General features: G+C 40.9%; 3 protein-coding genes and 1 non-coding gene across 4 annotated transcripts in view; all 4 read left to right on the top strand.

The window, feature by feature from the left end:
* Positions 1-10,850, top strand: part of LOC132885042 (uncharacterized) — a 56,872-nt gene extending 46,022 nt beyond the window's left edge. The window contains exons 11-17 of the mRNA XM_060919291.1: positions 2,355-2,392; positions 2,517-2,649; positions 5,860-5,990; positions 6,472-6,619; positions 6,841-6,940; positions 7,555-7,642; positions 7,731-10,850. Coding sequence (XP_060775274.1) covers positions 2,355-2,392; positions 2,517-2,649; positions 5,860-5,990; positions 6,472-6,619; positions 6,841-6,940; positions 7,555-7,642; positions 7,731-7,841 — 749 coding nt within the window. The 3' untranslated portion in view covers positions 7,842-10,850. The remainder of the gene's footprint in view (positions 1-2,354; positions 2,393-2,516; positions 2,650-5,859; positions 5,991-6,471; positions 6,620-6,840; positions 6,941-7,554; positions 7,643-7,730) is intronic.
* A 15,817-nt stretch (positions 10,851-26,667) lies between these two features.
* LOC132894431 (uncharacterized) lies at positions 26,668-41,179 on the top strand. Its single transcript, XM_060934248.1, has 7 exons — positions 26,668-27,082; positions 35,624-35,751; positions 36,692-36,851; positions 37,538-37,637; positions 37,834-37,918; positions 38,153-38,246; positions 39,303-41,179. Exons 1-6 carry the CDS (start codon positions 26,974-26,976, stop codon positions 38,231-38,233), a joined length of 663 nt encoding a protein of 220 aa, XP_060790231.1. The 5' UTR covers positions 26,668-26,973; the 3' UTR covers positions 38,234-38,246; positions 39,303-41,179.
* Positions 41,180-45,205: 4,026 nt separating this feature from the next.
* Positions 45,206-45,279, top strand: trnar-ucu (transfer RNA arginine (anticodon UCU)). Its single transcript has one exon. It is a non-coding gene; the product is annotated as a tRNA-Arg (tRNA).
* A 4,420-nt stretch (positions 45,280-49,699) lies between these two features.
* Positions 49,700-116,272, top strand: kirrel1a (kirre like nephrin family adhesion molecule 1a). The gene is made up of 15 exons (XM_060934236.1): positions 49,700-49,996; positions 72,082-72,231; positions 73,127-73,276; positions 82,620-82,777; positions 82,957-83,107; positions 83,397-83,502; positions 84,780-84,928; positions 85,672-85,799; positions 92,175-92,301; positions 92,659-92,759; positions 100,151-100,367; positions 104,537-104,644; positions 104,840-104,967; positions 107,475-107,552; positions 109,476-116,272. Exons 1-15 carry the CDS (start codon positions 49,945-49,947, stop codon positions 110,079-110,081), a joined length of 2,409 nt encoding a protein of 802 aa, XP_060790219.1. The 5' UTR covers positions 49,700-49,944; the 3' UTR covers positions 110,082-116,272.
* The last annotated feature ends 1,351 nt before the right edge of the window (positions 116,273-117,623 follow it).

Here is a 117,623-nt window from a genome sequence, read left to right as displayed (position 1 = left end):
CCCCCCCCCCACACACACACACACATCTGGGAGGGCGGTGCCTGAGCACCCCCTATGGGCCAGCCGCCACTGAGGCCATCCCATGTTAACCTAACCTGCATGTCTTTGGACTGTGGGGGAAAGCGGAGCACCCAGAGGAAACCCACACAGACATGGGGAGAACATGCAAACTCTGCACAGAAAGGCCTCCGTCAGCCACTGGGCTCAAACCCAGAACCTTCTTGCTGAGGTGACAGTGCTAACCACTACACCACCATGCTGCCCTACACCACCACCGTGCCATCTAAACAAATATTAAGAACAACTAAGGGTTCAATTGCAGGTTTGACTGCTTATGTACTCCCATTAGACTGTACATTGTGAATAATAATTGCACAACAGTTGCATTTTTATGAATCATAATTCATTAATAACAATAATTTTAAAAAAGAACAGGGTAAGATTGTATTTAGAAACTAAATCAACTTAATGAAAACTGTCATAGACCCAGTGTTTAACAGTATTCATTTACAGTGATAGTCCCAAAAACACTTATTTTCATCTGAGAAGCAGAGACAGACATTGCACTTGGTGCATAGCATGTTGGTGTATCCTTTATCACAGTGTCTACAGAGTGCTCTTTTTCTCTTCATGGGGAAACGTGCAATCATGTCCTTGAGCACATCCGGTGGGGGATGCACAGATAACCTCTTGGCTGAGATCCCATTTGGTGGATTCCCATCACCCAAAGATGGTCCCTTCTGAGCATTCAAAGGGCTCCTTGATATCAAAGGTCTCTTTGATGCCTGTGTTACTGGGCTCCTATAGCCGGAAGCTGGTCCCCCTCTCTTTGGTTTGTTGATAGTTGCATTCACCAATATGAAAGAGGATGCTAGTTGAGCTTGAAACTATCTCCTGTTCAGTATCTCTTTCTTAGGAATACTAAGAGCTTTGCAGTCCCACTTGCAGAGGAGCCAAGTGTTGATCACGGCAAGGATAATGGTATGCCAGAAGATGTAGATGTACCAGCAACATGATTTCATGGGGAACTTGTATTTGGCTGTAAATAAGTCCAGCAAATCCACACCTCGTATATATTTGTTGTAGATACCCACAATTTAAGACCTCTCAACTTCAATGTAGGTTTTGGTGAGTTTGTCCCACCATTGAATCTTCTGTTTCCAAACAAAGAAAGTCCAGAAAAAAAAAATCACAGATAAGGGGCGGTATTTTTTGAATAAGATACAAATAGAGTTTTAAATACTACTACAGAAAAAGCTTCAAATACTGCAACCAAAAATCATTTATTCCTTTATTTAATTCTGGTCAAAACTCCAAATTGTAACAAAGAAAATATATTTAGAACTTTTGAATCACCATAGATATTACATTTCTATTATTCGAAAGGTAATGTTGTAACGGGGTGGCATGGTGGTGTAGTGGTTAGCACTGTTACCTCACAGCACGAAGGTTCTGGGTTCGAGCCCAGTGGCCGACAGGGGCCTTTCTGTGTGGAGTTTGTATGGGTATGTCTGTGTGGGTTTCCTCCGGGTGCTCAATTCCCTCACAGTCCAAAGACATATGGTTAGGTTAACTGGCTACTCTAAATTGTCCATAGGTGTGTGTGTGTGTGTGTGTGTGAACGATTGAGAGGAGAAAACCTCTATAATAATCCAGTAGAAGGCACTACTGTAATTCTTCCCTAGAGACTTTAATGGCTGAAGCTATCAATGCAGTGATATGCCAGATAGAGAGAGAATGTTGTAATGTTATAAAAGTGGGCCTTAAGGGGTTTTAGTGGTTCTTTCCCGAACTGTTTCCCCAATGCTGGAAGCACACAGGTTGTTTGTATGCTGTAGAATTATGGAACTAACAGGCAAACCTTTTCCAGCATGACCTTGCCCTTGTGCACAAATTGAGGTCCATGAAACATGATTTGCCAAGGTTGGAGTGGAAGAACTTGACTGTCCTGAACAGAGCCCTGCTCTCAACCCCACTGAACACCTTTAAAACAGGAATACCGACTGCACCCCGCCTCCTCGCCTGACATAAGTGCCCGACCTCATTAACACTCTTGTGGCTAAATGAGCACAAGTCCCCACAGCCGTACTCCAAAATCTAGTGGAAGGCCTCCCCTGAAGAGTGGAGGTTATTATAACAGCAAAGGGAGACTAAATCTTGAAAAGAATGTTCAACAAACACACGAGTGTTACAGTGGTATGCTACTTTTGACTTATAGCCTAGTGTACTTGACACCCTGTCTAAACTAGAAAGACTTGCTTAAAAAAAACCACCCCAGACTTCCTCCTTATAAAACTATACAACCAATCTGTAATGTCATTCCAGTGAACTAAGCTCCTTCCCTCCTCCCACAGGGAAGATGAACATTCAGCTCTATGCTTTCACTCTGAGCGTGTCCTGGAAATGCATCAGTCTCTTTTTTTTTTTTTTCCACTGTGGACATGTCTGACTGTGCTTATGCTAGACAAGGATCATTCATAAAAATAGCCTTGGGAAAGTTGTGAAATTTTAACAAGAATTACACTCATTTTCCAGTACAATTATGGCAAAGTAGAAATGCAACTATGGTTTACGGATACCGGATCGTCAACTTAACATGTTGCTTCATGTGTTTCTCCGTCATGTTGGCAGGAGTTACCACAGAACCAGGTACAGTTCATTCATTGTTTCATTTACAGTGTTAAAACAGTATGTCAAATACAGTACTATTTAGATATAATATTTAGTACAGTAGTGAGCGTAATATAGACTTGGATGTAGCCTGTTGTGTTCTTTAACGTGTGTGACGAATTGCCTTTGAGTCATTTTTTAGGAACTGCCAATGCATATGACACATTTCTAAACACTGTACTGAGAATAGTAAAGGATTTATAATAATGGTAGGGTCGACAGGGTGGATTACATATATTTAGAATGAATATGTGTATAAGATGTACTACTATAACAATGTAAGCATAAATATAGGCTATTTATGATTTCTCTAGCCATGTAGAAGTAGCTATAGAGTAGAGTAAAATAGCATTCTCCACGAGCTTGGTGAAAAGTTACAGGAAGTGACAACAATGAAAGGCCACCATGCAGTAACAAATTAGAAGTACAAAAACAATAAATACTGTAGATAGCAAGAATCTGTAGGCTAGAATGAGAACAATGCAATAAATACAACACCAGATAGCTATTGAATGTAAAACAACATATTGTAACAGTGTTAACATACAGTAAATACAGTGGCAGAGTTAGACCACAACAACCCACAGCATAGAAGTCCCTAAGCGTGAGGAATAAAGTGACCATTCTGCTGTACTTGTATGACGGTAAATACCGGTGAAGGTAGACATTCTTATTTATGTCTATGAATGTGTCATAGTAATAAAAAAGAACAAGATATGGAGACAGGGTGCCTAGTGATTAAAGTGGTTAGTGTGTGATGATTGAGGGTTTGTGGCCATTAATTCAGGTGGAGGTGGTAAGGAGGCACTTTGAAATTAAGGGTCATGACAGCGTGGGAAATCTGGTCGACTTGGCCTGGATACTTCTGTATCTTCTGCCAAATGGGGTCACCACTATATTGAAGAAGAAGCCTTTATTTGTCACATGTACACTCAAGCACAGACAATAAGCACACAGTGAAATTCCTCCTCTGCATTTAACCCATGTACAGTGGTGCTTGAAAGTTTGTGAACCCTTTAGAATTTTCTATATTTCTGCATAAATATGACCTAAAACATCATCAAATTTTCACACAAGTCCTAAAAGTAGATAAAGAGAACCCAGTTAAACAAATGAGACAAAAATATTATACTTGGTCATTTATTCACTGAGGAAAATGATCCAATATTACATATCTGTGAGTGGCAAAAGTATATGAACCTTTGCTTTCAGTATGTGGTGTGACCCCCTTGTGCAGCAATAACTGCAACTAAACGTTTCCGGTAACTGTTGATCAGTCCTGCACACCAGCTTGGAAGAATTTTAGCCCATTCCTCCGTACAGAACAGCTTCAGCTCTGGGATGTTGGTGGGTTTCCTCACATGAACTGCTCGCTTCAGGTCCTTCCACAATATTTCGATTGGATTAAGGTCAGGACTTTGACTTGGTCATTCCAAAAGATTAACTTTATTCTTCTTTAACCATTCTTTGGTAGAACGACTTGTGTGCTTAGGGTCATTGTCTTGCTGCATGACCCACCTTCTCTTGAGATTCAGTTCATGGACAGATGTCCTGACATTTTCCTTTAGAATTCGCTGGTATAATTCAGAATTCATTGTTCCATCAATGATGGCAAGCCGTCCTGGCCCAGATGCAGCAAAACAGGCCCAAACCATGATACTACCACCACCATGTTTCACAGAGGGGATAAGGTTCTTATGCTGGAATGCAGTGTTTTCCTTTCTCCAAACATAACGCTTCTCATTTAAACCAAAAATTTCTATTTTGGTCTCATCTGTCCACAAAACATTTTTCCAATAGCCTTCTGGCTTGTGCACGTGATCTTCAGCAAACTGCAGATGAGCAGCAATGTTCTTTTTGGAGAGCAGTGGCTTTCTCCTTGCAACCCTGCCATGCACACCATTGTTGTTCAGTGTTCTCCTGATGGTGGACTTGTGAACATTAACATTAGCCAATGTGAGAGAGGCCTTCAGTTGCTTAGAAGTTACCCTGGGGTACTTTGTGACCTCATTGACTATTACACGCTTTGCTCTTGGAGTGATCTTTGTTGGTCGACCACTCCTGGGGAGGGTAACAATGGTCTTGAATTTCCTCCATTTGTACACAATCTGTCTGACTGTGGAGTGGTGGAGTCCAAACTCTTTTGAGATGGTTTTGTAACCTTTTCCAGCCTGATGAGCATCAACAACGCTTTTTCTGTGGTCCTCAGAAATCTCCTTTGTTCGTGCAATGATACACTTCCACAAACATGTGTTGTGAAGATCAGACTTTGATAGATCCCTGTTCTTTAAATAAAACAGGGTGCGCACTCACACCTGATTGTCATCCCATTGATTGAAAACACCTGACTCTAATTTCACCTTCAAATTAACTGCTAATCCTAAAGGTTCACGTACTTTTGCCACTCACAGATATGTAATATTGGATCATTTTCCTCAATAAATAAATGACCAAGTATAATATTTTTGTCTCATTTGTTTAACTGGGTTCTCTTTATCTACTTTTAGGACTTGTGCAAAAATCTGATGATGTTTTACGTCATATTTATGCAGAAATATAGAAAATTCTAAAGGGTTCACAAACTTTCAAGCACTACTGTACAGTCAATTTAGAGCCACCAATTAGCTTAACCTGCATGTCTTTGGACTGTAGGGCGAACCAGAGCAAACTCATGTAGACACGGAGAATATGCAAACTCCACACAGAAAGGCCCTTGCCAGCTGCTGGGCTCGAACCTAGGCCCTTCTTGCTGTGAGGCAACAGTGTTAACCACTACACTGCCCGGCAACTCTTGTTATTATATGTTATTTATTAGGATCTATTTTATAATATTATAATAATACAATAAAAATCTATTTTATGATTATGCATAAGACCACGGTTAGACTTCATCTAAAAGTCACCATTACTAAAGCCTAGAATGCTAAATGTTTCATTGTTTAATTATTACAAAGTAATTCATTGTAAAATTACAAAGTAATTAAAAGTTTTTTAATTATTACAAATGTTTAATTATTCAATTCATTCTAAATTTCAGCAACATTATTAACATTACTGAGGCTTCGCAAATCATTTTTAGTAACACAATTTTCATTTCTTGTGGGCAAAAACACTATCGACTGCCATTTTGTATTGCAACCTTAGTGAAAAGCTGTATTTTCCAATGGCTATTCCCTCTCTTTTATTTAGATTTGAAACCACCTAAGGTCTACATAACACAGAAAGGCCAACGACTCTGTTTTCAAGCAAGCACTCCAAACTCTCAAGCAGCACCACAATGTTGGAAATACAAATTCATATACAGCAAATGCAATGGAAAGGTAAGACATGGGCGCTGGTTTGCTGGCACTGTTAACTATTTTTGTTCCCGCTGAAAGAATGTTATCTATCGTAGCTTTGCTGCTTATTAATGTGAAATATATTTAGCCATACAAAAAAAAAAAAAAAACAACTTGTGTCATAGTAACTACTACCTATGTAAAATACACTGGCTCCTTGGACCCACAGTTAAAATCCTGTATTTTGGTGGCCTTCCTCCGTTCTTCATTAAAATTGTCCTACAGACAAATATGAATATAAAAGTTTGTGAAAATTTAATTTAACATTGTGCAACAGATACCCTTTAAAAAGTCTTAGAAACGCACATCTTTCCAGATTGTTCTACTGTTAAATTTGTAGTAGTTACTGAATATGATGCTTTAAGATGAATAGCAAAAATTTAAGACATTTAAAATAAAATCAGTTCAGCAAATTAAACCTTGTCAGCTATTTTCATGACCGTGTTTGTGTATTGGTGTGTAGGATGAAGTGATTGAAATGAGAAATAACTCAACGTATGTGGACTACGACGCAGCCTGCAAGTACACTGTTCGAGGGAAGGTCATTTACTCTCAGTACTGTGGGGGGCACCAGGATGTTGAGAGTGACGTGAGCGAACCTGAGTATTATGGTATTGTATCTCCTTTCTAGACTTTTACATTTCTCAAAACTTTGGAATATAGTTAACCTTTTAGTTGAGACTCTGCTTCTACAATGATCTGTTCATCAAAGCTAATTTGACTACATGTCTATTTTTACATGTAGTCATTTGACTACATGTCTATGGTTTTATATAATAGATCCTGACTACTTTGATAAAGTAAATGAAAAGCAAATCCCTTTTTTCTGCAGGTGAGGATGGTGACCCAAATTTGGCATTTAAAGTTGCTATGATAGTCATCCCTTTAATAGTGTGCTGCTGTCTCAATGCAGCTATTGTGCTGTTTAGGAGGTAATTATCATTATTTATTCTGTATTTGTTTACTTTATGCATTAAGTCAGCATTCTAATAGTTTAGTTAAAATGAGTGGTACAGTACTTCACTGGCCTTCATGTCCTTTGAAAATATTATTTAGATATTATTTTCTTTACTTCTAAGTGCCGTGAAAAAGTGGCAATATCTCTGTTTTTCGAGAACTCTCACTTTTTCTAGACAAGACGGCTATAATGGTTCTTATTGTTTAATGTGGGCAGCACGGTGGCGTAGTGGTTAGCACTGTCACCTCACAGCAAGAAGGTCCTGGGTTCAAGCCCAGTGGCCGGTGAGGGCCTTTCTGTGTGGAGTTTGCATGCTCTCCCCGTGTCTGTGTGGGTTTCCTCTGGGTGTTCTGGTTTCCCCCAAGGACATGGCTCTAAATTGACCATAGGTGTGAGTGTGAATGGCTGCTTGTCTCTGTGTCAGCCCTGTGATAACCTGGTGACTTGTCCAGGGTGTATCTTGCCCATAGTCAGCTGGGATAGGCTCCAGCTTGTCTAAGACTTTGTAGAACAGGATAAACGGCTACAGATAATGGATGGATGAGTTGTTTAATGCAAATATTTATTATTGTATCAATGTTTCCACAGAAACAAGGATATCATTCTCCCAAAGATTCCTGAACCGTCCCTGTTTTTCAAGGATATGCTTAACAGTACTACTGATGGACTTTCAAAGGTAAGCACCTCAAAGTAACAGACAGATAAACAAGAAAAACGTAACCTTTCTGTTGAACCACTTGTATCCTTTCTGTGTTGCACCACAGAACCTGGGTGGAGGAAAACTCTATGTGCCTGTTAAAGAAGTTGTGGCAAGTGGAGTGAGCCTGGAACCAAAATCTATCCTTTTACACCCAAACCATGATACCTGCATCTAATGCTGTGCTCTGAAAATGGCCAGTAGTGGACTGACAATGTGACAAAGTCTGGCTCTGATTTCTAGCAGCTTAGTCGTAAATCTATACGCAACACTTGCCTTTTAAGAGCTACTTAGCTTTGTGCACGCCTTCATTCTTCATACTAGCTAAAGGACTGTCTTGCATTCACAACTGTATTGGGTAGATTTGTGATTGACTAAGTAGCTCTCTGAGCTCATGTATGAATGAGGAAGTTACGGTGACATTTCTTAACAAGCTCAGGAAAGCCAGACATCAGGCACTGGAGGCTGCTAATTGCAGAAAATATTCAATAAAGAAAGAGACATATGATGTGCCTGCATACAGCATTCCTCAGAAGTATCAAAAGTCCTTCCCATGCCATGTGGCGGCACCGAGCTCCGTTTCCCTCGGCCATTACATACAGTAGCTAGGGTTACAGTGGGGGGCTGGTCCTCTGGTAACCGCGAGAGTTTGACTCCTCACTCGCATCTGTATTGCAGCGTGCCTTGCCAGAAGGCACCATTTTCATGATGGTCTTTGGTATGACCTGACCGTGAGTAGAACTCGTGATCTCCCAATTGAGAGGCAGACACGCTAACCACTAGGCCACTCACAGGTTACCTCAGAAGTATAGGTACAGTATAATTCCCCACTTGGGTAACAATGGAAATAAAAATACATAACTTTGTAAATAAAATGCAGAGGCGCTGTATAAGGGGAGGGAAAATTAGGACAATTCTATGGTCCTGTTACTGACAGGAGCCCTAAAATTTATTAGAGCACTAGTTCATGTGTTGTAAAAATTAACTTGATATTTTTATTCCACAGTGAAATAGGTTACTTTTGCTTTCCTGAGTGTTTTAAATTTCTCTTGTCTTTTATCTGACTTTTAATCAATGCAGGCAAACTTTTAGCAAGCTATTCATAATAAATCAGTTGTCCCTGTCCTTGCCTGGTGCTAAGTCCAACAGATGCAACTTCAAGCTCAATTACATTTAAACTGTAAAAGATGGCCTTTTGCACATTTCTTTACACTGTATCAGTCTTACACCAAATAGTGATTTCTGCTGTGTGCAGAATATTGCATGCATGTCTCCACAGGGTCCAACGTGATATCTTTTCATGGCATGCAAAATCCCTGGCGGTGCCCCTGATAAAAGGACACTGAACATCAAGCCATCTTTCATCATCTGTCCTGCTTCTGTACATCCTGAAATTCAATCGAATATATGTTATTTACCAGCTGGGAGGTCCGTATCGTGAAATACCGTGACCAAGGTCTTGAAAGTACTCAAGGCCTTGAAAGTATTCAAGGCCGAGGTCACAGTATTTCACCACACGGACCGACCTTAAGCTGGCAAATAATATATAAATTTTTTTCTTTACCAAATTCTAACAGAAAATGAGAGCGCCTGAAAGGGAAAACCGAGCCGAGGCGAGCCGTCATTTTGAATCCTCATTCACGGCTGTAATGCAAATGGCTTCCTCCTCAGTATACACGTGCACTTCCATGGCAGGAAAAAAAAACTACACTTTGCTGCCTATGTAGTCCCCTATTTATACAAATAGGAGTCATTCAGGATTCAGCCATGTTTTTGCTCGGCGTTAGCAAGTTACAGGTTTTTAGCTTTCTCTTGAAATGTCCTCTTTAATTTTGTCTTCCTCAGGGTAGTAAAACTCGCTTTTGCTGTGAACACTGTCGTTATCGCTATCCATGCTGTAGAATTAATGCTATTTTGAATCCTTATTCACGGCTGTAATGCAAATGGCTTCCTCCTCTGTATACAAGTGCACTTCCATGGCAGGGAAAAAAATACATTTTGCCACCTATGTAGTCCCCTATTTATACAAATAGGAGTCATTCAGGATTCAGCCATGTTTTTGCTCGGTGTTAGCAAGTTACAGGTTTTTAGCTTTCTCCTGAAATGTTTTCTTTAATTTTGTCTTCCTCAGGGTAGTAAAACTCGCTTTCGCTGTGAACACTGTCATTATCGCTATCCATGTTGTAAAATTAATGCTATTCTCCTGAGAAATGCTGGCAAAAATTTATAAGATTTTTGATAATCTTATAAATAAATCTTGTAAAAAAAAAGATAAATGTTGACAAAAAATGCGACTATGTTTGTCGTTGTTGTGAACGAGCGAGTCGCCAGAGGTCCGTAACCGGGGTCCGAAACGTAGGATACGGACCCGCTCGCCAGCCAATCAGAGCACAGGATTTGGACCGTGAAAAAAATAATTAACAGTTATTCCATGAAATCAAGTCATACATGAGCTGATAGCCGATGAGGCATGTAGCGCTGAGTTGGCTATAATCCATGTATGATGAGATTGAGTGGAATAACTTTTATTCTATCCACATTCACTGGATTTTGAGAAACAGAGCATTTTTATTTTTTGCAAATTTGATAAATAAAAACTTTATACAAACCGTCCAACAAAATCATTTCCACTTAGAATTCAAACTGGTGAAATAACAGTAGCAATTTGTGAAAAAATGCAATAATAATTCTTGAAAAATAAAAAAGATATGTTCTTACCATCAAATACTTTTATTCCATATTTTGTTGTTTTTTTTTTTTTGGGGGGGGGGTTCTGCTTCTTCTTCTTTAGGTTTTTTTTTTGGCAGTTGGCAAACCAACTTAAAGGTGCATTACTGCCACCAACTGGGCTGGAGTGTGGAACAGGAGATATGGGGGGGGGAACCTAGCTATATTAGCTATTTCTGTTTCTTTTAAATACTTGATAACAATTTTTGGGGCTTTGTTTTAGAGTAGACTTTTTATTTCGTCCTTGGTTGGTTCAGCAACACGCTCTGCCATTTTGTTTTTCTCTATTCACAGTGTATGAACTAATAGCCGAGTAGTAGTGTCGCCAATCAGAGTGCGCGATTGCTCATATCCAGTGAATGTGGATAGAATAATATATGGATGTATAGTATTCATCAGAATATCTGTAAGGTTTTCTGCATATTTTGCTCTGTAAATTAAACTGAATATGGTTAACTATGATGGAGTTTGTGATATTTTTTTATCCGTTATTGTTTTTGACAAGCACAATCTGGTTAAACCCACAAATTCCTGGCTATTATTCAGTTTGAAGATTGCGTGAAATGGTCATTGTGGGCCCACCCATAACAGCTAACCTATATGGCCTGTGTATTTGAATACTAAAATATGGTCTTGCATAATGGTGAAAAGGATTATCTCAGTGTCAGCTGTGATAAGCCTGAAAGCTAAACCTAATTCTTCATCCAATAGGAATTCCCATATTTGCACTTAATCTTTCAACTGGGGGTGGCATGGTGGTGTAGTGGTTAGTGCTGTCGCCTCACAGCAAGAAGGTCCAGGTTCGAGCCCCGTGGCCGGCGAGGGCCTTTCTGTGTGCAGTTTGCATGTTGTCCGCGTGGGTTTCCTCCGGGTGCTCCGGTTTCCCCCGCAGTCCAAAGACATGCAGGTTAGGTTAACTGGTGACTCTAAATTGACCGTAGGTGTGAATGGTTGTCTGTGTCTATGTGTCAGCCCTGTGATGACCTGGCGACTTGTCCAGGGTGTACCCCGCCTTTCGCCCGTAGTCAGCTGGGATAGGCTCCAGCTTGCCTGCGACCCTGTAGAACAGGATAAAGCGGCTAGAGATAATGAGATGAGATGAGATCTTTCAACTGTTTCATTTAGCCTACTCTGCCCTGGAACATATCTTCAAGCTTATAAAGAGCTGATAATGTGAGGCTTATACAGTCCACAGTATGGGTCCATTCTGTGGTTCAAGAAATGGATGTTTTCCATTTTGAATGAAGCTATTATGGTGATAATTGTGTAATCCATCTCCAAAGTGGCCATTTCCTTTGCTGTCCTTCTTATATTCTCATGATTTACTAAACTCTCTCTCTTGATATGAGTTTTCATTTTTCTCAGTCTAGGTTAGTTTGTAGATGCCAAAAATCTGAACCAGTTATGTGTGTGTTGCTGTGTGCTCATTTATATGTCTTCTGTAGTTATCAATAGGAATGGTATGATTAGTAGTGAGGATGGAGGGACAAAAGTGAACCATCTCGGGAGATAAACAAGAAGAGACAACTTTGTTTCCCTCAACATGTCCAGTGGGAGGCAAAGTGGCATAGCGAGTAGTGTTACCTTACAGCAAAAGTATCACCAGTTTATCCTGATCATTGATTAACAGCTGTATGGAGTTTCACATGTTCATCCCATATTTCTGTGGCTCTCTTCTGGGTTCTCTGACTTCCTCCCACTTCCCAATAGGTAGCACTGGCAATGTTAAATTGTTTGTGTGTATGAATGAGTGTGAATGTGTACATGCATGGTGCAAAGTGTATTATCATCCTACACTCCGGAGTCACCACAGGATCAAGCAGTTAATGAAGATGAATGTTGAATGATAAATATCTCATCTCATCTCATTATCTCTAGCCGCTTTATCCTTCTACAGGGTCGCAGGCAAGCTGGAGCCTATCCCAGCTGACTACGGGCGAAAGGCGGGGTACACCCTGGACAAGTCGCCAGGTCAATGGGGGTTGACACATAGACACAAACAACCATTCACACTCACATTCACACCTACGGTCAATTTAGAGTCACCAGTTAACCTAACCTGCATGTCTTTGGACTGTGGGGGAAACCGGAGCACCCGGAGGAAACCCACGCGGACACGGGGAGAACATGCAAACTCCACACAGAAAGGCCCTCGCCGGCCACGGGGCTCGAACCCAGGACCTTCTTGCTGTGAGGCAACAGCGCTAACCACTTGCCGCCATGATAAATATTATGCAGTTAATCATGTACTGTAGCAGCAGATTCACGTCAAGAGTTTCAGGTAATGTTCAAATCAAACATCAGAATGAAGGAAAAGAGTGATCTCTGTGACTTTGACCATAGCATGGACATTGGTACCAGAAGGGATGCTTTGAGTATTTTAGAAATTGTTGACCTCCTGGAATTTTCACACACACAACAGTCTCTAGCGTTTACAATGAATGGTACAAAAGATAGTGAGTGAGCGACAGTTCTGTGGGTAGAAATGCCTTATTGATAAGAGTGCTTATTTGAGTTTTGTATACACTTCCTGTCAGCTCAAACCAGTCTGTCTATTATTCTGTAATCTCTCTCACCATCTTTCAGCTCCATTCTCGAACATCTCTCATTGTGTGTGAAATTCCCAGGAGGTCAGCAGTTTCTGAAATACTCAAACCAGCCCATCTGGCACCAAAATCTATGCCATGGTTAAAGTCGCAGAGATCACATTTTGTGTTTGATGTGAACATCAACTGAAGCTCTTGACCTGTATCTGTATGATTTTATGCATTGTGCTGATGCCACATGATCAGCTGATTAGATAACTGCATTAATGTACAGGTGTTCCTGTTAAAGTGACTGATGCACATATATATATATATATATATATATATATATATATATATATATATATACACAGCGCCCTCCACAATTATTGGCACCCCTGGTTAAGATGTGTTAAAAGCCTTAAAATAAATTACATTTTTATTGCAGAAGCATAATCTCACACTGAAAATTGTAGAAAAATGTAACCCTTAACTCAAGTGAATTTAAAAAAAATAGAAATAATTATTTTTCATAAAATCACCTGTTCCACAATTATTGGCACCCATAACAATTCCTAGAAAATAAATGCAATTGAAGCATTTCTGTCATTTCTGCTGTAGTTTATAAAGTTGATCAGAGTATCTAGGAACCTTTAATTAGTAATTCATCACATCCTGTTTCCCTGGGGTATAAATATGATGTGACACAGAAGCCTATTTCTCTTATCCACTCTTCAACATGGGAAAGACAAGAGAACACACCGTTCAAGTAAGGCAGATGTGTGTCGACCTTCATAAGTCAGGCAATGGCTACAAGAAAATAGTCGCTCGCCTACACCGGCCCATATATACAGTCAGAGGACTCATCAAGAAGTTTAAAACAACTGGAACAGTGGCAAACAAGCCTGGATGAGGATGCAAGTTTATCTTGCCACCACGCACAGTGAGGAGGATGGTAAGAGAAGTAATATGTTCTCCAAAACTCACTGTTAGAGAATTGCATCAAAGAGTAACATCTTGGGGTCACAAAGTCTCCATAACAACCATCAGGTGCTATCTACATGCCAACAAGCTGTTTGGGAGGCATGCATGGAAAAAGCCTCACTTACAAGCATAAACGTAAACGTCTGGAGTTCGCTAAGCGGTACTGGGACTTCAACTGGGACCGTGTGCTTTGGTCAGATGAGACCAAGATAGAACTTTTTGGCAACAAACTGTTAAGAGATATTCTTTTATTTAGTGTACTCAGTTGTTACAGTGGGGCGGCATGGTGGTGTAGTGGTTAGCGCTGTCGCCTCACAGCAAGAAGGTCCTGGGTTCGAGCCCCGGGGCCGGCGAGGGCCTTTCTGTGTGGAGTTTGCATGTTGTCCGCGTGGGTTTCCTCCGGGTGCTCCGGTTTCCCACACAGTCCAAAGACATGCAGGTTAGGTTAACTGGTGACTCTAAATTGACCGTAGGTGTGAATGTGAATGGTTGTCTGTGTCTATGTGCCAGCCCTGTGATGACCTGGCGACTTGTCCAGGGTGTACCCCGCCTTTCGCCCGTAGTCAACTGGGATAGGCTCCAGCTTGCCTGCAACCCTGTAGAAGGATAAAGCGGCTAGAGATAATGAGATGAGATGAGTTGTTACAGTATGCGATATGTGATTGTAATGCAATTTAATGAGGTGTAGTGTTTTGTTTTCACCACAGTGGGTCACAAGCTTTAAACTCATGTTGCGACACCACATTTTGTTTAGGCCACGCCTAGGCTTATGTCTGTAAAAAAAAAAGTTCAGAGTTCTCACCGCCGCGACTAGAGAAAGTGTAAGATTGTGATGAGTGTTAATAAAGATGCCATAAGGGCTAAAGAGTATCATTGCCTCCGTGAGATTATTCCCCGGGTTCAGCACTGATGAAGCTGCGAAGCTCAACAGGTTATGGGCCCAGAAGCAACTCGGGGAAGGTTTTTTTTTATGTTTTATCGCCGGTAGAAAGTCGCGACGGACAGCGTGCTAACGGCTAATAGATAGCATCATGGATCCACGAGGAGCAAGCAGGCCGCCTCGACTCATGTTTGACGGAGATGAAACGAAGTACGAATGGTGGGAGACTAAAGTGCTGGGACATTTGCATTTATTAGGATTAATGAATACGGTTCTGAGAGAACCCAACAGTCAAGATAAGGTAGTGGCAGACGGTAAGAAGAACGCAGATGCGTACAGCGAGTTGATTCAACTTTTGGATGATAAAAGCCTCTCATTGATTGAGAGATGCACCTGACAATGCAAGAAATGCATTAAAGATATTGAGGGAGTACTATGCCGGGAAGGGGAAGCCCAGCATTATCAACCTATACACCCTGCTGACATTGCTTCAGAAGACGAGCAGCGAGACCGTTACAGACTACATCGTCAGGGCGGAGACCGCCATTATGGCGCTGCGGAACTCAGGTGAAATATTAGGAGATGGCTTGCTGATTGCTCTGGTTTTAAAAGGGCTGCCTGAAAGTTTTAAGCCATTTGCAATACATGTAGCACACAATGAGGACAAGATAACATTTGCAGAATTCAAAACAAAGCTGCATAGTTTTGAAGCCACAGAGAAGCTAACCGCAACAGAGTCCAGCGATAATGTGATGAAGACTGTGGCGAGAGCCGGGCGGGGGCCCGCCAAGTCAAGAGCATGGTACAGGAGCAATGAGGATGCTGACATTGTATGTTTCAAGTGTGGCATGAAGGGTCACCGAGCGAAAGCATGTCGGTGAAAGACATGGTGCAGTTATTGTAAAAGTGACACCCACAATGATGCCACTTGTAGACATAAAGATAAACAAGATGGGGCGAGGAAAGTCGCAGATGAGAGCGGCAACGGATCTGGAGCAGCAGCAGCAGATTATGCCTTCAGGATCAAGGATGCAGACATCGGGGTTCAGGAGCAGCCAGCATGCAGCACCAAGGAGAAGGGCTTGATGGTTGACATTGGAGCTACTTCCCACATCGTCACCGACATAGCCAAGTTTAAAAGCTTTGATGACACGTTGAAGCTGGAGACGCACTATGTGGAGTTGGCAGACGGCACTCTGTGCAGAGGCGTCGCACAACGTAAGGGAAATGCAGAGGTGTTTCTGATTGACAGTACGGGACAATGACGCAGGGCCATGCTGAGAAATGTGTTGTTTATACCATCTTAACCCCAGGACAGTTTCTTGGTGAAGTCAGCCACCGCATGTGGAGCAACAGTCACATTTAAACAAAGACAGGACATGTTGACACATAATGATCTCATCTCATCTCATTATCTCTAGCCGCTTTATCCTTCTACAGGGTCGCAGGCAAGCTGGAGCCTATCCCAGCTGACTACGGGCAAAAGGCGGGGTACACCCTGGACAAGTCGCCAGGTCATCACAGGGCTGACACATAGACACAGACAACCATTCACACTCACATTCACACCTACGGTCAATTTAGAGTCACCAGTTAACCTAACCTGCATGTCTTTGGACTGTGGGGGAAACCGGAGCACCCGGAGGAAACCCACGCGGACACGGGGAGAACATGCAAACTCCACACAGAAAGGCCCTCGCCGGCCCCGGGGCTCGAACCCAGGACCTTCTTGCTGTGAGGCGACAGCGCTAACCACTACACCACCGTGCCGCCCCACACATAATGATGTGTACAACAAATTGTATTATTTGCACACTGAGATTGAGGATAGTGATAAGTGTAATACTTGTCACAAGATGCAGGCATGGCATAAAATATTAGGCCACTGCAACTATGAGGATGTGCTAAGATTACAAAATGTGGTTAATGGTATGCATATTAAGGGCAAGGCTATTAAGCCTGATCAAGAGTGTGAGGTATGTATTCAGGGAAAGTTTGTACAAACCCGAAGTAGAGACCCTGATACAAGAGCAGAGGCACCCTTACAAATGGTGCACACAGACCTAGCAGGTCCAGTAACTAATGAGTCTATTGATGGGTACAAATATGTACAGTCATTCATTGATGATTATTCAAATGCAGTGTTTGTATATTTTCTTAAGACAAAAAGTGATACGGTGCAGGCAACTGAAAAGTTCCTAGCAGATACAGCCCCTTATAGAAAAGTAAAGTGTATCAGATCTGATAACAGCATAGAGTTTATGTGCAGGGATTTCCAGACCGGGCGGCACGGTGGTGTAGTGGTTAGCACTGTCGCCTCACAGCAAGAAGGTCCTGGGTTCGAGCCCCGGGGCCGGCGAGGGCCTTTCTGTGTGGAGTTTGCATGTTCTCCCCGTGTCCGCGTGGGTTTCCTCCGGGTGCTCCGGTTTCCCCCACAGTCCAAAGACATGCAGGTTAGGTTAACTGGTGACTCTAAATTGACCGTAGGTGTGAATGTGAGTGTGAATGGTTGTCTGTGTCTATGTGTCAGCCCTGTGATGACCTGGCGACTTGTCCAGGGTGTACCCCGCCTTTCGCCCGTCGTCAGCTGGGATAGGCTCCAGCTTGCCTGCGACCCTGTAGAAGGATAAAGCGGCTAGAGATAATGAGATGAGATGAGATTTCCAGACCCTGTTAAGGAAGTATAGAATTAAGCACGAGACATCAGCCCCGTATTCACCTCACCAAAACGGTACCGCTGAGAGGGGCTGGTGTACTCTTTTTGAAATGGGCAGATGTATGCTAATTGAAAGTCAGCTACCTAAATGTCTCTGGAACTATGCTGTCCAAACGGCGGCCATAGTACGGAACAGATGCTTTAATAAGCGAACAGGGAAGACCCCTTACCAGATGCTGACAGGTAAAAAGCCAAATTTGTCCAAAATGCAGAAGTTTGGATCTGTATGTTACACATATAAACAGAACAAGGGAAAGATTGATTCCAGATGTTCCCGGGGACTTTTTGTCGGTTATGACAAGAACAGTCCTACTTATTTGATTTATCATCCTGACACTGAGAAGATTCAAAAACATAGACTTGTTAAGTTTGTGAACAAGGTAAATGTGGAAAAGCAAACACAGATAGTTGCGACAGAACCAAACTATGATGATGATAGAGTGAGACAGCCAAGAGCAGACAGAGTCGCACAGGAGGTTTATGAGAGCACTGAAAAGTCTCAGGAGCCAAAGGTGAGAAACAAAAATCCACAAGGTGGTACATCTGATGAGTGTGACCAAGAAGAGTCAGGTGAGACAAGTAGTGAATCTGCCGGTAGGAGGTATCCTATAAGAGAGAGGAGAAAAACGAGTCATTTAAAGGATTTTGTAACCAACAACGATGATAGTGATGGGATTCATATCACCACTGATTACTGTTACAGAGCAATGTGTGGTGTCCCACATACATTTAAGGAAGCTACGGAGTCAACTAACTCAAAACAGTGGGTTAAAGCTATGGATGAAGAAATTCAGTCATTAAAAGAAAACAACACATTTACTCTGACTACTCTGCCAAAGGGTAAGAAAACAGTGGGAGGTGAATGGGTTTATTCTGTTAAGAGTGACATAGAGGGTAAAGACAAGTACAAAGCAAGGTTTGTAGCAAAGGGTTACAATCAGGAGATGGGAATTGATTATGGTGAAACTTTCTCCCCAACAGCCAGTTTGACAAGTGTAAGAGTATTGCTACAAAAAGCTGCACAGGAGAACCTGTTACTCCATCAAATGGATGTAAAAACAGCGTATTTACACGCTCCCATTGATTATGAGATCTACACAGGTCAACCAGAAGGTTATGAAGAAGGGGAAGGTCTGGTGTGTAAGCTGGAGGAATCTTTGTATGGTCTAAAGCAATCTGGCCGAAACTGGAACAGGATTTTACATCACTGTCTAACTGAAAATGATTTCACACAAAACCCAGCAGATCACTGTGTCTATGCCAAGGAGACAAAACATGGAAAGGTGATGATGATAATCTGGGTGGATGATTTGATAATTGCAGCCGGAAATGAAAATGTAATGAAGGATGTAAAAGAGATGCTTTCAGAAAAATTTAAGATGAAAGATCTGGGTAGACTGAAGCATTTTCTTGATATTGATTTCACTCAGTCTGATGGATGTGTAAAGATGTCACAGGAAGCATATGTCCATATATTGGAGAGGTTTAATATGCAAAACTGTGAACCCAGGGAAACTCCCTGTGATCAAAAGCTGCACGACAGAAGATACTGTTAAGATGTGTGATGTTAAGATGTATAGAGAAGCTGTCGGCAGCCTAATATATTTAACAACATGTACACGTCCAGATTTAAGTTTTGTGGTAAGCAAGCTATCACAATATTTTTCTGAACCAACAGAGGAACAGTGGGTAGCTGTGAAGCATGTACTAAGGTACCTCGGAGGCACTACAAACAAGGAGTTGTGTTTCAGGAGAAACGACAGAAAGGAGTTAGGCCTACTGGCCTATAGTGATGCTGACTGGGCAGCTGATACCACTGACAGACGTAGCACCACAGGTTACTGTGTAAGCCTAAGTGAGAACAGTTCTTTAGTTTCATGGAAAACTAAGAAACAGCCTACAGCAGCGCGATCAACCTGTGAGGCAGAATATATGGCTCTGGCCTCTACTATGCAGGAGTGTATATACTTAGAGCAGCTATTGGAAAGCATTGATGATTACAAATACGCACATAACAGTAGTGTATGAGGACAACCAGGGAACAATCGCCTTAGCGAAAAACCCTGTAAGCAGGCAAAGGTGCAAACACGTGGACATTAAATATCACTTTATAAGGTCTGTTGTAAACAAGGGGAAAATTACCCTGGTATATTGTACTACGGGCGGCACGGTGGTGTAGTGGTTAGCGCTGTCGCCTCACAGGGTTCGAGGGTCCTGGGTTCGAGCCCCGGGGCCGGCGAGGGCCTTTCTGTGTGGAGTTTGCATGTTCTCCCCGTGTCCGCGTGGGTTTCCTCCGGGTGCTCCGGTTTCCCCCACAGTCCAAAGACATGCAGGTGACTGGTGACTCTAAATTGACCGTAGGTGTGAGTGTGAATGGTTGTCTGTGTCTATGTGTCAGCCCTGTGATGACCTGGCGACTTGTCCAGGGTGTACCCCGCCTTTCGCCCGTAGCCAGCTGGGATAGGCTCCAGCTTGCCTGCGACCCTGTAGAAGGATAAAGTGGCTAGAGATAATGAGATGAGATATTGTACTACTGAGGAGATGGTTGCAGACGTTATGACCAAACCTGCCACAAAATTAAAACTGAAAAAGTTTGCAGGTATTATGTTTGGTGTCTAAAAGAGTGGAAGAGGTTCACATCTGTATTGTATTTTACAGTGTGTACATTCTTTTGTTTGTTTGGATTTCCGCAACCTGAGTACAAGTGGGGGTGTTAAGAGATTAGTGTACTCAGTTGTTACAATATGTGATATGTGATTGTAATGCAGTTTAACGAGGTGTAGTGTTTTGTTTTCACCACAGTGAGTCACAAGTCACAAGCCTGAAATTCATGTTGTGACACCACATTTTGTTTAGGCCACGCCCAGGCTTGTTATGTCTGTAAAAAAAAAAAAAGTTCAGAGTTCTCCCCGCCGCGACTAGAGAAAGTGTAAGATCGTGATGAGTGTTAATAAAGATGCCATAAGGGCTAAAGAGTATCATTGCCTCCGTGAGATTATTCCCTGGGTTCAGCGCTGATGAAGCTGCGAAGCTCAACACAAACACTCTAATACATCACAAAAGATGCGTATGCGGAAAAGCACCTCATGCCCACTGTGAAGTATGGGGGAGGATCGGTGATGCTGTGGGCCTGTTTCTCTTCCAAAGGCCCCGGGAACCTTGTTAGGGTGCATGGCATCATGAATTCCTTGAAATACCAGGAGATTTTAAATCAAAATCTGGTGGCCTCTGCCTGAAAGCTGAAGATGAGTTGTCACTGGGTCTTTCAGCAAGATAATGACCCTAAACATGTGGCCAAATCTACACAAAAATGGTTCATAAGACACAAAATCAAGCTCCTCCCATGGCCATCTCAGTCCCCAGACCTCAACCCAATTGAAAACCTGTGGGGTGAGCTGAAGAGGAGAGTGCATAGGAGAGGACCCAGGACTCTGGATGATTTATATATTAAGTGCTGCCTTGTTGGCAAAAGGGAGTTGTGCAAAGTATTAACATCAGGGGTGCCAATAATTGTGGCACACATGATTTAATGTAAAAGAATTATTTCTTAATGTGGGATTTTTTTTGTCCACTGAATAAATACACTTGAATTAAAGGTTGGATTTTTCTCTTTTTTTTTTTTTGCATTGTTGTCTTATATTATTTTTAAAAAAATGAATTTATTAGAAGTCTAAGAACATATCTTAACGAGGGGTGCCAATAATTGTGGAGGGTGCTCTGTGTGTGTGAGTGAGTGAGGAACGTAGTTTTTAAACTTTGTTCTTCAATAATTTTCTCACATTTGTTGACAAACTGGAGAGCCTCGGCCCATCTTTTCTGCTCAAAGACTAGGCCTTTCCTGGATACCGATTTTGTACAAATCATGATTATAATCACCTGTTGACATCACCTGTTTCAAATCACATCATTATTTAATTGTGTTATCTCATTAGTAGCCCTAAATTACCTCATTACTCAATCTAAATTACCCCCATCAACACGATTTGCCATTTTTTTTGGAATGTGTTGCAGGTCTGAAACACAAGAATGGATGTGTATTAACAAATGAAATAAAGTTGACCAGACAAAACATGAAATATTTTGGGTTCATACTGTCTGCAATGAAATACAAGTGAAAGTAAATTTAGAAATCACTGCTTTTTATTTTTGCTTTTATTTATTTATTTATTTATTTATTTATTTGCATTTTGCTTCCCTTCCCAACTCTTTCTGATTTGGGGTTGTAGTTGGTATATGTCGATTAAATACACTTCAGAAAACAAGAACCACATTTTGCAGAAACTTATGTAAACACTTAATATAGAATAGTGCCTGCCTGCTACATTACAAATAAAGTACTGCACAATGACATTCTACAATAAAGCTGAATATACTTATTTTCAGAGATTATTGGTGAATAGCAGCTTGCTTAAAAATGCTCCTCTTTTAAAAGCTGTTCACATATTCAAATTAAATACTTCTAAGAATTAAGTTTCAGTGTACTGATCAAGTGGCAGCTTCTCTCAGACAATTTAGTTTAGTTTCTTTGTCAGGATTTAATATTTAATATGAAATGACCCCTAATAAGCTGGGATTGGCTCCAGTTCCCCCCGCTACCCTAATGGATAAGCGGTATAATGGCTGGCTGGCTGGATGGATGGATGAATGGATGGACGACCCCTAATATTGATCTTGAATTCTCTATATTGGCTTGAGTAAATTTTTTACCAATACTTTACATTACAAAATATTTAAAAACCAACCTATGTACCCTATATGACCAAAGGTTTGTGCACACTTGACCATCATATGTGGTTCTTCCCCAAACTGTTGCTACAAAGTCGGAAGCACACATTTGTACAGGATGCCTCTGTATGCTTTAGCATTAAAATTTACTTTCACTGGAACTCAGCAGCCCAAACCTGTTCCAGCATGACAACGCCCCGTGATTAAAATGAGGCCCATGAAGACATGATTTGCCAAAATTAGTGTGGAAATACTTGAGTGTCCTGCACAGAGCTCTGACCTCAACCCCACCAAACACCTTTGGGATCAGCTGGCACACCAACAATGTGCCAGGCTTCCTCACCTGACATCATTACCTGACCTTACTAATGTTCTTGTGGCTGACTGAGTAAATCCTCACAGCCACACTCCAAAATCTAGTGGACAGCTTTCAAAGAAAAGTGACTAGAACAGCAGAGGGAGACTATATCTGGAATGGACTGTTCAAAAAGAACATATATGTACAATAGTGCTTGAAAGTTTGTGAACCCTTAGAATTTTCTATATTTCTGCATAAATATGACCGAAAACATCATCAGATTTTCACCCAAGTCCTAAAAGTAGATAAAGAGAACCCAGTTAAACAAATGAGACAAAAATATTATACTTTGTCATCTATTTATTGAGGAAAATGATCCAATATTATATATCTGTGAGTGGCAAAAGTATGTGAACCTCGAGGATTAACAGTTAATTTGAAGGTGAAATTAGAGTCAAGTGTTTTCAATCAATGGGATGACAATCAGGTGTGAGTGGGCACCCTGTTTTATTTAAAGAACAGGGATCTATCAAAGTCTGAGCTTCACAACACGTTTGTGGAAGTGTATCATGGCATGAACAAAGGAGATTTCTGAGGACCTCAGAAAAAGCATTGTTGATGCTCATCAGGCTGGAAAAGGTTAAAAAACCATCTCGAAAGAGTTTGGACTCCACCAATCCACAGTCAGACAGATTGTGTACAAATGGAGGAAATTCAAGACCATTGTTACCCTCCCCAGGAGTGGTCAACCAACAAAGATCTCTCCAATAGCAAGGCGTGTAATAGTCAGCGAGGTCACAAAGGACCCCAGGGTAACTTCTAAACAACTCTCACATTGGCTAATGTCAATGTTCATGAGTCAGGGTTGTGCATGTCAGGGCCGCTGCTCGTCTGTAGTTTGCTAAAGATCAGAAGGCTATTGGAAAAATGTACAAGGCAGAGGTTTCTCAAGGATTCACATCCAGTCTACATGTTTGGTGGTGTAGTGGTTAGCACTGTCGCCTCACAGCAAGAAGGTCCTCGGTTTGAGCCCAGCAGCCGGTGAGGGCCTTTCTGTGTGGAGTTTGCATGTTCTTCTCATGTCTGCGTGGGTTTCCTCTGGGTGCTCCGGTTTCCCCCACAGTCCAAAGACATGCAGGTTAGGCTAATTGGTGTGAATTGTTGTTTGTCTCTGCGATAACCTGGCGACTTGTCCAGGGTGTACCCCGCCTCTCGCCCAGCTTGCCTTCTGGATAATCAGACATGCAGCTTGTGAACAGGCAAGGCCCCCTGGCCCAGGGGCCCCCCGAGAGTCAGGGCTTATTTATTTTGTTTTTTACTGTTCTTTACCATTGTATTTTCACATTTTGGAATTAAAAAAACTTTGGTTTCATACATTTTTCGTTGGTGTCAGATGAACACTGGTCAGAAGGGCCCCCTGGAAATTTTTGCTTGGGGCCACAACAGACTCTAGAATCGCCTCTGTGGACAATGGATGGATGGATGGATGGATGGATCACCAAATACATAGAAATCATACACGACCGTTCAAAAGTTTGGGGTCACCCAGACAATTTTGTGTTTTCCATGAAAAGTCACACTTTTATTTACCACCATAAGTTGTAAAATGAATAGAAAATATAGTCAAGACATTTTTCTGGCCATTTTGAGCATTTAATCGACCCCACAAACGTGATGCTCCAGAAACTCAATCTGCTCAAAGGAAGGTCAGTTTTATAGCTTCTCTAAAGAGCTCAACTGTTTTCAGCTGTGCTAACATGATTGTACAAGGGTTTTCTAATCATCCATTAGCCTTCTGAGGCAATGAGCAAACACATTGTACCATTAGAACACTGGAGTGAGAGTTGCTGGAAATGGGCCTCTATACACCTATGGAGATATTGCACCAAAAACCACACATTTGCAGCTAGAATAGTCATTTACCACATTAGCAATGTATAGAGTGCATTTCTGATTAGTTTAAAGTGATCTTCATTGAAAAGAACAGTGCTTTTCTTTCAAAAATAAGGACATTTCAAAGTGACCCCAAACTTTTGAACAGTAGCGTACATCATCTGGAGTAGACCTGGGCATTCTACAGCGCGCGGGCCACATCCGGCCCGTTGTGTGTCCCTGTCCGGCCCGCGAGGCCAATTATAAATTACAAAATAAATGGGGAAACCCCCATATTCCGAGTGCAATATAATGGTGCGACTTTTATTTTGAAAGCGCTACGTTCATGTTTACGTTCGAACGTGTGAGCTGTGCGTGAACGTCAACTGCAACAAGTGAGGATAGCCAGCACGTCGTCAGTCAGGCATGTCAGCTAAATTGTATATATAATAAATAAATGTAAATAATAAATTGCACTGATTCAATGACTGGTTTTGTTTTCTTCTTTATATGTAGCCTACACCACAATTCCACATAGCCTATGAATAAATATAATATTAATATTAATTATGTATTGACATGAATATATATTAAGTAGGGTGGATTCAGGTAAATTGGGCCATCAGGTAAACTGGGCCACTTACGCACTGAGCTTTTCATCTCTTCCAATTTTACTGACCAATCACCACAAATGTATTTAAATTGTTGCAATTACTACTTTATTTGCTTTAAGTCATTTGGATGCCATAATATTTCTGTGATGAATGAATGAATGAATCTTTATTGTCCACAAGTGTGGAAACTTGTTTTCAGTTTCACCACATAAAAAACACATATGACTCCATTTCATGTAAAAATAATAAGGAATACTACTCTAATAAATAGATGATTAAATTAAGTGTAAAAATTTTAAAATGCAAAAATAGTAAGGAATACTACTCCAATAAATAGATGATTAAATAAATAAAACAAGACTCATCTTGGTTTGCAAAAGTCGCCTGTGTGTTGGATACAATTCCCACTTTGTTTATCATATTAACTGCATTGGGAACAAACGATTTCTTGTATAGGTTTTTAATGGCATTTGGTACTCTAAAACGCCTCCCTGAGGGTAAGGGGATGGGCTGGTGTACCCCTAAAAGGCAGGGGGGGTCTTTCCAAGTTTGCAAAAAAAAGTGGCCCAATTTACCTGAATTCACCCTATATTAAAAAGGTGCGCCTTACATCTGGTCAATAAAATTACAACCTAAATTTATCGTGGCCCTCTGACATAATTTTGGTTTCTCATGTGGCCCCTTGTGAAAAATAATTGCCCACCCCTGGTCTGGAGTTAGGGTGACCACCTGTCCCGCATAGCGCGTGCGCGTACAGCATTTGAAGCCGAATTTATGCGTCCCGCAAATTCAGAATGTGTCCCGCATAATCGATGCTTGCTGAGGGGGCTGTCGCTCCCCGGGCCACCCAGGCAGCCAAACGAATATTACGAGTACTTGACATTTCAGCACACCACCGTCGCCACTATAGACTGTAGAACAAAACCACACACCCCTCACAACTGACTGGTTGCTTTCCTCCGACCCAAAAACGACTCTCTAGCTGACAAAGTGACTGCAGCAGAGGTGACGAGTGTGTATCACACTGTCCAACACGCAATATCATATCAGGCAGGAGATTGTGGCACAAAGCTGTGGTTGTGAGTTAAGAGACTTTTTTTCTACTGTTTCTGTGGTGCTGAGCCACTACAATTCCTGTTAATCCACTGAAAACTAAATGGAGACTTGTCACTATTCCTGCTGTACTGATGCACTGCAAAGCCTCACACTCAATATTATATTATGATTGATATAAAGTGAATAAATTGTAATGGAAAATAAATAAAATTGAGTAGCTTCAGTAAATCATAAGTGGAAGTGTGTCTGTCAAGTCATTGAATGGTCAAAATATTATGAATGTTTATTTAAAAAAACAACACATTTGGTGGCCTGTTCATGACCATACATCACCAATAACAGCAGAATAGGGTATTATTGATATACCATGTAAGGTAGTATGTGCTAGAAATGGGTAAACCACTATCTGTGAGTCTTCCAGCGGCTGGCGCGGTGCAGTGGGGGCGGCGTCCCACATTGTCCCTCAAAAACATACCCCTTGTCCCCCCTTGGGCTTATGAGCAGGTGGTCACCCTAGCTGGAGTCTACAGTAGCCTGAGAAAACTGGACACGCCCACACCTACGCATGAGTGAGAACACTGGACACGCCCACACCCACGTACGCACACACACCCTTTGAGGCTATAATTAAATAACGGAATAATTAGTAGATTAAATGCACTTTAGATACAGCACATGCTATACTGTATAGGCTAAACACTTCCTCCGTCTGAGACTAAACACGTGTGGTGTAATTCCAGTGACTCGGCTCGTTCTCTCCTCCCAGACAGATGATCTTGAAAGTTAAGCTGTGTACTTTCACTTTGCGTGTGTTCTGGAAACGTGTTACATTCTGTTTCTTCCTTCAAGGAGCGTTCATAACAGTAGACTACCTTTGGTTAAAAAGTGTCGGGGTTTTAACAGGAATTACGACATGCTGAAAACAGTGAGAGTGTTTTGCGGAAACCGAATCGTCGACTTATTAATAATAAGTCTCCTCATGTGTTTCTTCGCCCTCTTGTCTGAAGTTACTACAGAACCAGGTACAGTTTATTCACCATTCTCTTGTCCCTGGACTCGACTCGGTGTTTTAGCTGACATGTCTTGACGGTATCTTTCCTCGGAAGTGTTTAAGAGAAGGAGGAAACCCAAAACGCACAGAAAATAGTCCAGAAAAAGTGCTTTGAATTAGGAAAATGTCTAAGCTGTATGTCAGGATAATATCTAGTCCAGTACTGAGGCAGAATACACAGTATAGACAAGAAATGTTCTTGTTCATCTTTGTTTATACAGTCAGCATGTCCTGTAGTTTTCACGGAACCGGATGACGTAAATTATTTGCGATTGTTCTTTCTTAGGAAGCGTTCACTCGTAACACTCATCGCCTACACAGTGCGTCTGACAGCTGAGCATAATGGAGCTTTCATAACCTAGACAACAGTGGCGGTTCTAGACCAAAATTACTAGGGGGGCCGAGGTGGGGCCAGTGTTTTTTCAGGGGGGCACATATGGACAAAACATGGCAATATTTAAGCGTTCAAAATGTTTAGTTTAGTTTATTTAAAACCAAAACAAAACACATTGAGCATAAATACAATGAGATAAACATTGTCTCAATAGCCTAAACATAAAATAAATTGTGCTCAATAAATCTTAAAACCATGTTTCTCTTTTTTGTAAAATAAGATTTCTATTTTTGCACACAATGAACCTTTTCTTCAGATGTGGCTGCACTGGAGTGTCGTCCAAGCACTTGCTGATATCTGGAGAAAGATGAATACAGTAAATATGAGAGTGCTACTGAGAACAACATTTATTTATCATTATTCATTTATTAATTTATTATTTATATTTTATATTTATTACTTATTATTCAGACTTCACACTTTCAGGGTAGGCTATATGAATTGTAGGCCAACACTGCTCACACACATGCATTTGTTCAACATCACAAACCTGATGGTGCTGTACTTGATATGCATGGTTGTCCCAATGACTCGTTGGGTTGTCCCTCAATCTGATCCTGAATGTCTTCATCCTCACTCTCAGATTGCCTTTCAGATGCCTCACTTTCCACCTCTCCAACCACCACCTCTGGCTCTCTCCTCTTTCATAATCTTCATCTTCCTTACTCTCTCTATGTTGCTTTTTGCCAACAGGGGCAAAAAAGGACATAATGTCCTTCTTGCTCCTTTTCATGATGATAGCCTACAGTAGGCCTATACCAGGGGTGCCCACAATATTTTGATTCGCGAGCTACTTTTAAAATGACCATGTTAATATGATCTACTCGGACTAGGTTGTTACCACTACTAGGCCTACTATGACTACTAGTACTGCTACTACTACTACTAGGCCTACTACTACTACTACTACTAATAATAATAATAATAATAATAATAATAATAATAATGACACTTGTTTTGATTTATAACCATTCATATGCAGTTTGTTTAATAATATGCAAACATGCATACAAAAAGGTGACTGAAATTTACATTCAAATTATGTTAAATGCATAAGCTTTGTACTCCTAAACGTATTTTTGTTCAAATCACTGTTAACTTTTATAAACCGCAAACTACTAATATGTAAACATGAAACAAGCCCACTGTTTGTAAAAAAAAAAAAAAGGGTTATGTTTAGAAAAAAAAGTTAAATGCATCCAGACAGGCGTTGTAAACCCTAAAACATTTTTGTTCACATCAATTGACTTTTGTATAGCCTGCTAGACAGAGATTTGACATTTACAACAATTTTATATAAAAACATTTTTCCTTCTTTTATATTTTTTTCCTTCTTTCTTTTCTTTTTTTTTTTTACCGTGGAACTTAGCAACAGCACAACATTAATACATAGCATACTGATTGATGTAGGCCCTAAATCAGATCTTAATCCGATGATGATCGGCACTGGAGGGAGTCAGAGAGGGCTGCATAGTCCGGACAGTAGCTGCTGGTAGCGAGCCTCAAGCAGGCCTCGAGATGATCGTCGGACGTACTGGAGCGGTATTTAGACTTAATGATCTTCATATGCGAAAAGGCCGACTCGCACAAATAAGTGGAGCCGAACAATGCGGTTAAGGAGGTGGCACATTGTCGCATGTTCGGGTACTTCGCCTCCGTGAGTAAATTCCAAAACGGCCCATGCGCCCTGGACTTCAACTCGATGTCAGACTGCAGCATCTCGTCTTGCACAGACGTGTTCAGCTGAAACAGTGCCGCAAATTTTGAGGCGAGGGAATCCACCTCAGTATCTTCCCCGAATGGGTGGCACATGAATGTAGCTAGTGGCTCGAGCAAAGCAAAGTCTTGAAATCGCTTCTCAAACTCCGACTGGAGAATTTCAATCTGCTCAGTGTAGCGCGCACTGTTAAGTTGCGCAAACGCCCTCCCTTGCATCTCCAGCTCCGAGGCGAGGTTTCGGAAGTTTCCTAAATCACGGCGCTGCATCTTTGAAACCAGCAGTTTCATTTTGCTGGTTGTCATGGTAACCCAATGTAACAATTTTTTTGACGCAGTGCTTGGCTGACATTTCGCTTCAGGGAAAAAGCGAATTTGTTTACATGTAAAAATGACCACGACGTTTTTTTTTCATAACAAATATATTAATATTTACATATCAATCATGAGATCTACCATCCCTGCCTTCGAGATCGACCGGTCGATCGCGATCGACGTAGTGGGCACCCAGGGTAAAGTAAACGGAGAGGAATGTAGCCTCTACATATCACAAGGCCATTCGAGTTTTACAAGAAGGTTAAACACCGTCGGTTATTTTACCCATTTCCCAAAAATATTTAAAAAAAAAAAAGTTAGGCTACTTATTGCTGTGCAACGCACTTTTAAGAAAGCGCAATAAAACGTATTTATTATTGTAGTGAACAACAACAGTAAAACACGGATATGTGCAAACACTGATGTTACAAAATTGAATAATTTTCCTTACCTTCGCCCCTTTGCAGTAGCCTAGTTCTTGCAGGGCTGCAGCTGTTATCTCTCACGTCCGAAGTTTACAATTCGCGCTGCTGCTGATCTTTCTGCTGCAGGTAACAGTGTGCGTGTAGCGCTTTAAGGAGTCCGTGTAGAACACTCCGTCATGTCAGTTCCGATCTTCGAGCCAGCGCACGTCGAAATTAATAAAGCTTATTATCTGTTCAGCACAGGGGCCATAACAGGGGCCAGGAGCAATTTTACAGGGGCACTGCCCCCGTTTAAAACCGCCTATGCTAGACAATAAACACATCCAGGTACATCGAGACATCTTGTAAACTGGGTGTAGAAGTCAGAGTAGGTGGGTGGAGCACAGAAGTACGGCAGGCCAGAACTGAGTTCCAAAAACTGTTTTATTTTGCACTTTTCAGTAGCAATGTATACTCTCCCAGCCACACACACACAAGTCATCTGGTGCGGGAGAGAGCTCACTTCCTCTGCTCTCTCTCTCTCCTTATATAGGGCGTGGTTGCTGGGAAGACACACAAACACAGGTTAATTGCTCTCAGGTGAAGAGATTCTGCCACTTACCTTCCCTGACTCCGCCCTCCTGTCACAGACCGGCGCTTGACCACGCCCCCGCTGCCACACTGGGATAGTTGAACTAAACAGCATTTCTTTTCTGGTCTGATGAGTAAAACTGGCAGCATTATGTTACTGTATGGAACTGCTAGAAATAAAACTCAACTCTTGTGGTATCAGTGTTCTCAGTTGGGACAAAGTACAAATTGTAAATAAAAATGGAATGCAAACAATGTGGAAGTTTCAAAATTCCATATTTTATTCAGAATAGAACCTAGATGGCATATCAAATGTTTAAACTGAGAAAATGTATCATTTAAAGAGAAAAATTAGGTGATTTTAAATTTCATGACAACAACACATCTCAAAAAAGTTGGGACAAGGCCATGTTTACCACTGTGAGACATCCCCTTTTCTCTTTACAACAGTCTGTAAACGTCTGGGGACTGAGGAGACAAGTTGCTCAAGTTTAGGGATAGGAATGTTAACCCATTCTTGTCTAATGTAGGATTCTAGTTGCTCAACTGTCTTAGGTCTTTTTTGTCGTATCTTCCGTTTTATGATGCACCAAATGTTTTCTATGGGTGAAAGATCTGGACTGCAGGCTGGCCAGTTCAGTACCCGGACCCTTCTTCTACGCAGCCATGATGCTGTAATTGATGCAGTATGTGGTTTGGCATTGTCATGTTGGAAAATGCAAGGTCTTCCCTGAAAGAGACGTCGTCTGGATGGGAGCATATGTTGCTCTAGAACCTGGATATACCTTACAGCATTGATGGCGTCTTTCCAGATGTGTAAGCTGCCCATGCCACACGCACTAATGCAACCCCATACCATCAGAGATGCAGGCTTCTGAACTGAGCGCTGATAACTTGGGTCGTCCTTCTTCTCTTTAGTCCGAATTACACGGCGTCCCTGATTTCCATAAAGAACTTCAAATTTTGATTCGTCTGACAACAGAACAGTTTTCCACTTTGCCACAGTCCATTTTAAATGAGCCTTGGCCCAGAGAAGACGTCTGCGCTTCTGGATCATGTTTAGATACGGCTTCTTCTTTGAACTATAGAGTTTTAGCTGGCAACGGCGGATGGCACGGTGAATTGTGTTCACAGATAATGTTCTCTGGAAATATTCCTGAGCCCATTTTGTGATTTCCAATACAGAAGCATGCCTGTATGTGATGCAGTGCCGTCTAAGGGCCCGAAGATCACGGGCACCCAGTATGGTTTTCCGGCCTTGACCCTTACGCACAGAGATTCTTTCTGATTCTCTGAATCTTTTGATGATATTATGCACTGTCGATGATGATATGTTCAAACTCTTTGCAATTTTACACTGTCGAACTCCTTTCTGATATTGCTCCACTATTTGTCGGCGCAGAATTAGGGGGATTGGTGATCCTCTTCCCATCTTTACTTCTGAGAGCCGCTGCCACTCCGAGATGCTCTTTTTATACCCAGTCATGTTAATGACCTATTGCCAATTGACCTAATGAGTTGCAATTTGGTCCTCCAGCTGTTCCTTTTTTGTACCTTTAACTTTTCCAGCCTCTTATTGCCCCATCCCAACTTTTTTGAGATGTGTTGCTGTCATGAAATTTCAAATGAGCCAATATTTGGCATGAAATTTCAAAATGTCTCACTTTCGACATTTGATATGTTGTCTATGTTCTATTGTGAATACAATATCAGTTTTTGAGATTTGTAAATTATTGCATTCCGTTTTTATTTACAATTTGTACTTTGTCCCAACTTTTTTGGAATCGGGGTTGTATATTACAACATATGTAGGGCGGCATGGTGGTGTAGTGGTTAGCACTGCTGACTCAAAGCAAGAAGGTTCTGGGTTCAAGCCCAGCGGCTGACAAGGGCCTTTTTGTGTGGAGTTTGCATGTTGTCCACGTGGGTTTCCTCTGGGTGCTCCGGTTTCCTCCACAGTCCAAAGGCATGCAGGCTCTGAATTGACCGTGAGTGTGAATGGTTGTCTGTGTCTATGTGTCAGCCCTGCGATGAACTGCCGACTTGTCCAGGGTGTACCCCGCCTCTCAGCCATAGTCAGCTGGGATAGGCTGCAGCCCTGTAGACCAGGATAAGTGGCTACTGATAATGGATGAATAAATATGTTACTGTAACAAAAATAAGCATAAAGTTAGTTCAAATCATGTACATGTGTTTATCATTAAATCGTTTTCGACATGTCCTTGTCTTCAACTTGTTCAGTATCATGCTAGCTGAATGGAATATATCTGATATACCACTCAATGCCAGCCAATATTATTTAAATGTCACTCAGATCCGTGATGTATTTCATATGAAAAATACGAGTTTTTCAACGCGAGAAGATAAACGTCATATATTCAAGCCAATGTGTGATTTTCTTTTTATTATATAGACACATTCACAAACAAAAAGTACCTAAATGTATCATAACAATTCACCGATTTCCTCACATCACAAGCAAAAAACATGTCACGGTTGTAGTTCTCAATGTCTCAGATGTAGCTCATATGAAAAATACGAGTGGCGTATTTCCCAGGAACACACTCATGTCTGTGTGTGTGTGTGTGTGTGTGTGTGTATATATATATATATATATATATATATATATATATATATATATATATATATATACTGTATGTATACTGTGTATATATAATATATACTGTATGTGTGTATATATATATATATATATATATATATATATATATATATATATATACACTGTATATATATATACACAGCAAAAAAGGTTTTATTAAAATGTTTTTATAAAATATAAATGTACATTTATAATAGTCACCCTGGGGCAATGATATGCAGTTATGGTTTATTACCTAACCATTCACAGATAGACACAAGTTCTTTTTATTTAAAAGGAAAGTCTAGGGCTGTTAGGGAAATCCTGAGAGAGAGAGAGAGAGAGAGAGAGAGAGAGAGAGAATACTGAACTTGAGGGAAATAATGCAGAGGAAATGTGGAAACCTGATGGAGGTTTGACTCATAGTCAGTTGTTTGGTTAAATAGCCCTTTTATAATTGGAGCCATGTTAGTTGACAGATTTCACTACATACAGGCTATATAATGCCCTTGTATAGTATGGTATAACAGTCAGTTATTCTACTGTGTTACAGTGTCTTGCAAAAGTATTCATCCCCCTGGGTTTTTGTCCTGTTTTGTCGCATTACAAGCTGGAATTTAAATGGATTTTTGGAGGGTCAGCACCATCTCATTTACACAACATGCCTACCACTTTAAAGGTGCAAATTGTTGTTTATTGTGACACAAACAATAATTAAGATGAAAAAACAGAAATCTGGAGTGTGCATAAGTATTCACCCCCTTTCGTATGAAACCCCTAAATAAGAGCTGGTCCAAACAATTCACTTCATAAGTCACATAATTAGTTGATTAAGATCCACCTGTGTGCAATCAAAGTGTCACATGATCTGTCACATGATGTCTGTATAAAATCAACCTGTTCTGGAAGGACCCTGACTCTGAAACGCTACTAAGCAAGCAACATGAAAACCAAGGAGCCTCCAAACAGGCCAGAGACAAAGTTGTGGAGAAGTCTAGATCAGGGTTGGGTTATAAAAAATATCCCAAACTTTGAATATCCCAGGGAGCACCATTAAATCCATTATAGCACAATGGAAAGAATATGGCACCACTACAAACCTGACAAGAGAAGGCCGCCCACCAGAACTCACAGACCGGGCAAGGAGGGCATTAATCAGAGATGCAACAAAGACACCAAAGATAACATTGAAGGAGCTGCAAAGATCCACAGCGGAGATGGGAGTATCTGGCCATAGGACCACTTTAAGCCGTACACTCCACAGAGCGGGGCTTTATGGAAGAGTAGCCAGAAAAAAGTCATTGCCTAAGAAAACATGTTTGGAGTTTGCCCAACAGCATGTGGCAGACTCCCCAAACACATGGAAGAAGATTCTCTGGTCAGATAAGACTAAAATTGATCTTTTTGGCCATCATGGGAAATGCCATGTGTGGTGCAAACCCAACACCCTAAGAACACCATTCCTACAGTGAAGCATGGTGGTGGCAGCATCATGCTGTGGGGATATTACTCATCTGCAGGGACAGGAAAGCTGGTCAGGACTGAAGGAAAGATGGATGGCATTAAATACAGGGCAGTTCTGGAGGAAAACCTGTTTGAGTCAGCCAGAGGTTTGAGACTGGGATGAAGGTTCACGTTCCAGCAGGACAATGACCCTAAACATACTGCTAAAGTGACACTGGAGTGGTTTAAAGGGAAGCATTTAAATGTTTTTGAATGGCCTAGTCAAAGCCCAGACCTCAATCCAACTGAGAATCTGTGGCATAACTTGAAGATTGCTGTACACCAATGCAACCCATCTAACTTGAAGGAGTTGGAGCAGTTTTGCCTTGAGGAATGGGCAAAAATCCCAGTGGCTAGATGTGCTAAGCTAATAGAGACATACCCCAAGAGACTTGCAGCTGTAATTGCAGCAAAAGTGGCTCTACAAAGTATTGATTTTTTATCTATCTATCTATCTATCTATCTATCTATCTATCTATCTATCTATCTATCTATCTATCTATCTATCTATCGGGGGGTGTTGAATACCTATGCACACTCCAGATTTCTGGGTGGGTTTTTTTTTCATCTTAATTATTGTTTGTGTCACAATAAAACAATAATTTGTAACTTTTTAGTGGTAGGCATGTTGTGTAAATCAAATGGTGCTACCCCCCCCCCCCCCCCCCAAAATCCATTTAATTCCAGCTTGTAATGCGACAAAACAGGACAAACACTAAGGGGGATGAATACTTTTGCAAGACACTGTATGTACTGCCTTAGTTACGAAATTACCCTAGGTGATTAATGAATATGATATAACCATTTTTGTAGACATTTTTTGGTAAAATTCACTTATTTACTAATAATGGACTAATAATTCTCTCCACAAAATAGTGCTTAATGCTTTTCTTAATTTCTATCTTTATCATCTTTATCTTATCTATCTAATGTTCTTTATTATATATTTTTTTCAATTTTAATAATTTCAATCATTCCATCATTTTGCAGTGAAAACACCACCACCCACAGTTGAAATAATTCAGAATGGAAGTCATCTGAATTTTATAGCAAGCCCCCCTAACTCAAGTTCACCTCACTGCTGGCAATACACGTTTCAGTACAGAAAATGCAATGAGGTGAGAATTTTCCTGCATGAATTCTGATATTATCTGATTGTGCTTTATTTATATATATATATTATCGAGCTTTTGCAATGTAGCATTCAACTTTTCTTTTTTCATTTTTTTTTAACTATACAAGCAAACTTTTTGGTGGTGCAGTGGTTAGCACTGTTGCCTCACGCCAACATTCTGGGGTCTAACCTTGTGGCTGACTGGGGCCTTTCTGTACAAAGTTTGCATGTTCTCCTTGTGCCTGCATGGGTGCTCTGGTCCAAAGACATGTGGATTAGGTCAACTGGCAACTCTAAATTGCCCATAGGTGTGAGTGGTTATTTGTCTCTATGTTAACCCAGCAATAGACTGGCAACCTGTCCAGAGTGTACCCTGCCTCTCACCTGAAGCCAGCTGGGATTGGGTCCCGTTCACCTGCAACCCTGACAGATAAGCAGTATCGATGATGGATGGAAACAGACTTATAATGCCACACTATATAATATTTGGAAACATTTTATTCCTTATATTCTCCATCCATCCATCATCTGTAGCCACTTATCTTGTACAGGGTCACAGGCAAGCTGGAGCCTATCCCAGCTGACTATGGCCGAGATACACCCTGGACAAGTCACCAGGTCATCACAGGGCTGACACATAGAGACAAACAACCATTCATACCTATGGTCAATTTATAGACACCAATTAACCTAACCTGCATGTCTTTGGACTGTGGGGGAAACATACACACGTCATACAGAAAGGCCCCCATCAGCCACTGGGCTCAAACTACACCACCATGCCACCCTTCCTTATATTCTCATAAATATGAATTTAGATAAACTTCTAAATAGTTTTCCAGAAATTTGATCACACAAAGTGAACTTATAGCACAAACAGTATAGTCTGTCATTTCTTTTTCAAATTATTCACTAGAAATTGTTTTCTGTGTATGTTTAAATAGAAACCAGTCGATGTTACTGCAACTGAAAAAGACAAATGGCTCACCAAGGTGGAATACGACGCTGCCTGCAAGTACACTGTTCAAGTGCAGGCAAAATACGATACAATGTACTGTGGAAAAGCTGAACCTGACAGTGACATGAGCAAACCTGTGTATTTTGGTAAAGTGACACCCTTATACACTTTTCTACCTCTCAAGAGACCAAGTCACTAAAACCTACTTGTATTACAATTAATAGATATTAGTATAAATGCACAGGTGATTATAGAAAATCATGCATGCTAATTTGTTGAGAAATTCTGGCTATTTATTGGAAATCACATCGAGCGACTCGGCAAAATGGCGGCAAATCGCTTCGTCACCGTAAATGAGGAAGAATTAGAAATGATGAAAGAAAACGCTGTTCCTAAAAGCACTAAAGATGGTATGAAGTTTGGTCTAAAACTATTCAAAGGTAAAGTGGAATTGGGATTTATTTTATCGATTTCAATACAAAGTATTTTATGTGAGTCAGTGTAGATAAGTGACACAAGCCTGCGCCGCGCCGTTATTACATTTGCATGCCGCTTTTGAAGATTGAAATAAATGATTTTTTAAAAATACAACTTTTTAAAATAATCACCTGTGTGTTTATATTAAAACAATTATCTGCCTCAGGCTCAGTGAATATCGGTGAATAACAACCTTGATTTCATCTCGATTATTATTTACAGATATTCACTTCACCTTTGGTGAATAATTGTGAATTAATGATTATATTACTGTGGCTATTTATCCAACATATGTACATTTATTTTTAAACTTTATACATTCTGCTTCAAATGAAGAATTCCTCTTTTTTTGTAGGTGTGAATGGTGATCCAAGTGTGCCATTTAAAGTGGTTATGATAATCATCCCTGTAATAGTGTGTGCTTGTCTTTTCATTGCTATAGTGCTGTATAGGAGGTAATAATCATTATTCGTACTTCATCTGTTTACTTTTTAAATTAAATATTTACCTTGTCCATTGTCAGAGGTTTTCAGAGGTCCAAATAAATGGTTTAAAAATCTTAAATTCTAACATGCAACAAGTGTTTGTTTGCAAGCCCATTACTAAAGTTAATGTTAATGCTCAAAATAAAAAGCTGAACTTTCTCTACAGGTACAAGGACAAGATTCTCCCCAAAGTTCCCAGGCCATCAGATCTCTTCAAGGATATGATGGACAATAACAGAGAAGTGATAAGGGTAATCTGCTGCACTATTTTGAGAGAGATAATCATCATTGCAATCATAGCACTGATTATGGTTTTGCAGCTGCTCAGTTTTTAATATGCCATAAATACAAATAACATTCATGCAAAATGCATCTTTTACTGGTTAGATTCCTATAAACCTGTGAACTGTCTTTCATATCCGAGGCCTTTGAGTTAAGGATGATGAACTGATTTTGGAATAATTGTGTTTCTGTTTTTTTCACAGAACCTAGAGCTCTATGTGCCTAAAGAAGAGGTGGTGGATAAGATCCATGCGGAGTCGACATGCCTACAGCGCGGATTCTAATCACCACATACAGGTTGTGCAAACATTTGCATACCCTTAGGATAATTTATAGAAAGATATTTTGTGAAGTTCTCAGATGTTTCTTGATTAGTACAAGTCAGGGGTGTCACTAGGAATTAAGCTTTACTGGGGCACTCCCCCCCGCACAATGCACCTTAACATTCCTGTCCCCAACCTATGCAAAGTGGATAATTCTCATGCTCTCGTGGATGAAGTTATGCGAGGAATAGGTCAACAAGACGGAAAACACATCCCAGTCCCCAAAAAAATTATTGTTGGCATTTGGGCTTTTAATGCATGCTGATGCTAAATGTGTCACCTCAACTCTCACGATTCACGAACTTAGCTGGTTAGTTATGACTGACTAGCACATAGCCTACAACCTTAATCTTACCTCTCTCACCCTCCTCCTCATCTGTCACTGTTTCCCTGCCCTGTCTCTGCTTCGTGAGAAGAATTGTCTGATATCCATCTGGAAAAGTAATTTAATATCGTTTAATTCGATATAGTTTAATGGGTTTGTTAGAATATGGTTTGCTTAGTTTTGTTGCAAAAACTTTGCGCTACCTTAACTCATCTAGAGCCCGTTCTCTGACTCATCCAAAGAGTAGACTCATCTCTCCAGTAGGCTAAATGGATTCATGGGACGCCGCATGCACGCTATGTTTACAGTGAGAATCTCCCAGACCAATCAGAAAATTAGTTAGAAAGAAGAGGCGATAGAAGTTTGAAACACACTCTGTCCTACAACTTACAGTAGATAAATGATCTGCCAAAGAAACTAGTTTGTTACGAAAATCTTTCAACTTTTTCTTACTGGGGCACAGCTGATTTTTACTGGGGCATGTGCCCCAGTAAAACAGGCCTAGTGACGCCCCTGGTACAAGTAAAAATGTGGTGAAATAGTGTAAGAAATGAATATTGGAATAAATATTGTTTATAAAGGGTACACTCGATTTATATTAATGAAGCTAAAGCTGAAAGCATGTGATCTTATTGAGTGGAGTTATAGTTCAACTAATTAATTTTGTTCATTGTAAAATTGTTGTCTGTTTGTCTTTGTACTTAGGATGAACATATTCCAGATGAAGATGCTCAGCAAAGAAGGAAAACAGTGCAGCTTTGCAAATACACTGTTACCCTAGCCAAAGTGCAGCCATAATATACTATCAAATGTGATATCTTCTATAATTCTGCCAGATGTTCTTCATTGCCTTATTCAAATCAGAGCTGGAGACTGAGATGGTCATGAGAGAAACTTCTTTCAAAATAGTTTTCTGTTGACTTTGTGTTATTTTGGGACTGATATTTTCCTGCCTTTAATTTTTAATGCCTGAGTGATACACACCACTCTAATATGGAAAAAAAAATTTTAACAGCAGGCCAGAATTTGTTTTCTAAACTGTGGTGCTGTTGCTGGGTGTCAGTACTGAAAAATGTTCAAAAACACATTGTTTTCCATCCATTATCTATGTCAGTTTCAGTGCAGGTTGCCAATTTATCACAGGGCTATATTAATTTTTGTCACATATTACTGAATCAGACACATTTCTAGGCCAAGAGAATATGGTTGTGGTGAGGTTGTGGCTAAATGCTAGATAGCTAGGTCATATTCTCAGTGAGGAGTTGCCTATAATGGACATGTTTAGCTAGCTATGCTTGTTCAGCAACAATGTGATTTTTGGAATCTGGTTAAGTGATGTCCTCGATGTCATATTTGTCAAACATTATATCTTGAACATGTCCACAGAGAAAAAAATTGTAAGCATCAAGGGCCTTGTATGCCTTCCAGGACCGGCGTGAGATTGACAACCGTGCTCTACACTCCTCTCCCCAAACATGCTCTCTTCTGGACTTGTCCTTCAGCTGTAGACAGGCAGTATGCGTTCATGTGTTTTAAAGGAGTGGCATTGGAAGTAGAGCTGAAGGGAGGGGTTGGAATTTTTCATTTGGATACTTTCAAAATCTTTTGAAAAAATTGCTGCTCTGTGTGTGTGTGTTTCAACAGTAATATGAAATTTATTGTGTCACCAACATGCAGGGGCGGCCTGGTGGTGTAGTGGTTAGTGCTGTTGCCTCACAGCAAGAAGGTCCGGGTTTGAGTCCCATGGCTGACGAGGGCCTTTCTGTGCGGAGTTTGTGTGTAGATGTGAATGGCTGTCTGTGTCTATGTGTCAGCCCTGTGATGACCTGGCGACTTGTCCAGGGTGTACCCTGCCTTTTGCCCGTAGTCAGCTGGGATAGGCTCCAGCTTGCCTGCGACCCTGTAGAACAGGATAAAGCGGCTAGAGATAATGAGATGAGAGATGAGACCAACATGCAGCCCAGTGGGAATTCTCCTGGTATTCCCAATTAGCCACTCTGGCACTGATGCCATCAGTTTTTTTCTAGTATAAATGTTCAGAGTTTCTATGAGACATGGAGTATATATGTCTGGTCACTGTAGGCTATACTACCAATTAGGATCATTTAGCCACTTACAGGACACCAGATGTTCTAGAGTTACACCACTGGAAAGTGTTTGCTAGCCAAATGACATGTCCTGTCTTTTAGTGGTAATCCATAATCATAAGCGGAAATCTTTTTAGCGAATGTCAATCCAATTCCTTAATAAATTCTTGATTTTGGATAAATAATAATTCCTAAATAAATTCTTGATAGATTCTGTAGTCAGATTATAACCATGTAGCATCAGGTTGCTTTGTTTACTGAGGTCTTTTTGCAGCCAGTTTGTGGGCACATACTGTATCTTTTCCTTTATATCTGTTTTCATTTTTATTGTTGATATATAAATTGTAAAGTAGATGGACATTTTTTTCTATCAAAGATTCTAAAAATCTATGCTAACGTTTGCACTCCACTGCAGTATGAGTCCCATTTATGAATGTAGAGTAATATGTCTGTTGCTATGTTCAACAAATCTAAATAAAATATCATTTATTTTAATTTTTAGAATTTTACTATTACCATCAATACAAATTATCTTCACCACCACCACCATCACCACCATCATTAAATACAATCTATGAGTACATTCATTTTATGTTTTTTACTCAAACAATGCCCTCCACTATTATTACCATCCCTTGTAAATATGAATAAAAGCGTTTAAAAAAATCCACCTTTTGGTGAAGTCGCTTCATCTCACACTGAAAAAATGAGAAAAATCCAACCTTTAATTGAAATACATTTATTCGGAGAAAAACAAATCCCTTATCAAAAATAATTATTTTCAACAAAAACACCTGCCACTATTATTGGCACCCCTGAAAATGATAGTGAACACAATGTAATTGAAGCAAGCTTCCCATTTAAATTGTACATTTGTGAGTTGATTGGAGTGTGTAGGAACTTTCAAGCTGTAATCCATGACTTTCTGATTAACTGGGGGACAAATATGAGGTGACGCAGAGGCCAAATTCCCTTTAGTCATCCATCAACATGGGAAAGATAAGAGAACACACAAACCAAATGAGGGAGAAGTGTGTTGACCTTCATAAGTCAGAGAATGGTTCTAAAAAATTAGTTACTTGCCTGAAAATATGCATTTCTACTGTTAGGGCAATAATAATAATAATAATAATAATAATAATAAGTAGACACCAACTGTAACTGTTACAAGCTTGACTGGAAGGAGACCCAAGTTTATTTTGCCCCATGGACAGTGAGGAGGAGGATAAGAGAGGCAAAAAAAAGTTGGTGAATTAGAAGAAAAAAGTAAAATCTTGGGGTTTCCAAGTCTCCAAAACCACCATCAGATGCCACCTCCATGCCAACAGATTATTTAGAAGGTCTGCCAGAATAAAAGCCTTTTCTGTCATTTAACCACAAACGTAAGCGCCTGAAGTTTGTGAAACACTACTACAACTTTGCCTGAAACCGTGTTCTATGGTCTGATGTAACAAAAATGGAGCTTTTTGGCAATAAACACTCAAGGTGGGTTTGGTGTAAAAAGAAGGATGACTATAATGAAAAGAACCTGATCCCAACTGTAAAATATGGTGGAAGTTCTGTGAAGTTTTCAGGCTGTTTTTCCTCCAAAGGCCCTGGAAACCAGGACATTTTAAATCAAAATCTGTCTGCTTCTGCCAGGAAACTAAAACTGGGTCACCATTGGACCTTCCAGTAGGACAATGATCCGAAGCATATGTCGAACTCTACACAAAAATGGTTCTCTGACCACAGACTCAAGCTTCTGCCCTGGCCATCTCAGTCCCCTGAGAGAGCACAAGAAAGGGCCTCAGACCCTGAGATATTGTGTAAAGAGGAACGGTCTCAGATGTCCTGCTCTGTATCTCCATCCTTATAAAATGTTATAGGAGAAGAGTCAGTGCTGGCAAAGGGAGGTTGTACACAGTATTAAATGCAGGGGTGCCAATAATAGTGATGTGTTTTTTGCTTTTTTCTGATTTTTTTTTTCAGTTAAAGGTTGGATTTTCAATTTTTTTTTCCAGTGTGAGATGAAGCTACTTCACTAAAAGGTGTATTTTTTCTAACCCTTTGTACTCATCTTACAAGGGGTGCCAATAATTGTGAAGGGGACTGTATGTCTATTATGAGGGTTCGGAGTCTGTGGCTACATCAAAAACTACTATACACAATACTACATTAGATATTATAGAGCAGTACTGTACGATTACTAATAAAAGATTTTATCTTGATGCTCTGCTTCCATTTGGGGTTTCTGCACATGACTCAGCTTCTGCTGATGTGGATGGTCTCTTGATATTCGAAAGATTTATACTTCCCAAAAACAAATCTCACTCTTGCTTCAGTGCATTATCTCACTTGGGTGTAGATCTTTAGCAAAGAACTATAAAGACTGAACAATCCTGAGCATCTGTTCAGCACACTTCATACTGTTTGTCTTTTACACCTGTATACTGTAATGATCTCACTATCTGCTGTCCCAGCAGACAATGTGTTCCCTTTTGAGTCTGGTTCTTCTGAATGTTTTTTTTCTTTCTGTCAGTTCATGGAGTTTTTCCTGGCCTTGTTGCTTCTGACTTTCTCATTCGAGATCTACAGTAGCATGCAAAAGTTTGAGCACCCTTACTGAAAATGTCTGTTACTGTGAATAGTTAAGTGAGCAGAAGATGAACTGATCACCAAAAGGCATAAAGGTAAAGATGACCCATTTCTTTTCAGCGTTTTCTGCAAGATTTGTGTATTATTTTTGTTTTGTACAATTGGAGAGTGAAAAAAGAAAAGGAACACCATGCGAAAGTTTGGGCACCTCAATACATTTGAGTTCTCAGGTAACTTTTACCAAGGTTCCAGACCTTAATTAGCTTATTGAGCTCTGACTTGTTCAAATTCTTCATTAGGAAAGGTCAGATGATGCAGATTTCAAAGCTGTATAAATTCTCTGACTCCTCAAACTTGTCCCTAAAACCAACAGCCATGGGCTCCTCTAAGCAACTCCCTCGCATTCTGAATAATAAAATAATTGATGCTCACAAAGCAGGAGAAGGCTACAAGAACGTAGCAAAGTGTTTTCAGGTAGCCGTTTCCTCAGATTGTAATGTTATTAAGAAATGGCAGTTAACAGAAACAGTGGAGATCAAGGTGAGGTCTGGAAGATGAAGAAAACTTTCTGGAAGAACTGCTCGTTGGATTGCTAGAAAGGCAAATAAAAACCCCTGTTTGACTGCAAAAGACCTTCAGAAAGATTTAGCAGACCCTGGAGTGGTGGTGCACTGTTCTACTATGCAGCGACACCTGAACAAATATGACCTTCATGGGAGAGTCATCAGAAGAAAACCTTTCCTGCATCCTAGCCACAAAATTCAGCGTCTGAAGTTTGAAAATGAACATCTAAATAAGCCTGATGCATTTTAGAAACAAGTCCTGTGGACTGATGAAATCAAAATAGAACTTTTGGGCCACAATGTGCAAAGGTATGTTTGGAGAAAAAAGGGTGCCAAATTCCAGGAAAAGAACACCTCTCCAACTCTGAAGCATGGGTGTGGATCGATCATGCTTTGGGGTTGTGCTGCAGCCAGTGGCACAGGGCACATTTAATTGGTCAAGGGAAGTATGGATTTGAATAAATACCAGCAAATTCTGGAAGCAAACATCACACCATCTGTAAAAAAGTTGAAGTTAAAAAGAGGATGGGTCCTACAATAAGACGATGATCCAAAACACACCTCAAAATCTACAATGGAATACCTCAAGAGGCCCAAGCTGAAGGTTTTGCCCTGGCCCTCACAGTCCCCTGACCTAAACATCATTGAAAATCTGTGGATAGATCTCAAAAGAGCAGTGCGTGCAAGACAGCCCAAGAAACTTGTAGAACTGGAAGCCTTTTGCCAGGATGAATGTGTGAAAATCCCCCAGGTAAGAACTGAAAGATTATTAGCTGGCTACAAAAAGTGTTTACAAGCTGTGATACTTGCCAAAGGGGGTGTTACTAGGTACTAACCATGCAGGGTGCCCAAACTTTTGCTTCAGGCCCTTTTCCTTTTTTGTCATTTTGAAAATGTAAAAGGTGAAAATAAAAAAATTGTTTTTGCTAAAAATATAAAGGGAATGAGTCATCTTTAACTTTATGCCTTTTGGAGAGCATTTCATCTTCAACTTGCTTAACTGTTCACAGTAACAGCAATTTTGACCAGGGGTGCCCAAACTTTTGCATACCACTGTAAATCATGATTTGGATTTCTGTAAAGGGTTATACAAATAAAATCAAAGAGATTAATAGAAAGTCAAGGTGAATTCGCCATCCATGTTTGGGACATTATTGACACAGAAGAGCAGATGTGTTCAGGGTCAGAAAACTCAAGACCTACTTTTCTCAAACTGCTTGAGCACAAGACGGACTGGTGAATCTGCAGCGCCCTCTGCTGGCCATTGTGAGCTTCTTTTCCTCCTGTACGGTCCTGATGCTGCAGGATGCTGATAGAGGAGGGAGAGAAAGAGGGAGTTGTGTGTATCTAAAGCAGGTCTGCTGTCGTTTTTACCGGCTCCGTCTCTGTGGCGCAATGGAATAGCGCGCTGGACTTCTAATCCAGAGGCTCCGGGTTCGAGTCCCGGCAGAGATGCAGCACGGCAATGGGGGTTGGCTTTATTTTGGTCATCTTTAGCACAAAGTGAGGAAACTGATCAGTATCTGCTTTGATTGTCAAGGCTGAATCTTTCATGAGGCAGATGAGAACAGCACGAGCTGGGATACATAAAGTGATAATCTTATCTGTTAATGTAGGAATGGCCTGAGTCGCATCTCCTGGGCTGGTCAAAGTATTTCCCTCAATAATTCTCTGTGTAGTATAAAAGCCCGTTTCCGCCACTTGTAAAAAATTACGTCACATAGTATGCCATAATAATGAGAACGTATCTCATAACTGAGATACTGTGTCATAATTATGTCATAATAATGACTTACTATTTCATAATTATGTGAACATTTTCTCAAAATTATGGCAATATCTCATCATTATTATGAGATAGCAAGTCAATTATGAGGTACTAAGTATTTTTATGAAATAGTATCTCATTATTACGAGATAGAAAATCATAGGGATCTCATTATCGTGAGATATGAAGTCAGTATTATGTGAATGTAAGTCATAATTACTGGAAAGCTTCTCACTAGTGGGGTAAATGAGCTTCCAGGGATACATTCTGAGTGGGGGAAAAGGTACTAAACTATACCTCTCCTTGTCACTAGGGTGGTATCCTTAAGGGTACTCATTATGTACATTTAGTATGTTTTTTTTTTTAAACATAGATATGTTCATGTTGCGTAACTTTTAAGCTTTACTCTAAAAATTAATTACGTAGCCTCATTAAATCATTCTACATGTTCAGGTGAAAGAAACATGTTAAATGTACAAAATATAAGGGCACCACCTGAGTGACGAGAAGAGGTAGGCTACAAATTAGTACTGTATTTCTGTGAATCAGGATCAACAACAACAATAAATAATAATAATCTCATCTCATTATCTCTAGCCGCTTTATCCTGTTCTACAGGGTCGCAGGCAAGCTGGAGCCTATCCCAGCTGACTACAGGCAAAAGGTGGGGTACATCCTGGACAAGTCACCAGGTCATCACGGGGCTGACACATAGACAACCATTCACACCTACAGTCAATTTAGAGCCACCAGTTAACCTAACCTGCATGTCTTTGGGGGAAATCAGAGCACCCAGAGGAAACCCACGCAGACAACATTCAAACTCCACACAGAAAGGCCCTCGCCAGCCACGGTGAACCTGGACCTTCTTGCTGTGAGGCGACAGCGCTAACCACTACACCACAAAGGGATTTCAACATCAGAACTGAAAAAGTGATAGACATTAGGAGGTTTGATATTGTTGTAGCAGATAGTGAACAGTGAAACTATTATTATTGATGTGGCAGTGCCTGGAGATTTTAGAGTGAAGGATAAGGAGACTGAGAAGATAGCTAAATACCAAGATCTGGCAACTGAGATGAATAAGATGTGGCAAACTCAAGCAAAAGTGATCCCAGTCGTGACTGGTGCTCTTGGTGCAAAGTATCTGTTTTACTGAAAGGCTAGCTTTGCTGGGAGTTCACCCAAATAGAATAGTCAACATCCAACAAGTCCTGTCCAGCACAGTCTAGTGGCACTGGACAGATGGCAGAGACCCAACTAGTGACATGTCATGATATAACCAATAATAATAATAATACAATGTGAAACATTTTAAACTGGCTTAACTTGGAAATGCAAGTTCACCTGCTGCCTTGGAAATGCAAGTTCACCTGCTGCCTTGAAAATGCAAGTTAACTCAGTTTGACGATTATCTTTGTTTCAACTCAGAAAAAGTCTCAATTATAGTCAAGACAACTAAGTGATTCAAGTCTAACCTTTGAAAACTTGCACAGATTAGTTCAAATTAAAAGACTTTTCAGAGTTCATTGAGTTAAAGAGAAAAAGGAAGTAGACATAACTAAACAAGGCTGAAATATTTTACAGTGTAATAACAATGGCGGCACGGTGGTGTAGTGGTTAGCACGGTCGCCTCACAGCAAGAAGGTCTTGGGTTCGAGCATAGTGGCTAGCGAGGGCCTTTCTGTGTGGAGTTTGCATGTTCTTCCCATGTCTGCGTGGGTTTCCTCTGGGTACTCTGGTTTCCCCCACAGTCCAAATATATGCAGGTCAGGCTAATTGGGGGCTCTAAATTGACCATAGTGAGTGTGAATGGTTGTTTGTGTCTATGTGTCAGCCCTGCGATAACCTGGCGACTTGTCCAGGGTGTACCCTGCCTCTCGCCCATAGTCAGCTGGGATAGGCTCCAGCTTGCCTGCGACCCTGTAGAACAGGATAAGCAGCTACAGATGATGGATAGTATTTTAGTTAGCTTGTAGATCAGAAGGCTATTTCTATTTGAATCTGGACTGGCTTTATTGAAGCATGTCTAAACCTTTTCATTATGACTCTGATGTCATCAGTGAAGGTTTTTCCACCAGAGGGCGCAATGTAATTACTTATCTGTAATATCTGTTTGTAAGTGCATGTCTTCTAGTATAAAATAAACCCTTACTGGCAAGTTTGTGAGATGAAATTCTTCAGTATAGCCTATAGCCTCGATCACTGGCTGTCTGTTGGAAATCTGGCAACACCATTCCGAGTTTCTTTGTGCAGTCCAGGTGTCAGACACCATTCAATCTAAATAGGTTTAGTGTGACAGTGTTTTTGTGCATTACTTTATTAGTCCTGTAGTACGGACGCGATGAGATGCGCGACGGGATGATGAGCATCGAGCGCACATCCATCCATTATCCGTAGCCGCTTATCCTGTTCTACAGGGCCGCAGGCAAGCTGGAGCCTATCCCAGCTGACTACGGGCGAAAGGCGGGGTACACCCTGGACAAGTCGCCAGGTTATCGCAGGGCTGACACATAGACACAGACAACCATTCACACTCACATTCACACATACGGTCAATTTAGAGCCACCAATTAACATAACCTGCATGTCTTTGGACTGTGGAGGAAACCAGAGCACCCCGAGGAAACCCACACAGACACAGGGAGAACATGCAAACTCCACACAGAAAGGCCCTCGCTAGCTACTGGGCTCAAACCTTCTTGCTGTGAGGCGACAGTGCTAACCACTACACCACCGTGCCATCCAACTAATGAATTCCATCCAACCATTATCTGTAGCTGCTTATCCTGTTCTACAGGGTCACAGGCAAGCTGGAGCCTATCCCAGCTGACTATGGCCGAGAGGTGGGGTACACCCTGGACAAGTCAACAGGTCATCACAGGGCTGACACATAGAAACATACAACCATTCACATTCACGTCTATGGTCAATTTAGAGCCACCAATTAACCAAATCTGCATGTCTTTGGACTGTGGAGGAAACCCACACAGACACGGAGAGAACATGCAAACTCCACACAGAAAAGCCCCCATTGGCCGCTGGACTCGAACCCAGAACCTTCTTACTGTGAGGCAACAGTTCTAACCACTACACCACCATGCCACCCAACTAATGAATTCCATCCAACCATTATCTGTAGCTGCTTATCCTGTTCTACAGGGTCACAGGCAAGCTGGAGCCTATCCCAGCTGACTATGGCCGAGAGGTGGGGTACACCCTGGACAAGTCAACAGGTCATCACAGGGCTGACACATAGAAACATACAACCATTCACATTCACGTCTACGGTCAATTTAGAGCCACCAATTAACCAAATCTGCATGTCTTTGGAGGAAACCCACACAGACACGGAGAGAACATGCAAACTCCACACAGAAAAGCCCCCATTGGCCGCTGGACTCGAACCCAGAACCTTCTTATTGTGAGGCAACAGTTCTAACCACTACACCACCATGCTACCCAACTAATGAATTCTATCCAACCATTATCTGTAGCCGCTTATCCTGTTCTTTTTTTTTTTTTTTAAAGATATTTTTTTGGGCTTTTTGCACCTTTATTGGATAGGACAGTGTAGAGACAGGAAATGAGCGGGAGAGAGAGAGACGGGGAAGGGATCGGGAAATGACCTCGGGCCGGAATCGAACCCGGGTCGCCCGCATTCATGGTATGGCGCCTTAACCACCTGAGCCACGACGCCCCCCGCTTATCCTGTTCTACAAGGTCGCAGGCAAGCTGGAGCCTATCCCAGCTGACTATGGCCGAGAGGTGGGGTACACCCTGGACAAGTCAACAGGTCATCACAGGGCTGACACATAGACACAGACAACCATTCACACCTACGGTCAATTTAGAGTCACCAGTTAACCTAACCTGCATGTCTTTGGACGAAACCCACGCAGACAACATGCAAACTCTACACAGAAAAGCCCCCATTGGCCGCTGGGCTCGAACCCAGAACCTTCTTGCTGTGAGGCGACAGCACACAAAGTAGCCTGTTTTCTTTCTGGTCCGCTGGGATTGTTGGGAGGGAGGGATGAAAAGAAACGAAAAGACGAAAGAGAAGAGAAAAGAGGAGGGGGAACCGCTGCTGACGCCAGAGAGAGAGAGAGAGAGAGAGAGATGCGAGGAATGTGGCGCTAATGAGAAACCGGAGCGCTGCTGGAACGCAACGCAGGAGCAGAGGCAAGGAAAAAGAAGGAAAAGAACAGTTTGACTGCGAGACAAAAACAGGCGAAAGGAAGAGCAGAGCGAGCCGCAGGAAACACGCATGGACAGGATTGCTATCGCGCGTTCTTGGCAGAGCCGTGCGGGGATTTGATCCCGCGGATTCGACCGGGCTGCGCTGAACCATGCAGGGGCTGCTGCAGCTTCTCCTGAGTCTCGCGCTCACGTCCCACTCGGGTATGTACCGTAAGAGCCTCAAGTTTATCAGCAAGAGCTGCTCTGGAGTGTGCGGATGCTTGGAGTGGAAGATCAGGAGCCGCTTTTGTGATGGCTGTTAATGTTGCATGTGTGTAGAGTGAAAGACACACGATGACCTTTGAGTGTGCAGTGTGCGAAAGAATCGTGTGAATGGAATGAGGCAAGGCGCAGGGGACTTGTGCAGAACATGGCTTTGCTTTTCCCTCAAATGATGCTTTCATCACAAGCATACTAATTCAGTGTGTGTGTGTGTGTGTGAGAGAGAGAGAGTCACGTGCGTGATGTCATTGCCCTGCAGTTAAATGAGCCTACCTTCATTTAGGCTACCTGCCACCCTGAGGGCCAAGAAAACACCTGGGCTTGTCCCAAATTGTAACTTTTAACCCAAAGGGCCCTTTTTCCCCCCCAAATCACAATCCTTCAAACAAGTTGCCAGCCGGGTTCCACCATGACCTACCTGTTCAACACAACAGCTGCACCCGCATCCTCTCATTATCTCTAGCCGCTTTATCCTGTTCTACAGGGTCGCAGGCAAGCTGGAGCCTATCCCAGCTGACTACGGGCGAAAGGCGGGGTACACCCTGGACAAGTCGCCAGGTCATCACAGGGCTGACACATAGACACAGACAACCATTCACACTCACATTCACACCTACGGTCAATTTAGAGTCACCAGTTAACCTAACCTGCATGTCTTTGGACTGTGGAGGAAACCCACGCGGACACGGGGAGAACATGCAAACTCCACACAGAAGGGCCCTTGCCGGCCACGGGGCTCGAACCTGGACCTTCTTGCTGTGAGGCAACAGCGCTAACCACTACACCACCTTGCCGCCCCCACCCGCATCCTACTGTACTAAACTAGGGTGGCACGGTGTAGTGGTTAGCACTGTCGCCTCACAGCAAGAAGGTTCTGGGTTCGAGCACTGGCAGGGATGGAGTTTGCTTGTTCTCCCTGTGTCTGTGTGGGTTTGCTCTGGTTTCCGTCATGCAGTTAGACTAACATAGGGCGGCCTTGGGCTGAAGTGCCCTTGAGCAAGGTAGCTGTGTGTGTGTGTGTGTGTTCACTGCTTCAGATGGGTTAAATGCAGAGGATGAATCTCACTGTGACAAATAAAGGTTTCTTCTTCTAAACAGTATGCTGAAATACTAGCCTAAGATACTTCTGCTACTGACACACTTGGAGCTACATGTTATTTAGTGCACTAGTATGGGGTACCAGTGACTCGTCTCGTCTTTGCGGACATGCATTCAGCCCATTGGCTGGATCCCAAGCAACTCCCTCCGCCCTACATAACTCCACTACCTAGTGTAGGCTTCTCCATAGTGCACTATTTATCCACAGAAGTGATTTGGGATCCAGTCTGTCTTAATAGAGAGAGAGAGAGGGAGAGAGCAGGTACAATAGGGCACTCCATCATAGGTGAGGGGCGTGTTTTAGTTAGTCCCAGTAAGGTATTGCAGATGATGTAATCTATTCTTCTAAGTAAAATCAGGTCAAATCCTCTTAAAAGCTCAGGATCAGGCTCACCACAAACCAATCAATAAAGCTTTACCTACTATTCATTCAGAAACAATTTCCTCTGTATTACTTCCAGTAAGAGAGATGCTCAACACTCAAGACACATTGGCTGTTTTTTTTTTTTTTTTCAATTCATAACAATACAACTACAGTATATATACATGAGTAAAGAGCTTGAGGTTATTATTTAACCATTCCACAACCGTAAAGCAGAATGTCAATATGGTAATCTGTAATCACTTTTTATTAGGGTTGTTTTACAATCAGGGTACAAAGATTGTGTCACAGGGGTCCAAAATTCAAATTGATTCAAACTGGTTCTTGTACCAGTTTTTAAGTGAAGGACGAGTTAAAGAACAGATTTCAGGTAATTTTTTGATGTGTGTATGGTAGTTTTGTGTAATCTGCTATAAGATGGGAGAAACAAATGAAGTGATTCTCGGAGAGGACATTTTTTTGACAATTCAGAATCCACTACTTCCATAGTGCTTTTAAATATAAGGCTGTAAGCTTTGTGTTAGTTGTCTCTAATATTTATGTCCCAATATCTTGACCACATTTTAGGATGAAAATAATCATTTTAGATATGTTATTTTATATTGAAAAATTAGCTGTCTCGGAGAGGACATTTTTTTGACACAATTACATACTAATTTGATCAAAATAGTCTGAAAACTTCCTGGCATTCAACATTAAAACTTAACTATGTTCCCAATGATATGGAACCAAATATTTGTTTTATGGTATAAAGAATGGTTTAAGTGCATCCCTTTTGGAGCTACCTGTGGTCAAAAAAGCACTTTTTCTAAATGATACGAGTAGTTTTGCTAAATGACATATTGCCATACATTCACCAAAAATAACGTTATCACCAAATTTTTTTTTTGCATGGTAAATAGAGCGATCACAGGGCTACAATAAACAACCAAGTTTATTTAGTCAAGCCTTTTGATATTGAAGATAATAAGTGTTAAATGTGATTTTTAGCTTGCGTACCCTGATTGTAAAACAACCCATAACTGCTTCATATGAGTATAATATTCTGTTTTGTCCTAACACACAATTTTCATTTAGTCATTCATGTCACAACCTGTTTCCGTTTCCGGTTGAGAGTACGTCGTGTGCATTCTGGCTGCCGCTTCTCATTTTATTTTCTCTCCTTATTTTTAAATTTAACTTTTTTTGTGTGTGTTTGTGTAGTTTGATGTTTGTTTTTCTTTGAGTGTTTTTGTCCACCGGTTGTGGTTGTAGCTCTGGACCCAGTTTTGGGCATCAGTTCCCTCCAGGCCTTGGTTCGCTGTGGGTGATGCCTGTGCTCCTAGCTATGGACTGCAGTGAGCTCGTTGCTCATTTTAACATCGTGGTTGTCCAGCGCTCTGTGCAGCAGTGCTTTAGTGCTTGGCATGGTGTTCCGAGTGATGTTGCTCGGTGGCGGTGTGGCGGCTGTGCAGGCGATGTGGGACTTGTTTTTGTGCGCCTTTTGGTGGGACTGTGGCTGCTACACCATTGGAATGACATCCTGACCTCTATTTGGTGGACTTTTTTTTTTTCTCCCCTATAATTGTAACGCGACCTTGGGTTTTGAGAAAGGTGCTATATAAATTGAACTTATTATCTCATCTCATCTCATTATCTCTAGCCGCTTTATCCTTCTACAGGGTCGCAGGCAAGCTGGAGCCTATCCCAGCTGACTACGGGCGAGAGGCGGGGTACACCCTGGACAAGTCGCCAGGTCATCACAGGGCTGACACATAGACACAGACAACCATTCACACTCACATTCACACCTACGGTCAATTTAGAGTCACCAGTTAACCTAACCTGCATGTCTTTGGACTGTGGGGGAAACCGGAGCACCCGGAGGAAACCCACGCGGACATGGGGAGAACATGCAAACTCCACACAGAAAGGCCCTCGCTGGCCCCGGGGCTCGAACCCAGGACCTTCTTGCTGTGAGGCGACAGCGCTAACCACTACACCACCGTGCCGCCTGAACTTATTATTATTATTATTATTATTCAGTATCTTAGTCACTATTGTGGTGGTGGAGCCAGAGCTCATTCCAGGAACATGGAGCACTAGGCAGGAATACACCCTGGATGGAACACCATTGCAGCCAGGACACCATACGCAGACACATACGTTCACACAATCATTCATAATTAGGGTTAGCACAGTCATTCCACCTTCTGGCATGTTTTTGGGAGGTGGGAGGAAACCAGTGAATCCAGAGGAAACCCACAAGGAGAACATGCAAAACTCCATACAGGTAGTAACTCGGGATTTAACCGCAATCCTGTCATCACCCTCATTAAAGTCCTGAGGAGTCAGAATTTATTTCCATTATCTCATCTCATTATCTCTAGCCGCTTTATCCTGTTCTACAGGGTCGCAGGCAAGCTGGAGCCTATCCCAGCTGACTACGGGCGAAAGGCGGGGTACACCCTGGACAAGTCGCCAGGTCATCACAGGGCTGACACATAGACACAGACAACCATTCACACTCACATTCACACCTACGGTCAATTTAGAGTCACCAGTTAACCTAACCTGCATGTCTTTGGACTGTGGGGGAAACCGGAGCACCCGGAGGAAACCCACGCGGACACGGGGAGAACATGCAAACTCCACACAGAAAGGCCCTCGCCGGCCACGGGGCTCGAACCCGGACCTTCTTGCTGTGAGGCGACAGCGCTAACCACTACACCACCGTGCCGCCCCTTATTTCCATTATTTGGAATGAAATTCTTTCATTCATTCGATCACCCACACAAACATGTGAACGTTATGAAATAACCCTATCTCAGACCTATAGCGATGACATGAACATGTAAACTTTCTCTATATTATTACTACAGTATAATTATTCACAATTGCACTTGACAGATATGACTAATGCCTGCCCCTACTCGGAAAGATACACAATCAGTTCCCATGGTGCCAAAAATAAACTGGCATTTACAAGCTGTTATAAATTGTCATTTGAGGTTTGTCTTGGTGCAATCATGTGATCATTTTAATTTCTTTTCCTGGAATTATTCTTCCTGTTATATTGAATAGCCAGTTCAGCATGGTTAGTGTCCACCTCTCTGGGCACTAAGAATTTGTATAACAATGGACTCTGTGGTAGAACTTGGACATGATGTGTTTTACCGAGAATTTTAAAAAGGGAATGCTATATTGGTTTGTAGAACTTGCTGATAGTTTTATTTCATGTGGCGTAATCAGGCACAATAGCTCGTGAAAATAAGTCACACACCTTCCAGTCCCTTGAAACTATTTATTGAACATTGTGTCATCTGTCCATCCCACCTTTCCCAAATTTAAACCTTGGCCAAGTCCTTGCCCTTCATGATTGTCAGATCAATTCTAAACTTGTCTGTCTCACAGATTCGGGTGATAAATATGGAAGGATTGAATGACTAACTTGTCTTATTTCGTCCTTCCTTTTTTTGGCTAAATGTTTTCTGTGACAGTTAACAAAGATTTCCAAATATATCAGCTGCAGTTGCTAAAAGGATTCCTTTTACATTTATGGTAGATTATTGATAAAGTGATGTTTTGTCCTCTGTGTTACCAGCACTGTGATGGTGTTGCAGATATCACGCGAAAGTTATTAGTTTAGTGATTTGCAATAAATTCTCAGTGATGCACTGGCAGTGAGTGGGTGTGCCCCTGCACGCGTGTTCGTCTGAATATAAAGGTGCAGCTCTAAGAAAAAGGGGGCCCTGGAGACAGGTGGGTGAAGTCAAGGGGTCGATTTGACAAAGATGAGTTTTTTCAGGGGTAGCGGGGGATGGGAATGAAAAGAGAGAATGTGGGAGCGCGTGAGGGAGAGGAGGGGAGTGGTTTAGGCTATAGGAGGAGAAAGGCATTATTACTCATGCCTGACTGCTCTCACATGGGGGATGGTTTTGCCCCCTTTCTCTGTGTCACTCGGTCTCTTTTTTGCAATGAATGTCACAGGGAGAAAAGTTCAAAGGCTAGGCTTGAGTGAGAATCTTTGAACCCCTTCCCCCTTTTTCAGACATGTTCTTTTTTTTTTCGGCCATGGAAATCGGTTTGAACCTTTTGGACATGCCAAGCCCACTTCATACGAGCCGCCATTCTTTCATTCAGGCCGCCATCGGCCTTTTTCTGTCTCTTTCTTTCTCTTTGATTACATTTGTATCTCTTTTTCTGTTGCCTCTTCTACTCATTTGCATTTTCCAGAAGGAGTTGGGAAAGAGAAGCCTTGCTCTGGCTCTCTGTCTGCTTTTCATTCTTGTTCTCTTCCTCACTTGCTCAGTCCGCTCATTTTTCCCTTCTCCTGCTTTCCATCCCCCAGTTCGTTTTTCCCCCTTCCTTGTCTCTAATAAGTTCCAGATGTGTTTCTTGCATTCCTTTAGTCAGAGCTGAGGGGGAGGGGTCACTGAAGAGGAGACGGAGAGGAGAGAAGCATGGAGGGCGAGGGGTAAGAGCAGGGAGAGCGGGAAAGAGATGCATTAGAAGACAGCAGCACTTAATGAAGAGATACTGTTTTGCTGACACTTTGCTGAGAGTCTCCTCTGTCGTGTGTGTGCGTGCATACATGTATCTGTGTTCATGTATGTCTGTTAGATTGTATGGTTTTTTTTTGGGGGGGGGGGGGGGGGGGGTTGGGCTCCTCTCCCACTGGTAGCCCCCCTGCCCCCGCCGCAATGGAATGTGGATGATGATGGTGATGTCATTTCTCATTCTGTGAACTTTTCAAGTCGGGGAGGGCTGCTAGACCAAAGTGTCCAATCAGCTAGCCTGGAGGGGCAGAAAAAGTTGCGCAGTCCTGGAGCCAGCTAGTCAGCCAACAATAAAGGCATTGTAACTGAATGTCCAATGAGATCGCCGCGAGACAAAATATCATACAGTTCGATGGCTGACCAATCAACCGCTAATGGAACATTGTGCATTTCTGCAGCTTGTACTGAGTTTAAGATCTCAGTCACAAACTGTAGAGATGCCTGGAGACACTAAGTTGTCTGGCTCAACGAGACATTAATGACTTTCAGCTTGTTACTCATGGTCAAGCAGCTTAGTCACCACACTTACTCATGTACTGATGTGGAAGTGAACTCCATGAACGTGTGCAGGGGATTTCTTTCTTTAAAAATTTCTCTTTTGTACACATTCACAGCGTATGAAACAGTTTTATGTCTTTACTTTGTTTGGTATGAAGGATGATTTCACACGTACACACACACACACACACACACACACACACACACACACACACACACACAGGCAGTCTTGGCTTCTTGATATTTATTTGGAGCGCGTGCTGTTTATTGCTCTAAGCGGATGTCTGTAAGTTATTATCTAATACTTTATGTCTCGGTCCATTTGGCGTGGACGTTTAGTTTTCCCGTGCTGACCCTTAAGGTTGCCATGACCACGCTGTGTGTTTATTGTGTCAAGGTTTCTGCAGTGGCCATGGCAACAACAGCCTCTGCAGTGGTTCACGTGAATAAGCGACGTTAAAATCGACGAGGAGAGAGTGAAGCAGAGAGGAACACGGTAACGGCGAAGAGCAAAAAATGGGGAACGGGGGAAATTGCCGAGAAATAATTTTCATTCCCTCCTGTTTCAAATAGATCTGTTTCTATAGCAACGGCTGGGCTGAGTGGATAGAAGGACAAAGAAAGAGAAGCAAGGGATGAAGAGAAGGAAGGATCAAGAGAGAACGTGAGAAGAGAGTGCGTGTATGTGATGGTAATACCGGAGCAAAGGGGGAATGAGAATGTGAGGGAGAGATGAAATGGTGAAAGGACATAGGAATTGAGGTCTATTTTTCCTTTTTTTCTTTTTCTCTGGGATGGGAGGGTGTAGAGAGGGATGGAAAGAGTGAGAGAGAAAGGCATAGAGGAAAGCGATGGCCAAAGCTGCAGACAAAAGGAGATAACTGGAGGGAAATGACTGCAGAGAGAGTAAAAAAACGTGCATTTCTTTCAACCAGTTAGAGTGGTGAGTTTTAGTGTCCCTTTCTCGTATAATCCCTCCAAAGGGTGCACTTTTTTGTGACAAAATACAGTAACACAGTTGATTTGTTGGGGAAAAATAAATGAGTGATGAGAGCTGACCTATGATGTCAGATTACTGGAAACACAGAGGTGAAAAAGGAAAACGCTCATGAGTAAAGGTGTAGAGGGAAACAAATAATCAGGGTTTTTTTTTCCCTTGAAGAGGGGTGCATCCAAAAAATAAAAAGAGAGCAGTACACTTCTCCCCACATGCACACTCATCTACATGGGCAAAAAACTTTTTTCGTACTTTTTCATCTACGTCAGCTGTTGCTATGGTGATGAAACACTGCAAACGGTGCAAAAACTCACCATTGGCTAGTGGATAGCAAGAGAGAGAGAGAGAAAGAGGGATCGATGATAGAGGGGATAATTATGAAGGAATCGCCAAAGTTGTTATATGGGGTTATTAATGCTCAATCATTAACAAACAAAGGATGACGGGCTGTAAACGTTTGAACATAATACAACAGCTGTAATTATGACACAGGCTGTAGTCAGCCAACAGTGTGTAGGTAGGAATGTAAAGTAGAAGTTGTCCTCACTGTAGCATTTGAACAGAGCAGCTGACGTATTCGTTGACCAGACACGCCTTTGTTGTCTGAGAGTGGCTAATGTAAGTCACACAGCTGTCTAATCTTGAGCACTGGCCAGAAAGGGCAGTTGAGGAATTAGCACTCTCCTTCATTAGTCAGTGTAACAAACAGGGCTGCAGCAGTCATTTGCATTCATTTATTTTAGTGCCTGGTTTATCCATGAAGTCCATTTCATTAAACGTTCACACTGTTGTCTGTTGTTAAGACTGCGGATGGATTGTTTATTATACCTAATGTAAAGAAATGCTTTCTGCACGACTGTATCTTCAAGTGTACAAGCGTGTCATCATAATCACCGCAAACAAAATCACGTTTTCTCAGATGAGTTTTATTTTAAAACGTTAAACGAAGACCTGTGCCCTTTTCTGATGATAGGCAGCTCCAAGTCAATTTTATCTCCTCCCCTGGTAGGGGCTATTTTTGGATGACATCATCGCTTTTGCTCTTTGTGCCATTCCGATGCATATTCATAAACCAGCACATTAGTGGAAAGAGGTCTGAAGAACTGTACTTGAGTAAAAGCACTTTTACAAAGAATCGAATGAAGCAGAAGTAGAAGAATACCTTTGAGATACACTACAAACACCCAGATAAATTCTTCAGAACATTAAATGCAAAACTAATTCCAAATTATACAGTACTGAGCAAAGGTGTTACATAAAAAAAAACCCTGACATTTTAAATATAATTTTTTGTTTTCTTATTTGTCTATTTGATGCCTACGATATTAATTTGTCGGTAGAAAAAAAGATAAGATTTTTACTGTGTCAATAGGAACACAATAAAATGAAATCCAGATGTTATAATTTTTCTATAAATTTAGTGTTACAGAGATTTGTTTTGTATTTTGTTAAGTAATAGACCACTTTTCTGATTAAAACATCATCAACGCTGTCTGGGATTTTTACCCGCAGGTACAGAAGGACTGCGGCTCTCCAAGGTTTCTTTAGGGAACTGCACTTCTCTTAGGTATTAGAGTGTACCTAAGAGAAATTATGAATTGACTTCATTTTTTATTTGCTGTTTTGCTGGGTAGAGCTCAATATAGTCATTTTATTTCATTATCTTCAAAGGCGTCATGGTTTTATAGAATTTCTGTAGATGTGCCTAGGGCTTAGGACTGCATAGTTGTGTAATGTCGCAGCTGTTATGAATGATTTATAGGTATTAAACAAAGATCTATTTATATGCCTTGTGAGATTCCAATGAATTATTAGTATACCAGAGTTTAAGTTTAATAAATTGTGTTATTTTGCAAGTTTGATTATTGAACAAAAAGAAAAAAGAACAAATTATGCTGAGGAGAACGATACATAAGAGTCTCGGGTAGGTATATTTCCCAAGCATTTTCTGTCTTCATTACGCTGTTATTTCATTAGGATTAAAGTTGCTGAATGTTGCTTGATACTGAGAGTTTTACAAAAGCAAGTTACACATCTGCTGAAAGGAATTTAGTCTTAAAACCACTTTGAAAGGAATATAAACAAAAGGCATCTACAAATGATGGAAGACAGGATGTCAGTTTGCTGTTCAGGGGAAGTATTTCCACTAACGAATGAGAAAGCATTTAATTTTTCAAAGAATTCATGACACATGATCATAGTTAGCCAGTACATGCTTTCAAGCCTGGGATGTGTAAATCTGTATAACGTTGCTTGTTCGTCCATCATTACGGCATGCTTCGGTTTATTCATATCTTCTCGAAATATAGATCTTGAAAATGCTGAGGCTACTGTGATCTGTTCTATCTGTTCTATCTGATCTGTGATCTGTTCTATTGATAAAATACGGCAGAATATTTCTCATAATATATCTCAGTTGCAAAAAATTGAAAAACTGCAATCACCAATGACACAGATAGATAACTTTAACACGATGTCAGAATTTTGTTTAATTGATTATGAGACTCTTGAAAAAACTGTACAAAATCTCAGTTCCTCAACATCTGAACTGGACATTCTGCCCACCAACTTTTTTAAGTCTGTTCTTCATCTTATAATTACAGATGTGCTTCAAATTATAAATACATCCTTGGAGACTGGTGTTGTTCCTGTGTCCCTAAAAAAAGCTGTTGTAAAGCCCCTTCTTAAAAAAATAATCTGGATCCTTCAGTGTTAAATAATTACAGGCCAATTTCAAATCTACCATTCATCGGGAAAATCCTGGAAAAAGTTGTCTTCAATCAATTAACTGCCTTCTTGATATCAAACAGCCGTTTTGATAATTTTCAGTCAGGATTTCGTGCCAGTCATAGCACTGAAACAGCGCTGATTAAAGTTATAAATGACATACGTCTTAATACTGATGCAGGCAAAACATCGGTCCTGGTATTACTGGACCTCAGTGCAGCTTTTGATACTGTTGATCACAACATACTGCTATATCGACTTGAACACTGGGTTGGATTGACTGGTAAAGTTATCAATTGGTTAAAATCATACTTAAAAGATAGAAGCTTCTTTGTTACCCTGGGAAATTGTTCCTCAACGTCAATGCCCTTGACCTGTGGTGTCCCCCAGGGGTCGATTCTTGGACCATTACTTTTCAACCTTTATATGCTCCCACTTGGGCAAATTATCAATAAAAATTCAATTTTGTATCACTGCTATGCAGATGATACCCAAATTTATTTTGCTCTATCACCAAATGATTATGCCCCCCTTGAATGTCTCTACCAGTGTATCGATCAAATCAATAGCTGGATGTCACAAAATTTTCTTCAGCTGAACACAGATAAAACAGAAGTAATTCTATTTGGAAAAAAAGATGAAAGACTCAGGATTACCACTATTCTTGAAACAAAAGGGATTAAAACTAAAGAAATGGTTAAAAATCTTGGTGTTTTCATTGACAGCGAGCTAAACTTTGACAGTCACATGAAAGCAATCACTAAAACGGCATTTTATCACCTAAAAAACATTTCCAAACTAAGAGGACTTATGTCAAAACATGATCTGGAAAAACTAATACATGCCTTCATCTCTAGTAGGGTTGATTACTGCAATGGCCTTTTCACAGGCCTGCCAAAAAAGACCATCAAACAACTTCAGCTGGTTCAAAATGCAGCGGCTAGGGTTCTCACACGAACAAAAAGAACAGAGCACATTACTCCAATTCTAAGGTCCCTTCACTGGCTTCCAGTAAGCTACAGAATTGACTTTAAAGCATTGCTGCTGGTATACAAATCTCTAAATGGTACAGGGCCCAATTACCTCTCTGATATGTTGCAGCGGCCGAACCCAATCAGATCTACCAGATCGCAACAGCAAAATTTACTATTAAAACCAGTTGTTAAAACAAAGTGTGGTGAAGCAGCTTTTAGCTACTATGCAGTACAGTTATGGAACCAACTGCCAGAGGACATTAAAAATGCTCCTGCTGTTGGCAGCTTCAAATCTAGGTTAAAGACCAAGCTGTTTTCAGATGCTTTCTGTTAAATAATTAATATTTTTACATTTTTTATAATCTTTACTTTCTCTGCATGTTTTAAATTTACTTTAACTTTATTCTATTTTATTCTGCTAGTTTTCTTTCTTTCTTTCTTTCTTTCTTTCTTTCTTTCTTTCTTTCTTTCTTTCTTTCTTTCTTTTTCTCCTTTTTCTTTTTCTTTTTGGCATTTTAATATTTTATTTCTACTATTGTTTAATTCTTATTATTTTCTTTTAATTCTTTTAATTCTTTTAATTAATTCTTTTAGAATAAAGATAAAATTATTTTATGTAATTTTATTTCTCTATTGTTTACTGTTTTTGTTTTTACTTCTGTAAAGCACATTGAACTGCCATTGTGTATGAAATGTGCTATATAAATAAACTTGCCTTGCCTTGCCTTGCCTTCTACATAGGACTAGATACACGAATTATGCATGAAAGTCGCTTTAATTCTCTGAGTAATTAAAAGCTGTTAAATGTTTGATGATTCCAATTTATAATACTGAGCATATTTGAGATCAGGTGAATTATTCAGCTTTGGACTAAATGTACATAATGAGGAATAACAGCCGAGCCAAGTAGAGAAAGAGTGGTGAAGCTGATTACCGATGACCAGACGTGAACATTTCCCCAGATTGATTTTCTGATACAGTAGATACAGATCATACAGAACATCTGATACAGATGCTCTAGCTTTGCTGGACTTCAGAAACCACATTATAAACCCTGACCATTTATAGTTTACTATTGACTCTGATGTATGATTGTAATAAATTTGAGTGTCCTGGAATTTTATAGATAGTCACAAGAAAGAAGAGGCAACATCACTGTTTTCTGAGGTTGGAAAGTTCAGAGAAATCATCGGTGTGGAACGTGAGACGTGCTTTATGGTAATGCGTGACTTCAAATCTTCCTCCCTGTGTTAGATTAAATTAGGCAGACATATTCCTGAGGCAAACTGACACAGGGAGAGTGAACGAGAAAGAAATCCAATGCCAAGGATAATTCGCATGTCCTGTCAAAAATGTATTAGATCACATCATATTAATTGTAGCAGATCATTAATTTAAAAGGTAATTACATGCAAAGAAAAACATGCTAAAATATAATGATCAATACTTAGCTGATGGGTGACATTTTTGGTCATAATCTGATATTTAGCTTGACAAAAAAGCTTGATGAATGTTATTAGTGTCTGTAATGTAGCATGAAGTCAACATTTCAGGCCACTGCGCAAATGTAACCTTTTATGCTCATGCGATTCTGTTAACATTGTTAAGATGTTGGTTAGAGGAGCAACATTGGTGAAACGACACTCCATCGGGAAAAATAAAGCATACTAATGTCCCTTTCATGGCCTTCATGTGAACTATGGCCTCATGGCCACATGTATAGGTGTTTTATTTTTTTTTTGTATTTTGGTCTTTTGTACACATGAAAGCTGTGTTGTTGGTAACTGAAAATGAAACCTTCAAAGTAGAGAAAATTCCATTTTCACAGTTTTCCCAGCTGGATGGGAAAAATGGATGTTTTTGAAAAACACCGCAGCAGCAACCTTTGCATGCCCATTGTGGTTTTGCATGTGTTGTGCATGTGCTAAGACTCCATTTATCATGGCTACTGACCAGCTTGTTACTTTGTGGTTTGTAACTTTTATTTGAGGACGTGTTTGCAGTTTAATTTCACTTTGTTTTGTGATTACACCCTCATGCGGAGGCCCCAGAATGTGATATACGCTATACTGCTCCCTAAGCAGGGGTGGCACAGTGGTGTAGTAGTTAGCACTGTCACCTCACAGCAAGAAGGTCCTGGGTTTGAGCCCAGCGCCCGGCGAGGGCCTTTCTGTGTGAAAAGGGCCTTTCTCCCTGTGTCTGCGTGGGTTTCCTCCGGGTGCTCTGGTTTCCCCCACAGTCCAAAGGCATGCAGGTTAGGCTAACTGTGAATGGTTGCTTGTCTCTATGTGTCAGCCCTGTGATGACGTGGCGACTTGTCCAGGGTGTACCCCGCCTCTCGCCCATAGTCAGCTGGGATAGGCTCCAGCTTGCCTGCGACCCTGTAGAACAGGATAAGCGGCTACAGCTAATGGATGGATGCTCCCGAAGCCATTGCTTTGACAGTACGAATCATACAGCAAATGGCGATTATAGATCAGACCCAAATGCAAGAATTTATATTTATCTCTAAACCTAAACAGTAGTTTCACCTTATCATCAAGCCATTTAAAAAAATATCTGTATATACACTACATGGCTAAAAGTTTGTTGACACCTGACCATCACACCGTATGTGGTTCTTCCCCAAACTGGTGCCACAAAGTTGGAAGTGCACAATTGTGTAGAATATCTTTATGTGCTGTAGTTTTACAGTTTCCCTGGTACTGGGACTGGAATGAAGGGGTCCAAACATATTTCAGCATGGCAGTGCTCTTGTGCACAAAGCGAAGTCTATACAGACACAGTTTGCCAAGACACAGTTGGCGTAGAAGAACTCAAGCATCCTGCACGGAGCCCTGACCTCAACCCCATTGAATACCTTTGAGATGAACTGTAACACTGACTGCACCCCAGGCCTCCTCACCCAACATCAAATGCCTGACATCACTAATTCTCTTGTGGGTGAATAAGCACAAATCTCCATAGCCATGCTCCAAAATCTAGTGAAAGCCTTCCCAGGAGAGTGGAGGCTACTATAACTACAAAGGGGTCTAAATCTGGAATGAATGTGGTGGTCAGGTGTCCATAAACTTTTGGCCATGGATTGTATGTAGACGGGGCTTGACGAGCACAATTGCAATTTAATAAACAGCAATAATCCAGCACGCATACTTTCCCATTCCTTTTTTATAAACACTTTTTGTGCTGAATGTGGATGTACAGTACTTGTAATTAAAAATAGTGTATGCTAGGTTTACCAAGGTTTACGACTCTGGTTCACACCAGCAGTTCTGGTAAACTGGATTATATATAAAGACCACCCTCGGTGTTCATAGATGAGAGGTTGTTTTCTCGGATTGGTCAAGTGATGTGTGTTTAGCTCTGGTGTGGTGTGTAAATGTGGTCAGAGCGGTGTTTGTGTGACTGAGGTTGGAGTGTGTTGCGACCATAGATTTTGTGTGGTCAGGGCACTGGCAGTGTATCGCAGGCTACTGCTGGTACCCAGGGATCAGTGACTCAAGAAAATCAGGACACTCTAAATTTGTCACTGCTGCATAACCCACATAATGAAAACTATACAAGCTCTCTCTCTCTCTCTCTCTCTCTCTCTGCTTACATGAAATCTACGATAGTGTTTAAAATATAGTTTATACCTCTTATCTCTTGCTCTTTACCACCCTGTTACCTCTGTGTCATCAATAATTCATGCATAGATTAAAACACATCCACAAAGCCTTTCAGCACAGTCTGGAAAACCGTGATCCAGCACAGAACTAGTGCTATGCACAAATCATTCATTATTGATACGCCAATTCATTACTCTTGTTCATTTATCATAGTTTTCCAAGCCTATTTAATTAACTGAAATAACTAAATTCATGGTTATAAATATTGCACTGTCATGCAACCTTTCAGGAATACAGTTTCAGTCTAATGTACAGTAGCGAGTGGGTTTTTTCATTGGGTTCTATAAATATTTTACACATTATAAGACATTTTATTTAACCCGAACTTATTTTTGGAAGGAATAGTGATGAGAATCTACTGAATACTACATTGCATTGTAAATGACATGTGACATTGGATTTGAAGTGTCTTAAACAAATGATGGGCGTTGGAATGTTTTCGTATGCTCCTGAGTCCAATCATGAGTTTAAATCCCCACACTGATTTGAATAGCCATCTGCGGTCGGGAGTCCGAGAGAGAAACTGATCAGCCCTGCTGTCTGGGTAGGAGGGATTACTTTCTCCCTGTCAATCAGAGCGATAGCAAATTGTGAACGATGTCAGTTAGCAATATCCTCTGAGTGTATTCAGTTGCGCTGTGATGTAGCAGTTACAGAAAAATACAGTGGCTGGCTTCACATGACTTGGAGGAAGCATCTGTTAGTCTTCACCCTCCCTGGTTGGTAGCCGTCTTGTCATATGGGAGAAGTAGCTAGTGGGTGGGAATTGGCAATTGACCAAAACTGGGGGAAAACTTTGGAAAAATTGAGTGCTTTTGTATTACGTTTGGATTTTTATATATGTTTAGAATGGATACTTATATTTGATGTGTCATTTACTTAACCAACTCCAGAAATTGTAAATGAAGTAAAATAATGAGGCCACTGGGGGAAACAGAAGAGCTATGATTGCACCACAAAACACAGTGTGGAAAACTTTTAAGGAAGGCACAATACAAAAACAGATAGGCTTCTTGCTTAGATAACAAGAAGCCGAATTGAGCCGTCAGACCGAGTACAGAAAAAAGGTTAAATGCTGTTTTGTGCCAAGTTCAAGTGAGCTTTGATGCAAATTCACGACCCTAAAAGCGTGACCGAACACACAGGAGCTAGGCCTTGCCTAACAACACAGAAAAAAACACATATCACAGACAGGAGTCAAAAGCGTAATACCAAAAACTACAAATATAGTTTCACTCAACAAACTCATATAATGGTACAGTGCAGTATGTGATGAAATTATACATAAAACACCTGAACACTCCTACTTGATAAGTGAGTGTAGCAAATTCCTTGTGTATTAATGCTGGGAATGTTTAGTCTGTAATTTTAGCTTGTTAATATTAATGATGATGTAATCCTGAATGATTTCCTTTTTTTTGTAATTTAACTTTGTGTTGTTATTATAACAGGGATCATTGTACCGTGTAATAAGTTGTTTATTAGAAAGTCAGTAGAGTAACAAGATGTTAAATATTAAATTGCTCCTCACATTTTTATTTTACATTATTTAAAAAAAACAAATGCTATTTGTTCCAGCTGTTCTTTATAAGCTGCGTTTTAGCCTAGTAATCTATTATATGTCAGTTGTTTCACATTAATAGCTGACTATTGAAATATTCCTTTTTTGCAGCCTTAACTATGCCATTGATGAATTAGTTGCAGTACACTCAAAAAAATAACTTGCTCAGTGAACGTAATAAAATTATGGAAAGTATTTCCACCCAAGTAAAATGTGTTAACTTAGCCAGAAACAATTTTGTTGAGTGACCTAAATGTCAACTGTTACATGTTAGACTTAGGGCCTCTGCATGCTCTTGCGACAAGGCTTTCGCAGATAGCTTTTCGCAGACAGTTGTAATTTATCATTGAGCGGGGAGTAATAGGCGTGCGCGATGTTATTCACCGCCACAACGCAAGGGGGCGCAAAGTCGCGAAATCGCTAGGAGTAGTTGGTGGGTGTGGTTAGTGGAGTGTTTATCCTCCGGTTACTTATAATGACTAGAACTGGAGTCGTATAGATGTACGTACTTCCTCACTTCCTCGATCAACCGCTCTTCGTGCTGCTCCATCTTCGCTCGTGTTTTTAAAAATGGCGGTCGTGAAAACAAAACAAACCAGGAAAGTAGGGAAGTGGAAGTGCGTGTACAGCGGATGTAGAGTGGACCAATCAGAGCCCTCTTGTCTGCAACGCTGTCTGCGAGGCTTCTGCGGTGGTCACAATTTGTGGGAGGTGCGCGCAGAGCGTCTGCGAAGGTGGGGGGCTACACAGACGCTATCTGCGACGCCGTCTGCGAGGACTGGGTTGTCAGCATAAATTGGCCTTTAGGTTCATGTAACAGACACCCATGTTGGTTTTTTTGAGTGTAGTTAATTCATGAATATATTTTATACAGACATATGAACACTCTTTCCATCAGATTGAACAGTATACATATGCAGTATTTCATGACAAATGATTTTTGGTAACCTTAATACCACATGCAAAGGCCATTCCATTCCACTGTACTGTTATTGCAGATCCTGTGCACATTATGAAATATCTTCACATATTATTTCCAGTTTAAGGGATTTCATCATACTCTTTGCAAGAAATTCTGTGTTGTGGTCAATTAGAAATGCACAGATTCCTATGTTTTCTGTTTATGATGTTAGTTATGTCCGGGTTCTTGCCTGAACTGTTAATCACATCATCAGTTTTTCTTTGGCTAATCAGACACAAGGTATGCCACCACTCTTGCCGGAGCAGTTGGGGGTTAGATGCCTTGCTCAAGGGCACTTGAGCAAGTCCTGATGGTTCAGGGAATTGACCAGCGACCTTTTGGTCCCAAAGCTGTTTCTCTAACCATTTGGCCATGGCTTCCCCCAACTGCTATGATACAACACCAAATTTCAGAGCTTTGTGTATCACTAACCTCAGAGGCACGTACATGTTATGGTTTAAGACCATTTATGTCCTGGATTTAGGTACAAGGCTGTATTCTGTCGCTCGACACATTGCATGTTCACAGCTTCAAATATTCCAATGGATCAGATTGGAAAATATGTCAAATCTGGTCTGATACTGGTTCAGAGGTTCTGGCCATACTCAGTGGTGGCTTGGAACATCTCAATAGTGTATTTTTCCACATAAAAATTATAGCACTAGAAAGAGAGAGAGTGAGGGAGAGACACATAGGGTCAGTGTGGGACAGTTGGCCATATGCCAGTTGTTAAGAAAGTGAGAGAGATGGGGACCTACAGAGGAATGCTGGAGGGATGAGAAAAAAGAGGGAGAGAGTGGACTAGAGGGTTGCTATTTAATGTGATAAATGGGTTGTGACAGCGTGTTTCCAAACCCCCTCTGACCAGAGAGCAAAGCATGGAAATAGAAAGCAGCATTGGGTTTAGAAAAATAATAAACGAAGAAAAAAAGATTGTGGGTGATGCAGATGAAACGCATGATAAAATAGATAGAATGTCTTATTCTTTTTAATGCCTTTCCAAACCATCGACAGTGACTCATTTTTCCAACATAACAGATAACAGTAGGGAATCCTCTAAGTGGTTTCTCTCAAAGGAAGGAAGGCAGAAAGGAAACAAGGAAGAAAGGATGAGGAGTCAGAATGGCACTGAGTCTGCAAGAAGGGAAAAATGCAAGGGGGAAAATCTGAGTCCTTTTACTACATTCTTGATATGGGGCCAATTAAAGATGCAGAGTATAAAAGAAAGCTCTCATTGTGACTGGATGCTTCGAGTTCAGGCTGAAGTTTTGTAGGAGTCTTCAATATCTAGTTGCTTTTTGTAAAGAGGGAGGAACCAAGGTGGATATCATGTTCTGTGGTTAAGGAAATGTGTATGGAATGTGGTATCGAGGGACAATTTCGTCAGTCCAGCCCTTCAGATAACTATGCTGGGCTACATTCGCTCTCCAAAGCTTTTAGATATGATTCAGTTATGACAGCTCAGTAATCAGTTTTGTGATTTAGTAGTAGTAGCAGTTACTTTTCGATACCCAAGTAGCATTACAGCCTGAACAGAGGTATGTAAAAGCGTTGCTCTTATCTGTAAGTACTGCGAACTTTTAAATCTGTGTCTGTAATATCTTAAAGCTGTAGTTTGTAATTTTTAGAGCCATCTGCTGCATGCAAGGCAAATTGCAGTCACAATAAATACATTGGCAAGACTTTAGATTTCCGTCATCCATCTTGCTTTGTTAAGGATGCAGTATCCATGATCCACTTCGCCTCAGTCCATCGTAAAAGGGCTCGGGCCCAGAGAAGGTGGCGGTGTTTCTGGATATTGTTTATATTTAGTTTTAACTTGCATTTGTGGATGCAGTAATGAACTGTTTTCACAGACGACTGTTTTCTGAAGTGTTCCTGAGCCCATAGTGATTTCCGCTACAGACACGTGTCTGCTTTTAATGCAGTGCTGCTTGAGGGCCTGAAGATCACAGGCATCCAATGTCAGTTTTCAGCCTTGTCTCTTGCATACAGAGATTTCTCCAGATTCTCTGAATCTTTTAATGATATTATGTCCCATAGATGATGTGATCCCCAAATTCTTTGCAATTTTACATTGAGGAACATTATTCTTAAATTGTTGCACTGTTTGCCCACGCAGTCTTTCACAGAGCGGTGAACCTCTCCCCATCTTTACTTCTGAGAGACTCCGCCTCTCTGGGATGCTCTTTTTATACGCAATCATGTTAGGGGTCATCCATAATTTTCATCATTATTATGAGTCTACAAAGAGTAGACTTTTGAGTAACCCCCCCCCCCCCCCCCCCCCCCAAAAAAAAAGTGTACATTAGCGGACAAAAAAATGATGATGAATCTACGTGGAATAGGAATTCAAAATAAAACCATGTCTTGTATTACTTTTTATTAAAATCGGATGACAGGACAATACAAAGATTCACAAGAGAAGAAAAGAAGACACAAGACGGGTCCAGAAGTATTCATAGAAAGCAGGCGATTCATTTTTGAAAATTAGGGACTGTCTTTTTAAGGGGAGCTGTTGCCTTTTGGCTTTGAACTGTTCGTTTTTGATTCTTTCCAAGCAGCCTGTCCTGCCCTAACTGCCTCCTGACGTTTCTCAGATGAATGCAGGAAACAATAAATGTTTAAAAACTGCTTGTACTCGTTTGAAGGAGTCTTGTGAATAGCGGTATTTCTGCTATTCACAAATTTGTAAATGCGGTCAAAATCTGGGTCAGCCATTGTTGTTGTATTGAAGAAAGAAAGCGTGTAGAGCTAGCTGGCAACACCGATGTGGCGCGAAATTTTTAACGTGGCGGCCGCCGAGTCGCACATTGACGGATCATCATTTTTTCATTTTTAAAAAGTGTACGCCTTGTCATTAACCCCCTCCCCCCTGCGTACGGTTTGTACGCTCGTGATAATGATGAAAATTATGGATGACCCCTTACTGACCTGTTGACAATTTACCTAATTATTTTTTTACACAACTTTTCCAGTTTTTTATTGCCCCTGTGCCAACTTTTTTGAAACATGTTTCATAGCATCAAATTCAAAATAAGCATATATTTTTCAAAAAGCAATACAATTTCTCAGTTTCAACATTTGATATGTTGTCTTTGTACTATTTTCAATGAAATATAGAGTTTGCATTATTTGTAAATCATTGCATTCTGTTTTTATTTACATTTTACACAGCATCCCAACTTTTTTTTTTTACAGTGGTGCAGTGGTTATCACTGTCGCCTCACAGCAAGAAGGTTCTGGGTTCGAATCTCATGGCCAATGGAGGCCTTTTTGTGTGGAGTTTGCATGTTCTCCTGTGTCTGCGTAGTTTTCTTCCCACAATTCAAAGATGCAGATTAGGTAAAATACCCAGCCACTGGGGTTGCACAAGCCAGTGAATATTTATTGCCGGTCCCAAGCCTGGATAGATTGGGGAGGGTTGTGTCAGGAAAGGCATCCAGTGTAAAAACCTTTGCCAAATTGGATCAGTATCTGTTGTGGTGACCTCTAATGGGAGCAGCTGAGAGAGGTAGATTATTATTATTATTATTATTATTATTGGGCAGCACAGTGATGCAGTGGTTAACACTGTCACCTCACAGCAAGAAAGTTCTGAGTTCAAACCTTCTGGCCAAAAAGGGCCTTCCTGTGTTGATTTTGCATGTTCTCCCATGCCTGTGTAGGTTTCCTCCGGGTGCACCGGTTTCTTCCCACAATCCAAAGACATGTGGTTTAGGTCAGTTGGCTGCTTTAAATTGCCCATAGGTGTGAATGGGAGTGTGAATGGCTGTCTGTCTCTGTGTTAGTCCTGTGATCGACTGGCAATCTGCCCAGGGCGTACCCCACTTCTCATCCAATGCCAGCTGGGATTAGCTTCAGCTTCCCTCATGATCCTGACAGACAAACGGTAGAGATAATGGATGGATGAATTCTTATTATAAATCTGAAAACATGTTCAAAATTACAAACTACACATTTAGACATTGCAGATCCCACTTCAGTGAATTCTTCTGAAGTGTCATTTCAAAGTGGAACGCTTGTGTTATAATCCAAATACGTGAATTACATTCTTGTCTGTTTCTTAATTATTTGCATCGTAAACTTTTACAGTCTCGACTGACATGAGAATTATTCCATACAGTCGTAGTGCAGTCTAGTTAAACTCCCATTATGTGATACTGATATGTCTCACTATGGCAAAATCTCATAGACGGTCTGCAACTCTTAAGGTTACACCTCGTGCAGCTTCCTTACTTAGCAAAGCACACAAGGTTCTTAAAGGCAGCATTAATGGTGGGTGTTGAATTCTTGTCCTTCACTGTTTCTGTGTGAAGGAATGTTTACTATGTGTATGTGTATACATAGGGAGGATAGGAATATCTGAGTGTTTTGACCTTGTGGTGACATTTGACTGGTCCTCACGAGGAAAACATCATTGCTTTTATTTACAAATAAAAAGAGCTAAAAGGTTTCCTTTTGGTTACTCAGGTTAAGATTAGGGTTAGATTTAGGCGCAGCATAGCATTAATTAACTGCATGAATATTTATATCAGTGGTATGTCCTCAAAAGAACAGTAAGACGTGTGTGTGTAAGACCAGTGGTGATGGAGTATTAACATGCAGTTCTGTGTTGTAGTGTGGATGGCCCGGTTCTCTCAGGAGCCAGCAGATCAGTCGGTGGTTCTGGGCCAAAGCGTGGTCCTGTCCTGTGTGGTCTTCAATTACTCAGGCATTGTGCAGTGGACCAAGGATGGGCTGGCTTTAGGCATTGGAGAAGACCTCCGAGGTTGGTCACAGAGTCATTCATTTCTCTCCTTTCCTCTTCTCTCTACATTTCCTTTCCTTATTTTTTCTGCTGATTTTTTTTTTTTACATTTTGAACTTTTATGAAGTGTAAAAAAAGTACAGTATAGATTGTTACATTATTGATTCTCTCTCTCTCTCTCTCTCTCTCTCTCTCTCGCTGATTGCAATGTTGCTTCAGTTATTTGCATTCTGTGCCTCAATTGCAAATTTACCCCCCCCCCCCCACACACACACACACACACAAACAGAGCCTCTTATCGCGCATGCAGGTAATAACAAAAAGTGAACACAATGGACATAACACACACATTACACGGAGGCGCAAATACTCAAAGGTACAGTAAATCAGCTAACTCAAGCAGAATCCATGGGCGTGAATGATGTAATCCACAGCAGTATTTCTGTCATTTCTCTTGCAGCAGCAGCTAGAAATGCCTGTCATAATGCTAGCATATTTTATACTGCCTCAGATAACAGCCTTTTGTGCCACCTTGTGGTGACCAGAAACATGTCATACATGACTGGGGTGTGTGCGTGTATACACATGCAGAATCTGTGTGTTGAGATGAAGTCTGTGAAGATTCGGGCCACTAAAATTCACGACTGACACATGATTGGAGGACCTGCTGTCACTGTTTTCATGTACGACTGTCAGTTAACATCTGTGTGTTCATATGGAGTAGACATATGGCAAAATATATACACAGAGCATAGTTATGTATTTACACCCTCTGATATTTATTATTACGGTGCTATATTTTTCTCAAATGCATTATAACCAGAATATGTATTATCTGAAAATACACATAAATGTTCATTGTTTTGGCAAAAAAAAAAAAAATAACAGCATAGTCTGCGTGTGTGGTGTGTCTCAGCCTGGCCGAGGTACCGTGTGTTACGGTTGGTGGATGTGGGGCAGTACAATTTGGAGATCTCTTCAGCCGAACTCTCAGATGACTCTCTTTATGAGTGCCAGGCTACAGAGGCTGCCCTGCGCTCCCGCAGAGCCAAACTCACCGTTCTCAGTAAGTGTGTGTGTGTGTAAGGGAGAGAGAAAGTATGTTGCATTAGATATATTGCTGAGGAAATATTACACCAGCTTGTTATCTAATAAAATACAGATACAGAAGAGCAAGACCTTCTGCCATGTAATTTTTAAAGCTACTCTTTGTAATATTTAAAAGTCTTTCTAGATCGATACTAATCATATCATTTCAAAAATGACAACATAATCCAATGAAAATCAAGATTGTAAAGGTTTATGAAATAAATATTTTAACTGTAGCTATAAAACAGGCAAGGGTGGAAATGAAGTGTTTAAAATGTGAGGTTTAAATGTGACCTATAATAATCAGATCATTTTATAGATGCATAAAACATATGATTTCCAATATTGACATACTAGAGATTTGAGAGGCTTCTTCATTTACCTCAGTAAAAAAAAGCTGGCACGCTGTCGAAAGAGAAATCATAAAAGCCTGTCGTTTTTTAGTTTGATGTGCTGATTTGTGCCGTAAAATGATTGGTTTGATTTCTGAGCTATTAAACTGGCTATATTTCAGTGTTGGCCGGCTCTGTGGTGACGTCTTCATGCATTAAAGCCCACTCAAGTCAAAAGCAACCAAAGAATCTCACCAATGTAGCATCATTTGTTTGTACTGACTGACATCACAATCAGTCAGTGGCTTACATATTATACATATCATTATAATATACAGTGGTGCTTGAAAGTTTGTGAACCCTTTAGAATTTTCTATATTTCTGCATAAATATGACCTAAAACATCATCAGAATTTCACACAAGTCCTAAAAGTAGATAAAGAGAACCCAGTTAAACAAATGAGACAAAAATATTATACTTGGTCATTTATTTATTGAGGAAAATGATCCAATATTACATATCTGTGAGTGGCAAAAGTATGTGAACCTTTGCTTTCAGTATCTGGTGTGACCCCCTTGTGCAGCAATAACTGCAACTAAACGTTTGCGGTAACTGTTGATCAGTCCTGCACACCGGCTTGGAGGAATTTTAGCCCATTCCTCCGTACAGAACAGCTTCAACTCTGGGATGTTGGTGGGTTTCCTCACATGAACTGCTCACTTCAGGTCCTTCCACAACATTTCGATTGTATTAAGGTCAGGACTTTGACTTGGCCATTCCAAAACATTAAAGCATATACAGGTAGTCGTCGACTTACGACTGCGTTTGGTTACGACTGACCGGTTGTAAACCAATCTGGTCGTAAGTCGGCCTATGTTAAATGAACGTAAGTATATTGTGATGTGTAATGATATTGTAATCATCTTAAAGTCTTATTATATCAACATTTTCTTATTTCATTACCTTGGCTCATTATTTGGTTTAAGTCAAACACTGCATACTACACTGCGTACAGTACAATTCGTTTAATATGTGCAAAACAAAAAATATGAAATACAGGTATGAAAAATAGAAAACATTTTAGTTTGAAACATACCAAAATACAAATGTAAAACATAGCAAAATACAAAATTTAGTGACCGCTGGCATCGCTGGTGCTTGGCTGTGGGTCATCTATGTCATCATCAGCTGTTGCAGCACTCGGGCTGGCGGGAGGATTTGCTCGTTTCATAAACCAGGAGCTGGGGCGGAAACTGTATGACGGAGTGCACGAGGGCGCGCGAGAGAGACTGCGCGTGTGCCTGGAGCTGGGGCGGAAACTGTTGTACGCGGCGAGAGGCGCTGCCAGGAGTTGGGGCGGAAACTGTCGTACGCTCAGCTAGCTCAGCTGGAAAACACTTGTCAGTCATAACCAGATGGTTGTAAAGTCGATCGGTCCTAAGTCGCATAGGTCGTAAGTCGACAACTACCTAGACGCAGAACCATGGCCTCACTTTTTGTTTATAAATGCCTTGAGACCTCAAGAATGGCATAGGAATAGTTTTAAGCGTTAACAATAAACCTAATATAGTAATTTTTACGATTAAAGTGATTCATATAGGTAGCGGTCTGAGTGAATGACCTTGAAGTCCGTAATGTCACAGCAGGAAGTCTATCGGTCTCATCGCCATTTCCGCTATACTAAAACACAGAGCTGACTGCAACTCCAATCCTCCATTTTCAGCTAATTTATCGCTATGCCACGTAGATGTGTTGCTGGCGGGTGCAGCAACACAACAGAAGGTGGATTTATGTTGCATTCATGGCCCAAGAATGTTCAAACTGCAAAGATTTGGATGCGTTTTGCGAGAAATTCACAGGCACATTGGGCGGCCATGAAGTGGTCTCTCCTCTGCTCTGCACATTTTACTGAAGACTCGTACGAGACCTCTGATCTGTTGAGGAGCGTTGGCTATAAGCCCGTATTGAAAGAGGGTGCAGTACCAACAGTTAAAGAAAAAGAAAAACAAGAAAAGGAAAGTATTTATTTTATTTTATTTTTTTAAAGTGAGTTCAGTTGCACTAGTTCACCCGGAGCGTGAGTCGAGGGTTGTTGGTAAAATCCAGGACAGAACGGGACATGACATATCGCTCAGGCAGTGACCTCCCTGCGGTTGTTGCTAAAACCAGTGACGTCCTGTTCCGTCCCGGGTTTTAGTAATTGCCTGAGCCGAGCAGTAATGGCGGAGTACTCAGTATGAAGAAAACAGAGAATGAGTGGAGCAGCCGTCTGATTTCTAAACTGGATATTGCTGCCATCTCGCCCTTATGTGGAAGAAGCGAATGAATGGAGAACTGAACGAACAGCTGAAAGTCAGATTGTTTCAAAACAATCGTCCACAAGATCGGCCTTCAAGAAGCGAGAACACAGACGGGTAAGCTCCGACTCTCATTTGGATAAAAAAAAATAACAAAAACAACACGTTGTTTACCTGCATTTAGATTAATACATGTAACTTTTATTGTGTATTTAAGTTACCGGTATAAGATTATTTAATTTGCTTCAGAATGTGATTGTCTCAGTTCATCTGATTATTTAATTAGCCTTTTACGTTTTATCAGTGAAAATGCATGCATGTACATGTATGTTGCATAAGTTATAACACCTATCCTGTTTTAATGCAGGGGCGATTCTAGCATCTGATCTTTGGGGGTGCTTAGCCCCCAGAGCTGACAGAGGCACCTGGCTTGAACGACAGTGTTTCCACGTTTATTCCGCATTTAGACAAGACTTAACTAGACAAGAAGACTAGACTTATGCAATGTTTTAACAGAAGCTGACCCAATAAACTATGATATCTACACATTTACGACCACTGACACAAATATTTACGTTATATTTTTAACTAAACAAGACCTACTACTGCATTTGTAATGTTGGAGCTATTCATTTTGAACAGTGGTAATTGTTAATTAATGTGTTATTGTGTATTGTGTAATAATAGTGTGTATTATTATGATTTTACATTAGTTTACATTAGTTTATATTTTTTGTTATATTTGTTATATTTTGGTCGTGTTCTTTTGATAGTCATTTGTTTAATTGTTTGCTTCGTGCATGTACGTTTCAGTGTCTGTTTTGATTAATTTGCTAATTATTATGATGTTATTTATGATAAATATATAAATATAAATATATAAATATATAAATGATAAGCAAACGTAAACGCTATGTTACATTAAATAAAATTGACTAACACACGGTGGTCTAGCACCGTAGCGCTTGTACAGCTCTGCACAAAAGTATCTCGATATGGATGATAAATGTCGTTTTTATCATTCTGTTCATAGACCAGGGAACATCGATATTGCATTATGCATATTATTGTGTTGTGTTTAACAACTGTAACTCCAGTCCGTACCTTCACATCTCGCTATGCCAGTAATACTCAGGTGCTACTTCGAGTTCCTCATCGGCGTGGAATCCAGTTAAAAAAAACACCATGTCATAGCAAGCGCTCGCGCGGACAGGCAACCCAATCAGAGGGGATGCAAGGAGGAGAGGGATTTTACTGGTCATAGAACTATCACGTAATAGGTGAATTCAAGAACACACACACGGCCGTGCACACATTCACTGCGCAGTGCGCAAGGGCACTTATTTCTGAAAATTACGTCCAAAAGCAGTGTTTTTGAGGGTGCTGAGCTAGGGGGTGCTGAGCTCGTTTTTGGGGGTGCTTGAGCACCCCCAAAAATAGGCTAAACACGCCCCTGTTTTAATGAGAGTCAACCCACAATCAGTGAAGTCAAATCAGTCTAAGCTGAGCAAGTTGGTAATGATATTTCTTACTTTCACCATAAATTTTTATTTATATGACTTTGGTCTATAGCTGTCAAAGGCCTCGGCCTTAAAACTGGTTCCCGCTGTGATGTCACGCACTCCGGGCTGGCTGGCTCAGTGGGGCAGCTCGAATGCCAACTTTGCGTCGATTTTAACTCTCAAAAATATATATTTTTTAATTCCCATTTATGCAGCATACAAGAGTCAAGGATGGAGATAGTATCCACTCCGAAATTTATTTTAAAACAAAGGTTCTGCGTATCTCCTTTAACTTTATTCTTCTTTAACCATTATTTGGTAGAACGACTTGTGTGCTTAGGGTCGTTGTCTTGCTGCATGACCCACCTTCTCTTGAGATTCAGTTCATGGACAGATGTCCTGATATTTTCCTTTAGAATTCGCTGGTATAATTCAGAATTCATTGTTCCATCAATGATGGCAAGCCGTCCTGGCCCAGATGCAGCAAAACAGGCCCAAACCATGATACTACCACCACCATGTTTCACAGATGGGATAAGGTTCTTATGCTGGAATGCAGTGTTTTCCTTTCTCCAAACATAACACTTCTCATTTAAACCAAAAAGTTCTATTTTGGTCTCATCCGTCCACAAAACATTTTTCCAAGTCTTCTGGCTTGTCCACATGATCTTTAGCAAACTGCAGACGAGCAGCAATGTTCTTTTTGGAGAGCAGTGTCTTTCTCCTTGCAACCCTGCCATGCACACCATTGTTGTTCAGTGTTCTCCTGATGGTGAACTCATGAACACATACATGTCAACCTTTAGTTCCCCATGCCCTTACAAAATCTATACTTTTCCCTTACATACACCCATGAGCCCTTATACATGAGAAAAAATTCCAATATATAATCCAAAACACCGATTGTTTTATTCCACATTATACACTCCTATTGTAATAGGCATATTTATCACACTGCATCAAGTTAAAGGGATCAAATAAGCATGTACTGAATAAAATAAATTTTAGATCCCAGAGAAAATAACTGAATTAAAAAGGACTATATATACAGTCAAGTAAACAATTATCTACTAAAGAGAATGACTGAACTATAAACTTAATTATTTAATATACATTGTATCAGTAATACCAGAATTATTGATGTAAATTTTGCAGATAAAATGTATTAATATTAAATAGTTCATAAAAATTACACAAAGTTCTATTTGACAAGTGTTGACATCACCTACAATATTACATTCCACCAAAGAAAATGACTTGAAATATTACAGCAGTACTAAGTAGGAATGTTAATTAAAATAGTAAGTTACATGTAATAAATTATATATAATCATGTCAAACAGTAAAGAAAGGTTAGTAAAAGTTCCATTTGAGAAAAAAGTGTTGACACCATAAGCAGTGTTAGATCCAACTAAAGATGACTGAACCACATCAAGTATATTAAGTAAACAAGGATAAGTGAAAATATTAATAAATTATGAAGTTAAATTGAAAATCTTTCCAGTAATTTATAACAAGAATTTAAATCTTATTCCTTTTTGGAGTGTTCTGTGTTGTACAAAGATGTTGCAGATTTGGCACGAGCTATAATATCACTGCTTGGGTAGCAGTTGTAGCTCCTCATCACAGTTCATTTTAATTTGCAGATATGCAGTTCATGTGTCTGCAGCCATATTTTTTCTGTCCTCAGTATGAATTGTCCTAACCAATGAAAAAGCCCTCTCACTATCTGCATTGCTATGTGGGAGGCACAGCAAAGCAGTAAAAAGTTGTCTCAGCTTTGGAAACCTGGCAACACCCAGAGCAGTTTTTACATCGAGGACCTTTCCCCAATATGCATCTATTATTTTCCTGGTCAATAAAAGAAAATCAGAGCACGGCAAACATATACATGGTGTTAAATTGCTTCCATCCCCTACTACTAGAGACAGGTTACCAACGGTCATTACCACCATTACTCTTCACGCAATACTTTTCCAGTTTACTGACGACTGATGGTAGTAACGAGTGTTGGTCATCTGTGTCTACATATAATGTCTATCAGCAATTAAAATGTTCAGGGAAGCGAAACCAGAAATCGCCGGGTAACTACAGTTGCCGTTGTATAAACGGCGACTCCCAGTATCGCCTCCCTAAATTATCATGATAATGGAGGAAGCTTTCCTACATGCAAACAGTAAAAACTTAAAAAAAAAAATCACAAATGCTTACCTGTGCAGTATTTGAATTGGGAAACATTTTTTTTCGTTAGCTGCAAAAAATGGTCTGCCACAGTCGGGGGGATGTTGTGTTCCACGAGAAATTGGCAGAACATAACTTCTGCAGCCGTCACAGAAGTCTGGGCAGTCCGAGCCGATGTACTTAAATGACCGAGAAAACCACGTGTAACTATAAAACCACATAAATCGAAAATAGTTCCATTTCATTGGGCATGCGTGTTTGAAAAAATAAATGGTGAATGCTAAGAAAATTCTCGGAGTAACGGAAAAAATCTCTGATACAAAACGTAATTTTCCCATATGAAAATCAGTGTACGCCATATTAGCCAAAAAATTGCATTTTCCCGTACAAAATATGGGGAAACCATATAACTTGACATGTATGTGAACATGAACATTAGCCAATGTGAGAGAGGCCTTCAGTTGCTTAGAAGTGACCCTGGGGTCCTTTGTGACCTCGCTGACTATTACACGCCTTGCTCTTAGAGTGATCTTTGTTGGTCGACCACTCCTGGGGAGGGAAACGATGGTCTTGAATTTCCTCCATTTGTACACAATCTGTCTGACTGTGGATTGGTGGAGTCCAAACTCTTTAGAGATGGTTTTGTAACCTTTTCCAGCCTGATGAGCATCAACAACGCTTTTTCTGAGGTCCTCAGAAATCTCCTTTGTTCGTACCATGATACACTTCCACCAACGTGTTGTGAAGATCAGACTTTGATAGATCCCTGTTCTTTAAATAAAACAGGGTGCCCACTCACACCTGATTGTCATCACATTGATTGAAAACACCTGACTCTAATTTCACCTTCAAATTAACTGCTAATCCTAGAGGTTCACATACTTTTGCCACTCACAGATATGTAACATTGGATCATTTTCCTCAATAAATAAATGACCAAGTATAATATTTTTGTCTCATTTGTTTAACTGGGTTCTCTTTATCTACTTTTAGGATTTGTGTGAAAATCTGATGATGTTTTAGATCATATTTATGCAAAAATATAGAAAATTCTAAAGGGTTCACAAACGTTCAAGCACCACTGTACACTCACTGGCCACATTAATAGGACCTTGTTGATTCTAAGAGTCCTGTTCTTGGCTGCAGGACTGGAACCCAATGTGGTCTTCTGCTGTTGCATGCTGAGATGCTTTTCTGCTCATCATGGTTGTAAAGAGTTACTATGAGTCACTATGTCTTTCCTGGCAGCTCAAACCAATCTGGCCATTTTCCTCTGACCTCTCTTATCAGCAAGATGTTTCTACCCACAGAGCTGTCACTCGGCCAATGTTTTTTGTTTTTCGCACCATTCTATGTAAACTCTAGAGATTGTTGTGTGTGAAAACCCCAGGAGATCAGCAGTTTTTGAAATACTCAAACCAGGGCTTTGAACCAGAATTTTTTTCCTATTGGTTCGTTCCGAACAGAAATGGAATTTTAACGTTTCCGGTTTTGGGTTCCACCATTAAATAGACGTTCCCGAACCGGTTAGAACAAAAAAATTTTGTTCCCGGAACGGTTAATTACGTTCCCTGTCAGCTGTTTAACAAATGGCTATAAAGTTATGTCTCTGTCTCATCCAGCTTAAGCCAAATGTAGGCTAATTCTATTACAACCTTCATTAAATAAGACAAGAAATAATTAAAAACAATTATTATTTCAAATGTTGGCGATTTGGATTCTCAGTATGTCTTCCCATCTACACAAACAGAAAAAGTGCCAAAAATGAAAGATAATTCGTTTAGTGTGTTACCAAAGGCGAGTCAGGCCCTATAGAGGGCTACCGCATGACGTCACCGCGCTGCGAGATTTTGTTAGGCGCCATATTGGAAGACCAAGTACACATCTATGCAAGTACATACATACATAAAACAAACTACACCTGAAATGTAGCCAGGGCCGGTTCTGCCCTAATCTGGACCCAGGTGCAACATCGCGCAACCCCCCCCCCCCCCCCCCCCCCCCCCCCAAAAAAAAAAAAACCCAGTCTAAATCAGGACAACCATCACATAACTATAACTATAAACATTTTATATCAACTATTTTAACTAAATGGGCTATAATAAATAAGCCTGCAGGCAGCCACGGTGGGCTGCCTCAGAAAAGTAACCATTCAATGACACAACTGAAAGCCTGCAGCCACGGCGGGCTGCCTCAGAAAAGTAACCATTTGTCCTACCTTAAAACTCGTTTTGCATTTTCTGCCTCCTTTTTTGTATTTTCAACCCTCCGTTTATTTTCTTTCCTTTTCTGAAAACCCGATTTGTGTCCAGACATTTTGTTCTGCTACCAACGAACTAACTCGTCAGGTCTCGTCTCTCGAGCCCGCGATGATTCCCGTGGGAAGGGCAACAACTGATACATTTTTACAAACAGCCAATAGGGAGGTTGCATCGTTCAGGCTCTTCTTTGCTCAGACACTCAGTAATGCACTTACTCACTTATTATCACGTGGAGACATGATAGTAGTCCACCTTCCTGCTCTCTCCATTCAGTCAGCGAACGTCACACAGGAAGTGAACCCCAGCGGGTCATAGAAACTTGCGCAGGAGAAGAATGGCTTTTTTATTTGTAGGCTACAGAAACTTTGAGGAACGAAATAAAAACCAGTATTAACCGGTTACCATTATTTTTAATAAGCGTTTCTGTTCCGGAACATAAAAAATAATAAAGTTTCTGGTTTCGTTTCTGTTCCATGTGAAATAGAAAAAGTTCCCGGTTTTCGTTTTCGTTCCTTGAACCGGTTCAAAGCCCTGACTCAAACCAGTCCTTCTGGCATCAGCACCCAGAGATCACAATTTTTCCCATTCGGATGTTTGAAGTGAACATTAACTGAAGCTCTTGATTTGTATCTGCATGATTTTATGTATTGTGCTGCTGTCAAGGGATTAGCTGATCGTATTGTGCATGAACTATAGTCTATGTAGGGTGTTTGTTCTTTGCATGATTCTTCTGTGTGCTCATGCAGTTCCCCCTGATGAGCCGGTTATTGAGGGTTCCCCAGAGATCCTTCTCACTGCAGGGGTTTCCTACAACCTGAGCTGTGTGTCGCGTGGAGCCAAACCCCCTGCAGTTATAGAATGGCAAAAAGATGGGCTGCCTGTAGAGGGGGCAGTCAGCACAACGGTAAGACATGCACATTTTAACACGTTTCACTCCCATCTGTTTGTTCCTGGACTGCCATAAAGCTTCAATTGTGCATGAAAATCCAATTTTATTAAAAAATTATAAAATCACAGAATTAGCCAACAGGATTTCGCAAGCATTTGTGTTTTGCTCTATAGTCTTTTTGTCTCTCTGTGTAGGAGGTGCTACCTGATAGGAAGCGAGTCACCACGCGCAGCTACTTGCCCATTGTCCCAGTGGACACAGACACAGGAAAGAACTACACATGCATGGCCTCCAACCTGGCTGTGCCCTTGGGCAAACGCACCGCTATCACCCTCAATGTGCACCGTGAGTTTCTACACATTCCGCATTCTCATACACATTCCTGTGGCTTTTCTACATGGAACTTGACTATGAATGGTCTCGCAATAGTACCCAGAACAGTAGTACAGATTGGGTAACTATCCATGTCAAATACAGAGCCTCCTACTCCATATCTTTATGCACTGTTTGTGACATTACCATTAAGGATACAGTACAGTATTGTGGGTTAAAATGCACTGTGTCTTTATTATTATTATTATTATTATTATTATTATTATTATTATTATTATTATTATATTCCTGATGTGAGCAGATCGTCCTGTGGTGGTGTTATCCATTGAACCACGTTCTGTACTGGAAGGAGAAAGAGTGACATTCACCTGCCAAGCCTCTGCCAATCCCCCAGTTATGGGCTACAAGTATGTGTGTCTCTAACTTTCTTGTATATTGGTGTTTTAATAACCACCAGCTCACAAATATCACTGTACAGTTATGCATATTGATTCTTTGCGTTGGATTCAAAAGTAAATGTCACCATCCTTTTAACAGCAATAAGAAAGTAAGGACAGTGGGATTTGGAAAAGTCTTTGATGATGGGGAATAAGTGGGTCTAACTAGGAATAATGGCCAATCAGTGTTATTATTAGTGTTGATTTATTGGTGAGTTTTACATTCCTGCACTGCATTCTGGGTTTCCTCTTGGTGGATCTAAAATGAGACAATCATGCAGTCTTTGGCTGTGTGATGTTTTTGCTTTTTCAGCGAATTGAATTTTGTCTTGTTTATACTTAACAGTTATTCCATGAAATCGAGTCGTACATGAGCTGATAGCTGACAAGGAGCGTAGCGCCGAGTTGACTATAAGCCACGTACGATGAGATTGAGTGGAATAACTGTTTAATTCTATCCACATTCACTGGATTTTGAGACATGGAGCATTTTTAATTTTATTTTTTGCAAATTTGATAAGTAAAAACTTTATACAAAACGTCCGATGAAATCATTTCCGCTTAGAAGGTAAACAAACTGGTGAAATGACAGTAGCAATTTGTGAAAAATGCAATCATAAAAATTCTTGAAAAATAAAAAAGATACGTTCTTACCATCAAATACCATATTTTGGTTTTTTTTGTTGTTTTTTTTGCAAATTTTGGGCTTTTGTTTTTAAGTAGAGCTTTTATTTCGTCCTCGGTTGGTTCAGCAACTCGCGCCACCGTTTTGTTTTTCTCTACTCACGGTATATGAGCTGATAGCCTAGTAGCAGAGTAGCCAATCAGTGCGTGACTGCTCATATCCAGTGAATGTGTAGAATAATGTTTGTTATTTGTCTTCACTTGCTAAAACTTTAAGGAAGTTGCAGATTAAGGCAGTGTAATTATAATATATAGTGTCCAGACTGTGTTCTATTCCACTGAAAGATATCTTTGTTTTGAAATAGAATGTATGGAAAGTCTAAATGCCTGGTTCAGTTTTGGCTTAGAGCTGATATCTTTATCTGAGGAACACATGAGCAGGCAGTGCAAGGTGCAGTACACCGTGACAGAAATGAAGGCAAATGCAGCCCAAAATAGAGAGGCACACTGTATTCTTTGTGTAATAAAACATAAAAAAGGCTATTTCACTGACTTCCATTTAGCACATTTCTTGATATTTTTCAATGTTTGTCTTCCTCTTGTTACACTTTTCTCTCTGCCAGATGGGCTAAGGGCGGCGTGGTCATCCAGGGTGCGAGAGAGAGTGTGTTTGTCACTAAAGCTGACCACTCTTTTTTCACCGAGCCTGTTTCTTGCCTAGTGTTCAACGCTGTGGGAAGCACCAACGTCAGCATACTGGTGGATGTCCACTGTAAGAATCCGTTTGAAAACCTAATTCTAATTTAATTTACAGCCATTACGTTTTTATCAAAATATGTTACATTTTCAAATAGTGACATGAATTAGTTCAACCAGTGACTTAGTTAAAAACATCAATGATGGGATGGTGTGAAGGTGTTACCTGTCCAGAGTTAATTATTTTCCTATAACAGGACATCCTTGAGTGTTTTATTCCTTGAGTGTAATTTAAAGGAACAGCTTTACCTCAACCTACTGCAACTGAATGAAGCCTTTTTATGTGAATATTCATAAATGGGGTGGCACGGTGGTGTAGTGGTTAGCGCTGTCGCCTCACAGCAAGAAGGTCCGGATTTGAGCCCCGTGGCCGGCGAGGTCCTTTCTGTGTGGAGTTTGCATGTTCTCCCCGTGTCCGCGTGGGTTTCCTCCGGGTGCTCCGGTTTCCCCCACAGTCCAAAGACATGCAGGTTAGGTTAACTGGTGACTCTAAATTGACTGTAGGTGTGAATGTGAGTGTGAATGGTTGTCTGTGTCTATGTGTCAGCCCTGTGATGACCTGGCGACTTGTCCAGGGTGTACCCCGCCTTTCGCCCGTAGTCAGCTGGGATAGGCTCCAGCTTGCCTGCGACCCTGTAGAACAGGATAAAGCGGCTAGAGATAATGAGATGAGATGAGATATTCATAAATGTTCTTATACAGCAGAACTATAAAATCTACAGGGGTGGTTGTTACAATTTTCTCTTTTTTTCCTTAAAGTTGGCCCTATCTTGGTGGTAGAGCCAAAGCCAGTGACAGTGGACATTGATTCTGATGTCACGTTGAACTGTAAGTGGGCAGGCAACCCCCCTCTCACCCTCACATGGACAAAGAAGGGGTCCAGCATGGTAAGCAGTCCAACCCAGACTACTCTGCAAATCGTAGTTTTCCTGTCTTTCTCTGTCGTCTGCCCTTTTCTTTCATTCTGATGCTGTTACTGAGACCAGCTCACTCAATCCACACACCAGGTTAAAATTTCTCCATTTTGTTTTTCTTCACTGCAAAAACTGACATCTTAGCAAGTGAACATGTCTTGAATATAGTAAAATGGTCTAGTATTTCCTATTATAAGAGTACAATAAACCAAATATAAGATTATTAAACCTACAGTTTTGGTCAGAAGTTTACATATACTCATCATGGGCATGAATGTCATGGTAATTTTGGACTGTTAATGATTTCCTTGAACTGTTCTTTTTCCAGGGTGGAATGATTGTACAGCGTATATCTTTAATGACTTCAAAAAAACAAGAATTGAGTGCACAAGTTTGAATTTATTTTAGATTTTCTGTAATCCGGGGTGGCACGGTGGTGTAGTGGTTAGCGCTGTCACCTCACAGCAAAAAGGGCCGGGTTTGAGCCCCGTGGCCAGCGAGGGCCTTTCTGTGCAGAGTTTGCATGTTCTCCCTGTGTCCGCGTGGGTTTCCTCCGGGTGCTCCGGTTTCCCCCACAGTCCAAAGACATGCAGGTTAGGTTAACTGGTGACTCTAAATTGACCGTAGGTGTGAATGTGAGTGTGAATGGTTGTCTGTGTCTATGTGTCAGCCCTGTGATGACCTGGCGACTTGTCCAGGGTGTACCCCGCCTTTCTCCTGTAGTCAGCTGGGATAGGCTCCAGCTTGCCTGTGACCCTGTAGAACAGGATAAAGTGGCTAGAGATAATGAGATGAGATTTTCTCTAATTCACACATGGTCAAAATTATACATACAGGCTTAAATATATACATACATTCACTTAAATCTGTCAATAAGTGGTGCTGAAGGTTCTACAATGTCTTTTAACTTGATGAGGCCAAGGCCTATTAACTTCTCGTTAGTAATCATGATTGACTACAACTAGTAGTTTCTCTTTACCAGCATAAAAAGGATTTGTTTGACAGCACTCATTGGATTGACCAATACTCAGAACCATGGGAAAGTCCAAGGAACTCAGTGAAGATCTAAGAAGGAGAACTGTAGATTTACACAAGTCGGGAAGGTCTGTTGGAGCCATTTCTAAACAACTGCAGATTCCACAATCATCAGTTCAAACAATTGTACGTAAGTACAAGTTATTCGGATGTGTCACCACTTTGGCAAGGTCTGGAAGAAGACCCAAACTGTCACCCTCAGATGAGAGGAAATTGGTTAGGATGTTCAGGAACAACCCAGGAAACACCAAGGCTCAAGTCTGCCATGAACTGGAAACTGCTGGAACACCAGTTTCACTGTCCACAGTGAAGCGAGTTCTACATCGCCATGGACTGAGAGGGTGCCGACCAAGAAAGAAGCCCTTGTTCCAAAATCGAAACCTTCAAGCTTGACTGAAATTTGCAGCTGCCCACATGGACAAGCCAAGTGCCTTCTGGAGAAAAGTTTTATGGTCAGACGAGACAAATATTAAGCTATTTGGCCACAGTGACAAGAGGTATGTTTGGAGGAGTAAATGTGAGGCTTTCAAATCTAAGAACACTGTACCAGCTGGCAAGCATGGTGGTGGTAGCATCATGCTCTGGGGCTGTTTTGCTGCCAGTGGTACTGGTGCATTGCACAAAGTGGATGGAATAATGAAGAAGGAAGACTGCCTCCAAATTCTTCAACTTCATCTCAAATCAACAGCTAGACGGTTGAAACTTGGACACAGTTGGGTGTTCCAACAGGACAATGATCCCAAACACACATCAAAACTGGTTTTGGAATGGATAAAGCAGGCTAACATTAAGCTTCTGGAAAGGCCTTCCCAAAACCCGACCTCAACCCTATTGAAAATTTGTGGACTACTCTTAAAAGCCGAGTCTTTGTCAGGAAACCAACCAATTTAAAGGGCTGATGACACGAACATGACTCTATGCAATTTCTTAAATAAACTATATGATATGGCAAACATGTTAGATTTCTGTTATAATTACGTGAAAAGAAGCTGTTGTTACGCGAATATCCAACTTTTAATTGCACAGCGCAAGAAAACTGGGTCCGTGGCTCGTGGCCATGTTGTGATGTCAGCGGAAGAACACGCTGCGGTTCACTGGCTGGCTACTCAATGGAAATGGCGCATGAAAACGCCGGTGAACTCTCTAGCTCTTCCTCTTCTGGGAGTCTAGAATTGTGTTGATCTCTTCCGAATAGAATCTATGATAGCCTACCCGCTTTACCCTTTGCCTCTCGTTGCTAGGCGGCAGTTACATGAAAGCCGCAAGCTTTCACAAGCAAATACATGACTGATATCACGCCGACTTTATGATTACATTTATGATTATCATGTAGAATCTACAGCTCTACGTACCTTTATCTTATGTTGTTTCACAACACATGTTCTGACAGGAGGACTGTCTTTGGATCTGGCATAGCTACTAGTAGACCCCCTCCGGAATACTGGCAGTGTTGCCAGATTGGGAGGTTTCCTGCCCAGTTGGGCGGTTTCAAGTGCATTTTGGTGGGTTTTGAACATATTTTGGGCTGGAAAACTTCAGCAGTATCTGGCAACAGATACTGCTGACGTTTTCCAGCCCAAAATATGTTCAAAACCCACCAAAATGCACTTGAAACCGCCCAACTGGGCGGGAAACCTCCCAATCTGGCAACACTGTGTAGGCACTGCTGATGGTAGTAACACACGTTTGTGCTGAACTGAACACCCAAGAGATTCTTTTAAGCTGGGAAGGGTGTCAAAACAATCCAAATCGAAGTGTTCAGAGCACAGGACGGATGTTGGTGAGGGCTCCCACTTGTCACGAGTGCGCCTGACTTGCTTCACCCACTTCGCATGCAGCTTGGGATCTCTGGGAAACTTGAATAAACTTACCCCATCCTTGTGGGTTTTGGAGCAAAAGCCGGCAACACAACGCGAAGGCATAATAACTATATATATATATATATATATATATATATATATATATATATATATATATATATGAGTGATTCCACGCTTATGGGTACTGAAATGGGGACATGAACTTATTTTTAAAAATTCACCTAAAACCATTTCTTTTTTTACCATCAGGTCACAAAACATGTAATCTTTAATGAATGATATGTTAAAAGATAACTTTAATTTTCTGAGATGTAATAAAAACATATTTATATGCCAAAGTCAAGCCTATGAGTTCCAAAATGATGTCTGTTACATTACTTCTGTTACGATTGTCCATCTCGCGTCTGTTACAAATTAATTACAATCTAAGCTATATACCATGTTAATCTTATTGAAAGAATGTGTATGTTTATTCTACTACACATGTTTATTAATTATATTTGCTAAAACATCACCTTCCTATGTTTCAAAAAGTAATTCTACATTGTTAAAATTGAGAATATATATGTCCACAACACTTCTGTTACGTTCTGACTTTGGCATATAAATATGTTTTTATTACATCTCAGAAAATTAAAGTTATCTTTTAACATATCATTCATTAAAGATTACATGTTTTGTGACCTGATGGTAAAAAAAAGAAATGGTTTTAGGTGAATTTTTAAAAATAAGTTCATGTCCCCATTTCAGTACCCATAAGCGTGGAATCACTCATATATATATAAAATGTCTAATAAAAATACTAATAATGATAAACTGAACACCTGTCGCATCAACAACAAACTGGTAAGTGAGGAGGAAGGTTCTTTCGCTGACGTCATATAGCTCCTCCTCCTCTTTCGTCTCCTGGGTGCTGCAGCCCCGTCAAATTTGCCCAAATAGCCGCGTTTTTTATCATAACTTGTAAAATAGGCGCCTTCGTGAATTAATATATGGATCATCGGGAATTACTTTTTATGTTATAAAACATCGCCAAAGATGTCAAAAACGTGTCATCAGCACTTTAAATGAACTCTACCAATTCTGCCAGGAAGAGTGGTCAAATATCCAGCCAGAATTATGCCAGAAGCTTGTTGATGGCTACCCAAAGTGTCTGGTCGAGGCACAACTTGCTAAGAAACATTTAACCAAATATTAGTGGGGGTGTATGTACAGTGGATATAAAAAGTGTTCACACCCTGTTAAAATGATAGGTTTTTCTGATGTAAAAAAATGAGACCACAATAAATAATTTCAAAACTTTTCCCACCTTTAATGTGACCTATAACCTGTACAATTCAATTGAGAAACAAACAAAACTGTTGGGGGGAAAAACATAAAAAAACAAAAAATGTACAATAAGCTGGTTGCATAAGTGTGCACACCCTTAAACTAATACTTTGTTGAAGCTCCTTTTGATTGAATTACAGCATTCAGTCTTTTTTGGTCGGAGTCTATCAGCCTGCCACATCTAGACTTGGCAGTATTTGCCATGCTTCCTTGCAAAAGCGCTCCAAATCTGTCAGATTGCGAGGGCATCTGTTGTGCACAGCCCTCTTCAGGTCCCCCCACAGATTTTCAATTGGATTTAGGTCTGGGCTCTGGCTGGGCCATTCCAAAACCTTTTTGGGGTCATTGTCATGCTGAAAGAGGAAATTCCTCTTCATCTTCAGTTTTCTAGCGGACACCTGAAGGTTTTGGGCCAAAATTGACTGGTGTTTAGAACTGTTCATAATTCCCTCCACCTTGACTAAAGCCCCTGTTCCAGCTGAAGAAAAACAACCCCAAAACATGATGCTGCCACCACCATGCTTCACCGTGGGTATGGTGTTCTTTAGGTGATGTGTAGTGTTGTTTTTGCACCAAACATGCCTTTTGGAATTTTGACCAAAAAGTTCAACCTTGGTTTCATCCGACCATAATACATTGCCCCACATGCTTTTTGGAGAGTTGATGTATTTTTTTTTTTTTGCAAAATTTAGCCAGGCCTGGATGTTTTTCTTTGACCCTACATCATAGTCCCGACATATGGAGAATACGGGAGATTGTTGTCACATGTAGTACACAACCAGTACTTTCCAAAAATTCCTGCAGCTCCTTCAGTGTTGCTGTCGGCCTCTCGGCAGCCTCCCTGACCAGTTCTCGTCTTGTCTTTTCATCAATTTTGGAGGGACGTCCAGTTCTCGGTAATGTCACTGTTGTCCCATATTTTCTCCACTTCTTGATGACGGTCTTCACTGTGCTCCATGGTATATCTAATGCTGTGGAAATGTTTTTGTCCCCTTCTCCTGACTGATACCTTTCAACAATGAGATCCCTGTGATGCTTTGTAAGCTCTCTGCGAACCCTGGCTTTTGCTGGAGGATGCAACTGAGTAAATGTCTGAACTTTATCTGGGGTTAATCAGAGTCATTTTAATTGATGGCAGGTGTGAACCCAAAAAGACTGAATGCTGTAATGAAATCAGAAGGTGCGTCAACAAAGTATTAGTTTAAGGGTGTGCACACTTATGCAACCAGCTTATTGTACATTTTTAATTTTTTGTTTTTCCCCCTAACGGATTTGTTTGTTTTTCAATTGAATTGTACAGGTTATAGGTCACATTAAAGGTGGGAAAAGTTTTGAAATTATTTATCGTGGTCTCATTTTTTACATCAGAAAAAACTATCATTTTAACGGCGTGTGTACACTTTTTATACCCACTGTATATATTTGAGCCTGTGTGTATAATTTTGACCTTGTGTGGATTAGAGAAACTCCAAAATAAATTCAAACTTGTGCACTCAATTCTTGTTTTTTGAAGTCATTAAAGATGTACGCTGTACAGTCATTCCACCCTGGAAAAAGAACAGTTCAAGGAAATCATTAACAGTCCAAAATTACCATGCTGTATTTTGAGACATTTAACAAATGTTAAGCTTTACATTTTCTTATTATGCTGGTATATAATTTTGCTTTTTTTTGTCGAAATAAATGATTAAAATCATCACAATTATCTGCCAAGACTATATTCTGTGTAACGAGTCTATTTCAAGTGTGGAATTAGTTTTGAAAAAAGTCAAAAAATTGGTTTAATAGTCTTATTTATTTTATTGTACTCTTATAATAGGAAATACTAGACCAATTTTACTATATTCAAGACATTTTCGCTTGGCAAGATGTCAATTTTTGCAATATTTAATCCTCCTCCTGGTTGTCCGCCGTCAACCTATTCTCTTTGTTGACTCTCAAGAGCGGGTTCATCCATCTGACATGAATCGCTGCTTCCTGGTGTGGTGCAAAATAAAATGTACACTCTCATTCTCCTGTGCTCGCCATGCTGGTTTGTTTTTTCAGTTACTCAGTCAGAGATTTCATGTTGTTGAGGTTGTAAAGGTGCTACAGAATAGTTGCTTTTACTGTAGTGAAATTTATTTTTGCAAGCTATAACCTTTTCCTCTCTGTGTCTTTCTAGGTGCTAAGTAACAATAACCAACTGTATTTGAAGTCAGTGAGCCAGGCTGATGCTGGTCAATATGTGTGTAAGGCCATAGTGCCCAGGATCGGAGTGGGAGAAACAGAGGTCATGCTCACTGTCAATGGTCAGTAACTGAGCCAGAAAATATGAAAATATATTTAAATAGGAGACTGAAACCCTCTTAGCATGCATGAATAATTTGATGGCAGATATTATAGGCTATAAGCCTCATCAAACTGATAATGAATAAATGAATATTAAATAAGCAGTCAGAAGCAGTATGGCTGCTTCTGTCATACTGCTTGTGCTGGTTCGTCTTTTCTCATGATTAGAGATACTGTTCTGTAATACACCACACTACAAAGTGCCTTTATACCAATTCACAGAACCATAGCTTGATGTTAAGACATTGAATTACAGTAATTAAGCAATTAATTTTGCCCAAGAAAGCAAGAAACAAGTAAGGCTTCTCTTTGTGCAGGTCCCCCCATTATATCCAGTGAGCCAGTCCAGTATGCAGTCAGAGGAGAGCAAGGAGAGATCAAGTGTTACATTGCCAGCACTCCTCCACCAGACAAGATTGTAAGTGTTTGGATAAATAGCTTTCTTCATAATTCACAGCAGAATTACTAGACAGAGCAATCCCTGTGTCCGAAATCACTCACTATATAGTGGACTGTTTAGTGAGTTCGCCATTTTGTAGTGCTGTCTGAATGTATCGTGAGAATTATTACACACTATATCATGGACTCATAGTATCCCACAATGCACCATGAAAAGTAGTGTACAACCGATGGTCACTAACCAAGCAATGTATACCATCATGCACTGCGGTCGCGCTGAAAGAAAATAAAAGTGTGTTGGGGTGAATGGACCGAGGAAGAAGCACATTATAAACGGACATTAAAGTACAATTAAAAATAGTAAGAGAATAGAAATTAAGCTAAAATGGAATAATACAGATAAAATGCAAGAACAGAATGAAGAATTAATCAAAAGCCTCAAATTTGATTTTATACAAGGCAGCGGCAAAGACGAAAGTATTCAGACTTGATTTAAAAGAACTGAAAGATGCAGCAGACACAAAGCACTTTGTATTTATTAATGTGAGAAATACGCTTAGTATAATATGCATTTATTATTTTGAAAACCCACCAGCCAACTGATCTGGCACGTTTTAATTGTGCGACAGTAATGACGTAAATAACGGCACGACGGAGTAGTGTCCGAAAGTGTTTTTTTTTCTTTTCTTCATTTTATCAATGAGCTCAGTATATAGTCCTCTATATAGAATTCCCTAGATAGTGAGTAGGGAGTAGTGAATGAGTGAGTGATTTCGGACGCAGCCAATATGTTACATTTGCCAAGGGTACGAACCGAGCTGGCCAAGAAATCCTTTTATTAGATATCTATATATTAATCTATATTAAAACCAATTTGAATATATTGAATACATACGTATTGTAAATATTGCAAATTAATACTAATCATAACTAGCTCTTTTTTTAGTTTCTATTTATTGTATATTGTTTATGTGTAACAGGGCTCCTTTTGATAGCAGAAGCATATAGCCACTGATTGGACTACCCTGTTGTTTTTATTTAAGTTTAAATAAAAATTTCTATCTATCTATCTATCTATCTATCTATCTATCTATCTATCTATCTATCTATCTATCTATCTATCTATCTATCTATCTATCTATCTTCTTCATAGTTATCTGCTGGATAATGTAGAAGTTGTGTATTTTCGGAAGTGGTGCATGATTTTAAAGCATGCTACAGTATAATCTTCCTCTGACCTTCACATTCTTCAAAATAACCAATTTGAATATCGCTTTTAGCCGTGACCCATTTGGTCAGGAAGTTTCAACAAGTAATAACACATGCCTTAGCGTAACCTTGACTTAAAGGTGACATATTATACTCCTTTTTCCACAAGTTGACACAGTTCCCTGAGATGTTCATGAAATGTCTGTGACATGCTTTGGTCAAAATACGACAAGGATAAAGCACCGCAGCACCTTCTCACCCTGTCTAAACAGCCCTGTTCAAACCGGCTGATTTGAGTTCTTGTTCCTTTAAATGATAATGACTCACTGTTCCCCCCTCCCCCCTCTTCCACCAGTCAATCAGGTAGCAGTTTCCTCATGAATAGAAAGAAAGAAAGAAAGCACAACTTTATTCATCACACACTTGTGAAATTCCTCTCTGCATTTAACCCATCTGAAGCAGTGAACACACACATGTGAGCAGTGAGCACACACACATACCCAGAGCAGTGGGCAGCCATGCTAACAGCACCCGGGGAGCAGTTGGGAGTTAGGTGCCTCGCTCAAGGACACCTCAGCCCAAGGCCGTCCTATATTAACCTAACTGTATGTCTTTGGACTGTGGGGGAAACCGGAGCACCCGGAGGAAACCCACACAGACACGGGGAGAACATGCAAACTCCACACAGAAAGGCCTATGCCGGCCACTGGGTTCGAACCCAGAACCTTCTTGCTGTGAGGGGACCGTGCTAACCACTACACCACTGTGCCAAATATTCATTCGCAAAGGCAGTTCTCAAGTGGTGAGTGGAAATACTCAGATAAGGGGGTGGCATAATCCTAATAAGCTCTGTTTGTGACATAGGAAGGGGAGTCAAATCTGAACGGCTTGTTGGAGCATGTGATTTCTGTAATAGGTAGCGCAAAAGACACTGGCTGGATGTCTTATTTCAGACTTTGCGGGTTGGTAGACACTCCAAATACCCAAATGTGTGTGCATGAGTTTTTCATAACATATCCCCTTTAAAATTAAGAATTACACAAAAAAAAACTCTTTTTATTATCTCATTATCTGTAGCCGCTTTATCCTGTTCTACAGGGTCGCAGGCAAGCTGGAGCCTATCCCAGCTGACTATGGGCGAAAGGCGGGGTACACCCTGGACAAGTCGCCAGGTCATCACAGGGCTGACACATAGACACAGACAACCATTCACACCTACAGTCAATTTAGAGCCACCAGTTAACCTAACCTGCATGTCTTTGGACTGTGGGGGAAACCGGAGGAAACCCACGGGGACAACATGCAAACTCCGCACAGAAAGGCCCTCGCCGGCCCCGGGGCTCGAACCCAGGACCTTCTTGCTGTGAGGCGACAGCGCTAACCACTACACCACCGTGCCACCCCTATTATTATTATTATTATTATAGTTGAGCTAACATGACTGGATGTTACAAATAGTATCCAAAGTTCAAAAAGTCCATGTAAGTAACATTAATAATGAGCAAATGTCAGACTTCAAGAAGCAAACTAAGCTTTTGCTCTCTGCATAGTTGACTTAACTGTAACTCAGCACTATCCATTTAGAGCTCTCTTCTGTCTGAATGACTGTAATGTAGAATGACTGGCAGCCAAAGCCCTAATGCAGCTCTGAATAGAGATTTATGAAATATGAAACACAGGAGCAGAGCATTTGTTCCCTCATTTCTGGTCTGTGTATACTGCTGGGTTGTGCAGTAAATGGAGCCTTATTGTGAACATATGGAGTTATGCATTTTTTAAACCTGTTCATAGTTCAGTATGAATAATACAGCACCTTTCAGTGGAGTTTGAAAGAAGTAAACCCCTTGTTTCAGCATAGAAAAGCTATTTAGGTAATAGATGTGCATGTGTGTGAAGGACAGGGGTGTGAATGCAGGATGCAGAAATATTAATAATTCGAGGGAAATTATTCTTACAGGGTTCATAGACAAAGAAAATAGCAATTGTTTAAAGGTAATAGCAGTCACAAAGGAAAATAGCAAATGCTTAAAATTCTGTAGCGAGGCATTGAATATGGAACACATCATAGAATAATGTGATCTTGATATGATCTATTGTTTGCTTTCAAAAACTTGATATGACATTGATATTCTCCACAATTATATCCTCACTCTTTATATCCACTCATTATATTACCTGGTTAAAAATTAGGCCTTGTTCTGTGAATGATAGTTCATGTGTACCATTTATTCTTGAAAAATCTTGAATATCTTGGATGTAGAAGATTCTAAAGCCTCAGTACTGTGTTAGGAATCTTGTACAAAAATAGTGTATGCTGGATATGTTAAATTGAAAGCAGTCACAACAAAACAAGTGAAAACAAAAAGTCTCCCTGGTCTCCCTAATGGTATTGTTAATGTTTATCCTCCGCTGGCCAAAAGGCCCGAAGGGGGATTATGTCGTGGCGATGTCCGTCCGTCCCAGGAAGGGTGCTCACATTCCAAAATCAACTCCTCTCACAATTTTTGGAGGAATTTCACGAAACTTGACAAGAGGCATTGTTATATGTTGGTAATACCTATATTGCAATTTTGTTCAATTCGGTCACATTTTACCAGAGTTACAGCTCTTGATTAACAAGCTTGTACTTTCACAATTTCATGAAGGTGTGCTTGCCTTCTGACATCAACTGCTCTCACAATTTTTGGAAAATTTCTTGAAGCTTGGCAAAAGGCCTTGTTATATGACAGTAATACTCATATTGTGATTTAATTTCCTTTGTGAAAACTTTACCAGAGTTTTGACCCTTGATTAAATAACTTGTACTTTGACAATTTCATGAGGGTGTACATTCTTCTGAAATCAACTCCTCTCACAATTTGTGGAGGAATTTCACCAAACTTGGCAAAAGGCTTTGTTATATTACAGTTATACACATACTGAAATTTCATTTAATTTGGGCAAATTTTATCAGAGTTATGCCCTTGATTATTAACAAACTTGTACTTTGGCAATTTCATCAAGGTGTGCTTGCTTTCTGAAATCAACTTCCCTCACATTTTTTATTATCCCCTTCTGGCCAAAAGGCCCAAAGGGGGAATAGACTTAGACAACCTTTATTGTCATTCAGTATGCAACAAGTGTACACCAAACGAAGTTTCGTTGCAAATTGGCTCAGCACAGAAATAAATATGAAGAGTATTAAATTAAATTAAATTATGCAGCAGCAGAAATATTATAAAGTGCAATAGTATAAAGTGGCCTGTGGAATTTGGAATATTCAAGTTATAAATAGAAGTTTAGAGTTTGGGTTTGGAGTTCAACAGTCTGGTGGCCTGGGGGGAAAAAGCTGTTACAGAACCTGGTGGTCCTGCACCCAGTGCTGTGGAACCTCTTTCCAGAGGCCAGAGAGGAGAACAGTCTATAATGAGGGTGTGAGGGGTCACTGATGATGTTTCTGGCTCGAGACATGCAACGCTTTGGTGCAATGTCCTGAATGGAGGGAAGAGCAGTCCCAATGATTTTCTCTGCTGTCCTCACCACTCTCCTCACATTCTTCCAGTCAGAAGCACTGCAGCCTCCACACCATACAGAGATGCAGCTGGTTAGAACGCTCTCTGTGCTGCTTCTGTAGAATGTAGTGAGGATGGGCGGGGGCAGGTGGGCTCTTCTCATCCTACGCAGGAAGTGCAGACGTTACTGTGCCTTCTTGACCAGTGACGCGGTGTTCACAGACCAGGTGAAGTTGTCTGTGATGTGCACCCCCAGGAACTTGGTGCTATTGACCACCTCCACGGCCGTGTTGTTGAGGAGAAGTGGAGCGTGGCTGGGTTGTTTTTTCCTGAAGTCAACAATGGTCTCTTTGGTTTTGTCCATGTTCAGGATCAGGTTGTTTTCCCTGCACCAGCTCACCAACTGCTCCACCTCCTCTCTATAGGCCAGGTCGTTATCATCCCTGATGATGCCCACCACTGTTGTGTCATCCGCAAACTTCACAGTGTGGTTGCTGGTAGCCCTGGGGACACAGTTGTGTGTCATCAGAGTGAACAGCAGAGGGCTCAGGACACAGCCCTGAGGGGAGCCTGTGCTGAGGGTGATGACACTGGAGGTGTTCTGTCCGACCCGCACTGACTGTGGTCTTTCAGTGAGGATGTCCAGCAGCCAGTTGCACAGGGGGGGTGCTGAAGCCCAGGGGACCCAATTTGTTCACCAGATGCTGTGGCATGATAGTATTGAACGCCGAACTGAAGTCCAGGAACAGCATCCGCACGAGTGTTCTCCTCCAGGTGTGCAAGGCTCAGGTGAAGAGCGAAGGAGATGGCGTCTTCAGTGGAACGGTTTGGCCGGTAGGCAAACTGGAAGGGGTTGAATGTGGGAGGGAGCTTGGAGGTGATGTACTTCTTTACCAGCCTCTCAAAGCACTTCATCATAATGGGAGTGAGTGCGACGGGCCGGTAGTCATTGAGTGATGTGATATGAGGTTTTTTTGGCACTGGAATGATGGTGGCAGACTTTAAACATGATGGGACTTTGGCTTGATCCAGTGAGGTGTTGAAGATGTCCATTAGAACATGAGCCAGCTGGTCTGCACATTCCCTGAGCACCCGACCAGGAATATTATCGGGGCCCGGGGCCTTTCGTGTGTTGACTTATGTCATGGCAATGTCCGTCCATCTGTCCATCTGTCCTAGGAAGGGTACTCACCTTCTGAAATCAACTCCTCTCACAATTTTTGGACAGATTTCACAAAACTTGGCAGGATTCTTTGTTATATGTCAGTACACATATTGCAATTTCGTTCAATTCAGTCGCATTTTACCAGAGTTATGGCATAGTTGCCAGTGGGGGATATTGTGCTCTCAGAGCACTCTTGTTAAAAAAATTTTAAATGTTCTGACTACAAAGTTGAATTCTGGGCAAAAAATGTTCTATTGCTCTTGGAGTTTTGAGATGTTTTGCTGCAGCACACACCATGTATCCTGTGTGTCAATGTTTTGCTGAGATAAAAAGCGTTCCGCATTTTACAATTCCGGAGATTGCCGAAGCAAGTGAGCAACAATATCATGTGACCACTGTGGGGCGTGTTTGACCTACTTTTAACCAGAACAAGTCAGCATGGGCAAATGTGGCGGACTCCATTCTCCTGCCAACTAAAAGCCAGCAGAAAAGAAGAGGAAAATATGAGCACAAATCAGCTAGAAAACGCGCCAGAAAAGCGATGGAAACCAAAAGGTTGTCTGCAAGAATTTTCCTGATTGACCTCTGGAATTGACTGAAGGATGAAACAGGCGTGAAATCTGACAAAGAATTTCGTCTTGGGTTGGTGAGTCTGAGTATGGAGTTATACACCTAATGTTTTGATCTTACAGAGAAAGAAACTAACACAAAAGCAGGAACAAAGAAAAGATATATTCGTCTTTTGGTTCACGGATCTATTTGTGAATGTCAACCACACAGATTACATCCCTGCGACTCAAAACTTTCCAAGGTCGATGCAGAGTCACGATGTTTTCCGCACGTCTCCATCTTGGTGTGACGCAGTTCCAGTTATGCTAATTAATTCAAGCTCCTCACATTCAGTTGTTTCCGTGGGCCATACTGTTTACCTCAAGAGGGAGGATATTCAGTCCCAAAATGGAGAAAAGCGACCCTCAACACATCAAAATTATCACATCTTGTCTACATGATATTGTTCTTGCAAGACATAGGAAAATGACATGCACAATAAAAAAAATTTAAATTTTCAGATGACTTTGCAGTCAGTACCTTTAATTATTTAAATGATTGTGTTTTTAAATGATTTTATTAAGATACACCAGTGGACGTGTATTTGCTTTGCAACCCTTTCAATAAAGTTTGCAAGACGAAGCATTCTGAGCACCCTGGTATCCGGCTGTTTCATCTATATCACAGAATGTCCACGAACTTACCAGCATCATTGGCAGGGCAGCCAGAGTGAACTCTGACGCTCTCGCTGCGTTTAGCATGAATGTAGGATTAAAGGGCAGGTGAAAGAGCAAACTCTTAAAGGCACACTTCAAAGTACAGTGAAAAAAGCAGTGAAAAGCAGCAACTTTAACTCCCAGAGTTTGTGAAATGATATGTACTGTAAAATGTTAAATTTACGGGCAACGGTAAATTGCAGGTAACTGGAGCGACCGTAATTTCATTATTGAATTGCTTTTGTAAAAAAATTACACTCTCTTTCTGTGTTTGTTTCAGGTGTGGGCATGGAAGGAGAATGTGTGGGACAAAGAGAAAGGGACTTTACCAGAGCGCTATACAGTGGAGCAGAGTAAGCCATCCTCTGACGGAGGAGCAGTGCTGTCTACTCTCACCATCAACAACGTCATGGAGTCTGACTTCCAATCCAGCTACAACTGCACGGCCTGGAACGCATTTGGCCCAGGAACCATGATCATCACTCTGGAAGAGACTGGTGGGTTTACATGATCATTTTTTAGCATTTTAACTGTCTGCTGACAAGAGCTTAGAGAAAGTTTCCTTTCTGTCTGTAAAGGGCAAACATCATCACCTAGTGGACAGAAACAGACATGTTTAAAAAATCTGACGAAGAAGCCTTTATTTGTCACACATACACTCAAGCACAGAGTGAAATTTAACCTACCTGAAGCAGTGAACACAGGGCACCTCAGCTTAAGGCCACCCCATGTTAACCTAGTTGCATGTCTTTGGACTGTGGGGGAAACCGGAGCACCTGGAGCAAACCCACACAGACACGGGGAGAACATGCAAATGCCACACAGACACGGGGAGAACATGCAAATGCCACACAGACATGGGGAGAACATGCAAACGCCACACAGAAAGGCCCCCATCGGCCACTGGGCTTGAACCCAGAACCTTCTTGCTGTGAGGCAACAGTGCTAACCACTACACCACCGTACTGTTATTTTGAAAATGGGGGGGAATCTTAATATATTTTTCCCCACATCATCTGAAAACTATATCTCATCTCATTATCTGTAGCCGCTTTATCCTGTTCTACAGGGTCACAGACAAGCTGGAGCCTATCCCAGCTGACTACGGGCGAAAGGCGGGGTACACCCTGGACAAGTCGCCAGGTCATCACAGGGCTGACACACAGACACAGACAAACATTCACACTCATATTCACACCTACGCTCAATTTAGGGCCCGTTTACACGAGGACGCTGTCGGGTAAAAACGACTAAATATTTTATCAGAAGTGCCTTTCGTTTACACGGGGATGGCGTTTCCGAGGCTGAAAAACGGATAAAATTGAAAACGCCTTCCAGAGTGGATAAGTTAAAAACGGCCCCCGTTGCATATCCGTCTAAACTACCCAATACGCGAAACTCTGCTCGGATCTGCTCACGTCGGGTATGCATTTACGTCATACATATGTCATATACTGTACATGTCAGCCCGGGAAGTAAGAAAGTAAGTAAAAAAGTAAGAGCATGTCTGATTACATCAATCCAACGGACCTTCAAGCTGCTCTGTGTTTTAATGCAGTAGGTGTGTTTTCCTGCTCACCCGCCCGGCTGGAGCTCCTCAGTTTGGTGTCGCCAAGTTACACACACACGCACGCGCGCGCCGCCTATTCAAGCCGCTCGTGAAACCATAAACCCGAGACTGAAAACAAAACTAGCAGCCGAACGGGTTTATTTTGCTGAGATGGACACTGCCTTTTCTCTTCTTCACCGAAACAAGAGTGAGTGTTACTTAATAAAGGCAGATTAAAAGAGTTTCGGTTTGCTCCTGCTCCTCCCTCGAGCACTACAGTACCTCAGCCGGACCGTTTTATTATTTAAAACAAGTCATTACAAATTATTTGACTCGGCCAAAGACTCGACCAATACGCACAAAACATAAAAATCGGCAAATGCATGAAATTCTCACCGATTTTCTATCAGCCCAGCTGATCGGTGGGACAAAACTACTGTTAAATTTTCCTACCCTCCTGGATTTCGCGCATGTGTAGTAGGCTTGGTAGGATAACTTGACAGAACAGCGGTGCAGATGTGCAGATCAGACAAGACGGAAGATGTTGCACATGCGTGCAGACATAGCGGAGACATTTATGCGTCACCGTATAGACGCAGATTTCCTCCTTGAAAACGGTCGTGTAGACGCGGAAAAAAGTGAGAACGAAAACTGACTTTTGCGTTTTTGTTTTATACCGTCCCCGTGTAAAGTGGGCCTTAGAGTCACCAGTTGACCTAACCTGCATGTCTTTGGACTGTGGGGGAAACCAGAGCACCCGGAGGAAACCCACACAGACACGGGGAGAACATGCAAACTCCACACAGAAAGGCCCTCGCCGGCCACGGGGCTCGAACCCAGAACCTTCTTGCTGTGAGGCGACAGCGCTAACCACTACACCACCATGCCGCGCATATATATATATATATATATATATATGACTATTGAATATAAATCTACCTTGTAAATAAAATATAAATCCATTTTTTTGGTCATAAATACCAGTCTGTTCACTGTTCCACTGCTCCGATATCTGATTTAAGAAACATTTCACACTGCAGATGATGTGTAATTATTTTTCCTCTTCTGAGGCTTTTATTCTACACTTGGAACCTTTTCTGTGTATAATTTTAAACAAGCTTTTTGACTGTTTATCTCTTCTTGTAACACTGATTAGTGCTGACTCTGTTTTTAGGAGTGTATGGTTCGATTTACTTTCTCTGTGTCTGTGGAGTAAGATATATATCACCACCTAGTGGAGCAAAATAGAAATGTATAATGTTCAGACATCGATTTAAAGGAGATACGCAGAATCTATATTTTTAAATCCATTTCTGAGTGGATAGTATCTCCATCCTTGACTCTTGTATGTTGCATAATTGGGAATAAAAAAATATTTTTGAGAGTTAAAATCGATCGCAAAGTTGGCATTCGAGCTGCCCCACTGAGCCAGCCAGCCCTGAGTGCGTGACGTCACAGCGGGAACCGGTGCTATAGACCAAAGCCAGACTCGGCAGGCGAGAGTGGTTGCAGTGGCCTCTTTGTTTGGATTTATTGGAGATTCTTTGGATTCCTCAGATAGTAATACATCCGACTGTGATAGTCCTGAAATTGGAGTGTGTGTACATGCTACTGCTACACACGTAGAACTGTATCAGTTTGATCCATCGGAAAGTGAATCTGATAGTAACACGTCGGCCACGGAGGCCCCCACCTTACAAAATAAAGCCAGAGAACAAAGCCGTCTAGAGAATTGGATGGAACTGAATTGACAGTCTCATGTGACTCTCATTAAAACAGGATAGGCGTTATAACTTATGCAACAGACATGTACATGCATGCATTTTCACTAATAAAACATAAAAGGCTAATTAAATAATCAGATGAACTGAGACAATCACATTCTGAAGCAAATTAAATAATCTTATACCGGTAACTTAAACACACAATACAAGTTACATGTATTAATCTAAATGCAGGTAAACAACGAGTGTTGTTGTTGTTGTTATGTAACTAAATGAGAGTTGCATCTTACCCGTCTGTGTTCTCGCTTTTTGAAGGCTGAGCTTCTGGCCAATTGTTTTGAAACAATCTGACTTTCAGTTCTTCGTTCAGTTCTTCGTTCATTCGCTTCTTCCATGTAAGGGCAAGATATTGCTGCTGAGGCAAGCATATCCAGTGGAGAAATCTGACTGCTGGTCCACTCATTCTCCATTTTCTCCATACGGAGTACTCCGCCATTACTGCTCGACTCACACTTCAGGAGAACTGGTGCAACTGAACTTGCTTTCCTTTTCTTGTAGTTTTCTTTTCCTTTAATTGTTGGTGCTGCACCCTCTTTTAATACAGGCTTATAGCCAACGCTCCTCAACAGATCAGAGGTCTCGTACGAGTCTTCAGTAAAATGTGCAGAGCAGAGGAGAGACCACTTCGTAGGCACCCAATGTGCCCGTGAACTTCTCGCAAAACGCATCCAAATCTTTGCAGTTTGAACATTCTTGGGCCATGAATACAACATAAATCCACCTTCTGTCGTGTTACTGCACCCGCCAGCAGCACATCTACGTGGCATGGCGATAAATTAGCTCAAAATGGAGGATCGGAGTTGCAGTCAGCTCTGTGTTTTAGTATAGCGGAAATGGCGATGAGACCGATAGACTTCCTGCTGTGACGTCACAGATGTCAAGGTTATTCACTCAGACCGCTACCTATATGAATAATTTTAATCTTAAAAATTACTATATTAGATTTATTGTTAACGTTTAAAACTATTCCTGTGCCATTCTTGAGGTCTCAAGGCATTTATAAACAAAAAGTGAGGCCATGGTTCTGCGTATCTCCTTTAAGAAAACTGAGCTAATTTCGCACTACCTTTGTTTCTGTTGCTGAATTAAGGGAGGCAACTGCATCAATACTTAATTATCACTGAATTATCAATACTAAAAACTAGGTTTGATTTTGATGAGTGTTATCTTTATATTATCCAGGTCGAGTATTTTGTCAGGCTTTCATGTTTAGACAATATGTCTAATATTTCCAGATAACACCTCTTATGTACAGTAACACAGTTTGAAACAAATAGTCAGCTCCTGGTTACATGCAGGTATTTAACCTGAACCTGTCATTTCTCTCACATAGAAATCGTCCCAGTTGGTATCATTGTCGGCAGCACTGTAGGCTGCACCATTCTGCTGTTGCTCTGTCTGCTGGCATTATTCCTGTTCGTATATCGTCAACGGAAAGGAAGTACGAAAACACACACATACATTTTTACTGGCTTATTAAAATTATTATTCACTGCACCTATGGTTTAAAGTGTGTATTAATAAAGGCATGTATTTCTCCTACAGCCCATAATCTTAATGCACATCCACAGATATGTTGATTTTCAGGATAGCTGTGTAAGAAATGAATAAAATTGTGTATCTGTATGGTTCCCAGGTCGCCGCGGGGTCACACTTGGTAAGCCAGACATTAAGGTGGAGACAATAAATAAAGAAACCCACAGCTTAGAGGAAGACTCAGCCAGCGTCTCCACAGCAAGCCGCATGGTCAAGGCTATGTACTCAGTGAGTCGATATTTTCAGATCTGCAATGGAGTCTTAAATATTTGAATACTAAATTTTGAGTATTACTTAAAAGCAAGCGTGAAAGCTGTATACCTATCACAGCTATTTCCAAGGAGATTCGTGACTACATACAGGTTAATATTATATGGACATGAGTGAATAATAAATTATATAATAATAATAATAATAATAATAATAATAAATCTCTATATGTCAGTCATGAAGAAATTGATGAATTGTTTTGATAAATTTGGGTACGTTTTGTTTGTGAATGTGTCTATATAATAAAAAGAAAATCACACGTTGGCTTGAAGATATAAAGTTTATCTTATCATGTTGAAAAACTCGCATTTTTCATACAAAATACATCGCGGCTCTGAGTGACGTATTTAAATAATATTGGCTGGCTTTGAGTGGTATATCCGATATATTCCATTCAACTAGCTGAATGGAATATATCTGATAAACTATGAAAAAAAGCCAGCCAATATTATTATTATACATATCCCTTTCAGGTGTTCAACACGTCTTTTCTCTTTCAAAATTCTCTCAAAATTTTCCGTATTTACCAACGCAAGCCTGGCGGCCATGTTTGTTTACAAATTGTCACAGTCGCACGCTAGTGTGGAAGTTTTACGTCTCCGACGTGTGACGTCATGTCTTGACAACCATGCAATATCGTAAACCATATTCAGCGCTCATTCTCCATTGGGTAGAGTGACGTTATACATGTAGGATAAGCGATATGCTAACAATGTTGCATGCTATCAAACCAAATGAATGAAACCTGCTAGAAGGGAATAGAATACATGTTTTTATTTCATCAAAAAAGGGTCCTGTACTGTATGTATAATAATTCCCGATATTTCACTCTGATGATGTCACTCCCAGTGTTTTCCCGCTGACTAGACAATAACAACAACTTTATTCATAATACACTTGTGAAATTCCTCTCTGCATTTAACCCATCTGAAGCAGTGAACACACACGTGAGCAATGAACACACACACATACCCAGAGCAGTGGGCAGCCATGCTAACAGCGCCCGGGGAGCAGTTGGGAGTTAGGTGCCTCGCTCAAGGGCACCTCGGCCCAAGGCCACCCTATATTAAACTAACCGCATGTCTTTGAACTGTGGGGGAAACCAGAGCACCCAGAGGAAACCCACACAGACATGAGGAGAGCATGCAAATTCCACATAGAAAGGCCCTCGCCGGCCGCTGGGTTCGAACCCAGAACGGGCTGCCCCTATTTTGATAACATGCGTTATCAAAATGGCAAACCGGTACAAAATTAAAATTAATTTGATTCACTTGCTTCTTCTTTTTTTTTTTTTGCTTTGCTCACTCATGAATACATTTACCACTTGAAGATAAACGTCATATCTTTGTAATATCCTGTATTTACTGCTTTGCTCACAGCATGTAGTTGTTGGTGCACCACGGAGCACGCAGTGTGGAGTAGCTACAAGTCTAAAAGCTATTCAACAGACAGTCTGTGTTACCAGATGTAGTTTTGTGAAAACATATCAAGGCTATCTGTCTTACTGCTGACACAAATGTATAAAGCATTCAGTGCTGAGAAACGAAGATAACTATTCCTCCATGTCAGTACGAACTGAGAGGCATCTCACAATATCTTATCCACCTGTGTGTCTCAGTGTTTGAGCTTTGAAATGTAAGCAGCAAATGGGGTCACGTTTAGGTCTGATTAAACTCATTACAGCTGCAAAGAATAAAATGCAAAGCAGAAACGCTGTCTCTCTGTCGATATGAGAACTGAGCTTTTGTGCTGTCAGTCGTAGTGTTCTTTAAAAGTAAAGAAACAACAACACGCCTTCATCCTTGAACATAAATCACAGAGGCAACCCAAGAGTCCCATCATATATTCATCACGGTATCTGGATGTGTCGCAGAGGTGCTCTGACAGGATATTCTGACAGGCCAGGGATATCACAACCTGCAGAAATGTGACGTTTAACAGTATAGCAGAAGAGAGATGAATTTTCTGGTTGTTGCATAACTCGGACATATCTGACAGGCTTGCAATTCCTTTATGTATAAATGCACTGTAAATGTGATTTATGGTCACAATGCTTTTTTTTTTTAATAGCAGTATAACATTAATACTCCTCAGTACTAACTCGGGGATACTATAAAATCTTTGGCCATCATGTCACTTCTAAAACTCAGCCAATGAAAATAATTTTGAATCATTATTTATGTTCTTGACCATTAATATGTCATCTTGAAACCTCCCTACACACTAAACTGCACTCCAACAGTCAAAAAGTCTTACTCCCTGTATTTCATCTAAAGGACTGCACTGAAAAACTGAATTTAATCCTCTTTTCTTTCTCAACCTCCCTCTCCTCCTGTTTTATCTTCGCCTTCCTCTTTCTCTTAACCCATTTTTTCCCTCTTATGTTGCTTCTGCTCCCCTTCTTGGTTGGTTTGTCATTTATTGTTTAGTTTTTGCCCTCTGTGACCCTTTCTCCCTCCTCTCAGCCTTTTAAAGATGACATTGATATCAAACCGGACTTACGCAGTGACACCTTGGACACGCGTCAGGACTATGAGATCAAGGTGAGTGAGACACACCCACGTGCAAGCTCTCTCTCTCTCTCTCTCTCTCTCTCACACACACACACACATGCACACAAGCTGTTTGTCCTTCAGTGCAGCATATTTATGTGTACCAATGGCGAACCGTTACTATTCGTGCTGGGACTTGAGCTCAGCCAAAACTTCACCAGACACCAAAAAAGCAACAGGGCCAAGGATTTTGCAAGGGATTAGCGGCAGGCTGCCATGTCGCTCCATTGTGTATAGTTGTCCATGTTGATTTTAAAAGTAACTAAGTAAATTACACAGGGAAATGAATACTTAAGTCTGCGTGAAAAATACTGGCGCGAATGTGTAACCGACTATAACCAGTCAGGTACTCTAATAATAACTAAATGTCTTTGTGTGGCTAATAGATGATGCAGAGCAGGCGAAGAGTTCATCTGTCAGCATTTATTCTGGAAAACAATGAATGACAGGGCTCTCAACACACAGAGACCGGGGAAAGAATTCTGGCATCCCTACAACATAATACATCAGTTATCACCCAGCCAACTGGCTACTCAGATAAACACTCAATGTTTCACATAGAATTTTACAACACTAATTTACATATTTGATCCGATACAAGCAGCGGATGTGTGTCAAAACATTCTTACATCAAAAAAATAAATACCATATATTTTAATGAATATTGTCCATGCAGGATTCACAAAGCCAGCTTACCCCTTTCCACACAACCCAAGCACGATAATTTCCACAGGTGTGTTACACTAACACCCCATCAGAAACAATAGTGGAACCATTAACAGAACCCAACAAATTAACATATTTTACAATAGAGGGATTTGAGGAAGTTAAAAAAAAAAAACAACTTAATTATGACATTGCTCCATGTGCGTGGAAGAACAGTCTGGAGACAGAAATCTTTTAGTTTCTCGGTCATTAGCCTGTGCTACTTGCTCTCGAAAACACTGGCTTGACTGCTTTATTAGCATTTGCTAACACTACTGATGAACACTACACCAGCTGGAAGGTGACTTCACTGCTGCACTGACAGCGCCGACTCGTGGTTAAGCTCACATTGGTCTTCGAGAAGGCTTATGGTGATAAATTTTTGGTCCCTCCCACTGTAAATCAAAATCTGATTGGTTAATTCATCTATCACTTCCGACATAAATATACACTGCCACGGCCTTCTGTTCTGGCAATGAAGTCCTAACCAATGAGTGAGCCAGCTCTAAACTCTTCTCAGGATAGAGACAACAAACAAACAAACAAAAAAAAATCTCACTGGATAACTTTATTTTAACGTTTTCAGGACAGTAACCCTTTCATTTCTGAAGCAAATTTGATAGAAAATGAGGCCAAATTAAAATTAGAAGAGAATAATTATAATGAAATTAGGAAAGAAATTAAAGAATGAAAGAAATTAAATATAACATTTGAAATGTTGATAAGTTTGGGCCTCCTCTGAAGGCCTAGAAGGCCCTGACGGTTCCCCTCTGATGTGCACATGTACTGCTTAACATGTTTATCACTGGATGTTACACTGAACGAGTACCATCATTATTCCCAAAATAGGTAAGTAATAAAATAAAAATGATTTTCATTGCTAATAGCAAAACTTGACAAAGGTGCAGAAAGTGATTTGATAAAAATCTTCTCAACGACTTTGCCAGACTTTCTTCAAAACAAAGAGTTGTCGCAAAACTTGGATTTTTTTTTTCAACTGTTTTGTTGGTCATTTTGCCATAATTTTTGGATTTGTGGCAGATACACATAAGAAGGTTAAAAAAAAACTTCTTTAAAATCTATTTTGTTTTTCCTTTCTGCCCAGAACGCACAGGTGATGCAAACTTTTGCAATCTCTGTATGCACCCACGGAAAATGCACCCGTGTGGTTTTACTGTGCACACTCAGTGTTTTTATTTTTCCTTATAGGACCCAACCAACGGCTATTACAACGTACGAGCCTCCACCCATGATGAAGTCCGACCTGCCTCCCGCTCCATGCACTACTCTGACTATCGGACCTCTTCTGCACCAGGTAGCGCTGCGACTGTTAGTGGTAGCTCAGGCACCGGAGCTTCAGCAGGTCCTGGAACACCGAGCAGCTTGGCTCCTGGGTCACGAGCCGGCTGCTACGACCCTCGACCTCCTTCCAGACTCAGCTATGCCCAGTTCAACACCTTCAGCAGACCAAGTCAGTCTCAGCAGCCTCCGCCCAGCTCCGGACCTCAAACAGGTGACTTTTCAGCTGAATGCAGTCTCCTAGACTCAACACCTCAGTTACCATACGAGAACTACAGCTACCCGTCACACTACCCCACGTATCGTCTTGGCTTTGCTCCTCCCAGCCTCGCTCCATTAGAAAGCGGCGCAGCATATGAGATGTACAGCGTAGGGCCGAGTGTAAGCGTCGGAGGTACTGCTGCAACCCCAGAGAGCGGACTCGGGAAGTACGGTAGCTCCACACGTTTTTCCTACACCTCGCAGCATTCCGACTATTCCCACCGACACACACAGAGGATGCAGACGCACGTGTGAAGGAGGAGCGTAATGCCATGCTGCGCTGCTCTTCCTCACTTCAGCACACACACTTGACCACATGCACACAAACATACACAGGAGGAAGTTGTAAAGAAAGAGAGAATGAGTGGTAGGATTCAGATCAGAAAGCACAGAAGAGAGAGAGAGAGCGAGTGGGAGGGAAATTGAGAGGTGAGGGAATTCTCTTTTCAGCTTTTTCGGCTTATCTCCTCAGCTCAAGGAGCTGCTAGCGAAAGTCACAATCAAGATGAAAAAGTAGCATTAATAAAGGATCAAAAATCTTCAGAATGCTGACTGTAGAGGTGAGGAGTTAGCATGGCCACAGACACATCTTGAGAACTGAAGGAGACTTCTGTGTTTGTCTGTGACAAAAACTAAACATGGCAGCGGTGGTCATGGAAGACTTTTGTATGAATTCTTGTTAATGGCTTCTTCAACTCGTCTCCACACCTTTACAAGACAAAATAAGAAAGCAATATAACAGAGATGACGCCTACAGTAGACTTGCAGTGGTTCGATGATGATTACTAAACAGTCTCACAGACATTTATTCGTTCCTCACATCCAGCCATGAGCAAAGCACTAAACAAAGCACAACACTATATGACCAGATATCCTCGGCTACCAAAGCATTAGGGGTGTAACGATACAGCATGTCATATTATATCATTCAGTGCAGGGCTTTTGATTCGATGTGGTAATAAATTCAACAGGCTGCATAATAAAGTAGGATATTTGGTATAAAAATGTTGCTTATATTACACTACCATTCAAAAGTTTGGGGTCACTTTGAAATGTCCTTATTTTTGAAAGAAAAGCACTGTTCTTTTCAATGAAGATCACTTTAAACTAATCAGAAATCCACTCTATACATTGCTAATGTGGTAAATGACTATTCTAGCTGCAAATGTCTGGTTTTTGGTGCAATATCTCCATAGGTGTATAGAGGCCCATTTCCAGCAACTCTCACTCCAGTGTTCTAATGGTACAATGTGTTTGCTCATTGCCTCAGAAGCAGGGCTTTGAACCAGAATTTTTTTCCTATTGGTTTGTTCCGAACAGAAACGGAATTTTAACGTTTCCGGTTTTGGGTTCCACCATTAAATAGACGTTCCCGAACCGGTTAGAACAAAAAAATTTCGTTCCCGGAACGGTTAATTATGTTCCCTGTCAGCTGTTTAACAAATGGCTATAAAATTATGTCTCTGTCTCATCCAGCTTAAGCCAAATGTAGGCTAATTCTATTACAACCTTCATTAAATAAGACAAGAAATAATTCAAAACAATTATTATTTCAAATGTTGGCGATTTGGATTCTCAGTATGTCTTCCCATCTACACAAACAGAAAAAGTGCCAAAAATGAAAAGATAATTCGTTTAGTGTGTTACCAAAGGCTAGTCAGGCCCTATAGAGGGCTACCGCATGACGTCACCGCGCCGTGAGATTTTGTTAGGCGCCATATTGGAAGACCAAGTACACATCTATGCAAGTACATACATTCATAAAACAAACTACACCTGAAATGTAGCCAGGGCCGGTTCTGCCCTAATCTGGACCCGGGTGCAACATCGCGCATCCCCCCCCAAAAAAAAAAAAAAACACCAGTCTAAATCAGGACAACCATCACATAACTATAACTATAAACATTTTATATCAACTATTTTAATTAAATGGGCTATAATAAATAAGCCTGCAGGCAGCCACGGTGGGCTGCCTCAGAAAAGTAACCATTCAATGACACAACTGAAAGCCTGCAGCCACGGCGGGCTGCCTCAGAAAAGTAACCATTTGTCCTACCTTAAAACTCGTTTTGCATTTTCTGCCTCCTTTTTTGTATTTTTGACCCTCCGTTTATTTTCTTTCCTTTTCTGAAAACCCGATTTGTGTCCAGACATTTTGTTCTGCTACCAACGAACTAACTCGTCAGGTCTCGTCTCTCGAGCCCGCGATGATTCCCGTGGGAAGGGCAACAATTGATACATTTTTACAAACAGCCAATAGGGAGGTTGCAACGTTCAGGCTCTTCTTTGCTCAGACACTCAGTAATGCAATTACTCACTTTATCACATGGAGACGTGATAGCAGTCCACCTTCCCGCGCTCTCCATTCAGTCAGCGAACATCACACAGGAAGTGAACCCCAGCGGGTCATAGAAACTTGCACAGGAGAAGAATGGCTTTTTTATTTGTAGGCTACGGAAACTTTGAGGAACGAAATAAAAACCGGTATTAACCGGTTACCATTATTTTTAATAAGCGTTTCTGTTCCGGAACATAAAAAATAATAAAGTTTCTGGTTTCGTTTCTGTTCCATGTGAAATAGAAAAAGTTCCCGGTTTTCGTTCCTTGAACCGGTTCAAAGCCCTGCTCAGAAGGCTAATGGATGATTAGAAAACCCTTGTACAATCGTGTTAGCACAGCTGAAAACAGTTGAGCTCTTTAGAGAAGCTATAAAACTGACCTTCCTTTGAGCAGATTGAGTTTCTGGAGCATCACATTTGTGGGGTCGATTAAATGCTCAAAATGGCCAGAAAAATGTCTTGACTATATTTTCTATTCATTTTACAACTTATGGTGGAGGGGCGGCACGGTGGTGTAGTGGTTAGCACTGTCGCCTCATAGCAAGAAGGTCCGGGTTTGAGCCCCGTGGCGGGCGAGGGCCTTTCTGTGCGGAGTTTGCATGTTCTCCCCGTGTCCGCGTGGGTTTCCTCTGGGTGCTCCGGTTTCCCTCATAGTCCAAAGACATGCAGGTTAGGTTAACTGGTGACTCTAAATTGACCGTAGGTGTGAATGTGAGTGTGAATGGTTGTCTGTGTCTATGTGTCGGCCCTGTGATGACCTGGCGACTTGTCCAGGGTGTACCCCGCCTTTCGCCCGTAGTCAGCTGGGATAGGCTCCAGCTTGCCTGCGACCCTGTAGAAGGATAAAGCGGCTAGAGATAATGAGATGAGAGAATGAGAACTTATGGTGGTAAATAAAAGTGTGACTTTTCATGGAAAACACAAAATTGTCTGGGTGACCCCAAACTTTTGAACGGTAGTGTACATGAGCTGATTCAAACTTAATCAGGGCTCACACACTCTCTGTTGAAAAAGTAACTTCCTCGAAATTACAAATCAGCTCAATTTTCTTCTAAGCACGCTGTTTTTCACAAGCTAATATGCTAACATATTAGCGTATTAGCAAGCAGCAATGGCAACCGTCAACACCAAACATGAACTAGAAAATTCCTACAAATCTTTAAATCCTTGTGTACAGGAGCACTTTGGATTCCCAGTGGCTTAAAACTCTGATAGACGGTGACTTAAAGCTTCTGTGTCGGTTGGTAGAACGAGATGAAAACACAAAGCAGCACACACATACACACGTCTCTCTACTGATTACAGAAAATCAGAGCAGAGATTGGGAGCTACAGATGTGAGACCCTGCTTGGTAATGGAGAACACGGGATTCAAAAAACATCCAACAGCAGAATTTGAAAAAAAAGTTTAATTAGACCTTTAATTGTATTACTTCCTAGTACACAGCTTTTTGTTATATGCTGCTAAGAGTCTGAATGGATCACACAAACAGTCATTATTGCATTTCAGTTATCGTACTTTTATAATGCTCAATGTTTTAATCAACAGAAAACGGAAACCGAAAACATGCATTTAGACGATGCTTTATTTTCACTGTCATGAAAATATATTGCTGCAACCTTGTAGAACAGGATAAGCGGCTACAGATAATGGATGGATGGATGGATGGATAGATGAAAATATATTGCACCGAGACACCATCCTATCGAAATCGTGTCAAATTTGAATCATGTGTGTCGTTACACCCCTACAAAGTATGTGTGATCAGTTGGACACTAGGTGATGAAAGGTCAAAACACTTACCTGCTTTACCTGTTAATTAGTATCTAGTCAGTATTCTAGATTGCTAAGCTACCTCATGAAGTGGGCTACAAGCCTTATCACTTAGAACAATTATAGGAACAAAAAACTATATGTGGTTCACTTACCTTTTACAAAGTTGTCTGTGGCTGAATGCGTTCATTCTCATTAATTAAATTAAGTTGAAACTCATATCATTGAATTAAAGCACTTTTGATATAAAAATAGACACGTAAGGAAGGAAAAGAGACCAGTTCAGGAAGCCATCATCCGTGGCCAATGACATCTATTTTTCTTTCTTTCACTCGTTCTCTCTTTCTTTCCTGGATTTTTCACGATGGGACAAACCGTTGGGTTGGCACATGAGTTGGTGGAGGATGTAGTGAGATGCGCAAGGGGGCATCGTAATAAACCATATATTTTTTCAAAGTGTTTTTACATGATGATTAGTTGATCTTTGAGCACATACAGTATAGCTGCATATATATACAGTATATGTGTGTGTATATATATATATATATATATATATATATATATATATATATATATATATATATGTCTGAATTCCCCACTCGTTTCCACGGTGCTTTGTAGTGGGGTCATTGTTTGCACTGCATTCCAGTATTCTAGCATAGATTATTACCCTTATAATCTACCTGTAATCTCTCATTTGCACACTAGGCTAGAGTGTTTTGACTAGTCCCGAAATACAGAATTATTTTTTTTCTCATATTTCTGTAAAGAATTGTGGACCAAAGGTTCATCATTAGAGTGTCAGTCTTTATTTAGGTGATATTCACCTCAACAAACAAGGAAATATGCAGATTTGTTTGTGTTTGTTGCTTCTGGACTCAACAGTAATAACGGTGACAGAAAAAAGGTGTTTTAAAGGGTATGGGACTGCAAAACATGGAAAAAAAGAAAGAAAAAAAAAGATGACCCAGCCTTAGGTACACATACTGATCTCAGATCAGGCTGCTATGCCGTCACCTTATTATTATAAGACATCATAATGAACTAAGTGGAGCTGAGCTTGTCGCCAGTTCTTGGATGGATTTCTTGACAGTTTTGGGTTCCCAGGGTCTTATCCCAGAGAACAGAATGTTTATACATACACACACATTTTATATATATATATATATATATATATATATATATATATTATGATGTGAAGATTATCAATACCTAATACATTGGGGACTGTTCCCACACACACTATCACAGAGACACCTGCTACTTGTGCCAAACACAGACACCTAAGTTGGAGGAAGCATTTTTTTTGACCAGTAAAAGTCAGACCTGGTCTGTGGATATGAAACCAGACAGGTTTTGAAGGATCATGATCTTGTCGATGGTGAAGACGAAGACAGTCCGTCTCGTAATGGTCGTCCATCACGGAACAGTGAGTTGCTGTCTACAGCCGTCGTCTGGGTTTCGATGCCTTTCAATTGAAGGAGTCTTGTAAATACTTTCCCATGTGTTACTCCTATTTCAAGTATTATTTTATATCATTCAGTGTGATGCACTCTTTAAATGCAGTATTGTTACATTTCAACAGCGCAAGGGAAAATTGGCAGAAGGACTAACGTTTGGAAATGGATTTTAAAGATTTTATGACCTGTTGTTAAAAAAGAACAACCCTAAATAATGAGCTGTGTTTGTTATACTTGGCTGGAGTCCAGTGCGGTGCCAAAGAGCACTCAAGCAGAACGAGATGCTCACCATCAACAGATAGCACCTTTATACCTGCCTGTGCTGCCCATTAGTATGTCTTTATGGTACATTTGATTACTTTGAGCAGTTGACAGAGAAAGAAGTAGTGGGAGGTGTGACCTAACCTATGTTTGAGGACATGGTCTTCCTCCAACTTCCTTCTCAAAGGACTGAAGCTCCATGAGGACTAAAAGAGGGATATATGAATATGTGTTGATTTAAAAGAAAAAAAAAGAGTGGCCTTAGGAAAACATGACTTTTATAATCCAACACTTTATACGCCAATTTAAGGCTGGAGGAGAATGATGTGTGTGTGTTTGTGAATCTCTTTGTGTACAAATATCTTTATGTAATCCTTTACTTCCCTAAAGTTCCTGCTCCAATACTTTTATTCTGCTGGTAGGACTGTATCCTGTATACTTGCGTCTTAGAAAGCAAATGTTGATCTTACCGTACTGTTCTTCATAGTTGAAGCATTCTACAGTTGTACAACAGAAGTTAATAAATTTTCATTTTTTTATTTCATTATCTTTTCCCCCCAATATTTTTTTAAAAAATGTTATGTAATTATTTTTTCACAGTATATCAAATAAAAGCACTGTTTTTATAAGAATGGATGATGAGAGTTGTTTTATTTTATATCTGTCGTAACAAATTCAAAAGGTATCTCAAGTCATAAAATATTGAGTGCGTTTATGGTGTACTCGAAGGGCAAGATGTGTCACTGACTTTTTTTGCATTGTATTTTACTGCAGTACACTGGTATGATAATTGTCTCATCTCATCTTCTCTAGCCGCTTTATCCTGTTCTACAGGGTCGCAGGCAAGCTGGAGCCTATCCCAGCTGACTACGGGCGAAAGGCGGGGTACACCCTGGACAAGTCGCCAGGTCATCACAGGGCTGACACATAGACACAGACAACCATTCACACTCACATTCACACCTACGGTCAATTTAGAGTCACCAGTTAACCTAACCTGCATGTCTTTGGACTGTGGGGGAAACCGGAGCACCCGGAGGAAACCCACGCGGACACGGGGAGAACATGCAAACTCCGCACAGAAAGGCCCTCGCCGGCCACGGGGCTCGAACCCGGACCTTCTTGCTGTGAGGCGACAGCACTAACCACTACACCACCGTGCCGCCCATGATAATTGTTATGAAGTTAAATGTTGGAATGTTAGCATTTTACTTTTTGTAAACCATAGAGGCTACAGCTCTCACTGCATACAATACCAGTCAAAAGTTTGGACACACTTTCTAATTGTTTATTTTTGTTAATTAAAAGATGCTTCATGTCTTAAAGTAATAATGGATGTCGTTTCTCTTTAGTTGAGCGGTTCTTGACATATGGATTACTACAGTTGTGGAATAGGGCTATTTACTATTTGATCTCAAACACATTAAGAAGGCAAGAAATTGCACTAATTACGTTTTGACAAGGCACAACTGTTAATTGAAAAGCGTTCCAGGTGAACCTCATGAAGCTGGTTAAGATAATGCCAATAGTGTGCAAAGCATCATCAAGGTAAACACCGGCTACTGTGAAGAATCTAAAATAAGAGACGTTTTGTTTACCACATAATTCCATACATGATCCAGGTGTTATTTCAGTTTTGATGTCTTCAGCATTGTTCTACAATGTAGAAAATAGGTGTGTCCAAATTTCTGACTGGTACTGTATAGTGTCTCTTAGACAAACTTTTCACACTGAAACACAGTTACAGCCATTTGGTTACCCTGAGGGTGTATCTATAGTGACCAATTAGAAAAAAAAAGACATTTCTATGTAATATGGACGCTGCACTCTCGGGCTGCTGGAGAGTGTGGACTCCTGAGTGAAGTATCTGAAGCGTAAAGAGTCTCTAAAGGCTGCAGTGATTATAGAAAGGAACAAGCCTCGTTATTGATTGGTGATTACAGCCCCAGTTCCATGAATGTCTT

The sequence above is a fragment of the Neoarius graeffei genome, chromosome 1 (assembly GCF_027579695.1).
Source record: "Neoarius graeffei isolate fNeoGra1 chromosome 1, fNeoGra1.pri, whole genome shotgun sequence".
NCBI lineage: Eukaryota > Metazoa > Chordata > Actinopteri > Siluriformes > Ariidae > Neoarius > Neoarius graeffei.
Note: the sequence above shows the minus strand (reverse complement) of the source record. Positions and strands in the feature narration are given on the sequence as shown.

Excerpts from the sequence above, each read along its gene's own strand:
- LOC132894431 (XM_060934248.1), top strand. The coding sequence starts at position 26,974 with ATGCTGAAAACAGTGAGAGTGTTTTGCGGAAACCGAATCGTCGACTTA. Across the intron at positions 27,083-35,623 it reads TGAAGTTACTACAGAACCAG|TGAAAACACCACCACCCACA; the intron begins GTACAGTTTATT and ends ATCATTTTGCAG. Across the intron at positions 36,852-37,537 it reads GAGCAAACCTGTGTATTTTG|GTGTGAATGGTGATCCAAGT; the intron begins GTAAAGTGACAC and ends CTTTTTTTGTAG.
- kirrel1a (XM_060934236.1), top strand. The coding sequence starts at position 49,945 with ATGCAGGGGCTGCTGCAGCTTCTCCTGAGTCTCGCGCTCACGTCCCAC. Across the intron at positions 49,997-72,081 it reads CGCGCTCACGTCCCACTCGG|TGTGGATGGCCCGGTTCTCT; the intron begins GTATGTACCGTA and ends TCTGTGTTGTAG. Across the intron at positions 83,503-84,779 it reads CCCCCAGTTATGGGCTACAA|ATGGGCTAAGGGCGGCGTGG; the intron begins GTATGTGTGTCT and ends TCTCTCTGCCAG.